The following is a 144,179-nucleotide window of genomic DNA, read 5'->3' as shown; positions in this document are numbered from 1 at the left end:
CCGGCAAGCTACAGAGAGTATGTAGCCCGCACGGCAGAGCTTGGCAAGCTCCCCGTGATGTATTCGATATGCCAAACACAGTAACAACGAAGTCTCCAATGGAGACATTACTGGGCCCGCTCGAGCAAATCAACGATCAACGGGAGGGCCTTTACTTTTTTTTTACTTTTACTTAACTATATATTAAAAGCATGATCATGGACAAATTCTGTCATGATCCAGAAAGTAACAACTGGATTAGGACACTGCTAGGGTTAGAAAAGACTGACCCAAACACTGTAGTAGCGATCTATAGTGAGACATCCCTCGGAGAGCCACCCTACAAGCTTAATGCAATTCTTACTGTGCCCACATAAAATGACTAATATTATTAAGAAGTAAAATTAAGATGAATGTTTAAATGGCTATCAGACTAAGGAAAGGAGAAACACAATGCAGGTGGTAATTAGCTCCTGAGTGGATCTCTCAGCTGCAGAAGATCAAGAAAGGCTTTCATATGTTGATTGTGCTACTGGACATGGGTGTGGTTGCTGCCACCAAGGTTTGGAAGGTATGAGAGTTTAGAGAGAGCAGGACACCAACTCGGAGTGCAGAGAGACTAGCAAGGGGGACAGAAGGAGAGAATATCAAGGGGGACACAAGAAGAAGAATGTAGGAGAAGAATGTAGAGGAGAAGAATATAGAGAATAATATAGGAGCAAGGTCCTGGGGAGAGAAATCAAGGAGAATCCGGGGATTAGGAAGGATGAAGGGGAATCCAGGAGAAGGAAAACAGATTAGGAGAAGGAGAATCAGGAAAATGAAGACTAGATTGGTATAAACTGCAATTGATACTAACCACCCTGGCCCTCGTTTCCTCCTCTGTCTCCCCTTGGCGTTGGCCATCCTGGGTGAAGAAGTGACCTGAGACAATCGAACGCAGGTGGAGAGAAAGAGCCAAGGGCATTTTATTTCTTGTATCAATATACAATGCACTGTAGCACTGTCCTCCCACTGTTCATTGATTTGGTAGAGCAAGCAGCAGTAATGTCTCCACTGTGAGACTTGTTACTGTTTTTGGCATATCAAATACACCACGGGGAGCTTGCCAGGTTCAGTAGTGCAAGCGGGATACTCTTGGTAGCTTGCCAGGCTCTTTGAGAGGGATGGAGTAATAGAACCTTGGTCTGCAGCGTGCAAGGCAAATGCCCTACCTCCTGTGCTATCGCTCCAGCCCATGATACCCAGTAAGTCATGTAATATATGTGTATATATACGCATATATATTATACTTGCTAAAGAACAAAAATCATGCCTGCTGCCTTTAAGCCTATAGCTATAAAATTGGAAGCAGAAAAAATGGAAAGTAAGCGTTAATCTAGACACAGTGCTACTGTGAACTGCAAGTTGTCAACAGAAGTGGTTGTTTGTATTTGATGAATCTTTTAAAGGTAGGAGTTCTAGATCTTGCTGACTAAATACAAATGGGGAAGCAATGATTTTTTGTTTGGATTTGAGCAATTGGCCTGAGAGTGGTATTTGCTGATCTATGAAAGAAGGCATTGGTGGGTTAAAGAAGATATAGACATTAATAATTTAATTTGGAATATGTTAAATTGAATATATTTATTAAGCTAGCAAGTAATCTTCATACCAAGTATTTAGCTGGATATAAATTCTGCAATTTACAGCAGAGGTCCTTGATAGAAATGTTAATTTAAAAGGCATGCATGTATATGTTAAGTCAGAAATACAAGAGAGCAAGTAAATTGAGGATAAAGAGAGTCAGGGAAATTATTTCCAAGGCACCACTTTATTTAGAAGCTAGAAAAGAGAAATGTAGGCAGGAATGGAAAAGGAAGGGAAGTATCAAAAGGTCAAAAAAGAAAAAAAAAGTGCCAGAGTTTCTTCAACCAGCCATCTGTTCTCGGGCACTCAGGTTTTTTCCAGATTCTGGCTATTGTAAAGAGTGCTGCAATAAACAGACAATTGCAGATGTCACTTCGGCTATACTTTTTTGCCTCTCTGGGATATATTCCCAGGAGTGGTATTGCTGGGTCAAATGGGAGCTCAATTTCTAGTTTTTTGAGAATCATCCATACTGTTTTCCAGAAGGTCTGAACCAGTCGGCATTCCCACCAACAGTGAAGGAGTGTCCCTTTCTCACCACATCCGCGCCAGCACCGGTTGCTTTTGTTCTTGTGGATATGGGCCAGTCTCTGTGGTGTGAGGTGATACCTCATTGTGGTTTTGATCTGCATCTCCCTGATGATTAATGATGTGGAACATTTTCTCATGTGTCTTTTAGCCATTCGGATTTCTTCTTTGTCAAAGTTTCTATTCATTTCATCTCCCCATTTTTTGATGGGGTTGAATGTTTTCTTTTTGTGGAGTTGAACCAGTATTTTGTATATCCTTGAAATTAACCCTTTATCAGATGTGTAGTTGGCGAATATCCTTTCCCATTCAGTTGACTGTCTTTGTATTTTGGTCACTGTTTCTTTTGAGGTGCAGAAGCTTCTTAGTTTAAGATAGTCCCATTAGCTGTTAGAAAAGACAAAGTCATGAAGTTTACATACAAGTGGTACTACATGGAAAGTATCATGTTTTAAGCGAAATGACTCAGAAAGAAAGGGATAGACATAGAAAGATTGCATTCATCTGGGGAACATAAAGTAACAAAATAGGAAACTAACACCCAAGTATGGCAGAGATTAGTACCAGGAATTTTACTCAATGACCCAAAGGACAACCACACATGTTAGGGGAAGGGGGAGCTCAGAAAGAGAAGGGAACACCAAATAAAGGGTGTTGGAGGGAGGATCCGCCCATGATGGGAGAGCATGCTGAGGGTAGACTGTCGACCAAGCATGATTGACACTCAATGCCTCTTTTGCGGACGATGGCACTCAAAAGGAGAGAGAGGGAAATGCCCTGCCACAGAGGCAGGGTGGGATAGGGGCTGGGGGGGGAGGGGATGCTGGGATCCGAGGTGGTGGGAAATGCGCACTGGTGGAGGGATGGGTGTTTGATCATTGTATAATTGAAACCCAAGCACAAAAATGTGTAAGTCTACAATTGTACCTCATGGTGCCTCACTATTAAAAAATAAATAAATAAAAAAAAATGAAGGGAAAAAAAAGAAAAAAAGTAGACTACTGTCCCTGTGATCAAGAGAATAAATGTTTTAAGAATGGCTTAATAAGCTATATAAAAATCTCACATTCTAGGGGCCAGAGAGATATTACAGAGGGTAAGCATGTACATTGCATGCAGCAGATGCTGATTTATTCACCAGTACCCTGAGCTCTGCTGATGTACCACCAAGAGGGATCCGTGAGCACAGAACTCAGAGTGACGCTGAGCACATTTGAGTGAGGCTCAACCTCACCCTTTTCAGAAAACAAAACTCACTTTTTCCATGACTTGAAATTTAATGTATATAATTTTTAAATGCAATTACAAATGCTCCACCACTTTTTATTTTACCTGTGCATAAAGGCTTTTGTTTCAATTTGTTGTTTCTAATAAGAGGTGATTTTCCTCTTTGCTTAGGCTATCATTTAATTATATGAACACAAAACACTTTAGTTGGATATGATGCTGTGGGATAAAAAAATTGAATCATGGATTGGAAAAAATTTTATAAGCATGACTACATCATATTAATTTATTTGAATGTAAGAACTTTAGTTGATGAAGCATTGTAATAGATATCGATGTATGATATTTGAGGGAGGAATCATGGCACTTAAATGATCAATATATTTATCTATAGCTAGTTTTTATGTGAAGAAAAAGCAATCTATACGTTGATATATTTCCATGCATGATATTAACATGTAAGCTCAGGTTTATGCCAGTTCAGATCCTCTGAACAATGACAGGAATAATCCCTCAGAGTAGAGCAAGGTGTCAGCCCTGAGTACAGCGCAATGACACCAAAAAATTTCCTTTCTTACCTTTTTCAATTCAATATTCATTTTCATGAGAGAAGCATTAGCTTCCATTTTTTAAGTATTTTTGTACTTTTTTACTATATTTTATTATTATTATTATTATTAAATTATTAAATCACCATGAGAACAGTCACAAAGACTTTCAGTTAAAGTCTTAGTCGGTCATACAATGATCAAACAGCCGTCCCTTCACCAGTGCACATTTCCCACCCCAGTATAACCCACCTCCCACCTACCCCTCAACTGTCTGGAAGATTTCCACTTTACTCTCTCTCTTTCTATGTTGATCACATTCAATATTACAACAAAAGACCCAACATTGTTATTTGGAATTTTCCCCTACATTCAGACCTGCCACAAAGACATCATTAGAAAATGTGTTTTCTATTGCTGATTATGAAGAGCATATGATGTCGTGTGGCTACAATAGTGCCTACACGAATTTGAATTTCTGATATTTTAGTAATAAACCTAGAGGGATTATTGCCAGAAACCCCTAGGTTCCGAGATTGGTATGTGTGCCTCTGGAATCATGGTCAGTCAGAAGCCCGAGGAGGCGTTTGAGGATAGCAACAAAGAGCATTGTCATGGTTGGGAGCAGGGCCGATTCCACCCCCATCCCATGAAGCCCCACATGCCTCGTCAATGCAGTCTCATGTCTGGCTGTCCATTAGGCTCTAAAAGATGCAGGCCACCATGTTGCTGCCATAAAGGGGGACAGGTGAAAGGAGAGATACCCTTCCCTTCCCAGGGCGGCTTAGCACCATAGTCAAATAAAGTCCAGATGTACTTCGGTTGGGCATTATCTTTCGCTCAGATTTTCCCACCACCATTCAAGCCTGATTTTCAGGGACAAATGCTAGATCATTTACTTTCCATTAATCATTTTGCATATCAGAAAATGTTGCACAGCCACATAAGCAGCCACACAGTTCGGGAAATAGTCCTAGTACCCACATGTCAGAACCCTGCTTGTAGAAGATCATGGTCACTGGGATTATTATTTTTATTAGTGAAACACCATGAGTACAGTTGTAGACTTACAAATTTTTGTGCTTGGGTTTCTATTTTACAATGATTGAGTACCCATAACTCCACTAATGCCGATTCTCCACCTCTAGTGCTCCCAGTATCCCTCCCACCCTCCAATTCCCCCCATCCCAACCCACCCCCGTGGCAGGGCCCCTTTTGTTTTCTCTCTCCTATTGGGTGCTGTGGTTTGCAAAAGAGGCATTGGCTGGCAATCATGTTCGGTCTATAGTCTACTTTTAGCATGCATCTCTTACCCTGGGAGCATCCTCCCAACACCCTTTACTTGCTGCTCCCTTCTCTATCTGAGCTGCCTTTTCCACTATCATGTGCGGCTGGCCTCCAAGCCATGGAGTGAACCTCCTGGTACTTATCTTGACTATTCTTGGGTGTTAGTCCCCTATTTTGTTACTTTATTTTCCCCCAGATGAATGCAATTTTTCTATGTCTGTCCCTCTCTTTCTGACTCATTTCGTTTAGCATGATACTTTCCATGTAGTACCACTTGTATGTAAATTTAATGACTTCATCTTTACTAACAGCTGCATAGTACTCCATTGTGTAGATGTACCAAAGTTTCTTTAACCAGTCATCTATTCTTGGGCACTCGGGTTTTTACCAGATTTTTGCTATTGTGAAATAGTGCAGCAATTAACATAGACGTGCAGATGTCATTTCGACTGTACTTTTTTGCCTCTCTGGGATATATTTCCAGGAGTGGTATAGCTGGATCAAATGGGAGTTCAACTTCTAATTTTTTGAGAATCTTCCGCACTGTTTTCCAAAAGGGCTGAACCAGTCGGCATTGCCACCAGCAGTGAAGGAGATCCCTTTCTCACCACATCCATCCCAACACCTTTTGCTTTTGTTATTTTGGATGTGGGCCAGTCTCTGTGGTGTGAGATGACCCCTCACTGTTGTTTTGATCAGTATCTTCCTGATGATTAGTGATGTAGAGCATTTTCTCATGTGTCTTTTAACCGTTCACATTTCTTCTTTGGGAAAGTTTCTGTTCATTTCATCAGTATTGTTTTTGATGTGTATTGTTCATATTAAAATGAGAAACAACAACATCACAATTATTGCTTTCCAACCTAAGAATTGTTCTTTTTCCATTCAGATCAGAGGAATACTATAGAAGGTGAAAGAATCCCCTCAAACTTCAAGGCTCACTACCATTCTCTGACAATTGACTACTAATTTTTACGGTATCATGGTCCTCCCATTGTTCATCGATTTGCTCGAGTGGGCCCAGTAACGTCTCCATCATGAGACTTGTTGATACTATGTTTGGCATATCGAATATGTCACGGGTAGCTTGCCAGGCTCTGCCGTGTGGGCAAGATACTCTTGGTAGCTTGCCGGGTTCTCTGAGAGGGGCGGAGGAATCGAGTTTGGGTCAGCCATGTTGGCCGCTTGTAAGGCAAATGCCCTACGCTGTGCTATCCAACTCTATACTAGTTTTCTAAAAATATATGCAATCTGACATTTTTATTTTTTTTTATGTGGGAGTACTGCTATTAATTCAGCCATTGATTAGCTGATTGAATTGGGCATGAACTCCACCTTACTTTTTTTTCATAATTTTATTTATTTTTTTCTTCTTATATTTATTTATTGAATCACTGTGGGAAAAGTTACAAAGCTTGCAGGTTTAAGTCTCGGTCATAAAATGATCAAACACCTCTCCCTTCACCAGTAGTAATTTTTCGCCACCAAGAACCCCGATATACCCCCCTCCCACCCCTCCCAATGCCTGTGAGCCAGATGATTTCTACTTAACTCTTCTCTACATTGATTGCATTCCTTATTTCGACAAAAGATGCACCATTATTGTTTAGAATTTTCCCCCAAATAATCAGAATTGCTGAAAAGGCATTGTGAAATACTTTGTTGTCCATAGGTGGTTATGAGAATTATATAATGATTTTGGATTTCTGCCAAGAGCTACATAATTACAAGATTGGTTTCTGTGCATCTAGTGTTATGGCCGTGCTGGAGAGTCACGGGGGGGGGGGGGCAGGGTGGGAGCGACTCGTGACCTCAGTAGGGCGTGAAGGACAAGCCAGTACCGCCTCCATTCCCATGAGACTGCAATTGCCCCGTCACCACTAGCTCATACCTGACTTTCCTGTAATCCCTGAGGCAGCGGTCACCTAGAAGCCGGAGGGGGGGGGGCGGTGCAGAACGGAGCAACACCCTTTCCCTCCTGGGAAGGCATGATGCCGTAGTTTAACACATGCCGAGAGAATCTTGCCCACACAGCAAAGCCTGGCAAGCTCCCCGTGATGTGTTCGATATGCCAAACAGAGTAAGAACAAGTCTCACAATGGAGACATTACTGGGCCCCCTCGAGCAATTCGATGAACAATGGTAGGACAGTGCTGCAGTGCTAATATCACCCAAACAACAAATTAATACATTGAAAAATGCAAATCATCCTGGGTAAAAAATGCAGCCTCATTTTTTTCTTTTCTTTCTTTCTTTCTTTCTTTCTTTCTTTCTTTCTTTCCTTCTTTCTTTCTTTCTTTCTAACTGAATTTTAGGAAACCTCACCATATAACTACTATTGTTGAGATCTAGAATGTTGTAAGTGACAAAAGGTGGAAATTACACCCATAAAATAGATAAGAAATAATCCAGAAATAGAGAAGCTCAGGATGAAAAGACAAGTTTTTCCCAGCACAGTTGTTTATGCCATACTATACATCTAAGCACCCTGCAAGAATTGCACCTATGTAAAATAGCTATATTTCGTCATATCTGACTGTTCTATCTTGTTCGGCCTAAAAACAAAATTACATGTAAATATATCTATTTTGTTGCTTCTGTGCTTTTTGGTTGTTTTATGTTTTGATGTTCTTGGTCATTTTATAAGGACCAATCTCTCTACATGGCTGCTTATCTGTGCTTGTCCTCTCCAAACTAAATAGAATTCTATTAAGTCTATAACTATGTCTATACCTAGGCTATCTATCATATATTCATTCTTGTGGGCTTACAATTATATTCTTGTAATTGAATTTGTAGTATGTTGAAATCAAGGAGTAAAGTACTATCTAATATGATAATATATACAGGAAAGTTAAACAGGAAGTGAGTGGCATAAAAACTCAGTAAAATAAAGATATATAGAAATGCTGGCTTTGTATAAAATGATAATTCAAGCCAATTCTCATTAAAATTTAAAGGGCAAAATGAATTGAGCAAGCTGGAGTATTTGGGGTGTATCCAGGGAGCTGACATCAAAGAATTGTGATTATTTCCAAGGATTTTGAATTAATTGTACATATGGTAAAATTGTTGATGCATCATATATTTTTAGGTAACACAAAAATTATCAAACTCTGTAAAGTGGAAACAAATTAAAATAAATTGTACATGGTTAACACAATATATTCCTTATATTTTACACAGGTAGACAAAGGGAATTGTATGTTTTCTCCTGTCATCATCCATAACATTATTTTATTCTTTAAAATTAAAATGGTGAGTTTTATATTTGGAGAATTACGTTTTATTGTTTTTTTTTTATTTTAGGGTCATACTTAGCAGTGCTCAGAGACTGCTAGTGATTCTGTACTGAGGGATTATTCTTGGAAGTTCTTTTAGTATCATGTGTGATACATAGATATAACCATGTCTGTAGCATTCAAGACATGTGTCTTACTTCCTTTAAATATCTCTTTAGCCCTTAACCTATTAATTTCACCTCTTCATGAAAGTATAATTCAAATAAATGCATGCAACTACAATGTACAACTGACTTTATAGTCACAATATCAATAACACATCTCAGAACTATAGGATTAGACATAACCCTATAGAAAACTTAGAAGTTCCTGTCATGTTATCTTTTCAGGCAACGCTGCTCAAATATATAAACTACCTTGATTTATAAGTTAATTAATATGAAAGTACAAATACATATGTGTAAATATATATTAAATTGTAATAATACCCAACTGTGCTCAGGGCTTAGTCCTGACTCTTTGCTCAGGAACCATTCCTGGTGTATTGTGGAACCAAATAAAGTGCCAGGGATTGAACCTAGGTGATTCATGTGCAAGGCAAGTGCTTTACAAACTGAACTATTTCTGCAGCCCCTCCAAGTGAATAAAGATACCCTAAACATTATTCTGTGTTTTCTCTGATATTCAATATGATTTGGTATTTGTGTTATTTATTCTAATATTAGGAGATTATTTGTCAATTTTTTAAAATATTTTATACAATTCTGGTAAGTTAATAAACTGCATCAATTCCATTCTATACTTGGATTCAACTTACTTCGACTATTTAGTATGGTGTGCATTTACTTCATTATTATAGTGTTATTAAAATGTATATTTTGGGGTGAATATATGTTTGCCTCTATAGATTGTGTATAAGAACTGGAACATATAGCTACTTCATTATCGGGGATGCCTATGGTAAACTTCAGTTGATAAATTGACAGAATTTTACAGGTAGTTTTACAAAAGTTGCCATCCTAATTTATGAAAGTGCAAGTTTCACTGTACACTCACTTCAATTTATGGGAGAGATATACAACTAGTATGACTTTTATTGCTTTGTCATTTGTATTTTTATGTGTATTTTATCAAAATAGTCAAAAGTTTCTTGTTGATGCCTGTAGGATCTATAGTGGAATCTCTATTGCTTCCCTATTATTGACTTGTGTCTTATTTTCTCTTGCTAAATATCACATGGGCTGGAGCAATAGCACAGCGGGTAGGGCATTTACCTTGCATGCAGCTAACCCAGCCGACCTGAGTTCGATTCCTCGGCCACTCTTGGAGAGTCCCGCAAGCTACCAAGAGTATCTCGCCCTCATGGCAAAGCCTGGCAAACTACGCATGACATATTGATATGCCAAACACAGTAACAAGTCTCATGATGGAGATGTTACTGGGCCTGCTCGAGCAAATGGATGAGCAATGGGAGGACAGTGCTACAGTGCTAAATATCCATGAGTATTTTGATTTTAAATTTTCTCAACAAAGATATCTAGCATGGGAGTTTCACATAATTCCATGACTAATTTTCATTCTCTTAAAAATCCAAGCATAGACTAGATAGTCCAATTTCTGCCAATGTCATTCCTGGAGCAGATCTGCAGGCATAAACTTCTGTCTGTTTATTCTTCTACAGACTGATAAAATCAGACCTTTATTTTTGTTGTGATGTACATAGATAAATTATAAAAATTAGAGAGATTTTGTTTGATGTGTGAGTCCCAGAAATAAGATCACTAAACGTGTAAAATAATCAACAGATGGTATAGTGTGAAAGGAGATATATCGAGGTAGGATATTAATGAAGGTGAATGTTTACCTAGTGATCTGTGAAGTCAGAAATGTCTTTTTTGGAATGATAAATATGGAAGATCAAAGGCATTGATGACATTCATATATATATATATATTCATACACACATGTGTGTGTATATATGCATGTCATCATGAATATGTCATATATATATATATATATTCATAGTCTCATGCTAACAGAAAATGTTCATGAACCTACATCGAACCTTCAGATTTCCAGATACCGCAAAATTTCTGCTGTGCCTTTGACCAGACCCCAGAAACTTGGGGAAAAGTTTACCAAGAAAGTAAAAAGCCAAAACTTAGGTATGTGGAAGACACACCCACAAAACACCTGTGGCTCAGCTATATAATTGGAGGTATGACCAATCTGGTTCCTGGTTGAACTGCTTAATGGTCATGATCCCAGAGACTCAGAAATAAATCTTGAAACCCAGTGGCATTTGACAGAAACACATTCAGACCCGGCAGTAAATTACTGTTGCTAGGCCTCTCCAGGGGGGAAAGGGTGCTGTCCCTCCACCTGTTCCCTTGAAAGAATCCATATTAGGGCATTACGTTTTTGCATGCTTCAGCTAACTTACAACATTGCTTTCTGTAAAACTGCTCGGCTGCTTTGCAGCAGGACATAACTTCTTGTGGATGTGAGCAAAACAGGACGTAACGCCTTGGGAAACCAAGTGTGACAGGGTTCAGGCGTATTCACTGTTCCTGGAATGTATTGTTCCAATAAAGAATCCTGCAGATGTCTTGGGTGATGGGAACCCTGCAAATGTCTTGGGTGATAGATAACTCAGGATGCGAGTGGTTGGCGGAGATTATCCAAGGCTTAATGTTCCCACCATAACCTTGCTTGTGATAACAATCGATGTATGTAACTGCTGATTTCTGAATCTATAGGCTATGGAATGCGCGGGATTTGTTGTAACGGCCGGTGAAGGCCCATATAAGACCCTCTTGGAAGAAGCTCGGGGCTCTCTCAGCCACTGTCCACTCTGGAGTATGCTGTGGAGCCCCAGCATGCTGGTCTAAATAAACCCTGTTTGTACTCCTGCAGGAATTGTGTCTGTCTGGTCTCTCCGAGCCTCGCAGGGTCAGGGGACTCCCGACCCCAACACCCTCTTGGTGGCTCGGTAGCCACTATCCTCCAGAGGCCATTGGACAGTCAGGTTGGGCTCTCAGTGCTGAGACATGTGGGGCATCCCAGGATGGGGGTGGAGCCAGTCCTTTCCTCCCTGTCCCAATGAGACCCTGAGTTGCCACCCACAAACGGCCTCTCTGGCTCCTGATCAAGGTACTATATGGCCATGATCCCAAAGACTCAGGAACAAATCTTGGAACCCAGCAGGTTTTGGCAGAAATCCCTCCAAATTTAATTGTTAAAATTTCGGAATTTCAAAATCACACGGCTACTACTGCAGCCGTGTGACATCATATGTTATTCATAACCAGCAATAGAAAACAAATTGTCTACTGTTGCCTTTTCAGCAGATCTGAGTGTTGGGGGTAATATCTCAAATAATCATGGTGGGTCGGGTGTCAAAATATTGAATGTGATCAAAGTAGAGAGAGGGTAATATGAAAATCATCTTCCCCACAAGTAAGGGGATGGTGTGGGTTGGAGGTATACTGGGGTTGTTGGGGATGTAGAATGGGCACTGGTGAAGGTACAGGTGTTTTATTGTATGACCAAGACTTAGACCCAAAAGCTTTGTAACTGCTCTCATGGTGATTCAATAAATAAAATTATAAAAAATGAAAAAAAAAAGTAAAGTGGAGTTCATGCCCAATTCAATCATCAAATCAGTGGCTGCCTTTTTGGCATATCTCAGTGTTTGGGTAAAATCCCAAATAATAATGGTGGGTCAGGTGTCAAAATATTGAATGTAGTCAAAGTAGAGAGTGCAATGTGGATATCATCTGCCCCACAGGTAGGGGGAGGGTGTGGGATGGGGGTATTCTGGGGGTTTTAATAGTGGAGAATGGGCACTAGTGAAGGTATGGGTGTTTCATTGTCTTGCTCAAGACTTAAACCCGAAAGCTTTGTAACTGCTCTCACAGTGATTCAATAAATATAAAATTATAAAAAATGAGAAAAGATCAGAAGCTCTTAGATCAGAAGCTCTTCTTAGGTATTATGTAATAAAAGTTATGGAATCAGGGTTGAAAGTTATAGAAGAAAAATTACACAAAAGGCAAATGAACATTTAAAAAAAGAACACAAACATCAATAATAGAATATGTAAATGATAAACTACAACAAATATATGCAAAAGATATGAGAACACAACAAATGGTCAAAGGCAAAGAAGTGGTCTACAGTACTGAGCTTACCTGGGGAGTGAGGAAGATGGTAGTGGTTTCTAGGACATTAGTGGAAGGAAGCACTTTCATGGTGGGTGCAGTATTGGAAGATGTGTGCATGAAATTTTGTTAATAGTACTGAAAATTATGGTGCTCAATAAAAATTTCAGTGAAATATACTGATCTCATGAAATTTGCATCAATTTAAATGAGGGAGTAGAAGAACAGAAAAGCCCAGATTGAGATACTGAAGCATGATTCCTATCTTATGAAGAGGAAGTCATCTTTGGAAGATTAATTTGAGAGGGAGATAGCTAAGAAGTTTCACTTGAGGCAAGTTTTATTTGAGGTCCTGATAGAATCCCAAGAAATGTTCAATGCAAATTTAAAATACAGATCATATAAGAGCAAAGCTATCTGAACAATATACTTATCTGAAAATGGCAGCTAATTCAGCCTAGGTATGATAATAGAATTGTTAAAACAATTCAGGAAAATTAGAGAAAGAATTTAAAATATATGTATGTCTAGAATCTGAGTTTTATATCTGTAAATTAACTGTCCTTCAAACAATATATTAAAATTAAAATGGAAAATGAAGCTTTAATTTTTAAATGGATGTCTGATGGGATCTGTAGTTTTGCATAATCGGTATACTTCATTTTTTTATCCTTTTTGAGTTAACAATTGCATTTTAAAATAATAAAGTGCTTAAAACTGCTTTTAAAATCTGTTCTGTTTAAATTTTAAAATATTCTCCATAAAAAACATTTTTCTTTTATTTCCTTTTTATAAAGATTGTGTTATGTGTCTTTAATTAGTAAGCTTGATTTCTCTTCCAAATAGAAGCTTTTAATCACTGATGTTTAGTTTTTCTTATGTTCCTAAGTCACTAGTTTTTATATTCCTTTCTATACCAGAGTCTCTCAAACTTATTTTCTGAAAAGGCTACACTACTGCCATCTTTTCACAAAATAAAAACTTTCAAGACACCCCCAGGGAAATCTAATTTAAGTGAACAAACAAAGATTCTAATTGCATAAGACTGAAGCCCCCACTGGGTCATTCTAGCTTATCATTGTCTCCAACCCCTAAGGCAATATTTCCCTTTGGGAAACATCACTACTCCTAGCATGTTTCCAGCTGATTCCCAGGGTACTATTATATTGCATTCTCTTTTTCATTTACTTAAAATTTACCTACAATTTTTGAATTTTAAATTGCAGTACTTTGATGTATATGTTACATAGAAACTTTTATTTTCAGATTAAAATAGGAGCAGCTCATTACTTGGTTATTGAACTCTAGTTTAATTCATTTTTTATAAATAATATTTGAAATAACTTGAAAAAATCAGAACAGTCCCCATGGCTTATATTTGCTAAATGTTCAAAATATAATTTTATCAGTGTTATCTTTACTCTGTTTTTTCTCAGACATACAATTGAGCAATTAGTTTTTATACAAATTATTGTTGTATATGCATCATTGATAGCATGAAGTACAATCTATTGTGTTCCTGTGGCTATTGTTTGTGTTATTTGACTGTTATTTTGATAGGCATATTATAAGCTCCTACTCTACTTGTGAACATTTAAATTTCTCTTTTAAGTTTTGTGAATTATATTACTCTTACATAATGTGTATCACTTTGAGTGCCTACTTACATAAGGTACAATTCTTTTAGATTTTTCCTTTTTTATATACTTATTTCTCAATCATTGAATCCCTTTAATTCTACTCACTTTTTATGTTGATTCAGTTCATCTTTTATTTCTTAAAATAACACACTTTGTGGGGCTGAAGATATTATAATAGGTAAAGTGCTTGCTTTGCATGCTGCAGACCTGCATTTTATCCCTCATACTGAAGCCTGCCAGATGGGAATCCTGAGCACAGAGTTAGGAGTAAGCCCTCAGTTCCAAACAGGGTGTGTCCCAAAAACAAACAAAAAAAGAGATTACATCCATTGTCTATTAATTTTCTTTTACTTTTAATTCTACTCTAAAACATTTTTTGTAGTTTATTTACTGTTTTATCACAATATTACTTAATATAATTGTTATTCAGTTTTCCTTTTCTTATATTTTATCACCTTCCAATTAGTTTTGGTTTATTTGAAAATATTAATTTATAGTTTTCATCATTTTTGCTGGCTGGAGCAATAGCACAGCGGGTAGGGCGTTTGCCTTACACGCAGCCAACATGGCTGACCTGAGTTCAATTCCTCTGCTCCTCTCAGAGAACCCGGCAAGCTACTGAGAGTATCTCGCCCACACAGCAAAGTCTGGCAAGCTACCCATGACGTATTCAATATGCCAAACATAGTAACAAGTCTCACAATATTACTTGGCCCACTCGAGCAAATCGATGAACAATGGGAGGACTGTGACCATGATCATTTTTGTAAGTAGACTTTCCAGCAACTGAAGCATTTTACTTTAATGCATTTTTGTCTTATAACAATTTAGTGTGAAATTTAACAGATGATTTATCTAATTGTTCTATATGAAATAAATGAGCCTGAATTGTTCATTATTTTTTTTCATGTGTAATCTTGCTCTTCAAGTCCATGTTCTCCCTTGAACAAGAATATTTCTGTGTCTGTCTGTCTGTCTGTCTGTATCTCCTGTCTCTCTCTCTCCCTCCTTTTTCTACTCTGGAGATGCCCATAAACTTGTGGTTCCTCTCTTTTGCCCCCTCATGTACTTCTAAGGTATATTATATTAAATGAAAATTTATCTTGCTTCATACACATGTTTCTTTCTCTTATAATTTAAACAACAATCACTTATATTTTCAGAGATCTTCTGATTACTTCCTCCACTACATAGCTATATTCTCTTTCTGTTTACTTTCCATATTTATTACAAATTTCAAATCAGTATCTGCTTTTTGTTTTTCCATTTGAGGATTTGTTTTGAAAGATTTCTTCAATGACCCAGTTTTGCTTTATCCCTGTCAGAAACCTAGAAAGAAGTAGGCTAAATTCCTAAAGGATGGCAATCAAACCCTTTGTAATTCTTTGAAGATATACACCCAGATGTGCTTCGGGGCTATTAATGCTGTTGGGGGGGGGGGGTCATATTGTGCCAAAGTTGATACCTGGGGTTCTTGCATTTTGGACCTGTACTCCAGTACTTTGATCCCTATTCCCAGTTCTCTTCTCTAAAATCTTGCTTTTTAAGAAATCCTTTCTCTCTCTCTCTCTCTCTCTCTCTCTCTCTCTCTCTCTCTCTCTCTCTCGTAGAAACTTTGACTTGCTTCTAGCCAATACACTATTGCAGGAGAAATATGGATGCCTTTCCTCTATAACATTTAGAATTTAATCTAACTAGCAAACATGTTGAGGTTTTCTCCCATATCTTACTTTGAAGAATTAACAGGCTATTAGTTATTTCATTTATTATTAGAGGTTCAAAGTCATGAAATTTACATGCAAGTGGTACTACATGGAAAATATCATGCTAAATGAAATGAGTCATAAAGAGGGGGATAGACACAGAAAGATTGCATTCATCTGGGGAATATAAAGTAACAAAATAGGAGACTAACATCCTAGAATAGTCGAGATAATTTACAGGAGGTTTACTCCATGGCTTGAAGGCCAGTTGCACATTTCTGCTAGGGGAAAGGGCAGCTCAGACAGAGAAGGGAACACCAAGTAAAGGGTGTTGGGAGGTTCCTCGCAGGATTGGAGATGCATGCTGAAAGTAGACTATAGACGGAACATGTTTGCCACTGAATGCCTCTTTTGCAAACCTCAGCAACCAAAAGGAGAGAGAGAACAAAAGGGAATTCCCTGCCACAGATGTGGGATGGGATGGGGGTATGGAAGAGGTGGGAGTGTTACTGGGATCATTGGTGGTGGAGAATGGGCACTGATGGAGGGATGGATACTTGATCATTGTATAACTGAAACCCAAGTATAAAAACTTGTAAGATCAACAACTGTACCTCATGGTGTTTTACTAAAAAAAAATAGTGAATAAATTAAATAAATAAATGAAATTTCCATATTCTTAAAATCAAAAAAAAGTGAAGGAGTTAGGGTAATCTCTATGAAATAGCAAATAAGAAGCATGGGTAATGTTTTCAAACTGCAACAAAAAGAATTTTTCTGGGAAGTTGAGCTGGAAAACACTTATACCTTAATACATGAGCAGTTGTGAATGCAAACTCACCAACATCTTGATAATAGTATTTTGAGAACACTAATAAAGGACCCTAGTAAAACTTGTCCAAATTACTTGAAAGCTGAAACTGTAAGTTAACAAGTGTGCTAGTGCTGATTTAAACTATTAACGGAATGGTAATTTATGCTAATTTGTATAGATGACAACTGATGCAAATCTTGTCATTGAACCCATAAATTAATATGGATGTACAAAACTCATAAAACTGAGGTATCATTATTTAGTAATTGGCCTTTTGTCTTGTAATAAATTTGGGTTACTATATTTTATTTTATGTTCTCATCTCCAGTGGGCACATTTTTTTTCTTGGCCAAAATAAAGCATATCTTAAAGCTTCATGTTATTCTCCACTCATTGTACATTGGGGCACATTGATATGAATTAAATGTTAATTTCATTTTTTTCCATAATATTTTTGTTATATTTTCTTTATTCTGTATTCTACAAAGGAAATCAAAGAGATTTCAAATACTAAGCTTCATTGACATTTTTCAAGAGTTTTTATATTCACATTGTTAAAATTTAGTGGATCTTGCCAAATTATTCTCTAGACTGATATACTCTAGATCTGCGGGTAAGTTTTAATTATTCAATGTTGTTGGCAGAAGCAGAGGTTTCAGCTTTTAATGTTTTGACAATTTGTTAGTTGTAGAATAATATTTAGCCAACTGGTTAGATTTTTATTTCCTTTCAAAGAGCATCTATAATCTTAAATAAAAATTACAAGTATAAAGTAAATGGTTCAAGAGATAGAGCTCAGGTCTAATGTGTAAGGCTCTGAATTTCAACCTCAGAAACACATGACCTCTGAAGTACCAACAGACATTATTCCAGCCATGATTAACAGCAGCAAAAATAATAATAATGCATATGCATATTTGCCTAAATATAATGTTCTTCATTTTATTTTCTGATATCTGAAGAGGTATGCTTATGTGTTTCTGATACAAATTACCTTTAAGAGTATTACACATTTTTTAACTATTGGAAATAGGGCTGTTAAAATCATTCGCATTTCATATCATTTGAAGATGTGCTTTTTTTACAAATGTGCAAAAATTTCTCTTCTACTTTATTTACAGATGTGCAAAAAAATATTTTTTGAGATTATCTGACTCCTTCCTCTATTCCTTAGCTATGTTCTCTTCTGTTGTATTTTCTGTTTTCATCTGAACTGCTAGGTTAAAGACCACATGATAGTTTAGCTTTACAAGATAATGTCAAATTGTTTCTTAAAAGTATATTTTATTGATAGAAAAATCAGGGTTTGTTTTCATTACAAATTGACAATTATCTTGACTTGTTTTTTTATGCTTGAGCTATTAGTAAGATCATCTAATATCTGTACCTCCCTTTCAATCTATTTTGCTTAACAGGATGCCTTCCAGTTCCATTTAAAAAAAAGGAAATATAAGATTTTGCCTTTTATTTTCCTCCCACTTATTTGAAGTACAGTGATTTTCAATACTGTTAATGATTCATGCATACAATGTTCCAAAACAATTTCCTACCACTAGGGTGACTGCTCCCCTCTACCACTTTCCTAAGGAACCCTCCCATCCTGCCCCCGGTCAAAAACCTCTCCTTTTTAGAAACATAGTACTACAGGCCAACTCTCCACCTCTGTTGTCTTTGGGCATTTATTACTCCCTTACTTTGTTTCTTTACAATCCACATGTGAGGGAGATAATTCTGCATCTGTCCCCTCCTTCTATCTGAATCCATGAAGCATGATATCCTCTCATTCCATCCACAAAGCAGCAAATTGCATCATTTTTTGCTATATCTGAGTCACTGTCACTGTCTCCCCATCGCTCATCGATTTGCTTGAACAGGCCCAGTAATGTCTCCATTGTGACACTTTTTATTGTGTTTGGAATATTGAATACATCACTGATAGTTTGCCAGGCTTTGCCATGCAGGCAGATACTCTTGCTATACAGGACTCTCCAAGAGGGGCAGAGGACTCGAACTTGGGTTCAGTTGGCTGGGTTGGCCACATGCAAGGCAAATGCACTACCCGCTGTGCTATCCAAATAGGTATATCTAGGTCTTTAATTTATTTTGTAGTCCTACCTTTCCACACTGACGGTCAAAGTCGGCCAGCATTTGTGCCGCTTGGCTGATGTTTGGTGTTATTAAAACAATGTCATCAGCAAAGCGGAGGTGGTGTAGTTGCCGACCATCTTTCTTCACTCCCATTCCTTCCCATTCCAGTCATCGCATGATGTTCTCGAGGGTGGCACTGAAGAGTTTCAGTGAAATGGTATCACCCTGCCGAACCCCTCTCTTGACATCAATGATTACTTCTTTATAGAATGGTGAGATCCTGGTAGTGAATCTGCAATACAGCTCACGGAGGATCTTGATGTATTGGGCTTGAATGCCCTGATTGGCTAGGGCTTCAATGACCACTTCCATCTCAACAGAATCAAAGGCCTTCTTTAAATCAATGAACGTTAAACAGAGCGGCATCTTGAACTCCCGAGAAACTTCAATGAGCTTGGTTATCATGTGGATATGGTCGATGGTGCTGAATCCTTTGCAGAACCCGGCTTGCTCGCATGGTTGTCCTTAATCTAGTGTTCTGCCAATCCTATTTAGGATGACTCGAGTGAACAACTTGTAGATGACAGACAATAGGCAGATCGGGCGATAGTTGCCAATGTCATGATGTCTCCCTTCTTGAACAGTAGTACGGTCCTGCTGGTTTTCCATTGGGAAGGAACCTTGCATTAAGACAGGTAGCGTGTGAAGAGCCTAGCCAGTGTATTCATGAGTACTGACGGCAGGTTCTTCAGGTGTTCGGTCTGACCTTGTCTGGGCCGGGTGCTGTTCGTGTTTTTACCGATGAAATGGCGTGTCAGATTTTGGAAGGGAGAACGTTGGGAACGACATATCCATCCTGTGGAATTTGGTATGTCGGCAAGTGGACATGGCTATCGAAGAGATTTGAGTAGAAGTCATGGATAATCTTCTCCATTGCCATTCTGGAGAATGTGATGGATCCATCAGGATGTCGGAGGGCAGTCATCTTGGTCTTGTAGTTGGCAAAGGACAGGCGGGCATTACGAATACTGTTCTCGGCTTCTGCTGCATCTACCAGCACTTCTGCTCTTCTCTCTTTGAGGTCTTCCTTGATCGCATCTCTGCACTGCTTAGCGAGCTCAGACATTAGCTTGCGGTTGCCTGAGGCATGCGCCAAACCACGCTGGCAAATAAGCTCAAGAGTTTTCGAAGACAGGCTTTTTTTGTGGCTATCTCTCTCTTGACGTTCCTCGCACATTCATGGAGGTGCTGAGCCAGTCAATCGTATTCCTCATCAATGTTGTCAACAATGGCATCTTCCCCTGCTGCCGCAATAGTGCCAAAGAGCTCCCAGTTGGTGGTAGTTCTGGGAGTTCTCTTTTTAAACTTTGCAGCCCTTTCTCCCTGCTCTGTAAAGTAGAATTTTGCACGAAGGAGACGGTGGTCCAATCCCGTTCGGAATTTTGGGACAACAGTGACATCGGTCAGGCAAAACAGTCGATTGAATATGATGTGGTCTATTTCGTTGTGGAATCGTCCACCAGGAGACTCCGATGTCCAACGTTTATATTCTGCCTTCTGGAACTCTGAGTTACCATGGATGGTCTTGGTCGACATGATGAACTAAGACAGTCTCTCACCCTGTTTGTTCCATTCGAGGCCATGGGTTCCAATGTGAAGTTCTTCAGCTGATCTTCTCGGTCCTATCTTGGCATTAAAATCACCCACGATGATCTTGTAGAAGGTATGGTCTTCTTTATAGAACTTCTCCAGCTCCATGTAGAACTTCTCAATTTCTCTTTCATCATAATGAGTTGTTGGTGCATAGACAACGAAGATAGAAACTGCAGGCAGTGAGCCACATCTGTTCAAATGTAAACGTCCGATTCGGGTTGTTAGGCATTCAAATGAATCAATGCTCATAGCCAAGTTTGTGTTGACAAGGACACCGACGCCTCCGACACCTCTTTTATCGCATGTTCCGAAGAACAATTCTTCTCCAGTGTCGAAAATGGCATGGTGAGATTCATGCCTTCTTGTCTCGGTCAGACCAATGATGTCGTACTTGATCATTCGCGCTTATACCATCAGGTCCTCGATGGATGCATCTGATGCTAGCGTACGTGCATTGAAAGTACAGACGATCATTTTTGTCTTCTGTCGTTGTGGCAGCCTAGTTCGGCCTTGAGATTTTATCAGCCTCTCCTTTCTCATCCTTCTCAGTGCTGCCATGTCGGTGAAGCCTTCAGGGTCAGGTGAATGAGACCAGTTGTAGTTACTGGTTTTGGCAGTAGGAAAGGTAGGACTACAGCTGAATCTTACGAAGACAATGTTTATGAGAAACAGCCTCATTCCTGATGCCCCATTCGCTCTCAACAGAACGACCATCTCCGAATGCAACAGCTATGTGTACCTAGGTCGAGAAGTCAACATGACAAATGACCTGGCACCCGATCTGAGCAGGAGGAAGAGAGCGGCTTGGAATGCCTTCAAGAGCGTCAAAGAAATAGCTAAGAGGACGAAGAACCTCCGGGCCCGGGCACATCTCTTTGATTCCACTGTTCTTCCTGCATTAACATATGCCTCAGAGACCTGGGCCCTACGCAAACAGGATGAGAATGCCATTCAGGTCTCCCAAAGAACAATTGTAAGAGCTATGCTTGGAATATCACGTTTCACTAAAATGAGAGAAAGAATCCAGAGTTCCGACATCCGTCGACAATCAAGAATCAGGGACGCTGTCTCATTTGCCAAGGTGTCAAAAATCAGATTGGCTGGTCACATAATGGGATTTGAAGATGACAGCTGGACTAGAGCTGTTACTGACTGGATTCCACTGGATGTCAAAAGACCGCGTGCCGCCCACCTACCAGATGGTCAGACTTCTTCATCAAGATCATGAACGATCGGTTTGAGGCTCTTCATGTTCCCAGAGCGAACAGATGCCACTGGGTTACACTAGCACGTGACAGGGACAAATGGAGACGTTACTGGTGCCTGCTTGAGCAAATCAACGACTAACGGGAAGTTAAGTGATTAAGTGATTAAGTGAATTTATTTTGAACTGACTTGTATCTCAGGTATAAGATAGAGGTTTGGGTTCATTTTATTAATATATATCTGGTCAGTTTTTCAAACGTATTTCTGAAGCCTTTTCCTTGCTCCACTTTACTATCTTAGCTTCTTTGGCTGAAGATATACCTTAGGAACTGTCTCTGAGATCTCTGAGATCTCAATTCTATTATATTTGTTGGAGAGTTTGTCTTTATTTTAGGACCACATAGTTTTTGATTACTATAGCTTCATATTATAATTTAAAGTTAGGAAAAGCAAAGCCTCTCATTTACTTTTCTTCCTATGATTGCTTAACTCTTTGGGGAGTTTTATTATTTCATGTAAGTTTTACAGCATTTGGTTATGTGTCTCTTAGAAATATTATGGTTGTTTTTATAGGGTTTTCATTGGTTCTGTAAAGCACTTTGGAAAGGATAGTCACTTTAAAAATAGAATCCATGAACAGGGGATGCATTTCCATTTCCTTGTATCTTCTATTTTTTCTAGTAGAGACTGAATTTTTGTTTTATAACGCTTTCACCTCTTTTGTTAATTCCAGTTACTCGGTTTTTTTTTTTTTAGCTCTTGAGGAATTGTGTGTTATTTTAAATGTGTTCTTTGACTATTTATTGTTTCTATACAGAACTATGATGGATTTCTCTTGTGTTGATTTCCCAGCCTGTCACTTTACTGAGCAAATTTATTTATTTATTTTGTTTTTCTTGGGGAGGTTTGACTTGATTTTTTTTTTTTTTGGTGGGGGAGAATACCCAGCAGTGCTCAGGGCTTATTCCTGCCTCTATGCCTAGTATTTACTCTTGATCATGTTCTGGGGACTATATGGGGTGCAGGCAATTGAACCCTAAACAATCATGTACAGGCCAAGTGCCATATGCACTGTACAAAGCATTCATTTTTATTTTTATCATAAACACAAAACAAACACTGTCCTCCCATTGTTCATTGATTTGCTCGATCGAGTGGGCCCAGTAACGTCTCCATTTTGAGACTTGTTTCTGTGTTTGGCATTGCCACGCGGGCAAGATACTCTCGGTAGCTTGCCAGCTCTCCGCGAGGGGTGGAGGAATTGAACCAGGCTCGGCCAGGCTGGCTGTGCGCATGGCAAATGCCCTACCGTTTTGCTATCACTCCAGCCCATCATATTTTTTTAATTTAATTTTTATTTTATTAACATACTATGATTTACAAAATTGTTCACAACAGAGTTGTATGAGGCATATAAAATACCAATATCAGTCCCATTACCAATGTCCCCAAGTACCCTCCCACCAAACACCCGTCATTTTCTCCCTAGGCAGGAATATAATAAATTCATTTCATACTACTTGCTCCAAAATATTAAAGAAATAAGGAATTGGATTTATCAGAAAACAAATCAACAACAGTCAATTTGTAATGATTGATTGCCATATGTTTTTAACCTTTCTTAGTTCTAGTAGAGGGCAACCATATGCACCTTTAGTTACTACCTAACTCAATATTACATGTTGGGAAGTTTGTCCTGTCCTTTAAAGAAACTTTTTTAATGCTCTTTGCAAAACTAGTTTTAAGGCTATGAATTTCCTAAGCCTGTTCATGAAGCTAATTATTCCCTTAAATCTGAATGGTATTCTAATTGGATTGATTGAGTATTCTTGGTGAGGTGTTCATATCATTGAGTTTGTGTAATATCCTTCCATATTCTCTGGCTTATAAAATCTCATTTGATAGATCTGTACATCTGTTGGGCTTTCCTTTGTGTGTAAATTCCTTCTTTGGTCTTGCTGCACTCAATATTCTCTTTATGTTTAGATTTTGTCATTTTGAGTATAACACGTCTTGGAGTTTCCCTAATTGGGTCTATTTTCAGGGGGACATTTTGGACCTCTTGGATCTTGAAGTCTGTATTCTTCAGCTCTAGAGAATTCTTATTGATTTCTTTAACCATTGCTTGTTTCTTCATCAAATTTGTCTTTCTGCCCTTCAGTGACTGATGATACTTGTATTGTTCCTCTAAAACTCGTCCCATAGTTCTCTGTTAATCTGTTCATTTGTGTTATACTCTTTTACTCTTTCTGCTATTTCCTAGTGGCTTCCTACTTCTCATCTTGGAACTCCTCAGAGCTCTTTTTGTCAACTGCCATTATTCTGGTGGTCAGAGCTCTTTTGAGGTGTTTTTCTTTTTAAATCATCTATCATGCTCTTTATTTCTATTATTTCTGATTTTAGTAGTTTTATCATTTTGACTCATATTCTTGTGTTTTGCTGACTACCTGTGTCAAGATACTCTCCTTCTTCTCTCCGTCTTCAAGGAATGATCAGAGTTATATGAGTAGTGTACAATATGCTTCTGAGCACATCAGGAGGTGAGATGTTTTAAAAATAGAGGCTGCTGGGATGTAGTGGAAAGGGAGGGCCTCTGTCTCCAGTTGGAGATAGTCCCAGCAATGTCACTAAAGCCAGAGTATATCTCACCTGGAATGGCATAAAGAAGAAAAAATTGTTATGTAATTTTAAAAAAATGTTAATTTTACCAAAAAGTTACAGGATCTCTGACAAAACAGATTCACATGACATTAGTTCATGGCAATATATTATGAAGTCAAATATAGCTATTCTATTGAGTTTTTATGACGGTATTTATCAAAATTGTTATAATCCAATATACATATGATCACCAAAAGCAAAATATAGAATGTAACAGTTTTATTTACAATTATTTAATTATATAATATTACAGGTTTTTTTTTTTAAATTCTGGAAACTCTTGGGAATTTATGTATGTAGATAATATGCAATATAAGAAAGTAATTTTAAGATTCTGAATTATACTGCTGGATATCAATGTTTTATAACTTGAATTTTTGTAATTTAATTTAATATCTTTGGTATTATTCTACATTGAATATGTATTTTCTGCTTTTTTTTAGAATTTCACCATTTTTTGTGTTTAAGTTGCTTGTAAATTTCTGTTCTATCTTCAAATTATAGGCAATGTAATAAGAATGCATAATCACATATTTTCCTAAGACTATTTTGTTATAAAAAGATACATTAAAATACCATAAATCAAGTAGATCTTTTAAATTATTTGTCAGCTTAGCATTTCTGTTATTTTAAATAAAATGTTATTTTAGAGCTGTTTTGTATATGAAGAAAAGTTGCAAAGATAATACAAATAATTCTTACATAACCCACCAGTTTGCTCTACTTTCTATAATATCTTAGATAAGCAAGGAAAATTTGTTAGGAACAAGTCAATATTTTATATGTATTTTCTAATAAAATCTATACTCACTTTTCAATCAATGTTTCACTTTTCAATCAATGCCCTTTTATGTTCAGAATTTTACACAATATATAACATTAGGTATGTCTACTTAGGCATCATTTGATTTCTAAATTTTCTTTTTTATATAATCTTACAGGTTTGAGGAGTATCAGTCAGATATTTTCTATAACATGTCTCCATTATCATCTGCCTAGAATATACATTATCAAATTAATGCTAAGGGGCAATCTTCATCATATTATGTGCTGAGAGTTCACTATGAAAATGACACAATTCGGATACTGACCTTGATAACCCAGATTTGGTAGTACTTACCAGGCTCTTCTCTTATTCTTTTCTAATTCTTTCCACATGATACACATCGTGGAAATTAGTTTACACAAGTCATACTTACAGATTGAGAAGCTATGCTCCACTTACTTGAAGACAAAGTATCTGGATAAATTATTTGAAAATTTTTTGCATAGATTTGTTTCTTCTCCTCCATTGTTACTTATATATCTGCATACCATATGAAGATATTTATTTTACATACATTTTATACATTTATTTTGTTGTTGTTGTTGGAAATGGCAGGATTTTCTTTTTTCTTTTTTTTTTAAATTTTTATTAGTGAGATACCATGAGGTACAGTTGTAGACTTACAAATTTTGTACTTGGGTTTCAATTATACAATGATCAAATACCCATCCCTCCACCAGTGCCCATTTCCCACCACCACGGATCCCAGTATCCCTCCCACCCTCCATCCCCTCCATCCCACCCTCCTCTGTAGCAGGGCATTCCCCTCTGTTCTCTCTCTCCTTTTGGGTGTTGAGGTTTGCAAAAGAGGCATTGAGTGGCAATCATGTTCAGTCTATAGTCCACTTTCAGCATGCTTCTCCCATCCTGGGAGGGTCCTTCCAACACCCTTTATTTGGTGCTCCTTTCTCTATCTGAGCTGCCTTTTCCCCTAGTATATGTGGCTGGCCTCCAAGCAAATATAGGCTACGTTATAGTATTTATTTCTAATATTATTAGTGGTCAGAGCAGTATCTGATAAATTATGTACCTTTGACATAGTCATATAATTATAGGCTTTCTTATTTTATTTTAATACTTTCAAGCTCTACACAAGTCATTTGAAGATCCTGCCCACAAATAGATTCAGTGATTTTTCAAGGAGTTTTTTTAGTTATGAGTGAAATTATAAAGATCTGTGTGGAGTTGTACTTTTTTCTTTTCAGGTCATCTCAGTTGATTAAAAAAATGTGCATATAAATTAACCTCAATAGTATACTGAATCACATGCAACTGAATCTCACAAAAACAATGTTCATGAAAAACAGACTCATTCCTGATGTTTCATTAGCTCTAAATGGAACGAACATATCTGAATGCAGCAGCTATATGTACCTAGGTAAAGAACTCAACATGACGAATGACCAGGCACCTGAGTTGCACAGGATGAAGAGAACGGCTTGGAATGCCTTCAAGAGCGTCAAAGAAATAGCTAAGAGGACGAAGAACTTCTGGCTCCAGGCACATCTCTTCGACTCCACTGTTCTCCCTGCACTAACATATGCCTCAGAGACCTGGGCCCTACGAAACAGGATGAGAATGCTATTCAGGTCTCCCAAAGAGGAATTGAAAGATCTATGCTTGGAGTATCACGCTTCACTCAAGTGAGAGAAGGAATCCAGAATTCCGAGCTCCTTGGATGATGGAGAATCAGGGATGCTGTCTCATTTGTCAAAGTGTCGAAAATTCGATGGGCTGGACACATAATGCAATTTGGAGACAACAGCTGGAGTAGCACTGTTACTGACTGGATTCCACGGAAGTCAAAAGATCGTGTGACCGCCAACCTACAGATAGTCAGACTTCTTCATCAAGACCCTGAACAATTGGTTTGATGCTCTTCTTGTTCCTGGAGGGGGAAGACATCATTGGGCTACACTAGCATGTGACTGGAACACATGGAGACGTTACTGGTGCCCGCTTGAGCAAGTCGATGAGTAAAGGGATGTCAAGTGATCAAGTATGCGTAGACGAACATCTACAAATATTTCTATATGTAACCATCTTTGTCTATGTTAAGCTAAACATAATTGAACACTGATATCACAAGTACTAATCCAATACCATAAAAATCATTTCAGCCTTATAGATCACATTGCCTTCTAAAAATACTTAGGCTATCACATACTTTCTCTAACTACTACAATAAGTGGGATTCATCAATTCATAATAAAGTTATACTGATTTATCACATTATTTATTCCATCCTAAAAATATCTAATCTCCAAAATAATTTTTGTTGGTAATTAAGCTTTTTATTCATAAAGTTATATAAATATGTTCATATAGTCATATTATTACTATGACAGTATTAAATAGCAGTTACATTGCACTAACAACACCCATAAACTTTATTTTCCTTTTTTCTAAAGCTTGATAATCTTTATCAAATTCATCTTCTTTAACTAAACTCCTGGAAATTTGTGATGTCTTCATCCTAAATATAGAGTTACTTTGTACAGATGTAATATAATATTTTTAATAATGCAGGATATGTTTTTCGTTTGTTTGTTTGTTTGTTTGTTTGTTATTTGCTTTTTGGCTCACACCCAGTGATGCACAAGGGTTACTCCTGACTCTGCACTCAGGAATTACTCTTGGCGGTGTTCAGGAGCCCAAATGGTATGCTGGGAATCAAACCCGGATTCGATTCTTACAAGACCAACGCCCTACCTGCTGTGCTATCACACCAGCTCCAGAATATGTTTTTTTAAAATTATGTTTTTACTTTGAAATATGTGCTTAAGATTTATCTATGCATTTTTGTGTCTTGCTACTCATCGTTTTTCATCATTAAATCATAATTCATTATACTGATGTAGTATAGCTTGTTTATACAGTCACGAATTGAGTGATGTTTGGTTACTTCTAGTCTGGTACAATCAAGAATAAAATATTTTTAATCTTCACATGCAGGTTTTTATCTCATTGTGACTTTTAAAACAGTTGCATAAAGAATTTGGACTTGAGTTTCTGGTTGTGTGGGAAGTTGATGTTTAGCTTAGTAATAAAATGCCAATCTGTCCCTCCGAAAATGGTTGCACCATTTTTACATTCTAATTGGCAATGCATTTAAAAGTTAAAGCTGAATGTTTCTTCTAAAATGAGAAAAAAAAGGCAAGAGAAAACAATCTCACCACTTCAACTCAACATTCAACATAACATTAGAAGCTTGAGCCAGAGAATTCAGAAAAGAAAAATAAAGGGCATCCAAAGAAGAATGACTCTTTTTATTTATACATATATTCATATGTGAAATTATGCATACTATAGATGTATAACACTTTGCTAAATAAATTTAGTGGTAATGAATTACAATTCCATGTACTATTGTGAATGACATAAGCTTAGGGTTTACCATGTATGCACTTTACTGTTATGAGGTATCACTATAGCACCGTCCTCCTGTTGTTCATTGATTTGCTTGAACTGGCACCTGTAATGTCTCCTTTGTGATATTTTTGGTTACCGTTTTTGGCATATCAAATACACCATGGGAAGCTTGTCAGGCTCTGCCATGCAAGCCGGATACTCTTGGTAGCTTGGCGGGCTCTCTGAGAGGAATGGAGGAATCGAACCTGGGTTGGCCAAGCGCAAGGCAAAAGTACTACCCACTGTGCTATCGCTCCAGCGATTGTTATATGGTATGATTCTTTATTCAATATTTTGAGAATTTTTACTATACTTAATTTGTAAAATTACTTTTCTTTATTAAGAGTATATTATAATTTATAAAACTTTAATTTATTAAATTATTTTTTAATTTTTATGTTTAGTCATCCTTACATCACAATTCTTAAATTATTTTGATTGTGAGGTGTTGTCTTCTCAATATACCATTATCTTTGGCTTGATAGAATTACATTTTTTGTTGTTGAGAATATTTGCAAATATATTCTTGAGAATTATTGTCTATAATTTTCTTTTCTTGTGTTATTTGCTTTTGCTATCAGGTTAATGCTTACCATATATAAAGATTCTAGACTTTGAAAATTTACAATCAATATATTTTAAATTGGGATAAATTTTAGAGAATTATATTTTTAAAATTTCTGCCTTCAGAAAATTATTTGCAAAGTTTCACACGATGGGAGGTTTTATGCACATAACAATTTTTTGCCATGTTTACTTTTGCAGTTTATAATTAATGCAGAAGCATAATATTTCTAATGCAATGAAAATCCACCAATAAGCTATAAAAGGTAAGGAATAAGGGTTGTACTTTATTTTTGCTATGTCAGGGTAAACATATTTCTGATGTATTTTGGTTGACCAATGGCTCAATGTAGTGAATAAGACATGTTAGTGGCTCACATAAATATAACACTATATTTCAGCCTCTCTTTTGAGGCTAGAAATTATTTTCTACTAGAAGATTTAGACCAAGGAATATAGTAAACATTCAGATTTCCTTTAAAATACAGGGGCTGTCCTGAGTAGTCAAATTAACATTTAAATAATCATCCAGGTACCATTCATTCCTTATTATAATCTTATTTCGAAGATTTAGCTTGAACAACAATAGTAATTTTTTCTTTGATTTTACATTTGATTAATGTTTTATTTTAACAGAAATTTCAATTTTCTACTCATTTAAAAATCTTTTTTTTCTTCTCTTTGTTCATGTCTTTTAAAGATGTTTAATTACACAAATGACAACATGAAAATAGAGACATAGTCACTTACAATGTAAAATATTTTAAAATATCATGAGCATGATGAGAACAAAGTGTTGGAATGATGTGAAATGGACTGATACCAAATGAAATTTGTGTAGGGAGGAGTAAGAGCTATCCTAAGTCTAGGAAAGGAAGCGAAGCATGATGGAAGTTGATGGAAGGTAATGGAGAAAAAAAGGGCATTAGCCAAACATTACCAAGGTGATTACCACACTCTGGTGCAAAATCATTCAGTGGAAACACTTTCCCCCATCTATTTCAATTTTCCATGCAATTGGTTATCTGACAGCTACAGTATATGTTCTCAAAGTTCTGTGCAAAAGAGAGTTTTCTAAATGATTTCAAAATCATATTAGTAAGGGTCAAGGAACAAGAAATTAAAATTGCTTTCTTAATCTATAAAAATGATAATAAAGCATGTTTAATCTCTACTTTAAACAAGTTTCTTAGCTTCTTTTAGAGACCATGTCTAACCTGAGGAAGGCATCTAGGCTTCCTTACCTAAGGAGTTTGGGAAAAAGACCGACAATTTACAGTGCAAAGTAAAATATTCACAAGGTATTATAAATTTTGCAAAAATCAATGAAATTATGATAGCTGCTCCAAGCAAGAGCAACTGATGGATTATTTTAGCAGTAGGGAAACTAGATTTACCTTTCATATAATATATCTGATGAAGTGTGAAGTTATATAGGGAGCGTTGTTCAGTAAGGCCATAGTCAGTAACTGTGCCTCATTAACCCCAGAATAGGACACATAAAATGAATAATAGCTTAAGCTATGAATATTGTCATTCACTACTTGGTACATGGTTAGCTCAAACAATACTTAAAAGAATACTTTCAGATGAATACTTTTAAGATTTCTATTTTATTTCAAGAAGATTTTAGGCCAGAACACATGTATGGAAACTGAATATTCAGTTATTGATAATGTCTATCTAGAAATAATTTCTTTGAGAAAATACACAAAAAAGTAAATTAATTTCAAAGAAATCCTAATATGAATGTTCATTTAATTATAAAATCAATAAAATATTTTTAAATATTAAAGTTTCCTTCCTTTCCTGATGCTAAAAATTGTGTGAACTAAAGTACATAATGTCAGCACTTAATAGTAGAGCCTCTTTTGTGGTTTGCTATTAGTGACTGCTGAGCTGAGTCTGAAATCAGAGTTATTTTCACCACAATTCAAGAAAATTAAAATGAGATGATGTGCATAAAATATTAAATATACTGAAATTTAAATAATTATTTAACAAAATACTGAAAACTCCATGTGTATATGTAGAAAAATGCATAAATTAACTAGGCTGTCCTCCCTTTGTTCATCGGTTTGTTCATGCGGGCCCAGTAACGTCTCCATTTTGAGACTTGTTACCGTGTTTGGCATATTTAATATGTCACGGGTAGCTTGCCAGACTGTACCATGCAGGCGAGATACTCTTGGTAGCTTGCAGGGCTCTCTGAGAGGGCAGAGGAATTGAACCTGGCTCAGCAGGGCTGGCTGCACAAGGCAAACGCTCTACCCCTGTACTATCTTTCCAGCACACATAAATTAATAACATTCTTAAATTTTTTTTCTTTTTTTTTTCTTTTTTTATTAGTGAAACACCATGAGGTACAGTTATAGGCTTACAAGTTTTGTGCTTGGGTTTCAGTTATACAATGATCAAGTGCCCATCCCTCACCAGTGCCCGTCATCCATCACCACGGGTCCCAGCATCCCCCCCCACCCCCCATCCCCCCCGTCCCATCCTGCCTCTGTGGCAGGGTATTCCTCCTTGTTCTCTCTCTCTTCTTTTGGGTACTGTGTTTTTTCAAGAGAGGCTTGAGTGGCAATCATGTTTGGTCTATAGACTACTTTTAGCATGCTTCTCCCACCCTGGGAGGGTCCTCACAACACCCTTCATTTGATGCTCTCTTCTCTATCTGAGCTTCCTTTTCACCTAGAACGTTTGGCTGGCCTTCCATTCATGGAGAAAAATTCCTGGTACAAATCTCAGCCATTCCTGGGTGTTAATCTCCCTTTTTGTTGCTTTATGTTCCCCAGATGAATGCAATCTTTCTGTGTCTATCCTGCTTTTTCTGACTCATTTCGCTTAACATGATACTTTCCATGTAGTACCACTTGTATGTAAATTTCATAACTTCATCTTTTCTAACAGCTACATAGTACTCCATTGTGTAGATGTACCAAAGTTTCTTTAACCAGTCATCTGTTCTTGGGCACTCAGTTTTTTTCCAGATTCTGGATATTGTAAAGAGTGCTGCAATGAACAAACAATTGCAGATGTCACTTCAACTATACCTTTTTGCCTCTCTGGGATATATTCCCAGGAGTGCTATAGCTGGATCAAATGGCAGATCAAATTCTAATTTTTTGAGAGTCGTCCATACTGTTTTCCAAAAGGGTTGGATCAGCCAGCATTCCCACCAGCAGTGAAGGAGTGTCCCTTTCTCGCCACATCCGCGCCAGCACCTGTTGCTTTTGTTCTTGTGGATGTGGGCCAGTCTCTGTGGTGTGAAATGATATCTCATAGTGGTTTTGATCTGCTTCTCTCTGATGATTAGTGATGTAGAGCATTTTCTCATGTGCCTTTTTGCCATTCGAATTTCTTCTTTGCGAAAGTTTCTGTTCATTTCCTCACCCCATTTTTTGATGGGGTTGGGTGATTTCTTCTTGTGGAGTTTAACCAGTGCCTTGTATATCCTTGATATCAATCCCTTGTCGGATGTGTACTTGGTGAATATCCTTTCCCATTCTGTAGGCTGTCTTTGTATTTTGGTCACATTCTTAAAATTTTTATCAACTCCATTTTGACTATTTTTATAATGTTCTTTCAACAAGATTCTACAGAAAGAAAGAAAAATATGAAAACAAAAAGTGATACATTTAAAGGGCTGGAGCGATAGCACAAGCAGTAGGGCATTTGCCTTGCATGTGGCCAACTTGGCTGATCTGAGGTTGATTCCACCGCCCCTCTTGTAGAGCCCGGCAAGCTACAGAGTGTACCTCGCCCGCATGGCAAAGCCTTGCAAGCTACCCGTGACGTATTTGATATGCCAAACACAGTAACAAGAAGTCTCACAACGGAGACATTACTGGGCCCACTAGAGCAAATCGATGAACAATGGGAGGACAGTGCTACAGTGCTACATATATTTAAAATTAATAATCACAGAAAATAATTTAGAAATTAAAGTAAAATAACTAGAATATTTATTTATAAGATTGGTTTTCTTTTGCAAGAATTAAATCTCACTTTATGATATGAAAATGCCTAAATTATTGATTTGCAAAACATGAAAGAGTCCATAGTTAATTACTATGTACAAGAAATATGTGTACATATCTGCTCAGATTTTTTTTTTTTGCTAACAGTTTTATTAAAACTTGGATCTGAAATAAGAAGTTTGAGAAGTAATGCTATGAGTGGACTTTTTTCAGTGAGAATTCCATAGAGATTCACAACTCCAGCAGTATTTGTTTAAATTTCAAGTAGGGACAAGATCTAAAATCAGGTGGATATGCTTTCAGTTGTAAAGTTGCTTCCACTAACTTTGTCTTTTAAAAAACGTATTTTTTCTTGAGTAAATTTGTTTACTCTAAGGGGAATATATTTATTTCTCAGGCGTAAAGAAAGGACAGCTGTTTCTCTTCTGTTTTACCAGTCATATTTACCATTTAAGAGTTTCTTGTCCACAATATATAATCTCAAGCACATACACTAATTTTCTATCTCTTATCAATGCTAGAAGAGAAAATTGGGTTATCATAAACCAAAATGGCCCTTTACTGTAAACAAGTAGTATATTTTATTTTATAGAAATCTGTGACACTTAGATATCTATATATGTAATTATTACTATCTTTTGGGTAAGAGTTGGACTTACTGTATTTTTGGCAAAATCATAGATTTTTAAATAAAGGTAAAGTAAAGATAAAGTTCCGCCCGTTGTTCATCAATTTGCTCAAGCAGGCCCAGTAACGTCTCCATTGGAAACTTTGTTGTTACTGTGTTTGGCATATCGAATATGTCACGGGAGCTTGCCAGGCTCTGCTGCGCGGGCGAGATACTCTCGGTAGCTTGCCGGGCTCTCTGAGAGGGGCGGAGGAATCGAACTCGGGTTGGCCATGTTGGCTGTATGCAAGGCAAACGCCCTACTGTTGTGCTATCGCTCCAGCCACTGTATCAAATTAATTTTACTGTCAAAAATTTATTTCTTCTATTCAAATGGTTGTAAATGTGTGGATAATTATAGTCACTATTGTTGAACCCTGAACCAAGCACTGGACTTAGTACTTTAAATATATTCCATCAATTATAACCTTTTAGACATTACTATTGTCTTTTTTGTAAAAACCTGAATTCAACCTTAGGAAAGTTAAGTAAGTCATCCAATGTTACACAGTTATTTAATGATCAGAATGAGTTTCTAAACTAGCTAATATGAATATCTCCTACAGCATATTTAAATTAGACATTTAGTATCTGATAGCAATTATTACAATTATTTTTATTTCTTGCAGGTAGTATATTTGTGACTAATATACTTAAAATATTCTTATTAGTTTCTCTGTTATATAGTGAATTTTCTCTCCTGTACTCTATAAAATAGAAGACTTAAGTATTGAGCATAATGGTGTTAAGGGAGTTTAAAACTGAATTTTAAGCTCACTTCTGACATACAACATAAAATTTTTATTGGTCTAAATTCCCTTTCACAATTAGAGACATTAATACTCATTGTTTTATCTGACTTAAAAAAAGATAGTTATCCCACACCTCCTTGAAACTTTAACATTTCTGAATATTTATGGGTAGTTGAAGACTTCCTCTGTTTCTTTTGTATCTTCCCCCCAAAAAATGTTGTTCTGGAGTCATACCAATACAATAGCACAAAAATAATGCTGTAATGGAGTCTCACTTAAACCAGCTACTTTCTCTTTCTCTTCCTTGTAACACTGTTGTTGCACAGGTCCTGTTGTGTCAGGTCACTACAACAGGTGACCGGGACTGTTGGGCAGGGGATGATAAAGGGATGTGGTTCTGTGATTGAATCCTGTTGCTGAGCTATTTCTCTAGCTCCCATAGTGCCTTCACAGGTCCTGGAGATTAAAAAGGAGAAGAGGTTGAGGCAAATCCACGATTCCTGTCATCACCAGCAAGGATTATGACTATAAAGCCATATTTGAAACTCTAGATGATGCAAGGAACTGAATGAATGCTATTGAGTGATACTCAGTACTGTATGAAGCATAAAATCATTCAGATGAGAACATCAATGATGTTAGAGCTCCTAAATCATGAGATCCCATCACTAAGTCGTTGAGCATGATTAAGTTGCCGGCTTTGAAGTCAGTCTATCTATATTCATCACAGAGTCAGGACACTGTGGTGTGCTGGGATGGAACAGGTTATATGCAAGGTAAACAAGCTAGCTCAGGCTTTACTCCTGTATCTACACTCTGGAATCACTCCTGGCAGGCTCAAGGAACCAAATGTAGTATCAAACCCAGGTTAGCCGTGTGTTAGGCAAATGCCCTACCTGTTGTACTATCGCTCGGGTCCCCTAATTCACTTGCTTTAAAATTTTTTGCTCAAATATTTACATGTCTTAATATCTTTCTTTAAATAGGCATTTATTTTACTTCTGAATTTCTCTATTCACTTAACCTTATTTTGCTAATTTTCAAAAACTTTTATGACCTGCCTTAATTGTTTATCTTGTGATTTATAGCTTTAATTTTTCACTTAAATATAAGTTCCGTAAAAAAAGCATCTATTCTATTCATTAACTATATTATTTAATTAATATTAAGTGAGTTTAATATATAAAAATAATAATGGTAGATTAAATAAAATATCTAGCTTTACAAAGCACAAAACATTTGTCAAATGAAAGAGCAAAAGTGACTTCATTTAATAATATTGTAAATAAACTGGATGAAACATTAAAAGATAAATATATATTAAAAACAATAACCTATACCTTTTATTAATATACAGTATGTTAATATATTAATCAATTGTATACATTTCGGGCAGGCACCAGTAACTGGTACACAGTTATTGTCTTTAATATGTAGTTATAATTAGCCATACAAAATATTATTGACAATAAAAATGTTGGATTAGTAATATTCAACACGGAATAGTTCCTTTGGAATGGAAACTAGCATGCATGATAGTAGAGCAATAAATAATAGCTATAGTTAGAGGAGGCAAATTTTTAAATAATGAGGAGGTATTTGAAATACTACAAAACCTATGATTCTCATATGAGAATAATGTAATACATTTCACAGATGATATGGAATTTTGTAGTGCAGTAAGTCTCACATACTTAAAGCTCATTTAAATAATGCAGTCTTAATGAGTGTTTCATTCCTGTTGATCTGTTTGTGTTTTTAATGGCATTAATATTTATTAGCTAATTTAGCCTACATGTTATATTCCTCAAGTGATAGGAAAGTCTTTAATTTTCTTTTGAAGTTTTGAAAGAGACAATTAAGAACCACAGGAATCGAGTACCTTGCTCTCCAAGATTAGTAAAGAATGACTATAATTTGACAAGTAAAGAAGGCTGGTTGAGGACATCCCACAGATTTGATTAAATTCAAGATTAAATCTGTTCTTGCATCTTTATGGATTGGCATTCAAAAAAAATCCCTACCTTTTTCAGGGCATGCTTTTATAAGGATTTCTACACTATGATATTTTAATATTTTTTATTCATTAACACATATTTGAATAGGAAAAAAAAGCCTTCTTTGAACAACAGGTGAAAACACTATTATCTTTATAATATGATTAATAGTCTTTCCAGAGATCAGGGATATTGATGTATTCTGATATTTTAATCCCAAATAGCATATATGAAAGATGGACTGCTCTATATATCTTTAAAATAAGAAGTTTATAATGTTTCCATAATAACTTATCAGGTAGTATGAGACTTTATTGTGCGAACTATCTGGCAATGCTTCAGTTAAGATATATGACGATGGCCCTGTAATACAGTGTAACTGGAGATGAAGTACAGTACAGTAATTCTGCTCATATTCTCACTATTACATGTGCAAGTATCCTGATCAGACCAGCTTGGAGATCTCAGCCCTGGGTCCCGCATACCTGGGTTCCTCTGCGGGTTCCTTCATGAGTGAGGCTCATCCAAGCGTGTGGAAAATGGCCTTGAGCTTGGCTGGGGCTGGGTTCAGGAGATTCCAGAGCTGAGATCTCTAAGCCTGTCAGCACAGCGGGTAGGGCATTTGCCTTGCCTGAGACTGACCTGGGTTTAATTCTTCTACCCCTCTTGAAGAGCCTGGCAAGCTACTGAGAGTATCCCACTCCCACGTCAAAGCCTGTCAAGCTACCCATGGCATATCCGATATGCCAAAAACAGTAACAACAAGTTTCACAATGGAGACAGTACTGGTGCCTGCTTGAGCAAATCGATGAGCAAAGGGACAACAGTGCTACAGTGCTACGTGTGCAAGTGAAAATAATTAGTTCTATTGTATCTTTGATCTCTGTTCTGGTCAGTATTTGACTTGGTAAATGCAGTAGCATATGCTTTGGAGCAAACTATAAAGGTCAATATATTAATGCTGTTCAACATCAGATAACCTTTAGTATTCAGCAAGTCAAAATAAATAGAATTTATCTACAGTATTCAACTAAAGGGCTGGAGTGATAGCACAGTGGTAGGGCGTTTGCCTTGCACGCAGCCAACATTGCCCACTCGAGTTTGATTCCTATGCCCCTCTCAGAGAGCCCGGCAAGCTACCGAGAGTATCTCGCCCACACGGCAGAGCCTGGCAAGCTCCCCATGATGGATTCGATATGCCAAACACAGTAACAACAAAGTCTCCAATGGAGACGTTACTGGGCCCACTCGAGCAAATCGATGAACAATGGGAGGACAGTGACAGTGACAGTGACATTCACTAAAGTTTCAACTCAAGTGTATCATAATCCAACTTCCAAAGCAATCAACTTAAGACATTACTATAATTATACAACTATAATATTAAATTATAGAAAACTCTAGTTTGGGTATTCAACCGAAACTTTGTATATTAACGTTTTCTTCATCTTATAAATTCACCGTTCTTCTTTTGAAAGGACAGTAACAATTCAGCGTCTCACAATTGAGGATACATTGCTCTCTTTTTTATTGAATGAAACTACTTAGAAAGAGGTGAGGGGATAGAAGCACACATTTTAGAAAGAACAAGGGCTAGAGCTATAGCACAGCGGTAGGGTGTTTGCCTTGCATGCAGCCAAGACGGCCGACCTGAGTTTGATTCCTCCGCCCCTCTCAGAGAGCCTGGCAAGCTACCAAGAGTATCTCGCCCGCACAGCAGAGCCTGGCAAGCTCCCCGTGACGTATTCGATATGCCAAACACAGTAACAACAAAGTCTCCAATGGAGACATTACTGGACCCGCTCAAGCAAATCGATGAATAACGGGAGGGCCTTTACTTTACTTAACAACAATGGTTTCTTCAGAGTGAAGAAAACAATTAGGTCCTCATTCTTATTTTTGTTTCTAATTTTTTAATAACATAACTGAATATGTCCTCAAATGAAATTTCTAAGTTAGATGCCTTTCTTTCCCCCTATGTTGCCACTAAATCAAAGGTTCCCTAAGAATCAATTATTACTCTGTTCAACGATGTTAAATACTCCATAAAGTATAGGATCTATATGGAGATTTTCTTTCTTCTGAATAGGAGACTTGGTTTGGATAATAGCAAGTGATGATATTTTTAACTATGAGTCTAAGAATTTTGGAAAATACATTTGAAAAGGCAATCGAAAATAAATTTCCTGCAGAGATTGTTGGATTTAAAAGAACATAAATGATGTATGTTTAAAATATATGTTGTTTATAAAGGTGTTATGTGCATAATGCATGTTACAAAATTTTATGTTATATATTTTTTTGAAATATACTTGTTATAGCTAGTCCTTAGATCAAGCACTTTCAAGTCAAACATGGTGGACATCCAAGTGGACATTCTTATATGTGCAAATATTCTTCCACTTTATTGTTTTTATTTTTTAATGAATCACCATGAGGCACAGTTACAAACTTTCAAACCTTCGTGCTTAAGTTTCAGTCCTACAATGATCTAGAACTCATCCCTCCACCAGTGCCCATTCTCCACCATCAATGTTGTCAGTATCCCCCCCATATCCCTCTTCCTCACTCCCCTCCACCTCTGTGGCAGGCATATTACATTTTACTCCCTCTTTCTCTCCTTAGGGTGTTGTGGTCTGCAATGCAAATATTGAATGGCCATCATGTTCGGTCTATAGTCTATTTTTGGCATGCATCTCCCATCCCAGGTGGGCCCTCCAAACACCCTTTACTTGGTGTTCCCTTTTCTATTTGAGCTGTCTTTTCCCCCAGCATATGAGATCGGCTTCTGAGCCATGGAGCAAAGCTCCTGGTACTTATCTCTACCATTCTTGGATGTTAGTCTCCCATTCTGTTACTTTATATTTCACAGATGAGTGCAATCTTTCTACGTCTGGCCCTCTCTTTCTGACTAATTTCACTTAACACGATACTTTCCATGTTGATCCACTTACATGAAAATTTCATGACTTCATCTTTTCAGCAAGTCTCACAATGGAGACATTACTGGTGACTGCTTGAGGAAATCGATGAACAATGTGATAACAGTGCTACGGTGCTATAGTGCATCTTTTCTAACAGATGTATAGTATTCCATTGTGTAAATATATCAAAGTTTCTTTAACCTGTCATCTGTTCTCAGGCACTCAGGTTTTTTTTTCCAGATTTTGGCTACCGTAAACAGTGCAGCAATGAACATACAAGTACAGATGTCATAACTTCTATACTTTTTTGCACCTCTACAATATATGCCCGGAAGAGATATTTCTGGGTCAAATGGGAGTTCTGTTTCTAATTTTTTTGAGAATCGTCCATACTGTTTTCCAAAAAGACTGGACCAGTCGGTATTTTTACCAGCAGTTAAGGAGAGTCCCTTTCTCCCCACATCTGTGCCAACACCGGGTGCTTTTGTTCTTTTGGATGTGGGCCAGTCTTTGTGGTGTGAGTTTATATCTCATTGTTGTTTTGATCTGAATCTCCCTGATAATTAGTGATTAAGAGCTTGTTTTCTGTTCATTTCATTGCCCCAATTTATGATGGGTTTGGATGTTTCCTTCTTGTAGAGTTCAACCAGTGCCTCGTATATCCTTGATATCAACCCCTTCTCAGATGCATATTGGGTGAATATCCTTTCTATTCTGTAGATTGTCTTTCTATTCTGGTCACCTCTTTTGAGGTGCAGAAGCTTTGTAGTTTAAGTTAGTCCCATTTGTCTATCTCTGTTTCCACTTGCTTGGTCAGTAGAGTGTCATCATTGAAGATAGTTTAAAGGACAATAATGTCTTGCTTGTCTATTTATATTCAGCAACCCTTCTGACTTTCCTTAACTTCTTCTTTATTAAGCTGAAAATAGAAAGATGATACAAAAAATATCTGAAGGCAGAAATACTGCTTTATAAATGAGATAGGATTTATCCTGTGCAGAAGATGCTCACTCTTACCATGGTAATGTAAATCACCTCTAAATGAACTGAAGGTTCAAGGAGACACTTTGAACATACCTGCTCAAAATACGTTGAATATTCGTAGTTTCTTCCTGTCAGAAAGTTAAACTTAGTATAACAGACCTCTATGTTCTAAGGGTATATAAATGTCTTTCCAGTTCATGATACTATAAATTTGCCTTGTCTGTTTCTTAGCTTTGTCTACTTTTCCAATGCAAAAATAAGGGTACTTTATAAATTATAAAATATATAATATTTTTTGAAAGTCTATTTATCACACATAGTATTTAAAGGAGGTAGCCCTTTACTAGGATATTTCTACAGGTTAACAAATAATAAAATATTCTGGACATAAGCCATAATTTCATTGAGCACAATTCTTTTTCTTTTGCATTGGACCATGCATAGCTGTGCTCAGGGCTTACTTTTGGCTCTGTGCTTGGAGTTAACTCCTAGTGGTGCTCAGAGTTCCATATGTAGTACTGGAGACTAAAATGGGATGGCTGCTAGCAAGCCAAGTTCCCTATCTCCTGTAATTCCTCTCTGGCCTCTAGAGTAGGATTTATAACCATAGATGTAAGTGATCACTCCAGACAAGATCTGAGTGCTGAAAGTAAGTGAAAGGCTAAATATGATTTATCTTCCAGAACCTCTATTGCAAAGGGTAATGCCCAAAAGAAAAGAGGTGGGAGAGGGGGAGGGAGAGAGAGTGGGAGTGAAGGAGAAAAAAGGGAGAGTGAGGGAGAAAGAGAGAGAGTAGAGAGTGTGTGTGAGAGAGAGAGCGAGAGAAAGAAGAAAAAATGTCTACCACAGAGGGACACTGGTGGTGGGAAATGTACACTGGTGAAGGGAAGGGTGTTGGAACATCGTATGACTAAAATAAAACTGTGACCAACTTTGTAATAGTGCATCTCAAGATGATTAATACTTTTTTTTGTCTTTTTGGGTTATACCTGGCAATACACAGGGGGTACTCCTGGCTCTGCACTCAGGAAATACTCCTGGTGGTGCTCGGGGAACCATATGGGATGCTGTGGATTGAACCCAGGTCTGCCACATGCAAGGCAAACTCCCTACCTGCTGTAGGAGGGTGGTGTGTGCCTATCATGCACCAGACCTCGGTTCATTGTACCCAGCATCATATAGTACTTATAGCATTACAAGACAGGCCTGAGATCCTGAATACCAATATTGTGGCCTGGGTATTAGCACTACAGGACCCTAGTACCATCCCATACATTTTCTCTTGATTATGAACCCTCAGTCCATTTCACTGACAATCACAGGTGGGGAGCCAGGTGATAACTTCTTGAGAGATCTCCCTCTTGACCGTCCCTGCTCCAAATATTGAAAGAAGAAACCATGCTGACACAGGTTTGTGACCTCAGATGGTCATGACAGAGGACTGTACTCTTCATCAGTGTTTTTGAACCTAGGGCTATAAGATCCCTTCTGGGTTCCCAGGATATTTGGAAGGACTGCAGATGAAATTCTGTACATGGGAGTCAACTGCATAGACTAAAGAGGTAAACTAGTAGAATGGAGTGGGATGGGAGTGGAGGGAGTTGTTTACAGTACTTAGAAACAATTTATACAGGACCGAGTGGTCACACTTTCCCAGACAGCATGGATATCTGCTCGTGATAGGATACTTGTATTATGAAGTTCTTTGGTGACTTATTTGCTGGTTATATGATATTACAAAAAGTGTTCAAAAGTCATGGTTTACTACTGCCAAGGAAAAGCTATCCAACATGATAAAACTCAGGCATAGATGACGGTGCTAGGAAAGTGCATTTGGAGTTGCAGGTTGTGCTAGGGACTAAACCACAGACTTCATCATTAAAAGATCCATGATCTTCTATTGAGTCATATCCCCCAATTGTGCATGTTTTTAATTTTTTTCATTAAGAAGCAGATTAATGTGATAAAATTGGATGGGTTGATGAAGACTAAAGTGCAAGCAAGGACTCAGGTGTATAACGTCCACCATTCACTCAGCTGCCTATGGTTTAGAGATGTGTTTGACCCCAAAACACTTGAGATAACTCTTTTCCAACTGGAACCATGGAGGGTACAGAAGAGAAGAAATAGAAGCTGCTCCTCTGCTTCTTCCTCTTGAGCCTGCTCTCCGGTTCCCCTCCCCTCCTTACCAAATGCAGAGACCTTTGACCTCCAGGCTGAGCCCTCAGGAGGGCAGGACCAAGTCTCCATCACCCCTTTTGCCTCCAGCACCAGCACCGTCCTCTGTAGGGAAAATCCAGAGGACAGATGTCAGCGTGACATCTAGGAGAAGGGCAGGAGGGGTCAGGTGGGGTGATGGTAAATACTGCATCATCTGCATGGAAGATATGAATTGTGATATTTGCATTGTTGAAACATGCTTCAAGAAGTCAAATGACTTCCTCTTGTCCTTCAAATGATGCTCTCCCCTGGGTGGGATGAAGAAAAATACCACCCATTTTGCAGAAGGTGAAGATGCTGGCAACAGAGAAGACCCTATCAACCCGCTGATTAAATGAATAAACTAAGGTATCTACCATATTTTGTAATCTGGTCAGTTGCTACAAAACTGCTTTTGACTTATACAAAACAAAACAGAAACCAACTTGGGATATGTTGCTTTTCAGACTCCATGTCTTCAAACTCAAGTGCATGATGCATGAAACGTAGAAAGGGTTCACATCTGACAGAGATCTTAAATTTGTTCTCACACAGAGCCTCAGTTACATGCTCCTTTTTCTGCTGTTTGGTGAGGACAGCCATACTTTTTTGGTCATTATAGATCCTGGCCACTATGTCCTGGGGCTTTCCAAAACCATCCAACATACCTGATTGCAGACTAAGTTTGACAAATATATGAGAGAAGATATGAGTTTCTTCTGCAAAGGACAGTTTCCAAGGTGCCCAGAACAACTCTTACAAGCCACAGGCTTTGCACATGACACAGAATCTTTTTGCTGTTTATAGCCAATGCACAGTTAAGCCCCAAACTATCTTAGGTTTTTCAGAAAATCATAAGGTTCTGTTTCTGAACTTGGAGTTAAATTATCCAAACCCACTCACCCAAATGCTAACACAAATATCTAGTATTAAGAATTAAGCTCATCACTGCCCTTTAGGACAATCATTGTATAGGGAAAGACGTAAAAGATATAATAATATTTTTCTTTATATTTGAAATTAATAAAAGTTATTTTTATCTTTGAACTGTATAGCATTAATGTAGATGTGGCAAGTATTTACAATTCATTAACTTTATATATATATGAGTTGTATATTTTTCTGAATATATGGCATATTTCACTATATTAAACCAAAAGCAAAACAAATTAAAAAATATTTTAATTTCATAGAAATAAATTCACATGCCTATACAAAATCCAAATTGCTGTGACCAAGAATCACTATTCAATTAGTTTAGGAAATAAGAACTGTAGGCAATTTCAATTCAATGCATACCAAAGGGGATTGTACAGCAAAGCTACTATTTCCTAAACATAAATGTTAGGATATTGTAAGAAGCCTCATTTATTATTTAGGGTAAGTTTTATCAATTTAATGCCAAAACTGTGATTATTGAAGCTCATAAATAAAGTTTTAAAGAAAACTCAAGATATTAAGTTATTCCAGGCATCAGTGGTCAGCAAAGAGATAGAAAGTGATTATACATTTGTTTTCAAATATTATGAAAATTCAATTAAATGGGAAGCATTGTTTCTTGTTGTCTTCAGACACAAAAATCATATAAACTTATTTTTAAATGATATTTTTCTGGAACTATAATCATTCAGAATATTATACCAGGACATAAATGCTTTCATTTTAAAGAAATTTAGAAAAAACTACACTATCTCTTCAACGATAGACAAAAATAATAAATTCCTCAGACTAGTGACAGCATTTCAACCTTGCATCAGGCAGAATATGAATCATTAAATCATAATCCAATGCATAGTTCCCAATAAAATGTCAGAGAAAATATAATTATATTTATTGACAATTTGGTGAACCAACCTGATGAACTTTAGTAAATGTCTTGTTTATATATCACTATTTGTCAAGTATTTGCTACTTTTATTCATACGTGAATACTGAGTACATAGAATTAAATATATTCGATCAATAGAAACTATTCTTGAATATAAGTAATTTATATTGGAAATTGTCAGAAAATTTAAGCAAAATATAAAATTTTGTGGAAATTTGTTAAAATATTTAAAATTTATTTCTGAGCCAGAAAGATAGATTAAAGGGCCAGAGCACATATATTGCCTGGTTTCCTGGTCATATCCAGTAGTGACTTATAAACATTAAGCAATGAATAGCCATCAAGCATTGCCAGATGGGTAAACCAAAAAACAAAATAAAGGTTTCTATTCTTAATATACAGATACTCTTATAAGTTCATAAAGTGTGTATATGTGTGCATGCATATTTTCTTAAAGTAACATAAAATGAGCTCCCCAAATATTTTTTTTGTTTAATACAAATTTGGCACCGGTATCATGAATTATGAGAAAATATTGTTAGGCCCATAAGTCTTCTTAACTCTTCTAAATTGAGTCTATCTTTTCCTTAAAGCTTACACTTAAAGTGCCCATAGCACATCAATATTCCCCCACCTCAAAACCTTAAAACCTTAATGAAGCTAAAGAGCATTGGGCATCATTGGGCATCAGACTTGGTTTGAAAATAACAAACCCATATTTTAATTCCAGATGTGACCCCAATATTAAGCAAAACAAAAAAGTTAAAACCCAAGTTATTCTACTGTTCTTCACTTAGTAACCCCAAAATGAAATCCTGCTAGTTTTTCTCTGAATACTCGTAGTAGATCTTAAACTCCTTACTTCCTCTAATGACAGAACTATACAGGATATAGTGGCCATTAAACACAACAAGTCTTGTTTGAACTATCATGAACTTTCAGGAGTGAGTTTATCTTGAAATATCTCTCACCTGTGATCACTGTGAATTATTGTTGTTATTATCAATACATGTTTTCAATGTAAAAATCTGTTTTAAAATATGGTGAATAGGAAAAAGAGGTAGGCAATTTGGACTTAGCTTAAGAAGAGCATCCTTATTAAAACAACAATGAGAAATCCCAAATAACAGAGACTGGCACACATCCAAAAGAATAAGAACAACCAGTTTTGTTGCAGATGTAGGGAGAAAGGGACTCTCTTTCACAGCTGGTGGGAATGCTGACTGGACAAGCCTTTTGAAAAAACACTATGGTCATTCCTCAAACAACTAGAAATTAAGCTTCCATATTATCCAGCAATACCACTTCTGGGATTAACCCTTGGGTGCCTAGAAAAAAAAAAAACAGCAGAAACACCATCTGCACTCCTATGTCCATTGTAGCACTATTCACAATAGAGGAATCCAGAAACATCTGAGTGCCTGAGAACAGACTATGATACATCTACATAATGTGATACTATGCAGTGGTAAGGAAAAATGAAGTCATAAAATTTGCTTGTAAATGAATGGTCATGGACATTATCATGCTGAGTGAAATGAGTCAGAAGGAGATGGACAGATATAGAATGACTGCATTCATTTGTGATGACTAGTCAACGGTTGGGAGGAGAGTGTGTGTGTGTGTGTGTGAGAGAGAGAGAGAGAGAGAGAAGAGAGAGAGAGAGAATTGACTGCCATACCATAGAGGCAGGTGGGTGGGGGGTGATGGCAGGGTAATTGGGGACACTAGTGCTGGGAAATGTAAACAGGTAGAGGAATGGGTGTTGGAACACTGTATGACTAAAATCTCGTCATGAATGGTTTTGTAAGAATCTATCTCACAGTGATTCCAATGTTTAAAACAGAGAAGTGTTCTTTGTCCTTATTTGTTTTTTTAATTATTTATTTATAAATTCAGGCATTCAGCCATATGGTTCCAGATTTCTAACTAAAATATTAGAGAGACTGATTTTAAGATATTGTTCAGTTAACATCATTATCATTCTGCTTAAATTTTATTTTTTTTTTGTTTTGAAGTCAAGCCCAGCAATAATCTGAGATAACTCCTAACTGCACTAAGGGATCACTCTTTTGGTACTCAGAGGACTACACGGGATGATGAGGATTGGATTTTGCCATGTGGACTGCATGCAAGGCAAGCACTCTATCCAGTGTACTAGATCATCAGTTATGTTTAACTTTTAAAATTTTTTCTTTGTAATTATCTTTTGTATCTGACTCCTGCAGATTTGTTTTATATTACTCCTTTTCCCTGTTTCTTCTTAGTTTCCATGTGATTTGGTAATTGCAAGTAGTTATTAAAATTTTCTTCTGTGATTGCTATTGTCTTAAACTACTCATTTTCTGTCTCAGAATATTATATAGAACTCTGTAATGTTTTTGTTTTCTATTATTCTTCCTATATTGAGTCCTAGCTAGTATGTCAATAAATCTATGAAGTGTAAGAATCACTACAGAATCAGAAGTTAAAGCCCCTCTGCTTTCTGTAATGCTTATAAGAAATTTAATGACTCATGGTGTTATAAAAAAAGAAATAATTTTTCAACTAAGTGCTCCCTCCCCTCCAGGCTTTCTCTGGCTCTCAATTCTAAATGAATTAATAATTAAAAGAGTAAAATTTTCTGGTTTGAATAAAATGTTTTTTTTAATATGGTGATTGTTCCATGAACACATATAATGAAATGTTTCAACTTTGTGAAAAATTATATTTTTCTCTTGCCCAATATAAGACATTATGTTCTTTTATTATTGAATATTTTTGTTACTTAGATTTTACAGAGTAGTTATATCCACCTATCTATGATCTATTTGACTCATTCTGAAGACATCTGTGCTTCATTAATTTACTCAAACTTAGATATAAAAATCTATTAGATTATTTCATAATACCAAGTTGTTTACTAGTTCCTTTTCAATTTATATTGATGACAATGATTATAGATTTTAGGGATACAATTTTTATAGCAATTTAAAAATACTGACTAATTCTTTATTTTGGTTTTCTACTTTATTTAAACTCCGTGCTTTACAAAGTTGTTCATGATGATTTGTCACAGGCATTCAGTATTCCAAAACTAAACCCACACCACCATCACAGTCTCCCCACCATTATCTTCTTTTTACCGACAACCCCTCTAACCTGTAGCAGGCCAAAAAGAGTTTGTTTTAAGTTTCCAGTTACCACCAAGCAGATGCTGGGATGATCAAAACTTATATCAACATAAGAAAATTTGTGAAAATTATTGTATCTCACCATGGGGACATTAAGTCTTTGTCTGAGGGTTTACTGAACTATTGTTACAAGTTAAGTCTTCCATGTTAATGTTTTTGTTAGTCAAGATTAATTGGCTTCTGTTACATTCCCATCCAATCCAGTGTGCTCTAATTGAGATGTTAGTATTGCAGAGTTTGGATATGCATTGCGACATAGTATATCAGTACTGTAGAGTTTGGCAATGTATGGACGTCTGGTGGCAGTCGTTGGGGTGTGAGTGTGGTTGCCGAGGCTTTGACAGAGTGTGACATAGTGGGAACTAGGCCCACACCTCTCCCAAGATTCCCTCTAATTTCTCAGCAAGGTCCCAGTGTCTGATAAAGTTTTGCAGCCATTTGATTTCTTTTGAGATGTATTCATGAGTTTGGAAGAACAAGACTTATAGATGAGCATACAAGGCAGTAACAGTGAGGTGTCAAAATCTTAATCTTACTTTAATTTACACCCATTGCCCATTTGCTGCCATTCAAGGTATTTAGAAATATGAACAAACTCTAAATCATGATTTACTTTTTAATATTTATTCTATGCTGTGGTCTAATTATTATTTGTATTGAATGAATATTTTATGAAAATAGTTTCCAAATATTAAGAAAAAAATGTTCTAGGTGAAACTGGACAATTTGTTCAAGTGGTAGATTACATGTCTAGCTTGCAAGCATGAGGTTCTGCGTTCATTCTCCATCACAACAAGGTCCCTGGTGTTTCACAAAAGTGGTATGACCGAGGTGTCCTATAAGTTTCACTGGGCCCTAGCAACTCCGCATTATCAGATAGAAGACTCAAACCATAAGAACTTAACCAGTATTTAAGCAGTCCATACTATTTTCCATAGTGATTGTGCCACTTTTTGTTCCTATCAATAGTACACAAGAGTTCCCTCTGTTTCCCATCTTCCTTCTTTTCTTCCATATTACAATAAAAAAATCATGTGATTGGAACCAGTTCTATAGTACAGCAGATAAGGTGCCTGACTTTCAACTGCCAACCCAGGTTAAATTCCTAGTGCCCCTTTAGTCCCAGAGCCTGTCATGTGTGATCCTTGAGTATAGAGTCTGGAGAAAGTCTGAGTACCACCAGGAATAATTCTCCCAAAACACAATATGATTGATGGGACATGGTTTCTCCTTGTGGTTTTTGCTTTCATTTACAATGACAAGTATGAATGCCTGATTGTTTCTTTTTCATAGAACTAAGAAATATTGGGGTATTGTCCTACATTTATGTCTTCTTAAGAAATATCAAAAAGTTCCTCTGCCAGTTATAAGTGTGCCTTTGGTTGAAATAAATTGTATTTATTGATATATATATATGTATGTACATGTATAAATTGATTTATATGTGTAAATTAATGCAGATTTTAACCTTACTCTTCTTTGAGGAATTATTCACAAATATTACTCCTAATTACATTCTAGTCATATAAAATAAAGATTGCCAACTTATTGTCTTATTTAACCTGCTAAGTATTATAATGGAATCATAAAATATATTGTAAAAATATGTTCCAGCTCCCGGAAGAGAACAGCGCAGAGTTTCCTGACCCCGCGCCTGGCTGTCCTCACCAGGGCCCCTTGAAGGGGGGGTGGGTTGAGTTTCCCTCCCCACCCCAAGCAGAGCCTTGGCAGCCGAAGACATCTTATTATCTCATTTTTACTTTGGAGAACCCAGCTACCGAAAGTATCCTGCCCGCACGGCAGAGTCTGGCAAACTTCCCATGTCGTACTCAATATGCCAAATACCAGTAAAAATGATAGGTCTGATTCTCCTAGCTCTGAAAGAGCATTGAATATGACTCTTTTAAAATCTCAGGACTAGAAAGAAGGAGATGTTACTGGTGCCTGCTCAAGGCAATTGACGAACAACAGGATGATGCTGATCATGATTGTGATGTTCAACTGAGTAAAAGGTATTAAGTGTGACTGAGAGACAGGGAAAATCAAGAGTTTGATGATGTAGAAGATGTTACTATTAAATGAATATGGTGACAATGTGATGCTTAGAGTGTATATTCCCTTCAGAAGTAAAGGATTATACTTATCTTTGTATTATTTGTACTTTTTTTAAATTTTAGGCCACACCCAGCAGTGCTTAGGTTTTCTTCTGGTTCTGTATTCAGGCATCACTCCTGGTACAGCTTTAGGAACCATATACCATGGCATGAATAGAACTATGGACAGCTACATGCAAAGCAAACATCTTAATCCCAATTGTCTCCAATCCCTGTGTTTTTATTCTAATACCTAACCAATATATAATCATGATAGCATCTCATATAATTTTATATTCTATTTGACAAGTAAATTGAAAGACATAATTAAAATTTCCAGGAATATTTTATTAATAAACAAACAGAGGGAGAGGGATAACAAGAGAACTTGAGAAAATTCATTTTAACTACTTACAGCTTTGTAAAACATAGGTGTGTGTTTAAGGCTAAGGAAGAATAGTAAAAACTGGGTTTATCTAATATCTAATATTTAAATATTTAATGTTTGATGATCAAGATGACACTCAAGAAGAGAAAAATAACCAGTGGACAGAGAATGGAGGAATCCATGTTTAAATTAGAGTCTGCCATTAAAGATTTTATTGGTTAATTATTTAATCATATGTTTTGTGAATAAGATGAGAATAAACTAAATCCAAGACAATAAAACACCAATTGAATATTTAAGTATTTGTGTGTTGATTTTTTTTAGTGTGATACATCACAATTTTCTATCATATCAATGGAACAACAGTAGTCCTGATGGTTTTATGTAAATTAATTTGATAATGCTTGATACCATGAAGTTTGGGTTGATTTTAATAACTGTCTGAAAATGAGTTATGTGTGTTTTAATTTATTTTTGCCAGTATCAAAGGTTTTAAAAGTATATTTCAACTTACTAAGCCTTAAGTCTACTTAAATAAACTTTATAGCAATATCTGTCTTTAGTATCTATCATTATTCACTGGAAAATTACTTGTTGAGAAAATAAAAATAAAAATAAACTGAAAAATTAGAGTCAAAATCATTGAAGTATTATCTTTCACGTTTGATCTATTAACTGTAATAGAAGAAATATTCATATTCCAGTTGTAAACCCCCAAGATGGGCAGTAAATTTATATGATGTTTATATACTTACTTTAAAATTAAGCATGTTTTGAAGATGTGTAACCATTTACGGTTCACAATTTTTTAGACTTCTTCTAAGTAAACTATATTAAAATATCATGTTGAAGAGAATCTAACTGAAGTCTGGTTCTGACATTTGTCTAACTACCCCCCAGGTTGATGGAATCAAACATTTAATGGTCAGACTTGGGTGACCAAGAAGCACTAGGAGTGATTTTCCATCCTGTGTATTACTTAGGAGATCTCCCACTCCACCAATAATGAAATATCTTGTTTATAATGTTGAATCTGTCCGGCTTCTAGATCCTTGGTTTTCAGCATTTAGAAGTTGAATACTTGTAGCATTCAGTCACACATAGTTTAGTGTCAATCAGTCTTTCATGCCATTTCTGTCAGGTCATCATTTTAAGTAATACATTCCTGTCTCAGACTTTTAAAGTATTCTCAGGAGATTTCATTTCATTTTCATTCATTTCATCATCCTGTTATTCGTCGATTGCCTCGAGCAGGCCCCAGTAACGTCTCTTTCATCCTAGCCCTGAGATTATATTCAAGGCTATTTAGGAAAGTGAGACCCATCATTGTTACTGGTATATGGCATATTTGGTACGCCACGGGGAGTTTGCCAGACTCTGCCCTGTGGGCAGGCTACATTCGATAGCCTGCAAGTTTGTCCAAAGTAGAAATAAGACAATAAGATGTCATAAAAAAAGTTCTGTTAAGATGTCGCGCGGCCGCAAATGCGGCCGCGCGGTTCCGGGATCTGGATTTTATAGTCTCTGAGTCTTGGCCGCTGATGGGATTACACGGCGCCAGGGGGCCAGGTGGTGGGTGTGACCCCCGCCTACTGGAATTTGGAGGATCTGGGTGGAAGATGCTCGACTCCAATTCGAGTAGGCGTGGAGGTCTCAGCCCCGGAACCCGCGTGGCTGTGTCCCTCTGCCAGTACCTTCATGGGTGCGGAGAGTGGTCTCAGCATGGTGGTGGCTGGTCCTGGAGGTCTTCGGCTGCCGTAGCCCTGGTCGGGGCGGGGAGGAAAGCTCAACCCGCTCCCCTCCAAGGGACTCCGGGAAGGAACACCCAGGCGCGGGGGCAGAGACTGCACTGCTCTCGTCCGGGATCTGGATTTTATAGTCTCTGAGTCTTGGCCGCTGATGGGATTACACGGCGCCAGGGGGCCAGGTGGTGGGTGTGACCCCCGCCTACTGGAATTTGGAGGATCTGGGTGGAAGATGCTCGACTCCAATTCGAGTAGGCGTGGAGGTCTCGGCCCCAGGAACCCGCGTGGCTGTGTCCCTCTGCCAGTACCTTCATGGGTGCGGAGAGTGGTCTCAGCATGGTGGTGGCTGGTCCATACAGTATCCACTGCCTAGACTATAAAATCCAGATCCCGGACGAGAGCAGTGCAATCTCTGCCCCCGCGCCTGGGTGTTCCTTCCCGGAGTCCCTTGGAGGGGAGTGGGTTGAGCTTTCCTCCCCGCCCCGACCAGGGCTACGGCAGCCGAAGACCTCAGGAGATTATTATTACATTTATGATAGGCTCTTACAAATCTTCATAAAATGTTTTATTATAAATGATGGTACACTGTAATCTACATGGATTCAGTCTAGTTTGTCATTACTTGTAACAAAATGACAAAAACATGACGTAGAGGATAATCTGTTCTAATGAAGTAAGCTACATCATTAAACATTTGATTATAAGTGACAGCTAATACAATTTACCCTGCAAGGCGAGATATTATTGTTATTAATCTATGGTATAAATACCCTTCAGACTCTGTAAACATTTTTTTAACATTAAAAGAATTTTACTCAGTAATGTAGTCTCAAAATCATCCTGCTTGTGCTTTAAAATCATTTTAGAAACAAAAATATTCCTTTATTTCAATATGAATTTCACCTTTACCACCTGATAATCTTCCCACATCATCCTTACTTTAACCTTGTGCAGACTCTTTACTCTCTGGAATACCATCATATATCAACTTAGAGGGAAAGAAATAATGTGGTTTCACAGCCTCAATTTAATGCTCCAGAATGAAACATAATAGACTACAAGAGTTACATAGCCCATTCCACCAGGATCTCTCTTACCCTTGGAGGTTCCCTAGATGGATACAGAACTCAGAATACAGTTGGAGCAAATTCAGAAGAGGGAAAGATTAATGGGATGCAGTTCAGTGGAAATCAGCCCAAACTTTTAACATTAATTTTGGATAGAGTTAAGACACACTAGTCCCTTCAACAAAAAATATGTCAGTGCATAGTCTACCAGAGAGCTAGAGACCTCATGTGAAAAGGTTTTCTTTGAAGTTCTGCATACAGTATCCACTGCCTAGAATGTAGCAACATTCAATACTTAGAAGAAAAAGAAAAGGAATAATATTATTTTAAAATCAGAGAAAATCTTTATCAGTTAATCTTTAGTTAGCCATGCACTGAAAAACTAAGGGCCCAGAGCCAGCTAGATTCAACATTATAAACAAGATATTTTATTAGTGGTGGAGTGAGAGATTTCAAGTAGTACCCAGGACAGGAAATCACTCCTGGTACTTCTTGGTCACCCAAGCGTGACAGTTAAATGTCTGGGGCCAACATCCTGGGGGCCACTGGGGCTACATGTGACAGTATTCAAGGTCCTTTAGTCTACTTCCAGCAGTGCTAGAAGTAGCAAGCTCTTTTACACATAACAATGTTAGGTCTTCTGTGTTAATTAATTTTTGTATAGGTGGTAAGAGAGTTTAATCTCCACTGTACTCATAATAACAAGATAGCAATTTAGAAAAACATTAAAAATCCTTCCCTGTTATAAATTATCAAACTAGGGAGACTTCAAGTCCAACCATATAATTTATCATGTTTAAGTATCTGAATAGAGTTTTAACAAAATAAAATGGTATTTTCAAGAAAGTTAAATTTTTTGGTTGAGGGAGAAGGAGTGATAATACAGCAGTTGTCATGCTTGCCGCTTATCTGGGTTCAATCCCCAACAGCCCATAGTCCCTCCTGAGTACCACCAGATGTGGGCCCAAAATCAAAGAAATAAATAATATGAAATAAAATTTTGTGGAAAAATCTTTTAAATGACAGTATTTAACTAAATGAAGCAAAATTAAGTTTAAAAGAAATTTAACCTTAATGTTTCATATACTACAAATAAAGAGATAAGAAAATTAAATTTTGATGTATTTGCACCTACACATACATTACATTTGAGGCTACATTTGTACTGATTTGCATATACATAGTGTGTTTTAGATACATATGAGTGAAGTTTATAATAAAAATATTATCTGTAAATATATGCAGCTTATTCTTTCTATTTAACTGACTTTTGTTTTTTTGGAGATCCATACCCAGGAGTGCTCAGGGTTTATTTAAGGTTATGTTCTCAAATGTGACAAAATTGATTTTTTATTTTTTTTATATTTTAATGTTATATTAAATTACTACTCAAAAATTTTTGGGATAAAAATAACACATGGGAATCCCTGCTTTAGTTTTGGGGAAAAATGCAAAATTATTTTTACTACTAGCTGATATTATTTCAATAATACAATAATAAATACAATTTAATAGCAAACCCAAATAAAAATTATTAAGTGTGTAACATGAGTGAGAACTCAGAATAGTGCATTAAATCATAGGATATGATAGAAAGGTAAAAGTTCAAGTTCTCACAGAAGTTCAAAAAAAATCTCTCTGATATAAACATCCCACTTATTTATAACCTAGTTTCCAAAACAGTGATTCTGTTTCCAAATTTCAAATAGCTTATATGTCAATAATCAATGTTGGCATTGTTTTCCTTCTCCTATTCATTTATTTTAGTTTATTTGAGGCACTTACCACTTTTGGCTGAGAGGGTCAGTGGCCACTCCTGCTTCCACTTGGACAATCAGGCCAGCAGTTCAATGCAGTGATGGAGGACAAAGGGCTGCCTGGGGCCTCTGGCAATGAAGTCCTTTGGGGCCTAGCCCGCTGCACCCTGCAGAGCTAGGAATGCTCTCTTAGGCTATGCTCTCTTCAGGCCTCTCTGTTATTTCTTTTATGTGGATTCATTGAGTTAGGCTTCAAGTAAGTTTTTGAGAAAGACAGCTTTTTTTCCCTCATCTCTTCTTCTTCATGTTCCATATTTCCCTAAGCAGAATATGACTGCATGCATTGTTCTGCAGCTATATATATGACTCAGGACTTGTGAGGACATATTTTGTTTCAAAAAATGTAAATAACAATAACAACTGGAGATTCCAACAAAAGCAGCAACAGAAAACATGAAAGAAAATATACTGTTGATTTTAAAAAGCAATGAAAATTTTTTTTTTATCGAAACTCATTTTATTTAATTGTGAAAAATAAGTATGTTGATATTTCTACAAGAAATATTGAGACTGAATGTTAGGTACACTGTAATTATTATCTAGGCACTAGAATTATGAGAGCTTTCCCCCACACCCTGCCCATGTGTAGTTTTCTATAGATTTTTAAAATATTGATATAATGACATTTCAAAAATCTTAAAAATAATGTATTATAACTTGTAAATTTAGGAGGTTAACAAAGATTGACAGGAAAATTACTATCACACTAATTTATTACTTTTAAATGGTAATGAACAAAATAGAACAATAGGCTTAATGAGGAAATTTATGTCAATAAGCTTTCTCTCCTCATCTATTAATTAATCATTATAACTTTTTAATTTGCATCTGGAGTCAAAATTCTTCATTGTACAAGGTAGGTAAGGCCTTCAATACAGCTGATTATACATTAGTAAGTGATGAATAAAAAGAGAATACTGAAGATAGATAAATTATGTTAAATAGCTATATGATTAAATTGCATAAATTATTAAGTTATCATAATATTACTTACCTTGTCATCAGATGTCTAAAAATACTCATATTTTCTTCCTAATATCACAATCAATTGAATTTTCTAAGTTTTAAAACATAGATTGATGTGACATAGAAGGTGAGGAAGCTATGTAAATTTCTGTCATATCTTAGTATCTTAGAGAAGGCGTGTAGAAGCTATCACAATTTAGAGAGTAGAGACCTATTCCATTACTTTGGATTGCAAGGATATTCAGTTTGACAGAAAGCTTAGTAACCGGCTTTTAGTTTCTTCTATTGAGAAGATAAACTGATGATAGTGAACTCTGAACCTGGACCTGACATCTTCATCATTGATTTACAGTAAAGCCTGTGGAGAAAAGGTCACCAGGCTGGTTGCGCTACTAATGTGGTTCACAGAGAAGGTCATTTGTGTATACTGCAACTTCTCATCATTTTAGAAGCGTAATAAATTTGGAAACCAGAAGTTAACATTTTCAGAAAACTATCACAGTGCTAAAGAGTTCAAAGTATTTATTTTTGATAACTAGAAAATAAAATGCCTCTTGCTCTGAAGATTTCCATCTAAATTGCTCTGCTAAAGTATAATCAGCGTTCAGTCAAAAATACTCAGGTGGAGGCTGAGATGAGATAAATAAATTTCAAAAGATGAATATCGTTAGGTCTTTTGTGAAAAATTGCCAATGAAATTAGTTTCAGAATGATACGAATATAGTGTTTTCTTCTAAAATATTTTTTAACATATCAAACAAGAATAATATCTATTCCTCCAACCCATTCTCTATTCAATGTACTGATGGTACAGGTCTAAATTGAGGTGACTCTAAGTACAAGCATTCTATAAAATGTACACACTCACACACACATATGCACACACACATTCACACACATGTTAAAATTAAGGTTTTTTCCTTCTTCCCAGAATATTATCACTTGTGACAATAGCTGTGGTTATAGAATTCAGGGGCTGAAAATTTGAATTAGGAAGAAAGGGTAAAGAAAGCCAACTATGCAGTCCTTTAGCCAACATTCTCCATGAATATAGACAAGCTTTATATCAAAACTCTGGATTACCCACTCTTACCTGAAGCCTTCTCATTCAAGTCACCTTAAACCTTCAAACAGGATGTCCAGGTCCCTTTTAAATTGTGTACAAAGTTGCCCATGTACTCTCAAAGTCTGATATCCAGGTACTCAATGGGCTATTTTAAAGTTGACAGTGAGCAATTGTGACTGTGGGCCTCACCATTCAGGTCTGTTCTACTGTGGTACACAATTTCCTCAGCATCCCTGTCCCCAATTCTGAACATTTGGCAGCAGCACTAGCCTGCTCAGACTTTGTACAACAATGTTTGTCAAATGCATGTTTAACAGAAATCTGTTTTTAAATCTAATACCTGCTTGATTTTGGCATAACAATTATTGCTAAAGGCTGGCAAACACAAGGACTGACAATAATGAAAGTAAGCTCGGTTCTAAAACTGCTATTGAGTACTTATAACTGTGATCTCTGTTTACTACTCAGGTCCATGAAGACTTTGATAAGACAGTACTGCCAGGCACCAATGTGTATGAAGCCTTAACCAGAAATTAGGTTTCTAGATCTAAGTGTGATAGCTACTAAGGGTGTTAAAGGTAAAGGCCTTCCCGTTGATCATCTATTTGCTCGAGCGGGCCCAGTAACGTCTCCATTGGATACTTTGATGTCACTGTGTTTGGCATATCAAATACGTCACGGGTAGCTTGCCAGGCTCTGTTGAGTGGGCGAGATACTCTCGGTAGCTTGCCGGGCTCTCTGAGAGGGGCGGAGGAATCAAACTCGAGTCGGCCATGTTGATTGTGTGCAAGGCAAACGCCCTACCGCTGTGCTATCGCTCCAGCCCTTTAGTTGAGACTTTGTTGTCACTGTGTTTGGCATATCGAATATGTCACGGGTAGCTTGCCAGTCTCTGTTGAGTGGGCGAGATATTTTCTGTAGCTTGCCAGGCTCTCCTGAGAGGGACGGAGGAATTGAACTCGGGTCCGCCATGTTGGCTGCGTGCAAGGCATTCTACACGAGTATCATTGAAATATTAAAAAACAAAGATTCTAATGTATCTGTGATAGCAACAAGCAAAATATAACCACATACAAAGGAATCTGCAGAGTTGACCAAAAGATTTTTAAGCAAACAAACATAAAGGCATTCATTGAAACATTCATTAAAACATTCATTGACACTAACAAGCTCTGTGAAAGATATTGAAATGGTACTCTCAAAAGAGTAAATAATTCCCACTCAGAAGTGCTAAAATACTTCTAAGCATCATTAAAGGAGAGGAGAAAAATACCATCATGTGGTATTGAGTATGGCACTCACTAATGGTGTACATGGGGTCTCTCTACTTGATTAAGAGAGATTAAAAACCATAGTAATTAATCATCACAAATCGATTTTATTGATTAATCATCAGCTATATGTTTTAAGCAGTTAAAACATTTAGCAATTAATCATCATATATTGACTTTTATTGTTTTATTAAATATCAGCTTTTCTTCCTTAAAGACACTGGATTTTTCAAGATCTGGGATTACCTTAGGGACTCCATATACAGAAATGCCATCTGTTACAGGAGGCAGGGTGGAAATAAGTGACAAGCACTGATTTGGGCATCTCAATCCTCTACTGAGTGGAACCACTCCTTGGAGCACAGAAGCACAGATGTCCGTCAGCATAATGTTGCTCTTCTGAAGGTAGAAGCAGACCCTGTTCTGCCTTGGCTACTCTTGCTCTCGGAGGTCTTAACCAGTGAAAGGCAGCATGGTACTGAGCTGCCTCACTTTCTCAGTCTTTTGAACCAGCGACCTTCTGGCTCAACACTCTCCTATTAGGAAAATGAATGGCAAGCATTTATTTAGTTAATAGTTCTTCCTTTTTCTCTTGCTTTTCCTTCTAGGACCTTATAATGTGACTATCATTTCCCTTGATGTTGTCCCATTCATCACCATTTCATGTTTCATTTTGTTTTCATATTAATCATTTTGATAGTATTATCCACATGATGACCAGCAATCTGTGACTGCAGATCCTAACAGCTACTTAACTGCTGAACCAACTCTGCTCATTTCAGCAACACCTTCAATGCAGATGGAGAGAAACTGCCTACAGAGACCTCTTTGTTGGAAGAAAGTCTCAAAAGACTTTTCCACCATAAACCTAATACACAGAGTTTTTAATGCACGAACAACAAAAAGACACATTCAAAATACCAAAGAACACCCTATTGGTGAAAACGAGGAATAAATAGGCAAAGAGAAAAATCAAATCATCAAGAAATTTGTGAGAAGTCCCACATCACTTGTACTCTGAGAAAAGCTATTAAAGGAATAACAAGGTCTCATTTTCTATCACCCTAATAAAACTGAAGAGGTTGGTCAGACAAAACTAAAAGACATGTAAAGGAGGCACTTGGGAATAATTGATAGACTTTGATCACAGCAATTTAGTGATTTCTATACACCATATTTATGAGTTATGCCTGAACACAGAGCGAGGAGAAAGTACTGAGCACTGCTAGGTGTTACAAAAATAAAAAATAAAAAAGCTATGATAAGGACCAGAGAGATAGTGTAGAGTGTAAGGTGCTTGTCTTTTAATCTTGCCTTTCAATCCTTTCAATTAGACAATCTCAGCTTAATTTGTGGAACTGCATTCCTCCCTTCCTCTGCTACAGAACTTTCAGAAAAGATCCTGAGCAAAGAGCAAGGAGTAACCCCCGAAAACTTAAGAGTGTGGTCCCAACGTGCCCCAGCCCTCAATTTAAGGCCAACTACTTCAGCAGGATTAATATGGCAGAGTTATAAACAAATATGCATAAACTGGACTGGGATTTTCTTGAGAAATTCACACTAAAGTGACACCCACACACTTGTTTGTAAACACTAAAAACATTTTCATTTATTTCATCCACTTCTAATTTTAAGCAAAAGGGAACGTATTCATGAAAACAAATAGCCTTGAAAAGGGAAGTGTTGAGGAAGCCATAGTTTGTCAAAATAAAAAACAAGCAAACAAACAAAAAACCTATGGCTTCCTCAAGCTGAACACTAAAGAGCAGGAAGATGAGATGTAAATTACAGATAAATTAAAGAAATAAGAGATTTAAAATAGAAAATAAAATATCACTTCTTGAATATATTCCCCTATACATTACATAAAAAGCTACTGTCAATATAAATCAATAGAGTAATATGGCAGATCACAAAATATATGCACATTGATTTACTAACTCTATTGCTTTCCTAAATGAAAATAGCAAAGTAGAAGAGAAACCATTAAAAAGAAACAATAAGGAATTAGACATATAGCACTGCAGGTAAGATTTTTGCTTTGCACACAGGCAAACCATGTTTGGCATTTCCAAGTGTGACTCAAAAGTAAACAAATGAAACAATAAAAATAATTATTACAAATACTACACGAGCCTGGTAAGCTACCGAGAGTTTCTCACCCACACAGCAAAACCTGGAAAGCTACCCATGACATATTCAATATGCCAAACACAGTAACAACAAGTCTCAAAATGGAGACGTTACTGGGCCCGCTCAAACAAATCGATGAACAACTGGAGGAGACTTACAGTTACAGTTACAATTATGTCAATTATGTCAAAAGTTCAGTATCTAGATATCAACTAAACAAAGGAGGTGAATGACCTAAACATAAAATACAGAACGTATCACTTTTAAAATGAATAAAATAAGACATAAAATAGGAAAACTTTCCATTTTTATGGAGTAAAAGAATTAACATTATTATAGCCATACTATCAGAACATTTTGGAGCTTCACTGCAATTCCTAGCAAAATTCCAATGACATTTTTCAAGGATTTAGTATAAATACAGCTAAAATGTATATGGAACCACTATCATCCCAAATAGACAAAACAATCTTGAGATGACGAAAGAATGCATCAAGTCCCACAAACTTAAAGCTCCATTAATCCAAACAATGTGAAGTATGAATAAAAGCAGATATTCAGAACAATAGAATAGAACTGAGAAGCCAGAAATAATACACAGATAGTTGGGCAGTTGATTTATGAAACAGTAGAGTCAAAATAAAATAATGTATCTTCAAAAACTGGTCTTGGGACAACTGGATAGCCACATAAAAAACAATAAAATTGGATCACTATATCATATAATGCACAAAAGTTAACTCAAATGGGTAAAAGAACTAGTTGTTATATCTATATCCATAAAACATATCAAAAATAGATAAAACACTCAGCAATACTAACTTTAGAGGTATCTTTTATGATTTGACCCTGTTGTTAAAGAAATAAAAAGCAAAAATAAATAAAGAACTACATCAAATTGACTGGAGCGATAGCACAGCGAGTAGGGCATTTGCCTTGCACGTGGCTGATCCAGTCCACCCGAGTCTGATTCCTCCACCCTCTTGGAGATCCCAGGCAAGCTAGTGAGAGTATCTTGATCACATGGCAAAGCCTGGCAAGCTACTTGTGACATATTCGATATGCCAAACACAGTAACAACAAATCTCACAATGTTACTGGGCCCAGTCAAGCAAATCGATGAACAGCGGGAGGACAGTGACAGTGATATCAAATTACTTTTAACTAATAAGAAAACTGTCTAAAATAAAATTACATCCTAATCATTGGAAGAAATATCTGCACAACACACTTCAGTCAAAGGACTGGGATACTCAGGATATTAAAATTAATCATAATTTAAAAACAAGACCACCCCCAAAAATTCCAAGACTCTTCTCCAAAGAATACAGATATATGTAAAAATGTTAATGATCTCTGATTAAAGGGAAATGTAGTTCAGAATGACATTGAGATATCATCTCACACAAACAATGTCTGACAGAGTAGCTATTGTAAAGAAAATTGAAACCCTTATTTCCCTGTGAGTCACACTGTACACTGGTTCATTCAGTTTTGGAAAACAGTATAAAGATATCTCAAAATATTGAGAATAGGACCAAAATTGATCCAGTAATTTCACTTCTAGTATCTGTCCAAAGAACACAAAAACTGAACAGAAGAGATATGGGTACACATATATTCATTGCAGAGGTATTACAATTGTCAACTTACAAAAACTACCATAGCACCCCAATAACATGAGTGGATAAAGAGATGTAGTAAGACAAGAATCTTCATTTTTACCACTATCACTCAATTTAATATTGGAAGTCCTTGTCACATAATTTGGTGAGAAAGTCAAAGGAATTCAAATAGGTAAAGAAAATAAGTGGTTATTGTTTGCATATGGTATGATATTGTACATTGAAAATGCTAAACACTTCACCTCAATTTCCCTAAAATCAATAAGCTGATATAATAAATTTATAGGCTATAAAAACTGATGCATTCTTATATGTAAGCTATAATACAGAAATAAGTACATAAATAAAACTTATCCCATTTATTACCATGTCTAAATACATCTATGAGTCAATTTAACAAAGGAAGTGAAAAACTTATTTAGTGAAAATTATGAATCACTTCTCAGAGAAATAAAATTAACTGTATTTTCAGGCTTTTAAAGTATCAGCATCAGTAAAATAGTTATCTCACCCAGAGAAATTTACTCTTGCAACATAAATCTCACCAAAATTCTAATATAACTTTCTAAGGATGTAGAAATAAGTATTTCTAAACTTTATATGGAACCATTAAACTCCTAGTACAGCCAAGCAATTCTTCAGGAACAAACTGTTGGAGGCATTGTGTTCCTAAATAAGCAGAACTATAGTTATCAAAACTGCTTGGTGCTGGAACGGAGGTAAATTCAAAGATCACTGGAACAATGTTGAAAGGCAAAGTTAAGCCCTGAAATGAATGGGAAGTTAGTTACTTTATGATTAAGGGGTTAGGTACATGAAATGGAACAAGGAGAGCTTCTTCTAGAAATGGTACTGAGAAAACTGAAAAGCAGCAAGTGGGGCTGAGCCTGGGTAGAAATGGAGAAATTAGATCCCTATCTCATGCAATACAAAGATTAATTAAAACTGGATTTAGACCTCATCAACTAATCGGTTTATATAAAACATATTTAGGGAAACATAAGCAAGACGCTCCATGATAATTACACTAGTGGGGTCCTTATTTTTATATTTTTATATTTTTTGGTTTTGAGGCACACTTGACTGTGCTCAGGTCTTAATCCCTGCCTCTGTGCTCATGGATTGCCCCTTGAAGTGTTCTAGAGACCACATGCAGGGGTGGGAATATAATTCAGGATGAGTCAATTGTGTGCAAGGAAAGAATTGTATCTTCTGCACTGCGATTCAGTCCTTTCTTTTAAATTTATTTATTTTTCACAGACCTTATTATCTCATTCTTACTTTGGACAAACTGGCAGGCTACCTACTGAATGTAACCTGCCCACATGGCAGAGTCTGGCAAACTCCCCGTGGTGTACCCAATATGCCAAATACCAGTAACAATGATGGGTCTCATTCTCCTAACCCTGGAAGAGCTTTTAATATGGCATTTTTAAAAAAATCTCAGGGCTAGGATGAAGGAGACATTACTGGGGCCTGCTCGAGGCAATCGACGAACAACAGGATGGTCGTGATCGTGATTTTTCAGAGGAATCTTTAATTATATAACCTTACTGGCTAAGAAAATGAAGCCAATATAAACAAATGGTGCTACATCAAACTAAAATGTTTTTGAGTTGCAAAGAAAATGGTGCCTCCAATAAGAAAGACATCTTATTTATTGGAAGAAAATAGTCTCACATTATATATGAGAATATGGGAAGAGGAAATGAATAAAGAGTTCCTCAAAGGTGACATAAAAGAGATCAATAGGCACTTTAAAAAGTGTTTATCATCACTGGTTATCAGGGAAATTCAAGTCAAAATGAAATGCAATCCCACACTAGTGTGAATGCATTAAAAAAAACAAACAAACAAAGAAAAACAAACAAAAAACTCACCCACACAGGAAAAATAAGTGCTGGCAGGCTTATGGTACAAATGGATCCTATTTACTATTGGTGAGCTGATGCCTGGCTTAGTTTGTTTGGAAAATAGTATAGAGATGTATAAAATAATTGAAATAGTGTTTCCTTCTGACTCTTCTGAAGAACAGAAAAACAATCCAAAAGGATATATGCACATCTATGCACATCTATGTACATTAGAGCATTATTTCAACAGTCAAGATCTGGAAACAAGCAAAGTGTTCAACAGATTATTGGATAATAAGTGATGGTGTATATGTATATATATGTATGTATATATGTATATATATAATATAGCTCATCAATGAAAAAAGACAAAATCTTACAGTTTTCTGCAACGTGTATTGAATTGGAAGATGTCTTACTAACCCACAAAAATCAGGAGAAAGGTAAATACTAGATGCTCTCACTCAAAGATTGCATATATTTAAAAATAAAGGAAGGGACTGGTAAATCAATAAATTCTTATACTTTGAGTTGAAAACTGAAGTTAGCAGTGGACGAAGAGGAGGAAGACATGGCAAGTGTCCTCTGGATACTGGTGGAGGAATTCAGGCACTTTGGTGAGGTTGTGTTATCAAGATATTATATGTTTAACACATAAACATTTATACATTTGAAATAATTAAAAATAAATAATAAAGGAAGCGTTCAGCATAAGAGAAGGAGCACATGGAGGGTGCGGGATCCCGGAGGAAAAAAAAAAGAAAAAACAGGTTCCAAAAAGAGCCGAGATCACCCGCAAGTTCCAGATGGAGTAGGTGCCGCATCCCGCCTCCCCCAGATGGAACCCCGGTGACCAGAAGCCTCTACAAACACAGCTCAAGTATGCGGGAACGAGGACTTTTTCTCAAATCTGCCGGACTACACCTCCCAGGTAACCTCTGATTCCGGAAGTCACGCCCACAGCCCGCCCCCCAGCGCCATCTTTGAAGCGTTCAGCATAAGAGAAGGAACACATGGAGGGTGCGGGATCCCGGAGGAAAAAAAAAAAGAAAAAACAGGTTCCAAAAAGAGCCGAGATCACCCGCAAGTTCCAGATGGAGTAGGTGCCGCATCCCGCCTCCCCCAGATGGAACCCCGGTGACCAGAAGCCTCTACAAACACAGCTCGAGTATGCAGGAACGAGGACTTTTTTTCAAATCTGCCGGACTACACCTCCCAGGTAACCTCTGATTCCGGAAGTCACGCCCACAGCCCGCCCCCCAGCGCCATCTTTGAAGCCTTAAGCATAAGAGAAAGATCACATGGAGGGTGCGGGATCCCGGAGGAAAAAAAAAAAAAGAAAAAACAGGTTCCAAAAAGAGCTGAGTTCACCCGCAAGTTCCAGATGGAGTAGGTGCCGCATCCCGCCTCCCCCAGATGGAACCCCGGTGACCAGAAGCCTCTACAAACACAGCTCGAGTATGCGGGAACGAGGACTTTTTTTCTCTCTATATACAAAGTGATCAATGAGAAGTAAACCACCCAATCTTTCTCCCTGAAAGTCAGAGTTAAGTTTGGAGCACGGCCACAGCCCCAGAAACACAAGGACTTAATGCAGAACCCAGCAGCTTAGAGCAGAAAAGCGAACGGACAATGAGTTAACCCAGGCCATCATTTCTGCCCAGAGGGGAAAGGGTGTTGCCCCATTCGCCCTCTCTTCTCTGGAAAGGATGGCGGCTGCATGGGAGCCTTGTGGACAGCAGGTATGAGCCGGGGGTGTGGGGGGCGACTAAAACCTCACGAGAAGGAGGGCGTTCCAGTCCGTCCTTCACGCCCTACCGAGGTCACCAGTTGCCCCCCACGAGCGGCTCTCCAGCACGGCCACAGCCCCAGAAGCACAAGGGCTTAATGCAGAACCCAGCAGCTTGGAGCAGAAAAGTGAAAGGACTATGCATTAATCCAGGCAATCATTTCTGCCCAGAGGGGAAAGGGTGTTGCTCCCTTCCGCCCTCCTCCCTCTGGAAAGAAAGATGGCGGCCACATGGGAGCCTTGTGGACAGCAGGTATGAGCCGGGGGTGTGGGGGCGACTAAAACCTCATGGGAAGGGGGGCGTTCCGGTCCGTCCTTCACGCCCTACCGAGGTCACCAGTCACCCCCCACGAGCGGCTCTCCAGCACAGCCACGGCCCCAGAAGCACAAGGACTTAATGCAGAACCCAGCAGGTTGGAGCAGAAAAGTGAACGGACTATGCATTGATTCAGGCCATCAAGTCTGCCGGAGGCGAAAGGGTGTTGCCCCATTCGCCCTCTCCTCTCTGGAAAGAAAGATGGCGGCCACATGGGAGCCTTGTGGACAGCAGGTATGAGCCGGGAGTGTGGGGGCGACTAAAACCTCACGGGAAGGGGGGTGTTCCGGTCCGTCCTTCACGCCCTACCGAGGTCACCTGTTGCCCCCCACGAGCGGCTCTCCAGCACGGCCACAGCCTCAGAAGCACAAGGGCTTAATGCAGAACCCAGCAGCTTGGAGCAGAAAAGTGAAAGGACTATGCATTAATCCAGGCAATCATTTCTGCCCAGAGGGGAAAGGGTGTTGCTCCCTTCCGCCCTCCTCCCTCTGGAAAGAAAGATGGCGGCCACATGGGAGCCTTGTGGACAGCAGGTATGAGCCGGGGGTGTGGGGGCGACTAAAACCTCATGGGAAGGGGGGCGTTCCGGTCCGTCCTTCACGCCCTACCGAGGTCACCAGTCACCCCCCACGAGCGGCTCTCCAGCACAGCCACGGCCCCAGAAGCACAAGGACTTAATGCAGAACCCAGCAGGTTGGAGCAGAAAAGTGAACGGACTATGCATTGATTCAGGCCATCAAGTCTGCCGGAGGCGAAAGGGTGTTGCCCCATTCGCCCTCTCCTCTCTGGAAAGAAAGATGGCGGCCACATGGGAGCCTTGTGGACAGCAGGTATGAGCCGGGAGTGTGGGGGCGACTAAAACCTCACGGGAAGGGGGGTGTTCCGGTCCGTCCTTCACGCCCTACCGAGGTCACCTGTTGCCCCCCACGAGCGGCTCTCCAGCACGGCCACAGCCTCAGAAGCACAAGGGCTTAATGCAGAACCCAGCAGCTTGGAGCAGAAAAGTGAAAGGACTATGCGTTAATCCAGGCAATCATTTCTGCCCAGAGGGGAAAGGGTGTTGCTCCCTTCCGCCCTCCTCCCTCTGGAAAGAAAGATGGCGGCCACATGGGAGCCTTGTGGACAGCAGGTATGAGCCGGGGGTGTGGGGGCGACTAAAACCTCATGGGAAGGGGGGTGTTCCGGTCCGTCCTTCACGCCCTACCGAGGTCAGCAGTCGCCCCCCACGAGCGGCTCTCCAGCACGGCCATGGCCCCAGAAGCACAAGGACTTAATGCAGAACCCAGCGGCTTGGAGCAGAAAAGTGAACGGACTATGCGTTGATCCAGCCCATCAAGTCTGCCGGAGGGGAAAGGGTGTTGCCCCATTCGCCCTCTCCTCTCTGGAAAGAAAGATGGCGGCCACATGGGAGCCTTGTGGACAGCAGGTATGAGCCGGGAGTGTGGGGGCGACTAAAACTTCATGGGAAGGGGGGCGTTTTGCTCCGCCCTTCACGCCCTACCGAGGCCACCGGTTGCCCCCCGCGAGCGGCTCTCCAGCATGGCCACGACTCCAGAACACAGAAACCAATTTCTTAACTATCTGACTTTCAGTAGAAATACTTCCAGGGTCAATAGGTAAAATAGCAGAAATCCAAAACCAACATTTAATTCTTGAACCCAGCTGTAGAAAGCAAATCACTTCACAATGCTTTTTCAGCATGTCTGATTTGGGGGGGGGGGGTAAACTCTAAATAATAGTGGTGAATCTTTTATTGAAACAATGAATCTAATCAAAGCAGATAGAGTGTTAACTAGAATTCATCTGCCTCACAGGGACGGGGAGGGGTGGGGGGTGGGGTTTTATTGGGGTTCTTCATGGTAAAAAATAAGTATTGGTAAAGGGAAATGTGTTTGATATTTGCATGACTGAGACATAAACCTGAAAGCTTTGTAACCTTTCCCACAGTGATTCAATAAATAAATTAAAAAAAAAAAAGAAGAGAAAACCAAAAAAAATAAAATAAAATAAATAATAAAGTCTTAGAAAATTACAAGTCTATTTATAACCTACCACTGCAACATATTAATGTCTATTTTATCTACAAAAAAATCAAGAAGAAATAGCAGGGCTAAAATAACAAAAGAAAAGGGGGTACAGAAATGATTAAATCAACTATACTTTTCCTTTAATGTATATGCCCATTTTATTTCTAAAACTATGAAATTATTAGAACTACTTATTTTTCTGTTATTCTTTCTTAAGGAATGGTAAATAATAAGGTTTCTGGTTGACTGTATTCTATGATATTCCTTTACTGTAGATTTGTTTTATGCATTTCAATGGCAATATGTGTTTTGGGTTATATATTAGGTAATGCCATATCAAATTTTATTAACTTTGTGTTTGGACATATATACAAATGTATTTTCAAGAAAAATATTGGAAGTGATTCAAATGGGTACTGCTAAATTGGTTCTAAATTGTACAAATTGCTTTTAATTTAATAGTGCATGGTACATATTCCCATTAGTTCTTGAACGTATTCCTAAATATCCAAGTGTACTATATATATTGGGTTCCTAGTAAATCAATCACAATATACTATCTAATAAACATAACACAGAACATTTTGGAGTATGTAATCAATGGTGCAGAGATACATAATTTTTAAAAAAGATAAAAGGATTCCTTAGTCATGTTTCAAACTGAAATATTTCTTTACAGCTATTAAAAGCAAATATACAAACAAGTAAATATATAAAATAAAAAAGAATTCTCCTTGTTCCATAAACTCACTTGATATTAGTTTTCTGCATTATTCCATTATAATGTGTTTTAGTTTTCAATCTTTAAAAAATGACTTTGTGATTAAATACAGCTGTCCTCAGGGCTTACTCTTGACGCTGTGTTCAGAGATCACTCAGACAATGCTCAGGATAACATACGGAGTGCTGGGAATTGAACACCAGTCAGCCATATGCAAGACAAGCATCTTAGCTGTTGTACTATTGCTGTAGAACCGATAATGGATTTATATATCTTACTTTTGTGTTTTGGCTTTCATTTCTCTGGTGACATATGATAATGCAGTTTTTTGTGTATGCTTATTTTAATTTATATTATTAAAAATAATGTGTTCTGAGTATTGTATTAGTAAATAATGCAGTAAGTCATATTTCTTCTAGGGAAATTTGGCATATCTAAATTATTCATACCTTTTGCCCAATATCAACAGATACAATTCCACTTATTTAATTCTTTCTCAGAGAGCTTAGTGTGGTTTTTGTTTAATTCATATGTAAAGTGAAGAGCTTTTGGTACATTTTCTCTTTCTGAACTTATCTTCCTAAGTTGCTTTTTAGATAAAGACTTTCTGTTATATAAAATAATACATTAAATAATATGTTTTTCTCATTCTATATATATATATATATAAGAAAGGTGTATGGATAGATATATTTTAAATATTTTTGTGCATACATATGTCATTGCATATCCATATATAAATAAAAAGATATATGATACAAACATAGAACAAGGTAAAGGTAAAGACCCTCCCATTGTTCATCGATTTGCTCGAGCGGGCCCAGTAACATCTCCATTGGAGATTTTGTTGTTACTGTGTTTGGCATATTGAATTACATCACGGGTGACTTGCCAGGCTCTGCCGCGCAGGCCAGATACTCTCAGTAACTTGCCAGGCTCTCCAAGAGGGGCGGAGGAATTGAACTCGGGTCGGCCATGTTGGCTGCATGCAAGGCAAACGCCCTACCAAGTACATAATATGCAATGCATGTATAACACAAAATAATTATATGTGTTTCATATGCATTTTATTGTAATCGACAATATTAAAAAGCTTTAATTGTTGATTATGTTTCTAATTGAATAAGCATATTTTTAGTGTTGAATAGAATTTTTTATAACATTTTATATAGAGAAATTGGGCTGGAGCGATAGCACAGAGGTAGGGCATTTGCCTTGCAAGCGGCCAACATGGCCAACCCGAGTTCGATTCCTCCGCCCCTCTCGGAGAGCCTGGTAAGCTACCGAGAGTATCTTGCCCACACAGCAAAGCCTGGCAAGCTACCCATGATGAATTCAATATGCCAAATACAGTAACAACAAAGTCTCATGATGGAGAAATTACTAGGCCTGCTGGAGCAAATCGATGAACAGTGGGAGGACAGTGAAAGTGACATAGAGAAATTATTATTTTTTAATATGTTTTCAAATCACCTTGAGCTATACAGTTACAAAGTTATTTTTGATTGAGTTTCATTTATCCAATATTTCATCTAGTGCACGTTTCTCGCCATTGATGTCCCAAGTTTCCTCCCACCTGTTCCTCTAGAACTTTCTCTTCAGCCCACCTCTACCACAGACATTTTTCTTCTCTCTCTCTCTCTCTCTCTCTCTCTCTCTCTCTCTCTCTCTCAGAACTTATTTTAAAAATTAAATTGTGTGCTTTTGCATTCTAGCTTCATAATTCACTTAGTATATGTCTTGGGCAGGTTATAAAGTTGTTCTTTGATTCAGTTTCTCATAAATAAAATGGGATGACCATGCACATTTCCTCAGAGAGCTATTGGGAAATTCTAAAGATTACTTCTAAAATTAAGTAATAGAAAATAAAGTTCAAATAAATAATGTTTCCTACTTTAGTGTTAATACCTGTCTTTTTTCTCATTTTCTAACCTTTTATCACTTTGGATTAATGGAAAAATAGAAAATGTACAGAATGATTGAGGTAATTTTAAAATATTTATTACAGAGATGCATAACTTAATGCCACAATTGATAACATAAAATATTACTCAGTTGCTGTAGAAACCAAAGAAAGGGTCATTTTATTTACTAGAAGATTTAGGAAATTCTTGACAAAACTCATTGATGTTTACATTAAAAAGGTAGATTTTCAAAGTAGATCAACCAGGAATTTTCTATTTTTAGCTCTTCTGCTTAAAGCAAAAGTAAAGTTTCCTGAAAAAAAAAACCTAAAGTAGGAACTAATAATTAGATATTCAAATTCTCACTTAATAATGGGTAAAAACTCTTTATGTTATCTATTTACTTCTCATTGTTAAAATATACAATGGCACAATAATACAGAAGTGATAATACAGAAGATGTGTCACCTATTTTGCATACAACAACCTGATTTAATCACTAGCACTACATATGGTCCTCCAATCCCTGCGAGGGGGGAATCTCTAAGCACAGAGATGGGAGTAAGTTCTGAGCACCATCGGATGTGGCCCCAAAACAAAACAAAATTTGTCTTGTTTTTCCAAAACTGTCTGCTGAAGCATTGTGATTTACAAAGTTGTCCATTATAGAGTCATTCCAGGCATATAATGTTTTAAGACAAGTCCTGCTACCAATGTCCCCTTACCTCCACCAATATTCCTAGGTTCCCTCCCACCCCTCAGCCTGTCCCTTTAGCTGACATAAATAAATATATTTCATATCACTTGGTCGAATAAAATTTCAAGGACTAGAAAATATGATTAACAGAAAATAGATCAATGAAAGTCATTGTTTGATTGTTAATTGCTATATGATTTTAACCTTTCTTAATCTACTTAATCTAGAAGAGGGTAAATATATGAATGATTAATGATCGCCATATAATGGGAATATTCCACATAATGGGAATATTCTCATGTTTTTTTAAAGGAGCTCTTTTAACATTTCTCACAAAATTGGTGTCAAGGCTATGAATTTCCTAAACTATTGCCTGTCCATTAATCTCTGTAAAGTTTCTTCAAATATGAATAATAATCTAGGGGGATATAGTATTCTTGGTGAGGTATTCACTTCACTGAATTTTTGTATAATATCTTTCAGAATTCTTCTGACTGATAAATCCTCATTTGATACATCTTCTGTATGTCTTATGGGCTTTCTTTTGTCTGTTAGTGACTTTCTTGATCTTGCTACACACAATATTTTGTATCTATCTTTGAATTTTGTCTTTTGAATATAACATGAGTAACGAGTTTTCCTAATTAAGTCTATTTTCACTGATATTTTACTTCATGCCTCTTGGATATATGTAACTGCAATCCTAAACGCTGGGAAACTCTTATCAATGATTGCTTTAACTCTTTCTTCATCTTCAGGGATTCTGGTGATTCTTGTAACATTCTTCTTGAACTTACCCTATAATTTTCTGCTACGCTGTTCATTTTTTCTTAGACTATTTTCCACCTTCAGCTATTCCCTAACCGTTTTCCTCCTTCTCATCTTGGAGCTCCTCAATCTTTTGCTCAGCCTCTGTTATTTTTCTGCTCAGAGATTCTATTCAATTTTTTTTAAATCACTTACTATATTCTTAATTTCTGTCTTTTCTGACTGTAGTAGTTTTTCTTTTTCTTTTTTTTTTTTTCATTTGAACTGTCATTCCTTCTTGTACTGAGCTGACTACTTGTATTTCAATGATCATCTTCATCATACTGTCACTAAAGACACTGTCTGAGGACATACTGGTGTTGTTTACATCTTCATTGATGGTGTTTCAATCATTGAACTTGGTGGGCTTCTATGTGTTTTCTGTTCTCTTGCTGTGCTAGGGCAAAGTCTTTGTAGTTAAATCTCCTGGAAAATGCTGAAATATTCAGTGAGAGCTGCTCTCTATCCTGTCTGCCCATCCTCACAGAATGACAGGGAGAATAACTGTGAGCAGCATGTAATTTGTTGAGTATATCTGTTTTCAGGAACTGTGGTTTGAGCCCTTAAAATGCCACCAGTTCTGTGTGGAGGTAGCCGAGACCCACCTGAGTAAGGAGGTGCTCTGGTATCCGTTCCAGAATAGGCCCAGTGATATCAGCCAGAGACAAATCTCACCTGAGATGGTTCAGCAGAAAGCAGAAGGTCACAAAAGATAATGTTTCAAAGAAAAAAGAAATAGATACCATGGATATGCTGATAATTTAAATGAGAGAATTTGAATTTTGAAATATTTTATATATACTATGCCAAGATTTTTTATTGCATTTACAGTAATGGTAAGTTTTGTATAGTAAAATAAGAGAGAAAAACTCCTTCATCAAGGTCTTTAGGTCAAGCACTGTTATAAACATGCGTATTTGTGTTGAAAACAGCACTTTTCATGGTACTAATGAATAGGTGAAAAATAAAATAAAATGAATGGACTCCACAAGGCAATTTCCTTCTGCCTGGAGCAATTCTCACACTTGTCTTTTAGAATCAGCTTGGCCAGAACACTGCACGGCTGCAGGGTTGGGGCCAGAAATTTATGGGATATCTTAAAATGCTTTATTTGTTAGTTTAATAATCTCCAGGCAATATTCCAAGAACAGTAACCCCCTAGAGATGTGCCAGTCAGGCTGTGAGAGATTGTTTCTGCTTTGCAGAAAGCACTATTTCAAAGTCCCCGTAAAAAAGTAAAGTAGAACCAAACTAAAAAGGCAACATGAAAGGGAAAAATACATCGGAAAACCTCTTGTTCTTTTTTTTTTATTTTACAATACCAATTGAAACATATTTTTTAAAAGATTGTATCATTGCTCTCCATTTCTTGCCTATAAAACCAGCTAGTTTTTGGTCTTGATATGAGTCAATAAAATATAACAAACAAAATATCAAAAAGGTCTTGGGATTTTTTGAATTCTAAAAATGTTCTAGAAAATCAGTTTAGTACCCCCTCCCTCCCACTCTCAGTGGAGCTGGGGGTGGGGCATATTGGCACTGGCAGTACTCAGAATTTACTCCTGGTTCTGATTTCAGGGATCATGGCTCTAGCCCAGCTCAGGCTACCACATAGGGTGGCCCAAATTGGACCCAGGTGAGACATGTGCAAAGCAAGTGCCCTACTGATTGTCATGTCTCTTTAGTTCCTAGAAGTCAGTTTAGTATTCAAAGAAGAGAATATTCTAGTGCATATTCAGCTTGTGTTTGATTCCTGGCACAAGATAACTTCCTGAACACCAGTGGGTACAGAGCTGAAGCAACAAATGCTGCCCACCCCAATACCACCTCAAAATCTCTGTGTGGCCCTGAGGTTCTTAAGTACCTGGGGTTTCCTAGTGTCACAAAGCCTGAACAGCACCACACTGCTGGGCTCTAGCATTAAATAGCTGCCCCACTGGGCTGAATGGTACCTGGAATGGCCTCTGCACCCTCTCTGCATCACTTGGAGGCCCACCTCCCACAAGAACAAAAATAAAAATGCTAAACATGCCCTCAACTACATAGAAAGTTAAAACATATTTCCTTAAGAATAAGTATTTTATCTATAAATTTAAACTTAGATGAAATAAAGTGTAGTTTTCATAACAAGTTTATGAAAACAAAAATAAAACAATCAGATGGCGCAAACATGCCCGGACATCAATAATAGCAGATTGCTGGGTCATGGAAACAGATATTCATCCTGGTTTTGAGCCTCATGAACTATCCTTTTCTGTTTGTTTTACACATGTAAAACGTTTTAGTGTTTCATAAAACAAATTGATTTGAACATTCTGTAAGTGAAACAATCTTCCTAATTATTATAATGATACCATGTTTTCGAAGAATCTGTAGAATGCTTTCTAGTGATTTCTTCATTCTTCAGCAACATATATAGACATGTCCTATGCATCTCTCTAGTAATCTGTCACACTGTCAAAGTAATTGCAAAGTCCTATTACTTTAACCTGTTTGGCTAAGAAAACTAAAAATCTAGTATTTATTTTCTGAACATGTCATAATGTACTATTCCATAAATTTTATAATCAGAAAATCATATGGAAAGTTAAATAATGTCTTTCTCAGTGGCACTTATATGTGATATGAAATGAAAAAAATTAATAAAACACATTAAGTTTAATTCATCAAAATAACCCAAGCTTGGTGAGATGATAGTACAGGGTTTAAGCACTTTCTTTGCATAAAGGTAGACCATGAGTCAGGGTAGACCTTGGTTGAATCCCTAATACTTCATAGGGTCCCCTAGCAGAATTTGGTATTAAGACCTAAATGCTATGTATTATGGTCCCAGCCTCACCAAAAAATCTGAGCCATACATTTAAATATAGTGATTTGTACAGTATGCTTTATTTGTTGTTATTTCTATATTTTTTTTTCAGAAGAGGTAGAGAGGGAATAAAGAATTTTTTTTCTACACAAGGTGATTTGGAAAATGGTGAGAAAAGCTTTGGTAGAACCAATGTATTACCTCCCGTCTATACATGACCTCCTTTTGAATGTTAGAAGCTATTGTTAATTATTATAATTTTTTATTTTATAAAAGCTAAAAGAAACTAGAGAAAAGGAAACTAAATGTTTTGGCAAATAGCAAAGAATATCAGTCTATTGAAATGAGACCACATAAAATAAAGGTGATCCAACCACTCATGATATAATGATGATTACTTCCACATCTAGAGAGAAAAGAAAAATACAGTTTGTATGTATGTATAAAATTTACATATATTCTAGCTACAATAATAAATCACATTGATAATAAGTTCTTCTTTGTAATTATTGATAATGTGAGAAAGTAATTTTTGGAAATTTAAACTAAACACATTGTACTTACATGATATCTCAAATACATCATTTTAATTTTATTTTTATTCCTTTAGGTACATTAATATTGAATTATGCAAATTCCAAAATGTGTGATACTTTTCTAACAGTTATCTGGTTTCATAAAACGGCACTGTAAACCAAAATGTTGTACTTAAAAATATAGGTCTCACTCCTGGGAATATACCCCAGAGAGGCAAAAATGTGTAGTCGAAGTGACATCTGCACTTGTTTGTTCATTGCAGCACTCTTTACAATAGCCAGAAACTGGAAGAAACCTGAGTGCCCAAGAACAGATGACTGGTTAAAGAAACTTTGGTACATCTACACAATGGAGTACTATGTAGCTCTTAGAAAAGATGAAGTCATGAAATTTACATACAAGTGGTACAATATGGAAAGTATCATGCTAAGCGAAATGAGTCAGAAAGAGAGGGATAGACATAGAAAAATTGCATTCATCTGGGGGATATAAAGCAACAAAATATGAGAGCAATACCTAAGAATAGCTGAGATCAACACCAGGAGGATTACTCCATAGCTTAGAGGCCAGCCGGGTATTCTAGGGGAAAGGGCAGTTCAGATAGAGAAGGGAACACCAAATAAAGGGTGTTTGGAGGATCCTCCCAGGAGGGGAAATGCATGTTGAAAGTAGACTATGGACTGAACATGATTGTCACTCAATGCCTCTTTTGCAGACCACAACACCCAAAAGGAGAGAGAGAACAAAGGGGAATGCCCTGCCACAGAGGCAGGGTGGGAGGGGGGGGGGGGGTGGGGGGAAATGGGCACTGGTGGAGGGATGGGTATTTGATCATTGTATGACCGAAACCCAAGCACAAAGATTTGTAAATCTACAACTGTACCTCATGGTGCTTCACTAATAAAAAAAAAATATATAGGTCTCAAAGAGACACCACCATATCCAGAGATAAGAATTTAAATTGAGAGGCCTGAAGTGATAGTACAGTAGGTGGGGTGTTGGCCTTCCACGAGGTCAACAGTATTCTGTCACTGGTATTCCATAAGGTCCCCCAAACACTGCCAGCATTAATTCCTGACTGCAGAGTCAGCAGTAACCCCATGAGCATCACCAGGTATGTCCTGTCCTCAAATTTCAAAGAATCTCAATCAAGACATGATGAATAGTGCGGTCAGAGAGACACAATAGCTGTCAGGGCACTTGATTTGCACATGACCAGCCCGGATATGGACCTGGCACCCAACCATGCCTGAGTAAGCCTGGATTGAACCTTGAATGCAGGATCAACAGTAAACCCTGCGCATGAACAGGCCTGGCCTCAAAAGCATTAATAAATGAATTTTAAAAATAGAAATAAGAGAAATTTAAATCGGTTTCCCGTTGTATCAAGCACTGAAAATTTAAATACAAAAATTAATGATGTGAAAAGAAATAACAGCAACGTACGCAAGAATAATTCTGCTTGATGTTTTACTGCCAGCTATAAAAGAGAATGCTGATATTTCATCTCTAATTTATGGATAGTAATACAAAAGTTATCTTCTTCCCACTTAGAATTTTTACTCTGAACTTTTAAAAATTGTTTTCTATTTTACAAGTTTGATAAGTTGTTTATCAAAAATAGTTTTAATTTCCCCTTTGAGATAATTAGCAGGGAAGTTTTTAAATAAAAATTACACATAAACATGCTTCACATTATTTATATCTTATTTCACATACTTTGTATACAATATATTATATGCCAAATTTTTTTTCTCAAAGTAGATATTTTATAGCTATAATTTTACACATCACTTCACTGTTTTAAATTTTGGGTAGAAATCAGCAATTGATAATCTGTTACTTGTTCCCTTTATGATTATTTAAAATATTTTCTGGATCATAATAATTAAGTAAACTGATTTTTTTTCTAAATTATGGCAAAATAATAACATCAATCAGATGTGTATGTAGAGAAATTAAAATATTTCATAATTACAAAAGCAAAGCAAAATACTTAAAATTTCTTCATCTTCTATCAAGAAGTTCTTGACATAGACATTTTAAATTCATGACTATCCCAATATTTAAAGTATTTGTGAAGAATACTTTAAATTTAAAACTTATTAGGTTTTTATTATATATTACCTGATTTTATTCACTCACCAGAATAGCAGTTTCAGGAAATAAAATGTGTGTATATCTCTGTTTGTTGTATATGGCATATATAAAATATGTGCAGGCTTTATGCATAATTTTTCATGTAAATATATTAATTTTATTAATCCTCATAATGAGCTATATAATTGATAATAACTTGTGGAGATGCTATTGTTGTTCTCCTTTAAAAAACAAGGACACTGAGACTCCAAATGATTGTATATTTACTTATGATAATGCAGCTATAAAATTGCAGTGACTTGATTTGAGGTTTTACATAAATTGTGGAAACAATGTTAATAAGGAATATCAACACTATTAATTTTTGTAATAAGTGGGGCCATACCAGGTCCTATTCATAGAAAACATTCCAGCAGTGCTCAGGCAATTACAAGCTATGCAAGAGACAAAGAATGCATATTAAATGTATTATTCAGGAATATGCTTATAAATGAAAGTGAAAGGTCATTATATCAGCACTGATAAATAACAAGCCTTTATAAATTTTAGTTTCAAATTTATAAAATAAAATATATTGCAGAATATTTTCTATAAATAATATAGCTTATTTTAAGTTCCATATCCAAAATCTACATCAGTTTACTTATTTTTTTATTATTTACTAATTATATATATATATATATTTATTTTTGTTTTAGCATCACACTCAGCTATGCTCAGAGCTTCTCCCTGGGTCTTTGCTCAAGGGCTCTTGGAAGACCTTGTGGGACCATATATGTTTTATGGATTTTAACCATGGTCAGTTAATATGAATGCAAATGCCTCATGCCCTCTAGCATCTCTTCAGTTATCTTCTTCTTTTAAGCTTCATGGGAGAGCAAACCAAATCAAGCAGGGCCCTGAGTGATAAAGGTAGGGAGCTACCTTTCTCATGGCCAATCTTGGTTTAATCTCTGGCACTCTATACGGTCCCCTAAGCCCTGTCTGTAATACAGAGCCAAAAGTAAGTCCGAGCACTGCTAGGTATGATCCCCCAAACAAACAAACAACAAGAACAAAAATCATGCACTAATTATCCTAAGCCATTCATGTATTCATATACCCATGGCTTTATTTACCTATTTATTTATTTATTTGACTTTTATTTGTACAATACACTCTTTTTAAATGTCTTTATTCCCTTAGGTGCAATGTCATGGCTTATCTTCTTGAGTGTCAATAAATAGAGGATGCAGAAAAAAAATAATTATACCAGCAATTCACAGTTATACATTTATTGCTATGAAAACAATTACAGAATGCCAACAAGTATTCGAAAGCAGAGAGACAGATACCAGTTATGGACACAAGAGGGTCAGTAGATGAAGTGTGCACTGCTATAAAGAGAACCACTATTATATAGCAATCTACTGCACATCAGCATGAGTCAATGAAAGCAGAACCCTCTCTGTTGATAGTTTTTCTGGTGCCAAAAGTTAATTTGGACTTTATGTAAGTGTTATATATGTAGGTACTCTACATTATGTATTTAATAATTTCTTCTTTTCAGGCCATAGGAATAGTTAAGGATGTAAGTCGCTTGCCTTATATGTGGTTGATCTTGATTCAAGTCCCTGGCAACACATGTGGTCTCTTGGCAAATCACCAAGTGTGGAGCATGATGATGGGCACTGGAGCAAACAAGACCAAACCTTCAAAGCGGTTCAGAAGCGAAGCCTCGCAAGAGAAAGTATCTGGGCAACGTTGGCAAGAACAGGGTGTCAGCCAGCACTGGGTGTTCGGCCTTGAGCCTTACTCGACCTCCTAGTCACATGAGCCAAAGACACAGAAACTGTCATGTAGTCATTCTAACTGCAGCAGTAGACTTCAATGGGATTGGGCTGGGGCAAAGCAGAGTTGGAAAGATGATAGGTCAATAATGCTAAACTTTCGGTGATTAGACCTTTCTGTAAGCCAAAACCCTTTATAAAATATGTGTATATTTGGCAATAAAGTTAACAGACATCAGCTGCTTCCAAAGGGTGTTTCTCCATGCCTGTCATTCTTCACCCCTCGTCTGCCCAGACCCTCTGCACAACGTGTCCGGGCACGTTGGGGAAAAAGTGTTCCCCAACAACCAGAATTCACTCCTGAGCACAGAGGTAGAAATAGGAATCTGACTAAGTAGGACCCCTAAGAGCCCCCAAATAAAAATTACATAATTTCTCATTTTCTTATATCAAGATTTCTTTTAAAATTTTAATAAGATCTTGATAAATGTTACTGATGATTTCAAGGAATATTCTATAAGTGTTGAATGTTGATTTTATATAATTTTAAACATTTTTGGGGAATTACAGGGATTATTTATGATCAGGGATTATTTCTGATCAGGGATTATTTCTGGGTTCTTTGCTCAAGAATCAGTGCTTGAGTCACTCAGTAGAACATATTGTGATGGTGGGGATCAAGGCAAACACCTTATCCAATGTATTAGACCCCTTATTTTTTTATCCTCTTTGTAATTTTTGGATTTTTCCTTTGGGGGTTACACTCAGCTGTATTAAGGATTTACTCTTGTCTCTGAGCTCAGGGATCACCCCTAGCACACTCAGGTGTTCATAAGGTATGCCAGAAATCCAACCTCTTTCAGATGCATGAAAGGTACTTTGCCCCTATTTTTATATTTTCTTAGTAGGGGTTTCTCTAATGTTGGCTGGTGTCTCAAGGCCACTTTTGGCAATACTTAAACTGAAAGTAGACAGTATATTGAAGTTTGTATTGGATTGATCTTTCTTTGCTTCTCAAAAATGACTGCCTTATGTCATCTTTTCCTCTGGTTTCTGATTAGTGCTGTCACAGTATTAAACATTCTTATTTAAATATTTTAAAAAATAATGAGAACCTAGAACATGCTACTAATTCTTTACTAAAAGCTCAAGTTCTATCTCCTTTTTCTCCTTTTTTCTTTTTCTCTTTTTCATCTTAATTTCACTTGGAAAATTTAAGTTAATTTATCTTCAAGTTCTCTTCTCTGTCTAATGCAATAAATCTTACAAAGGAATATCTTACCTCCAATTTTCCCTTTTTCTTGTAAAGTTTCCTTTATTCTCTTTCTTTTTAGTTTTAAATGTCTAAGAATTTCACCACTTGTCTCTAGATCTTCTTCCAAATAGAAAACAACATTGACTTTTTACTTTTATTAGTCTATGGTAGCAGTAGGGAGTTTCCTTGGTGGCATTAGTTAAACAGTGCTGAATCTAAATGAAGGTTAAAATAGCTATATGTATCATTCTTTAAATTAATTTGAAAGTACAATTTTTTAAAAGATTTGGAAAGATGTAATGCTTGGCTACCATAGATCAATAAGTACTTCCGAAGTTAGAAAACATTAAATATGAGGTACAAAAGTATTTTGTTATAGATAAACATATCTTAGCACCAAATTACTACTGAATACATTTATTTTTATTAATTATATCAATATTACTGGTTTTGGCATATGGAATACACCATGGATAGCTGGCCAGGCTCTGCCATGTGGGCTGGATATTCTTGGTAGCTTGCCAGACTTTCTGAGAGGGACAGAGGATTTTAGGGTGGTCTCTAATTGCCCTTGCAGGTGTTCACATGGTTCAAACCATATTTGAACCCTATCAAATGTGGTGCAGTAATCTTGTATTAAGTGTCTTATGATGTGTCTTCTGTGTGGAGTCTCTGGGTTGCTGGAGGTTCGTGGAACCAGACAGGGCAGAGTAGGGTGGGGCTTCTGGTTGTAATTTTTTGGTCACTGGAGATTGGTGGGAGCAGGCAGAGGATCTCTATTCTCGGGTCTGTTGATCCTGGAGTCTGAGGTCACAGAATTCCAATTACCTGATTATTTGGGACTTCACTTGTGCGTGAGTCTCAGCCCATTGTCCAGAAAGCATCCTGGACCATGGCGGCGGCTGGGTAGTGGAGGTAGTGGAGGTAGTGGAGGTCTGCCGATGAGGTATTCAATATGCCAAAATCAGTAAATACAATGGGTCTCATTCCCCTCACCCTGAAAGAGCCACCAATATGGCAGTGTTAAGAACGATGAGGAAGGAGAGGCTGTTAAAATCTCAAGGCCAAACTAGGCTGCCAAAATGATGAAATACATAAATGACTATATGTATGTTCAATGCACATATCCTGGCATCGGATGCATCCATCAAGGACCTGATGGTACAAGCACGAAAGATCAAGTACAACTTCATTGGTCTGACTGAGATAAATAGGCATCAATCACATCACGCCATTCTCCATACTGGAGAAGAACTTTTCCTCGGAACATGCGACAAAAGAGGCGTCGGTGGTGTCAATGTCCTTGTCAACACGAACTTGGCCATTAGCATTGATTCATTAGAATGCCTAACAACCCGAATCAGATGGTTACTCTTGAATAGATGTGGCTCACTGTTGGCAGTTTCTATCTTCGTTGTCTATGTACCAACATCCGATTATGATGAAAGAGAAATTGAGAAGTTCTACATGGAGCTGAAGAAGTACTATAAAGAAGACCACACCTTCTATAAGATCATTGTCGGTGATATTATTGGCAAGATAGGTCTGAGAAGATCAGTCAAAGTACTCCACATCAGGACCCATGACCTAGAATGGCCTAGACTGCATGAGAGACCTTCTGAGTTCATCATGTCGACCAAGACCATCCATTGTAACTCAGAAATCCATAAGGCAACTCACAATTCTAAACATTGGACATGGGAGTCTCCTGGTGGATGAAATTGACCACATCATATTCAATCGACAGTTTTGCCTGACCGATGTCACTGTTTTCCCAAATTTCCAGAAGGGGTCGGACCACCGTCTCCTTTGTGCAAAATTCTACTCATGGAGTGGTGAGAAAGGGTTGTAAATTTTAAGAAGAGAACTCCCAGAATGACCACCAACTGGGACCTCTTTGGCACTATTGCAGCAACACGGGAAGATGCCGTCATTGCATAACATTGACAAGGAATAGGATCAACTGGTTCAGCACATCCATGATTGTGCGAGGAACACCGAGAAAGAGATAGCCACAAAGATGCCTGTCTTCAAAAACTCTCGAGCTTATTCACCAATGTGGCTTGGCGCAAGCCTCAGGCAACCACAAGCGAATGTTTGAGCTCCAAAAATCAGTGCAGAGAAGCCATTAAGGAAGACCTCAAAGAGAGAAGAGTAGCAGTGCTGGCAGATGCTTCAGAAATCAGGAAATGCATTTGAAACGCCCGCCTGTCCTTCGCCAACTACAAGACCAAGATGACTGCCCTCTAACATCCTGATGGATCTATCACATCTTCCAGAAGGGCAATGGAGAAGATTATCCATGACATCTATTGTATCTCTTCAATAGCCATGTCTACCTGCCCACATACCAAATTCCACTGGATGGATATGTCATTCCCAATGTTCTCCCTTCCAAAATCCAACAAGCCATTTATTCTGTAAAGAAGCCAACAGCACGCAGGCCAAGGTCAGACCCGAACACCTGAAGAACCTGCCATCAGTACTCATCAATACACTGGATTGGCTCTTCACATGCTACCTGTCTGAATTCAAGGTTCTGTCCCATTGGAAAACTAGCAGGACTATACTACGGTACAAGAAGGGAGACATCCATGACTTTGGCAACTATCGCCCCATCTGCCTGTTGTCTGCTGTCTACAAGCTGTTCACTCGAGTCATCCTGAATAGGATTGGCACTACAGTAGATGAAGGAAACCATGCAAGGAAGCCAGGTTCCAAAAAGGATACACCATGATTAACCATATCCTCATGTTAACCAAGCTCTCTGAGGTTTCTCGGGAGTTCAAGATGCCGCTCTGTATAATGTTCATTGATTTAAAAAAGGCCTTTGATTCTGTTGAGACTGAAGCGGTCATCGAAGCCATAGCCAAATAGGGCATTCAAACTTAATACATCAGGATCCCCCATTTGCTGTATTACTGATTCACTACCAGGATCTCACCATCCTACAAGGAAATGATCATCCATGTCAAGAGAGGGGTTCGGGAGAGTGATACCATTTCACCAAAACTCTTCAGTGCTACCCTCAAGAACATCATGCAATGACTAGAATGGGAAGGGATGGGAGTGAAGATAGCCAGTTGGCAACTAAACCACCTCTGCTTCGCTAATGACATTCTAATAACACCAAACATTAGCCAAGTGGCACAAATGCTGGTCAACTTCAACCATGAGAGTGGAAAGGTCAGACTACAGTTCAATCTCATGAAGACAATGTTTATGAGAAATGATCTCATCCTTGATGTTTCATTCTGTTTCAATGGAATGAACATCTCTGAATGCAACAGTTATGTGTACCTAGGTCGAGAAGTCAACATGACAAATAAGGTGGCACCTGAATTGCTCAGGAGGAAGAGAGGGGCTTGGAACGCCTTCAAGAGCATCGAAGAAATTGCTGAGAGGCGAAGATCCTCCTCTCTGGGTACATCTCTTTGATTCCACTGTTCTTCCTGCATTAACATATGCCTCAGAGACCTGGGCCCTACGAAAATAGGATGAGAACGCTATTTGGGTCTCCCAAAGAGAAATAGTCATATCTGTGCTTGGAGTATCACGCTTCACTCAAATGAGAGAAAGTATCCGGAGTTCCCACCTCCGTCGGTGGTCAAGAGTAAAGGGCGCTGACTCATTTGCCAAGGAGTCAAAAATCAGATGGGCTGGACACGTAATGGGATTTGGAGATGACCGCTGAACTAGAGCCTACTGGATTCTACAGGACGTCAAAAGATTGCATGGCCGCCCACCTACGAGATGGTCAGACATCTTCATCAAGACTCTGAAAGATCAGTTTGAAGCTCTTTGTGTTCCTAGAATGAGCAGAAGCCTTTGAATTACACTAGCACAAGACAGGGACAAATGGAGACATTACTGGCGCCTGCTCGAGCAAATCCATGAGTAACGGGATATCAAGTTATCAAGTGATATCGATATTATCATCACATTAGTCATATCATTATTTTATTTGTCATAATACAAGTTATGTCAAACAGATTTGTTCCAACTGTATTTTACTCTTTTTAAGGGTTGAATTAAAATTAACAAAAGAATAATAGGGGGTCTCTGGAAAGAAAGATGGCAGCCACTTCGGAGCTTTGTGGAAAGCCAGGTATAAGCCAGTCGTGATGGGGTGACTAAAACCTCATGGGAAGGGGTGCGTTCCCGGCTCGTCCTTCACGCCCTACCAAGGTCACGAGTTGCCCTCCACTAGCGGCTCTCCGGCACGGCCATGGCTCCAGAAGCACAAGGACTTAATGCAGAACCCAGCAGCTTGCGGCAGTAAAGTGAATGGACTATGCGTTAATCCATGCCACCACGCCTGCCCGGAGGGTAAAGGGTGTTGGTCCCTTCCACCTTTTCCCCTCTGGACAGCAAGATGGCGGCCGCCTCGGAGCTTTTTGGAAAGCTAGGTATGAGCTGGTCGTGACGAGGGCAACTGAAACCTCATGGGAAGGGGGGTGTTCCAGGTCCGTCCTTCACGCCCTACCAAGGTCACGAGTTGCCCCCCACTAGCGGCTCTCTGGCACTGCCATGGCTCTAGAGTCACAGAAACCAGTCTCATAATTATCTGGCTTTCAGGAGAAATACTTCCAGGCTTAATAAGTAAAATATAAGAAATCCAAAATCGGATGGCCGCTATTGCGGCCACACGTCATCATTTGATTCTTGTAACCAGCTATAGAAACAAATTATTTCAGAATATGTTTTCAACAGGTCTGATTTGGGGGTGTGAATTCTACATAATAATCGTGCATCTTTTGTCGAAGCAATGAGTCTAATCAAAGTAGAGAGTTAACTAGAATTCAGTTGCCTCACAGGCATTGGGAGTGTTGGGAGGGGGTATATTGTGGTTCTTCTTGGTGAAAAATAAGTACTGGTGAAGGGAAATGTGTTTGATTATTGCATGACCGAGACTTAGACCTGAAAGCTTTGTAACTTTTCCCACAGTGATTCTATAAATTAATAAATTTTTAAATAAATAAATAAATAAAAAGAATAATAGGGCAAACATAAGTTTCAAAAATCAGAAATAGATTATGTAATTGCCATATTTTCCTATCAATTGGAGCAATCTCCATTATCTAAATCAACATTAAATACCTATTGTGTTTAAGTCCCATAATTCACTAGATATTTAAAGATTATAAAGATGGGATAAGTTAAACTGCTCTTAGGTAGTGAATACATTATTTTTATTTCAGTATTTTTGTAAATTATTGAATCAATTTTTAATGTTGGTTTGATTAAAAATTTACAGCTTATTATAGAGTTTTTCATTTGTGTCTCACTGAAGAAAATTATATATTTCAAAAATTGAAGCTCTATTTCTTCTCAGCTAAAAATATTTTTGTTTTGTTATCAACTAAAGGGAAGAAAATGGATCCACTCTTAGATTGCTATTGTGTTCTTTGAGGGAAAAACAAAGTTTGTATCTAATAAATCATTTGATAAACCAGTGTTCAAGTCTATTGACTATTTTTTTCTGTTTTTTTTGTCATCCCCATCTTCATTATTACACATAAATCATGCTTCTCTGAGACTATGTAAAAACATAAAGTCAAGATATTTTAAGGATATTTTAAATATATATATTTATTTATATGTTATCCAGCATAATATTTTATGGATATTTATCTTGCTCTTATAAGAAAATAAAGAAATTATAATACTTAATATCACTATATTATAGCATTACTATAATATATAATATAATAATACTCTATCTCAGAAATGCATTTACTAGTAAATGACTATTCAATCATATTATTTACTCTAAATATAAAATAAAGATCTTTCCCATGATTTTTCCTAAGAAAATACTTAAAATGGATAGTAGATTGTTGTAATGTAAGCCTGATTCTTACACCAAATATTTTAATGTTTTATTTACTATTAACGTTGATGCATAAATTCCACCCCAGAGTAACAATACTTTTATTTCAGTTTTTCAAATTATAGTAGCATAGAATAATTTTAATAAAATATTATTATTGCACTTTATTAAATATGAAGTATAAATGGGCAGGCCTCTTGTAAATGATAATATTTTATGTATTGTGTTTGTGTGTTTTTTGCTGCACTGACAGTACTAAGGGCTTACTCCTGGCTCTGTACTCAGTTTGTCATATCCATTGTACTATATCTTCAGGCACAAACTGATAAGATTTTAGTCATAACTACACATTGTGCCATAAATGCTAAATTTAAATCAGCTTAAATATTTTAAATGGCTGTATAAATAGCATGATAGTATTTATAATATGTTTCCATTGATGTTTTCATATATATTCTTTTGGATCTGTCAAATCCATAATTCTCCTTTCCTTCATTTTGATTGTGCAAAATGTATGAATCTACAAAGGGTGAAGACACCTAGGTTACATAAAGGACAAAGTTAGAGACAGAGACGTGATCTTACATTGCTATTATTTTCTCTTAGGATATTTGCCACTTTGAGTCCTTCAGAAAAAAAGTGCAAAAATAATCTATGCACTGTATAAGCAGAAAGATATGAAACTAGAAAACAAGAGAGCGATTACAAATCTTGCAGGAATGAGTAAACAAAACTGTGATTCAAGGGATGAATCTTCTAATGGGAGAGAAATGACTGAGAGAGAATGCTGCTCAGGGAGCAGAGGATGCCTTTTAGTCAAGTGCTATGTCCTGCTAGATAGTCTGACATTTTAATGCAGGTACATGGTCATTGATGCATAAAGAGAATTCTAAGCAGTATCTTTTCTTTAGAGAGCAAAGACTAGAATGCAAAGTCAACCTGGAAGCAACTTTATGGTAGGAAAAGAATGAATTAAATAAAGCACAGCGAGTATAGGAAGATGATTTGCTTTTGAGGAAAAATTAGGTATATAAAATTACATAAGATATACTTTCTTATAACACATTTGCAACAGGGGAACAATGGACTGGTTTCTAAAATAGAGAATAAACAAGATAATTTTAAACAAGATGTTTTAACTATTCGATATGGTGCTAGTATTAACAATAGGGGTGACAGAAGCAAGTGGAATATGGATAATCTTTTCTGTAAACTTCATTAGATTAACAAATACATTATTTTAATGTTTTTATATTCTTTTTTGTTTGTTTTTGGGTCATATCCGGCAATGCTTAGGGGTTACTTCTGGCTCTGTATTTTGGAATTACTCCTGGAAGTGCTAGGGGACCATGTGGGATGCCAGTGATAGAATCACAGTTGGCCATGTGCACGGAAAACACCCTACCTGTTGTACTATTGTTCTAGCCCCAAATTTTATTATATTTCTTAATAATGTTTGTTGTAAGAGCGATAGCACAGGGGGTAGGGCATTTGCCTTGCACATGGCCAACAGTGCCAACCCGAGTTTGATCCTTCCACCCCTCTTGGAGAGCCCGGCAAGCTACCGAGAGTATCTCACCCGCACAACAAAGCCTGGAAAGCTACTCATTACATATTCAATATACCAAAACACAGTAACAAGTCTCACAATGTTACTGGGCCCGCTTGAGCAAATCAATGAACAACGGGAGGACAGTGACAGTGACAGAGACAGTAGTTGGTTAGTCTCTGCGATTGTTTAATCCTGCAAAGAGAATAAAAAATTGAAATGGTTTGCTGTTCATCTAACAAACAGCCTTATACCTGGTTTTCATAGGAAGAAAGTTGAAATGAACAATGAGAATTCCTCATGGGGTGTGAGAAAGCAGCTAATAATCTTACATTTAAGACTACTGGCATCTGTTTTGTCCTTTATAATGAAGAAATATTTTATAAGACTAGTAGTATTTACCACAATGTAGATCCAGAAAAGCATCTTACTAGTAATTATAAGGATTTTTCTCCTTAAGGAGTAATAAAATGGATGTTTGCATTTAAAAAATTAGAAACTTTGTCTTCATCTTTTGTCTTTCTTCTTTCTATTGTTTTTCTTCTTTCCTTCCTCTTCCCTCCTCTTTCCCTCTCTACCTCCCTCCCTCCCTCCCTCCTTCCCTCTCTCTCTCCCTCCCTTCCCTTCCCTTCCCTTCCCTTCCCTTCCCTTCCCTTCCCTTCCCTTCTCCTTCCTTCCTTCCTTCCTTCCTTCCTTCCTTCCTTCCTTCCTTCCTTCCTTCCTTCCCTCCCTCCTTCCTTCCTTCCTTCCTTCCTTCCTTCCTTCCTTCCTTCCTTCCTTCCTCCCTTCTCTTTCCCTTTCTTCTCTAAGTTGCTATATATATTTTATTATGCATTCATTTGAAACTCAATAAAGAAACCAATAGCTGCAAATGAAATTACAAAATCCACCAAGTTAATACTGTTGTTAAAAATTCAAAGAATTTGAAACACTGATAAAGAATTTAATATCCTGAACCCTTATCCTTTAGGTGTTGATGCAAATATCTTCTTGCATATAGGTTGCTAAGCAACAGTGTGAATATGTTTTTGTTGGTCAGAAATGCAATCTTGTGCGGTCCCAAAATGCATATGAATTTCCTTTTATAAGGCATCATATCATCAAGTCACACTCTTAAAATAACAACGTTCTATGTAGATAAAATTGCTACAGATGATATGCAAAAACATTTATATCCACTTTAAGAATGTTTTCCTGTCAATATCTAATGTGGCAGCATAATTACAGTTTAAAAGTCATAAAAACCATAAAAATTAAATGTATTTTTAGATAAATTTTTGTGTTTTGTATGTTTAATGCATGTAAAACTAGTACAAATATGTACTAAGTCATCTCAATGACACAATAAGGCTATTTTAGGCTATAGCATATATTAATTTGTTCAAAATCTGCAATATAGTGGATATTATAAGTTTGTGCATTGAAGTATAATAGCACAGTTTTATATGAAACATATATATCATATTATCATAATGATAACATACTAATTTTCTGTGAAGGATAACCAAGTTTTTTCCAGGAAAAATTAAAAAAAAATAAATGAGGGTTATTTGTTATATGATCAGATATAATATTGATAGATCAATAACTAAGGGTTCTTTAGCAAAATAATTTTGGAAATTATAGTAAATAAATATACAGTTCTAGATAAGAATTGACTTTATAAACTTTAATACTCCCTTATCATTACAATTTGATATATTGATAAATATTATCCTAAGTAAGTTAATCAATTAATAATTAATAAGCTATACTTTATTTCACAAACCTTAGGTGTGAGGTTCAAGTAATGATATTTTAATGATTAATAGTTGCTCATGTATGGCTCTTTGTTCTAATTCAAAATCTTTGATGCAGTATATTATTATAACTAGACCTCTTATTGTCTAGTTCTCACTCTCAGAGAATTCAGCAGGCTACCGAGAGTCTCCTGCCTGCATATATGCCTGACTGGGAACACCTGTAAAGGTGATTAGAGGCTGCCCCCAAAGCCTACATCCCTCTGGGAGAGCCTGGCAAGCTACCTGTTGCGTACTTGATGTGTCAAAATCAGTAACAATGATGGTCCTCATTCTCTTGACCCTGGAGGAGCTCCCAATATGCCATCGGGCTACATTTGCACATGACAGGGATGAATGGAGACGTTACTAGTGCCCACTCATGCAAATCGATGAACAATGAGGTGATGGTGATAGTGATTATTATAAATTTCAATGCTTTGAAAGCTTAACAATAAGCTTACTTTGAGTTACTGATTCAAGTTAATTTATGTGTTGAAATAAGTTGCATTTCTTAGAGTTTTCTAAAATCTTGCTAATGTATTTCATGAGAGGAATAGTTGTTTTTCAATTGTTCAAGTATGTTACAAAGAATAAAAAAAATGTTTTTAGTAAGAGCATACAAAAAGAAAACACCATTTCTAACTATTATTTCAAAGTTTATTTCCATGTTGCATTACTTGCAGTGCTATACCTAGTTTATGTTTTGTAAGAAATAATAGTAGAACTTTTCTGATAGCATTGATTTTTCAGTTTTATCTTGCACTTATTAACTATTACCAATGCATTTTAAAAATATAAATATCAATTCTGAGATGCAATTCCAGATCTCTTTTCTTCTAGCAGTGTTTTTTAAGTGTGTTTATTTGTGGGGGGTTGGGGGGGCGCTGTGGTCACATCAACAAGGTGTGCCTCAAATGGTTTGTATGCCTCTCCTGTTGATCTCCTCTCCATCTCCCAGGCCAGAAGATACAGTTCTCCAGTCTGCCAGGCGATGCAGTTTTGGGCCCAATAGTACGGTATTGATACTAAGCCAGAACATTAGAACGAGTCTCTGGGCACTGTCCTGCATGCAGGAAGTTGAACCAAGTCCTCACTTTTACATTAAGTGGGCAAGCAAAGCTTGTGAAACCGGATGATCTGAAAAGTACAGCATGCATTATTTTGGTCATACATTATTTTGCAGTAGAAAGAGGCAGTTTCCCCCTCTCTTACACATCCTTAACATGGTTTGATCGTCAAGTATCAGTATGAGCCATCTCTTTGCCCTACGTGTAACAAACCACAAGAATGTGCAGGACGTAATCTGTGGAGCCTACATGTCCAGCTCCATATCTTCCTCTGGCATTTTAATCATTACAACATAGCTTTGACAATATAGCTTTGTCAAGACAATGTATACCCTGATGTTCTTTTGATGAATACTTATCCTATAACTGTTTGTACTCTTGTTAGTGATTCCTCCTCTGTGATGAAGTCATTAGGACGTAATTGATAAAAAATAGAATAAAAGGAGGCCTCTGGCAGTTGCTCTTTGCCTCAAGCCCGATTGACGCCTTGGCCCTCGGAGCTCTCCATATTCCTCTCCCATGTCTTGTCTCTGCACCCCCAACCGATTGATCAATCACTTCACACAACAGTGCAGGGGTTCGCCAAGGCCACACTCTGAGTTACAAAGGGACCTTCAAAGCACAACCGGCGTTGCTCAGGGTAGGGGTGATGAATGCTGGAAGTGAAAGTTGAGGCCTCGAACATTCAAGGCATATATTCCAGCTCTTTGCATTCTCTCTCTGGCCCCATTATTTTATTTAATAGCTCCTTTCCCAAAATAGCAAGAAGTGGGAGCTCAAGACTAGAATATGTGCATTCAAACTTGCAATCTCTAATGGGTCTAAGACTATCTCACTGTGAGTCTTTTTATTCGTATTTAGACGAACATGTATTGAACATATACTATCTTTCCTGACTTGATCTATAAATCTTGAGAACTATCTTTAAATGTTTACAGAGCTGTATACATTTAACATGTATAAAAATCACAGAGTTTTAGGGCTGGAGCTATAGTAAAGCCGGTCGGTTGTTTGCCTTGCATGCGGCTGATCCAGGTTCCATTCCCAGCATCACATATGGTCCCCTGAGCACTGCCAGATGCAATTCCTGAGTGTAGAGCCAGGAGTAACTCCTGCATCACTGAGGGTGACCCAAAAAAGCAAAAAAAAAAAAACCCACAGAGTTTTAAAAAATTGTCTAACATTTATAGTATATTTGCATGTTTCTAAAATAAATATATTATTGTGATTATTCTGAACCAACTGACTAAAAGACACACAAAAATTTTATTATCCAAATGATAATCAAAATTATCATTAATCACATTTACTTATTTTGGAAGACAAACTTTGAAATAGTAAAAACAGCTACATAAATTAGAATGAACACACAGTACTAGTGTAAAATTTAGCAAACATCTAGCTATCATTAAATTTAATTTCGGTACAATATTTTAATAAATAACTTATATCTTTTAATAAAATTTTGTTTTTTTATCTTTAAATCTGTTACCCGTGCCTCAAGATAACTATCAAAGGTCTAAGTATTATATATCACATTTTAAAATTTCTTAATTTAGGAGCTGGAGAGCTAGTCCAGCAGGAGAGGCAATTGCCTTGCACATGGTAGCTGATGTAGGTTTAATCCTCAAATTCTATATGATTTCCAGAACCCTACTGGAAGTGACCCCTAATCTCTAGACTAGGATTGAGCTCTAGTACCACCTGGTATGAAAGAAACACACACACACACACACACACACACACACAAACACGCGCGTGCGCACGTTGGGTCTTCTCCTGGCCTCTGTTTAGCATGCTCCCTAGTTCAGCAACCGGTGGCCACTCAGAGTCCTGAGGACAGGGCCAAGCTTCCCTCCTGCATAAAGAGGAGTCCCCAGGAAAAAAAGCAAACCCATGCCACCGCCTCCACAACAACAAGGAAATGAGAAATGAGTACTCGAGCATGGTGGGGGGGTCCCTCCAAGCAGTTGTAATTAATTGAGCAAACAACAAGGTTTATTTGCAATTAGTCACATAGTTACAGTGATCAGAACAAATATGCATTTCATCTCAGTTCTATAGATAGGGTTACATTGTTTCATTATAGTTCCATAGATGGGGTTACATTGTTTCGTTATAGTTTTATAGGTAGGGTTATATTTTTCCTTTGATCATAATGAGTTGTCTCCCCCACATCTGCCAGACATATCCTGTCCCAAGGTCCTTTCCCATGGCAGCATTCACCTGTGATCATAAATATACATGTGACAGGCTTCCCGAATGGTCTGGGAACATCCACCCGGGCCGAGCCCAGCGATTCCTGTGGCATCTCAAAGCAAATCAGAAGGGTATTTTCTCCCAACTCACACACACACACACACACACACACACACACACACACACACACACACAGAGGAAGACACCCAACATTCTGTCTTCCTTTCTCTTTTCCTTTTTCCCTCACACACTTCCCTCCTCAAAATTCAGAATTACGTTCACCATAGTTCTCAAGATTTATGGATCATGTCACAAAAATATAGTGCAGTGGATAGGGTGCTTGCATTCAATTCCTGGCATCACAGATGGTCTCCTAAACCCTACCAAGAGTTCTTCCTGGGTGCAGAACCAGAAATCTGTCCTGAAAACAGCCAAGTGTGACCCCCAAACAAAAACAAACAAAAATATGTATGTATCAGAGTTAGTCACTAACATTTCTAACTGATAGTAGAGAACATGGGATTATCATCTATATCTAGAGTAAGAAAGTTCAATTCATCTTGGTGTTAGTGAAGAAATTAGCACTTACCTGCATATTGTGAGTTAAACAGAATTTGCACTTAAACAACTTAATGAGATAACTAGGTTGTTGGGTGAAAAATAATGTAGAGCACCAAAACACTTTATTTCACTACTCTGAACTGGCTTTCTGTGGGCAGGGTTAAGTTGGCATCTTTTATTTATTTTATTTTTTTGCAATAAGCAGAGTTTAGAGAAAAGGTGAATGCTAGTTATTTGCTAAGCCCAGTAATCAGCAATGTTCCTGTGTAATTTTATTTTTAATTTATTGAGATTGCATCAATTTTATGTCAATTTATTTTCAATAGCATTAATTACAATCAAAGGGAAATATATTTTCTAGCAAGTAACTATCATTTCAGGTGTTTAAGAGAGATTTTATCATGAAATCATGAATTAATATTTAGAAAATGTAAAAGAATTTACAGAACAGGGGCTGGAGAGTAAGTACTGCAGTAGGAGTGCATACGCTTTGAATGCAATCAACATAGGTTCAATCAGCATCATCCCATCTGGTCCCCAGAGTCAGCCAGGAGTGATTACTCACAGAAGAGCCAAGAATAAGTCCTGAGCACTTTCCAATGGGCCTAAGACACTGTCATTGTCATGATCCTCCCATTGTTCATCGATTTGCTCGAGCGGGCCCAGTAACGTCTCCATTGTGAGGCTTGTTGATACTGTGTTTGGCATATCGAATATGTCACAGGTAGCTTGTCAGGCTTTGCTGTGTGGGCGAGATACTTTTGGTAGCTTGCTGGGCTCTCCAAGAGAGGCGGAGGAATTAAACTCTGGTTGGCCATGTCGGCTGTGTGCAAGACAAACGCCCTACCTGCTGTGCTATCGCTCCAGCCCCAAGACAAAAGGGAAGAAAAAGTGTTTACAGAGCTATATGCATTTGTCATATATAAAAATCACATAGAGTTAGCAATGTAAATTTTTTTTACAATATTAACTTTAATTACTAGATCAAAAATTATAAAACTATTGCTGATAGGTCAAATTTACTAAAAGTTGTAGTTACGAACAATCCCTAGCCAAAATGCATGTAATTATATTTCAACCCCTAGCCAAAATGCATGTGATGATATTTCAAACATCTGAAGCTACTGAATAGATTAACTGTATTAACGTGCAATTTAGGAAATACAGAGAGGCATGCTTAAATGTAAGTAATTCTGTTGCTTCAATAAATAGAATTCTTAATGCAGTAAAACCACAGATGATTGCAAGAGTAAACTTTACATTTCTGCCTAGATATTAAAATGTTTGCATGAAATGAAGTTTCTTTCTTAATTCATATCAATTTGTAAATGAAGGCAATTCAGTTTGCTAAACAAGAATATATCCTTATGAAGCATAACTAAATCCAATTTACCAGTAAAATCCATTTAAATTAAAATCAAAGACTAGTCTCATATAAATCTTTACTTGTGGCTTTATATTGAAATATAAATTGATGCCACTAGTGAATACCCAGAGCATTTTAATTTTTATTTGATAAAAATTAGCTCTAACAAGGAATTAAAGTGTTTGGAAAGGACACATTATTTCTTGTGATCAGAACATTTATTAAAGGTATTCTGGAGAAACACAGAAAATAGAAATATATTATAATGTTCTTTAAAATTAATTCTAAAACAAAATCTTTTCAATACCAATAAACGTTTCATTGTCGACTATAAAAAGTTGTCAAAATTAAGACCTTTGTGATAATTATATAAAATTAGTAAAATGGTAGAAATGGGTAAAAGGTAAAGGTAAAGGCCCTCCCGTTGATCGTCGATTTGCTCGAGCGGGCCCAGTAACGTCTCCATTGGAGACTTTGTTGTTACTGTGTCTGGCATATCAAATTTCTCAATATGCCAGAAATGGGTAGATTTGTAAAAAACAAAAAAAAAACTATGCAGGAAAGGTAAAAAAAGGTAAAGGTAAAGGCCCTCCCGTTGATCGTCGATTTGCTCGAGCGGGCCCAGTAACGTCTCCATTGGAGACTTTGTTGTTACTGTGTCTGGCATATCGAATACTCTCGGTAGCTTGCTGGGCTCTCCGAGAGGGGCGGAGGAATCGAACTCGGGTCAGCCATGTTGGCCGCGTGTAAGGCGAACGCCCTACCCGCTGTGCTATCGCTCCAGCCCATGCAGGAAAAAAAGGCAAATATATATCAATTATAATCGGGGAAATGCAAATCAAAATAGCAATGAGATATCATCTCACATCAGCGAGTCTGACACACATCATAAAGGTTCAAAGCAACCAGAGTTGGTAGGGATTTGAGGCAAGTGGAACCTTCATCCACATTGCTTTGCAATCTCATACCGATTTATTGTTCAAATTATTTCAGACTAGATCATTGCCTGCTATTTCTTCTTAAAATTTTTTTATTGCCTTTCCTCTATTGTTGTCAATTTTACTGTGATTGGGGGTCATATACTTGGCTGCAATGCTCACCCACCCTTGGTATGGTAAACCAGAAACTGGATTTGGTTGTTATGTATGGGATCAAAAACATCAGTGTCACTGGGATTGTGCATATCGTGTGGCATGGTGCTGGAATAGAACTCACAGTCTCATATCCGCTACTATTAATTTTCCTTAGCCTTTCATGTGTAGTTCTTTCTGGGTTTTGTTTATTTGTTTGTTTGTTTGTGGGCCAGTATTGCTAGGGTGTTATTCTTGGCTCTGTGCTCAGGAATCACTTCTGGCTGTGTTTAAGAAACCCTATGGGAAGACAGGGATCAAGCCAGTGTAAGCCACTTACAAAGCAAGTAAATTACACACACTACTATCTCTCTAGACCACCAGATAGTTCTGTCTGCTACAGTATCCTTCTGTTATAGCTTTCTCTTGGTCTCTTTTATTTGTGCGCACTTCAGTATTTTCTGTCACTGTGATCTGTTTTTAACTCCTCTTCTGTATTTGCATCATCAGTACTAGAAGCAGTCATTTTACCAAAGATTTTTAGTTCCTTTGATTGAAAATCTTTCTGGGGGTCAAGATCTAGAAGCTGCTACTGTAGTATCATTGTCGCTTGGCTATATCAGTCATAAGAGAAAGTGCATCTCTGATTATATACTAAACTGTGTAAAACTACACACAGAAGCACAGCACAGACATTAACTGTGTAATCTCTGGGAGGCTAGGGAAAGCCCCAACGACTCTCTCTCTATCTCTGTCTCTCTGTCTCTCTCTCTCTCTCTGTCTCTGTCTCTCTCTCTTGCATGCGTACATGCACGCATGGCCCATGTTCGGTGGACTCAGGCCGCTCCCCCTCCTGGGGCTGCCCACGCCACGGGTGGGCAAAGTAGGAAATGAGGGACAAGCTGGTTAATGATCAGTTGTGGTTTATTCCATTCTCCCCATGTGCCAGTTTCAGTTCCAGTCTCACTAAGCTCCCCATTCTAGTCTCACACTGCCCCTCTTTCCTGTCTCCTCCTATCTCTCCTGTTCATCTCTCCATTTAGCAACCACGTCTCATCTCTTCAAGTGCCTGCTCCTGAATTCTTCCCCTACATTCTTCTCCCTCAGTCTCCCTTGCTGGTCTCTCCACTCTACATCTTCATGCCCTGGTGTCTCCCTCATCTATTTCCAACTCTACATTGGGGATAGCCACCACACCCAGTCCTGTAGCAAAATCAACATAAGAATGCCCTTTCTTTGCTCAATGGCAAAATGCCCCTTAAGGTGTTTTTCTCCTTTCCTTAGTCCAATAACTTAATTAATATCTTAATTGAAATTCTACTTCATAAAATTAGTTATTTTGTATGGACACAGTGAAAGATACATTGAGTTTCTAGGGTGGCTCTCCTGAGGACCTCTCCCACAGACTTAGACTACAGTTCTCAGGCCAGATTAATCATTCCTAACTGTAGCAGGGTTTGGATCTAGTTATTACTTTTTGGATCATTACAGCATTTGTCCATGACCATGCTCTTTATTTATAATTAAAAGTATTATGGCACTTTGGCCAGGCCCATTCGATGCCAGGGTAGCACATAGCTCATCACTTCCCCAGGTCCATTCAGTCCCTCATTAGGACCCTTCTTTTGGGGTGGTAGGGAGTAAGGACAACTGAGGTTTACGTCAAGAGAACAGATGTCCAGGAGATAATATTATATGGAGTCCATTAACTCCCAAGTTACAAAAGATAACATTAACTGCCTTCCTGTGTCCATACAAAAAGGCATAGCAATGAATTAACTATGCAAGGAGTTAAGGAGAAAAGAAAAGCAATATTTACATGTTAACAGATCACAAAGAAAGAGGTTACAAATAAACACAGAGGAGTGGGAGCACTATGATGGGAGTATCCCAATAAACCTAAAACACTGTAGCAAGGCAGAAAGGACAAATCAATGTTATCCTACAATTGACTTTTGTTATACTTTATACTGAACCTGTGTTCATATTACTGTGCAAATTCTGATCTGTTACACATGGATAAAATATTCTCCCACTATTGCTTATGAGTAAACTCTCCTTTGAATAGTGAGAAATGCATATTTCACCATCATCATTTTTTAAATTTTATTTAATTATCAATGTTGTTAAAGTATATCTTATCTGTTCATGAATATAATCACAGAATATTGGTGAAAAGTAAAATTTCAGAACACAGTGCTTATATACAGCTTCTTTTCTTTTGCAAAAACATAAACCCACTTATTTCAAATTTAGTTCTGTTAGGGTGGTTTTTATAAGGCTGCATGTTTGATTGTCAGCATCATTTAACATGACAAGTATGACACAGAACTGTTGTCATAACCTTCAGTGCAATGCAATCAGGAACAGAAGTACCGTAAGTATCTGCAAGTACCATAAATAAGCATGTGAGCACAAAAAAAGAAAAATAGTTCTACTTCTAATCATAATAATTAAAAATAACAGGAAGGGAAGGAGTAAATAAGCACAGTGTTTCATAGAAGTCATTATAACATAGACTCCAGGAGAATTAATAACTAAGAATACAATAATTAAGGCATTTTCTTTGCATACCATCATAATGGTTTGACCTCCAGAAACACATATCCCTGAGCACAGAACCATGAGTAAACCCTCAAAAAAGCTGGGTGAGAGCCCCAAAATAAAATAAACTTAAAAAATATACAGGATAGCTTTAATAACATCCACTCCAAATTCTCTGGTTATACCTTCACAACATAATTTCTTCCTCTACTCAGAAGATTTGCTACCACTTAATTTTGATCATGCCTGTACTTCTGCTTTTTAATAATATCATATCAATAAAAATCATGCAAAATACTCTTGATTACATTTTTAAAAATTGAATCTTGTTATTGTGAAATGTGCTTGTGTCTTGTATAAAATCTCCAAGGGGCAGCCAGGGGGAGGCCCCAACGTCTCTTCCTCTAGCTGCCTGAGTTCAGGAGGCCTCGGGCGACTCCCCCAACCAGGGCGGCCTGGATCATGGGGCAGACGGAAGGACAAAATGAGGGCCAAGCCAGTTGATTGAGCAGTTGCCATTTATTCCATTATCCCTACCCTCCTGCCCCAATCTCTCTGAGTCCCCCATTCTAGTCTCACACTGCCCTTATTCCTGTCTCCTCCCATCTCTCCCACTCATCTCTCCATTCTCCATCTCGCAGCCTAGGCTCTCTCTCTCCACGTGCCTGCTCCTGTATTCTTCTACATTCTTCTCTCTCTGCCTCCCTTTCTACTCTCTTCGCACTTCAGCACTCCATCATGCTTCCCTGCTCTCTCTCCTCTTTCCAGTTACCTCCTCTCTCTCTACCTCTCCAACTCCCCTGTCTTTCCAACTCCCCAGCACTTTGAGCCCATAGTTCTCAGTCTCATAGCAAAATCAATATAAAAAAGCCTTTCCTTACTCCATGACTTGGAGGCCAACCACACATATTAGGGGAAAAGGGAGCTCAGATAAAGAGAGGAACACCAAATAAAGGTGTTGGGAGGACCACACCAAGATGGGAGAAGCATGCGGAAAGTAGACTATAGACTAAACATGATTGTCACCCATTGCCTCTTTGGCAAACCACAACACCAATTAAGAGAGAGAGAGCAAAAGGGAATGCCCTGTCACAGAGGCAAGGTGGGATGGGGGGGATGGGGGTGGGAGGGATACTGGGATCCGTGGTGGTGGGAAATGGGCACCGGTGGAGGGATGGGTATTTGACCATTGTATAATTGAAACCCAAGCACAAAAATGTGTAAGTCTGCAACTGTACCTCATGATGTCTCACTATTAAAAAAAATTTTAATTAAAAAAAAAACCTTTCCAGAGGGCCCACCAGCTTCAAAGGAAACACCACCTAGGATATTACAATGCCCTTCCTGACTTCCCAAGGGCAAAATACCTCTTAAGGTTTTTTTTTATCCTTTCCTCAGTCCAATAAGTCTATCAACATCTTAATACTAATTATTTTTGTATGGACACAGTAAGAGATACATTGAGGCTTGTAGGGCAGCTCTCCTGGGAACATCTTGCCACAGAATTATGGACTACAGAGCTCAGGCCACATTAATCTTTCCCAGCCCTAGCAGTGTTCGTGTCTAGTTATTACTTTTTGGATCCTGACAGCTTTGTCCATGACCAAGCTCTTAACTTATAGTTAAGCATTAGGCTCTTTGGCCAGGCCCATCTCGATGCCAGGGTAACAAATAGCTTGCCGCTTTCCCTGGTTCCATCCAGTCCCTCGTCAGGACCCTGCTTTTGGGGGCACTAGGAAATAAGGGCAGCTGAGGCTTAGGTGAGAGAACAGATGCCCGGGAGGAAAATAACCCTGAGAGTCATGTTACAAAAGCATAGCATATACTGTCTTCTTATGTCCATACAAAAAGGACATTGCTCTGAATAAACTATGCAAAGGACTTATAGAGAAGAGAAAAATAATATTTAAAAGTCAACAGAGCACAAAGAAAGAAGTTACAAATAAACACAGAGGTATGGAGCACTGTGATGGGAGCAACCCAATAAACCTAAACTACCTGAGGTTATGCAGGAAGAACAAAACAGTATTATCCCACTCTGTCTGATACTTCATTTTCTTTTATTGATTAAAATTTCCCATTGTATAAAGATGATGAAAAATTTTCTTTGTGTGGATATAATGAAAAATTTCCATCGTATGGATATTTTTATCATAATCTGTTTAAACATAGAGCTAATAAAGGCCACATTGATTTTTTTCTAGCTTTTTATGTTATGTATAAAGTGTCTATAGCATTCCTATTCATAATAATCCAAGTATATTAACTTTTCAAAATAATTCATTAAATATCTAACTAGGCTATATGGCAAAACTGTGTTTACCTTTCTTACAAGTTACAAAATTGTTAATTTCAGTGTCTGCATCTTTCTTATAATTTTGTTTTATGTGTTCAGAGGTTGTTTTTTTTGGGGGGGGAGGGGCAGGAGTGCCACATCTGGTCATGCTCAGTTCTTACCTCTGGTTCTACACTCAGGGATCACTGCAGGCAGGGCTTGTGAGATCACATGTGGTGTCAGGGATCAAACCCAGATTGGTGTGCAAGGCAAGCACCCTATTTGCTCTGCTGTCTCTCCAGCCCAAAAAGAAATGGTGGAATTATTGGGGATTGAACTCAGGAGTTCATGCATTCAAACTCTACCATTCTGTTATATCCCTTAAAAATTTATTTTCCCACTTGCAATAAGTGGGTTTTGATTCTTTGTACTGCTAGTAATTGTAATATTGGTTTAACTTTAATTTCAAACTTCTTGAAAGTTTTGATTCAGTATTTCATTATATAATTTTAAAATAAAAATAAAAATTGTTCCTGAGTACTGCCTATTTTTATTGGTCAAAGATTTCAGTTCTAATATTTTGCCCTCTTTGAAAGTGATGGGTTTGTTTTCTTACTGATTGTTAAAATGTTCATTATAGATTATAGAATTATCCTTTATCAAATATATGGTCTGAATGTTTTTCTTAATGACTGTGGCTTTCAACTTTTCATTTCCTAAATAAGTCATAAGTCAAGTGTGTGTGTATGTGGGGGACCACCAACTTTCATCATTTTTTGCACTCCATTTTTGGGTGTGTTTCTGCTGATATATATTCCCAGAGACATTGTCAGGCTTCCACATAAATGATAGAGGCCCATAGACAATGAGAAAAAACATTCAGACCAAATAGTTCCCTACAACTCTATGGAAAATCTCAACTCTCTCCGTAGCTTCTAATGAAGTGACTGATTAGATCCATGTATTGTGCACTAATGTTTCAGTAAAAGGTTTCCCAGACATACCCTTGCCCATCCTTTCAGAATATAAGATTCATTTCCATATATTCTCTTTTTGTATAACATTTATTGACTAAAAATTTCTCAAATTATATACTGTTTGTTCCATTTTACTTAAATTCTTCCTCACAATTTCCTCTCTTTCCTTCACAGTTGATTATAATCAGCATGGAGAAGCCAGACTATTGCTTTACTACATTTTTAGGAAATGTCCGAAATATAATCTCTTATAAATTCTAATTTCCATTTAAGACTAGAATAAATTGAGCCATGTTTAATGCCATTTTATGACAAATACTTCATCACTTTCGTCTCCATAACAAATTTTTTAGCTACTCCAACCTCTGACCAGAGACCATTTAACCTATGTACCTCTACTAATCATTTATTTAGGACAGTTCAGGTATTTTTTTTTAAATTTTATCATGTATATCTAAATTTTTTAAGTCTATATATGATCCACTTTCAAAGCCACTTTCTGAGGAATAGTCGTTTATTTAGCACCATCCTGCATTTTTAGAAGAATGTTGACTAGCTTCCTAGGATAGCCATAAAAATTTGCCAGTTAGAGAGTAAAACAACAAAAACTTAATTCCCCCCACTTTTAACAGTCAAAAGTTCAAAAGAGGATGGTAGCTGGTCTGATTCTTTCTGAATCCTCTAAGGTACAATCTTTCCCATACTTCAGTCTTAGATTCTGATGATTGCCCAGAAGTTTTATTCAGTAGCTTGTAGATACACTGTTTCAGCCTGCATTTGCTCTGAAAATGAACATAAGTCATTGGAAAAAGAGCCCACACTTAATCTAGGGTGAGCTCAACTGAGCAACTATTTCTCTTGGTATTTTCTGTGTATACTTTGTTTTTTGTCATTGATTTTGGAAAGTCATCAGGCACTGCTGCCTCCAGTTCCTTCGTTTGTTTGATTTTTTCTGCTTATTTCTCTTTTCCAGGGAAGCTACAGAAAGTATCTCGCCCATATGCCAAAGCCTGGCAAGCTACCGTGATGTATTCAATATACCAAACACAGTAACAAGTGTCACAGTGGAGACGTTACTGGGCCCGCTCTAGCAAATCGATGAACAATGGGAAGACAGTGCTACAGTGCTGCAGTGCTTAAGTTCTAGTTATGTGTGTGTGTGTGTGTGTGTGTGTGTGTGTGTGTATGGTGTGTGCATGTGCACTATAGATTACCATTATTTTTCACATTATATATTATTATCATTACCATTGTCATTCTTTAATTTCAGTTTTTCAGTTTGAGAATTTTTTATACATCTATTTTCAAGGTCATTGATCATTTTCCTATGCATTTGTGATTATCTTGGTTAAATTCTTCATTTCTGTCAAAGTACTTTTAATCTCCAGTATTTTATTTGATTACCTCATAGAGTTTATGCTATTGGTTTACATTGTTTGTTCTTATAAGCTATCTGTTTCCATAATAACTCTTACATAGTAATCATAGGTGTCTTCATTTCCTGTTTTGATTATCCCAATTTTCCCATTATATCTAGTTCTGATTCTGCTACTTTTTTGTGTCTTCAGACTATTTTTTCTTGTTCTTTGACATGACTTGAAATTTAGTAGAAAATGGTCCATGACATATAGCTAATGCTAGCAGAATTAAATAGGCCTTATTCTGCAATTTTCTGTTAAACTCTGTAGGAGTCGGACTGCTTTAATGTTTCTCTAGCTTGTAGATTAAGGAAAATTCAAATTAGTCTAGTATCTTTTTTAAGTTTTCTCTTTTATCAGTGCTTTAAATCCTTTCAGGTGGAACTGAACATGCATCGTTTTTACTCCTTAATCAACTGTGCTCTTGGCTAATGCTGACATTCTGCTAATATAATCTCTAGGTTGGAGGAGAGGAAGTTTATTCAATCTTTGAATTGACCTATGCCCTTGCACTTTGACCTCCAAAGGGTCATTTATATCTTTTTATCCTTTCCATGAAACAGAATATCTCATGGTCGTCTATATTCACCCACCAGTAACACATCAAAATTACTGCTTAAGAGAAACTACTAGTTGTAACAAATTTTAGTTTAAATTTTAGTATTTGCCACCATTGTACAGCCTTTAATGTGGTGTTTTCTCTGCAACTGCCATAGTGGATGGTCCAAGAATGGTCATCATTTATGTTTCATTCACCTTTTTTCTTATGTGAATGGGAATAATAACTTACAAAGTACATGCCATTTTGTTATTATTTGCTCTATGTACATTTGTTTGTTTTTGTTTTTACACACTCAACTATCCTCAAGGCTAACTTATGATTCCACATCCAGGAATAATTTCTGACAGAATTAGGAGACCAAATATCATGCTGGGGATAGAACTCAGGTTGACTCATTAAGCAAACACCTTGTCTACTGTACTATCTAACCAACCCAGGGTTTTTCTTATTGCTTGGGATTTGGTTCTTGTTGCTGTCATTGTTTGGGGGCCACACCTGGCTGTACTCATAAAATACTCCATGTGGTACTTGGGGGACCATAGGAAGTGCTGGGAATCAAATCCAGTCCAAGCATCTCATCCAGTACGCATGTCATCAGCTCTAACAAGCTAAATAACAATTTCACAGAATCACACGACTTCTGTTTATATATGTTGACTTTTTCATAAATGTTAAAATTGGATGTAGCATAAAATAAAAGAAACTAGGTATTATTAAAATAAAAGAAAATAAGGTAATTACTATCACTGTTTATTTTTTCTAATGATTTCCATGCCATGAATTTTAAAATAGAAGGCAATTTAAATTTAATCTTTTTATATTGATACATAACACACACATAATTTTAGGTATATATTTATATACACATATATGCATATATATGTATATTATATATTTTATATATAACAGAATAAGGTATATAGATCAAATGTCTTCTTTTTTAAACTTCATACTATAAAACTTAAACACATAATTTCATCATGACTCTTAGAGGTTTTGGCTAGCTTAAAAAAATACAGAATTAAATTTTACTTCTGTATTTTCTGAGTTTAAAGCATATATTTTCTGAATTACCTAAGAAAAAACTTTCTTTATAGTACTGAGTTTAGGTGAAGACACTTTAATTTTCATATATGATTTTACTAACATGAAAAATCATCTTTTTTTTCTGGATTAGTTCTAGAAATAGGGCACATGGTTCTTTGGTAGTAATTGTGCCTTTAATATAGAATTAATCATTTATAACTGAATCAGTCAACTATTGAAACAAAGGTGTAGCATAAAATTCATTTCAAAACTCAAGGTAATCATCAGTATGCATCTTTTGGTGGTTCTGACCATGGTGCTAGATCTGTGTGCTTAGCTTGAACTTGCCTGTGAGTTGCCTTCTCAGGACTCCCATCTGTAGAAAGAAATTGGTCTCCCTTCAGTACTTCAGAAACTCCCTCAAGCTTACTAGTTATTGTCCAGTATTTCACATCAACTCAACTCTGAAAATTATCTTAACTGTCACTGTACTCCCATTGTTCATATATTAACTAAGAGGACAATCTACTCTCCACTGGTATTCTCAACAAGTTGTTGAGTAGCAACAAAGTAATCACAATACATACTTCCCTTTGAACAGAACAGAAGTTTGCTGTGTCTTGACTCCACCTAGAAATTCTAAACTCCTCCTGAGAAAATTTTATTAACTATTCTGAATCTTGTGGTGGAAAATTGATCAGGAGTTAATGGAGCAGTTTTGTCAGGTTGAATCTCAAATGAACAGTCTAAATCATCTTTTTACTGATACTCTTGCTGATATGAGGACAAAAAAAGGAAAGTATTGGTATCTAATAACCTCTATCAAATGTAAAAAAATTATATGTGTACTTTTTTTAAAAGATGAAGATTATCTCAAACATATTGTGGGGAGTTCAGAAAACCAAAGATTAAGGCGGGTGATCTGAAAAGTTGAAAAATTCTAAAAATGAATTTTTACTATATGTGCTATGCTTTAATAATTTATGTAACAAGGAAAATATAGTTTAACAAATGCAACTAAGCTTTTAAATTAAATGTATATTTTTCTTGATTTATTCATTTCTTTCTGAGAATGTAATTATTCTTTGTTCTCTGGTGTCTTCATTTGCTTCTTTGGGGTGTGTGTGTGTGTGTGTGTGTGTGTGTGTGTGTGTGTGTCTGATTAGTAAATAGAACATTAAAAAATTGAAGCAACGTTGCAGTATCACATTTAACTTTTATGCATGCATCAGTAGAAATAAACAACTAGACACTATATTTCCTACTCTGGGGAAGCATGTGTTTCTTGAACATTCTCTCTCTCTCTCTCTCTCTCTCTCTCATTTTCTCTTACTCTCTCTCCTTCACATTTTTTTCAATAAAGCTATTTGTTTCACTAAAAGAGCAGTAACTAAATATACTGCACTAACTTTACCTTTAAAGAGTATAATTATTTCACCATAAAATTAATTTTTTTCATTTGATTTATAAATAATTCTTAAGCCTTTTCTTTGAAAATCTTTTGATATTTTAGTGCCAAAATTTATTTTTTTCTTCTTTATTATAAAGGTGCTACAGAACCCTATGCTCAGATATTTTTTATTTTATTTAATCATTCATTTGTTTATTTCTCAATATACCAAAAATAAGTGAAATCATATGGTGTTTGCATTCTCCCTCCATCTGATACATTTCACTAAGCATAAAAGCTATCTAGCTATAAATCTTTCCATATTCTTGTAGATAGAAGGACTTTGGATTGAAAAGTTTATTTGTAATTGCAAATATTTATATAAAATTACAAAATACCTATTGCAATTTTATTGTGTACTGGTCAAATCAATTTCTAATGTTTCAGATGCAGATGGATGAAAATTTGCAGTATTGGGAAGTACAATGCAACCTGTCACAATAGTGTCATTAAATTTTGTAATGATTTAGTATATTGTACATATATCCTCACATGGTTTACTAACAAATTTAAAGCTGCTTTGCAAATGAAAAATTTTCATTCTAAAAATTACAAATTAGTACTCAAATATTCATTTGTTATAATCTAAGTTATCATAAATAAATTGCTTAAATCTTTACCAGGGGAAATATTATGTTTTCATTTATTCAAACTCCTTAACATTTGAAGACAAATTTTAGCTCAACATATTCCTAATACATATGCAAAGCAGAAGAATTTGAAGTCAGTTCTGCCTGCAAGGAGATAGACAAGCCACATATTTTAAAATAAAATTACATGTTACCAAAGAAGACATGGAGACAGCTTACAAGCACATGGAAAAAAATTCTAATTACCACTTATTATGAGCAAAACAAAAATCAAAATGACAATAAGATATCACCTTACACCTCTAAGAATGCCCTACATCAAAAAGGCCAGAAACAACAAGTGTTGCAGTAATGTGGAGGAAAAAGGAGTACTCATTCTCTGCAACTTGGAATGTAAATTGATTCAACCTGTATAGAGAACAGTTTAGAGAGTCCTTAAAATACTATCAATAATTGCACTATATAATTCAGCAATTCTACTAGGTATCTAGTCAAAGAACATAAAATACAAATTTTAGAAAATAAATGACCATCTTTTTTATTGCAGCAATATTTGCATTGGAAACTTTTTTTCTTAGCTTAAGAAAAAGTTAAATCATGGGACTGGAGAGATATTCCAGTGAGTTACATTCTTGCCTTGCAAGTGTCCAAGTAGAATTCAGTCCTAGACACCCCATGTACTTCCCAGAGCCTTCCTAGAGTGATCCTAGAGTGATCTCTCAGTGCAGAGCCAGGAGTAAGCCCTGATAGTAAACAGGTGTGCCTCTTCTGAAAAGAAAAAGGAAAAGAAATTATGAAATATTTCCATTTAGAACAACATAGATATAAATGGAAGGGTCATGCTAGGTCAAGTAAAAGAGAGAAAAAAACAAATATAGGATTATTTCATTTATATGTGGGATATAGAAAGGAAAAACCAGGGAAGGGACAGCAAAACAAACTGACACCTTGAGTCAGACATTGGGAACGAGATTACCATAGCAGGAGGAGGCAGGAGAACTGAAGACACATCTAAATGATTATTACTGTGAAGGGATATTGGTGCTTTGGGGGTGGTTGCAATGTTGGGGCATATTTAATTCCAAAGATGTGAAATGAATTCAAGAACCTGTACAGTTTTATTAACCAAGTTTGCTTTTTTAAAAAGAAAGAACAATGGATTAAAAATAGAATTGCTTAGCCAGAATCTGGAAAAAACCTGAGTGCCCAAGAACAGATGACTGGTTGAAGAAACTTGGTACATCTACACAATGGAGTACTATGTAGCTGTTAGAAAAGATGAAGTCATGAAATTTACATACAAGTGGTACTACATGGAAAGTATCATGCTAAGCGAAATGAGTCAGAAAGAGAGGGATAGATATAAAAAGATTGCATTCATCTGGGGAACATAAAGTAAAAAAATAGGAGATTAATACACAAGAATCACCGAGATCAGTACCAGGAGGATTACTCCATGGCTTAGAGGCCAGCTGGGCATTCTAGGGGAAAGGGCAGCTCAGATAGAGAAGGGAGCACCAAATAAAGGGTGTTTGGAGGATTCTCCCAGGAGGGGAGATGCATGCTGAAAGTAAACTATGGACTGAACATGATTGCCACTCAATGCCTCTTTTGCAGACCACAATACCCAAAAGGAGAGAGAGAACAAAAGGGAATGCCCTGCCACAGAGAGAGAACAAAAGGGAATGCCCTGCCACAGAGGCAGGGTAGGATGGGGGGGATGGGTGTGGGAGGGATACTGGGATCCATGGTGGTGGGAAATGGGCACTGGTGGAGGGATGGGTATTTAATCATTGTATAATCGAAACCCAAGCACAAAAATTTGTAAATCAAAAAATAAATAAATAAACATCTTGGATGTATAAAAAAGAATTGCTTACCGCTATAAACCTTAGCTTGGAAACAGTTTTTTTCCTTTGAGTAATCTTTAGAGTAAGGTCATGAAGACTAGTATTATTTTTGCAGATAGTTCCTTTCTTACTCCCACTTTGAAGTATATTTTCTAACTTTATTTTCTCTTTGTTTCTGCTACTTCTTACAAATACTTCTTGCATATTTTCTTGAAGAGAGTTTGGGAAATTTTTATAACCTTTATCAACCTTTTAAAAGTTTTTTTTTTTTTGGATGCAGGATTAGTGTCTCTAAAACAGGAAAACAGTAGAGGTTATCTGAAAGAAATGTAACATCAGGCTTTTTCATACTGCTATAAACTCTTACCTTCCCCAAGGAAAAATAAAAGAGTTATTGTGGGAATAGGCATAGAACTTTACTACCCAAGTTCACCATATAATGTCCACCAAGATATTATAAGTTAAAGAAAAATACTTTTATCTCTCCATTGATTTATGTTTCTCCTCTACACGCGCGCACACACACACACACACACACACACACAAACACCTGCAGTTTGTCATAATATCATACTTTGTTTAATAATTGCTTGTGTTATTTCTTTTCCTATTGTACAAGTTTATATACACTTTGTTATAACATTATATATACATTCTGATTGTTAGAATAGTTTATCACATATATAGTTATAACTGTAATTAATTAAATAGGAGATCAAAAATCAAAACAGATGAATCACAAATAAAAATCTTCCTTGAAATAAACAAGTAAAAAATATCATCATCAACAATAACATTACAACATATCAAATGGCCATTAGTAGTTGAAGTGAATCTAAGTTCCAATGTTTTAGGAATGGTAGGATCATAGAAATAGAACTTCTGAATTTAGGGAATGCAAATTCATTTGGAGAAACTATGAACTGATATGAATTATGTATTATGTACTTCCTTGTCTCATCCTAAAAGAGTCCATAGACATTAGACAGAAGAGTGGTGTATCAGAAAAGATAAAATGTCTGATCATTTCTAGGATTATGAAATATAAATCCTGATCTGGCAGTAATAGTTGGTGAATCAAAATGTCCAGAGGTTTTGTGGCAATTAGTCAATACATGGAGTTTTGTCTCATCATTTCACTGTAGAAGAAGTGTCAACACAAATATATTTTGGTTTTTGTATGTGTTTTTTTCTCACAACTCTAGAGAATAATTAGGAAAGAATAAGGTGACAGATGTATAATAGGTTGGCTACTACACTCAACTGTGCGAACTATTCTTAAGGACAAATCAAGTTCAGGACAATAGAATCTCACCCTCCTGATTTCAAATGGCAAATTCAAACAGTACTGAAGACTTATTTTTTTTAAAGTAAGTTCCAATAAGTAGTAGCAGACATTTTATTCTGCTCTAAAACCTAGGAAAAGTAAAAATACAAAAAGTATATCTGTAAAGACATGAGTTAGTTTTGGAGGAATTAAACTAGATAAACAGAATTTCCATGGAGAAAATAACTGGTCTTTTTTTTAAATATTTTTTTTTCTGATCTCTGTGGGCGTTTGCTGTTTCCAGACACACACTATGCATCAGGTTTAACTCATGAAGAGAGACTCTGCTGGAAGAAGGAAAGACTCAGGAAGCTTTTTAGTTGGTATGCGGTGCTGGAATAACAAATCAGAAAACCAGGGATCCACAAATACTTGGCCAATTCTCTCCACAGGACATGTGTGAGTCCTGGGACTACGTGTGAGGTCAAAGAGTCGAGATAAATTTTTTGAAAGGTAGACTGAAATGTTCTGAAATCTGCCTTTTTTAAGAGGCAGAGTCCTGCTGGGGGGAAACAGCTGGACACTTACTCATGACTGAAATCCCCTCAAGATATTTGCCAATTTTTTAATGTCTGTGAGAGGGAGAAAAGAAGCTTGGATGGGAATTTCTGAAGCAGGGTGTGAAGTTTTATTAAAAAGAAACCTAATTATTATTTTCTTTCTTTGGTAAACATATTATCTTCAGAGTTTGTGATCATGAAAATAGAGTTTGGACAATTTTATAAGTCTTCTCAATAATTCTTAAATTTTTCTCAATAATTCTTAAATTTTGACTTGGTAGGCATATGCTTTCAAAGCAGCTCACCTTCCACCTTGCTTGGAGATCGCTAGGAAGGCATGTGGGCCAGGAGCCAACATAAAATCCTCCTTAATATCAATACAAAGCTCACATTGATCTTCAACACCTACTGTTCACTTATGCTCTTTCCTTAGTTTGATAAATTTTATTCCTTCTCAAGCTTGATATTATGGTCTATTTTTTTTAACAGCTTCAAAAAATTGGACCAAGCCACTGGAGGTAGAGACCTGTCATTTTCTATGTATGCAATCTGGTTTATTTCCCTCTAATCTAAAATAAGATGATATCTATTTTCTGGCATCTAGATTCACTCTTTAGTAATCTTCTCTAGAATATTAGTTCCTTGAATTTGGGCCATTTTCTGTATCTCTCTACAAACCCACAGTCCCTAGCACGTGACCAATGCACGATAGCCATTTATTAAGTGTTTGGTTGCATGTATATCACTGAATCAATAAAGTATTATTAGAAAATATTTATGGTGACAGCCACTTTGTTAATCTCTACTCATATTGTACCGTATGCAAGCTGGATGGTTCCTAATTTTATGAAGATTACCAGCTATGTGGGTGTGACTGCGAAGCTACTGGAAAATCGGAGATCTGGGTGGAGGAGCCCAGTCCTGATCCGAACTACATTTTTTTGTTGAAAAACTACATATTCACAAACACAAGCTATTATATAGTTTCCTATATGATATTGCATTGAATTGTGTTTCTAGAAATCATTCTATGAATATAAGTGGTTATTAAATATAATACTATGTTGCCTTGTTAGATAACAAAGGTCACATATATTATATATCATTGTAAATGTTTTTTTAACATTAAAAACCTACATAAGCTTTTTTCCTTATTTTTTGATTTCTCATTTTAAATAGAAGATGCTTAGAGCATGGAATTTCATAGTGTTTTTCATGGCTGGATGTCTGTTTATAGCAATTCCTTTGATAAAACAGGTCAGTGCTAAGCTTCAGTAGGCTGATAAATTTAACATGATTAGTTCTCATTAATGTCAGAGTTAAGCTTTTTTCTTATAAAAAGGGCAGATCCATTCAAATAAGATTCTAGAGAATCCAAATATCTGTCACACAATGATTGTTCCTTTTTGCACCATTAATTTCAGGTCAACTGATAGAATATTAAAGCAAAGTGGTACAAGTTCTAACATCTAGAGGCTTAACTTTATGTATGTATAATAAATTGGAAGTTTTATAAAATAGGTGTCTACGTGAAGATTATAATATTCTACTCTAGCAAGAGATACTTGTAAAATAGCATAATTTTATTTTGGTTGCTATTAGAAGTTTCTATCCAACTTTATTTATTTATTTGTTTTGCTTTTTGGGTCACACCTGTCTACGCACAGGGATTACTCCTGTCTCTGCACTCAGGAGTTACTCCTGGAGGTGCTCAGGGGACCATATGGGCACTGGGAATCAAATCCAGGTTGGCCGTGTGCAAGGCAAACACCCTACCCTCTGTGCGATCTCTCCAGCCCTTCTATCCAGCTTTAGATGATAGGAAATATGCAAAAAAAAACTAAATAGTTATCAACAAAAATCCAGGGAAAATAGAAGCTATCATGGATTTCCTCCTACCCTCACTAAAAGCTACCTTAGGATGACCAAGACTAAATCACACCCTTGAGATTCTTGTATTTGTTGAAGGAAAACAAATCCCTTCACAAGTCTGCTTTTATCTGTCATAAGCAAATTGGAAGACTCTCATTGTTATTTTGACATAAAAAAACATACAGTGAGTAATAAATTTGTGATGTTCCTAACAGATAAGGTGGAAACAACTTTATATCTTGCATTTCCCATCCTCTACTTAACAAAAATATAATTTTCTATAATATAACATAATTTGATTATTTAATTTACTTTATACATTTAGTATCATAGGTAAATTTTAAATATTAGCCTTCATAAGAGATTATGATTGTTTAATAGATGAAAAGTAACAAAAAAGTATATGTAAAAACATAGCACTGAACTGTCCACTGTAGCACTCTCCTCCCATTCTTCATCAATTTGCTTCAGTGGACACTAGTAATGTTCCCATTGTGTGACACTTGTTGTTACTGTTTTTGGTGTATTGAATATGCCACAGGAAGCTTTGCAGGCTCTGCCATGTAGGTGGTATACTCTTGTTATCTTGCCAGGCTCTCAGAGGGATGGAGGTTGTCCGCAAGCAAAGCAAATTTATTTTGTCAAAAAATAAATAAATCTAGTTTATATTGACAAATTAGGACCATGACTTTAAATTTCCTTCTTTTTCAAGTAATTACATGATAAATTTAAAAAAAATGTATTAGCATCAAGTGCAATTTTCTACTGTAATCTAATTAATGAGTGACAAATTGTAATATGTGTAATTTTGTAAAACTGATTTTAATTAACATTAACTAATTTCTGAATATGCATTATTTATTGATAAAATTTGACTACATTTTAGTTTTTGTTAGTAATTTATATTGGGAGTTCAAAGATGCTGGACTGGAGCAGTAGTACAGTGGGTAGGGTGTTTGCCTCGCTCATGGACCCAGGTTCACCTCCATCCCTCTTGGAGAGCCCATCAAGCTACTGAGAGTATCCCGCCCACATGGCAGAATCTGACAAGCTCCCCATGGGTATTCAATATGTCAAAAACAAGAAGTCTCACAATGGAGACGTTACTGTGGCCGCTAGAGCAAAATTGATGAACAATGGGAGGAAGTGCTACAGTGCTACAGTTCAAAGATGCTTGCTTGAGAAACAGGCTCAAAAAGCAAAAAAGAAAGAGAATAAAGAAAGAGAGAAATTGACTCATTGGGTTATATTGTGTCATTTAAAGTAGGTATCAAATAAAACACAAGATACATTCAACAAGCAGGTATCAGTCATCCAGACAAGGCATGAGTCACTCAGACATACGCACAGTAGAATGAAGAACAGGTATTTCAAACAACAGAAAATGTAACACCAGGGACTGGAGAAATGTACAGAGGATAGGGCATTTGCCTTGTATGTAGTCCACTGTGGTTAAATCTATCACCAGATTGTCCCCTAAACCTGCCAGGAGTGATCTCTGTTCTCAGAAGTGGGAGTAAGCTCCAAGGACTGATGGGTATGGCCCCGAAAACCAAAACAAAAAAATGTAACATCATCAAAATTGGCATTAAATGAGAAATAGATAATTTGTATTTATTAAATGTTATAAATTATAAAGTTATAATTCACTGTCAATTTGTAGTAACCTGCATGTAATAAATAATGTTTGACTAGACTAGGTGATTTATAAGTAATGAAATGATAGAACATGATTATTGGTATAATTTCCATGAAAGGAAAGGCACTGCTTTCACAAAAGACCTTCAAACAGAGTTGTGTGCATAGTAAAAAAAAAATAACAGTTATTACAATGTTGCATGACAGAAAATGGATTATCACATTTGACAGCTTCATAGCCACTGCACTGCGCAGTAGTTGCTGGTATTGATTTTGTGGAATCGAACATGGTTTGGTTTTGTTTTTCATTTGACATATGTTCTATAGCTGAGTGTTCTATAACCTACATAACAACCAAGTGAAGAAGTCTAATGCTTAGTTCATTAGTAAAAAATAAACGAAATAGTAGTTGAGCTCAAGAAATATAGAGAGCAATTATGTCAAAATTGTGGTCCCACAAATTTGTTTTATTTTTTGTTGAAATGTCAACATGTATGACTTTAGATAAAGTATCGTTTCTCCATCTAGAAAGGCCTTTTGTGCATTTATTGTATATGACTATGCATGTCTTCAGTTATTTCTACTATCACTATGCTGCTTGAAATCACTCAAGTTCTCAAATGTTAGGTAGGAGAGAGGAGAAAAACAGATACTCTTAGAACAGAGTGTCTGAATTTGAATTTAAAATAGTATTCATTTGACTTTAGAATAATTCCAATCTGGAAATTTGTGAAGGATCAGGTTTAGGGGCCAGAATGATAATACATTAGGTACGATGATATCCCAGTATGGTTCCAGACATCACCAACTGTGATCTCTGAAGGCAGAGCCAGGAGTAAGTCCTAAGCACTGCAGGACGTGATCCTGAAATAAAACAAAATAAAAAAAGGAACTGAGTTCATTTTCTAATATATATATATATACACATAAATACTTACACTTTTTTCTTTCTAAGGCATGGATGCTGTCAAAACATTCCTCAAAATGTGTTGTTTCTAAGTGCTAATCAACAGAAGAAAAAAATGTCTCATAATTCTGGAAACTAGAAGTCTAAGATCAAGAAATCACCAGGTTTGCTTCCTTTAAAGAATGTAAGCAAGAATATGTTCTGTGCCTCTTCCCTAGCTTCAGGCAGTATTCTAGTCATCGTTGGTATTCCTTGATATGTAAAAATTTACCTTGATACTTGTCTTCATTTGCATATAAAATTTTGTGTGTGTGTGTGTGTGTGCATATACATGTTCAGATTTTCCCATTGTAGAATACTAGTTCTATTGCAGTAGGGTACACTAAGAACTTACATTCATAATGATCTTATTTCAAATAAGATCATATTTGAATTACTCTGACAAAATGGCCCTAAGTTTATGACACATGTATGGTACTCAATTTTTGGGTTTATCAATTATCATATGAAATCATAAACCAGTAATCCCTTCTTTAAAATAATTTTCCCTTCTTTAAAAATAACTTTAGACAAAGAAGTAATCAATGTGTTTCAGAAAAAAATTAGTTTAAGTGAAACTATATGTACACTTTCTAATAGTGATCCAAAATTTTCACTTTACATTTTGGAATGCCCCTTGAAAAATTAGAGATATTTCTTGAAAATAAGAGAGTAAATATTATATAATTTTGTAGCATCAAAATTTAATGTTCTTGTCACCAAAAATACAAGAGTATATCAGATTCTTCCTTAAATTTTAAAAGACAAGTGAGAATTACTTATATCATAAAATCATTAATAACTACAATGCATATTTTTGCTTAGAAATTCCCACTATAACTCATTTTTAATTATTCATGTCACTCTCCCTTTTACTTCAATCTAGATATTTCTCTTGTCAGAAACTCAATTTGAGTATATTAATTTACTCAAAATGCATTCCCTAAAACCTGAATCTCAAAGTTTGGCATTATTATAAGTTGAGATTTTTTTTTTATTCTTGTCCGAACAAAGAAGAAACCCAGTGAGTGTTTTGAATCCTGAACATAGTTCTTTTGCCCCTTACACTATTTATGAAAAAATAATAAATAATTAGGCAAACACATATGTAGGTATTTTTCCAAGAAAATACTAGCTACTCATAAATATAATTGGATAAAATTATTTCTTAAATATCTGATTGAGATTAAAGTGGTCAGAATAACAAAAGTAGCCAATTGTTAAATAATAACAGAAGCAGTAGAGAAAGAATTTTAAAGAAATTACAGTATTGGTCACTTATTGAAACTGGAAAATGAATGTGAACCTGTGAATTTTAGAGAGAGTTATATTACTGCTTTATGAGTATTTTATTATTCTCAATCTGCTGTGGAAAATAGATTAAACAAACAGCCTGTAATCACTTACATAGAAATGCATATCCTGCTGTTTGTCAAGATGTTAAATCCTTACATACTTTCTTACCCATATTTACATTATCCACATAGATATTTTTTCTAGTCACAGAACCAAATACTTACTTACAGAAGTGGAAGAACTGGTATCCTGTCTCTAGCCTGTCTCCTTGTCTTACTTTCCAGCTTCTAATGTCAGTGCTTATGTCTTTGCAGGATTGGAGGAGAAAAGCCGCATCTTTAAACTTTCTCATCTCATTTACTCAGCATTTCTGGTTGCCTCTCTAATTGTCTCTAAAAATAGTGTCTCAAAATACCCTCCACACTTGGTGAAGGTGCATGAATGAACACCTTTCAGACACGTAATAGGTGGTTCTCAATTTTAATAATGAGCTTCCTAGAACAGTTTAGAAAGCAAATAAAAAAGCTAAATTATATATATTTAATGCAAGATTTCTGTTTCTCATAGCTAAAACTATTCCAATATTCACTATTGGGTTTCAACATTAGGATTGTAACATTATGTAAACTGAATATTAAATTATGAGGTTTATTTCTCAACTAGCTGCCAAACAGTCAAACTGTTTCAGGAGACCAATCTCAAGAGCTGAAAACTTTGGCCTTTTTGGAAGAGGGTGGCAGATTCCCCTTCCATCTGCCTAGGCCCAGCAGCCATTACACCTGACATGTTCTCCTGTTCTATCATTTAAACGAGCCCAGCTCCACTCTTTCTCACACATCTGAATACACAGCTGTACAATGTCTCTTCTGATTTCACAGTTCTTAAAGCCCAGTAGGAACATAGCATATTTTATGGAAAAGTTGTATAGAGCCCACTAAGCTCAATGGGTGACAACAATAACACAGAAGGTTCAACCAGCACAAACCAGCTCAGTAAATTCTCAGACATTGACTTTGTTTTTCATTTATTTATTTATTTTGGGTTTTGGGTCACACCCAGCGATGCTCAGGGGTTATTCCTGGCTCTGCACTCAGGAATTACTCCTGGTGGTGTTTGGGGGACCATATGGGATCCTAGGGATCGAACCCAGATAGACCGCGTGCAAGGCAAACGCCCTACCCGCTGTGCTATCGCTCCAGCCCCCTCAGACATTGACTTTAGAACATCATTGCAAGATATAACAACCAGTCATCACAGATTGAATTTTATTGCCATGTTTTCTGATGACTCACTTGCTATTTATTGTAGCAAGAAATACGAAGTAAATTTGGTTATGTCTGTTAAATGAGAAGGCTTGTGGGGTGGGTGAGAAACTGGAGACATATGTGGAGAGACAGTCACACTGGTGGTGGGATTGGTGTTGGCACATTGTAGGCCTGAAACAACAAAATAAATACATGCTGGTCTCGGGACATGAAGCATGCATCTGATCCGCAGCCACACTGCCAGAGGTCAAGGTTCTCAGAAGACTGCTATCTTTTTCCTTGACATCATAATTCCTTTAATGCAATAAATTGGACCCTGCGAAAACATGATACATTTTAACAATTTTTAAAGTGAAGTTTAAAGAGCTGGTAAATAGCACAGACTGTCATAAACACAACCAGGATTTCATCTCTCGTACCCGCAGCATCACATGGCACAGTCCTGGTGGACCAAAGAGAATTATCAAAGACCATGGTACTCCCAGTACCATAGGGCTGAGCAGTACCACAACTTCTCACCCATTGCTTTGAGACTTCTATCAGGCCTTTGGAGCACTGCTTGGACAAGTCCCCTCCAACACACACACACACACACACACACACACACACACACACACACATACACACACACACACACCCCTTCTGACAGGATTTACATAAAATAATAATAAAAATACTTTTAAAAGTCATCTTATGATGCTGGATATTTAGAACATGGGTTAAGGTTAATGATATGGGTGATCTCATTTTGATCCCTGGTAGGTAATGATATCCTGGACATCTCAACACCACCAGAGTGATACCTGAGGATATAGCCAGGAGTAAGGCCTGACCACAGTTGAAATTGGCCCATTAATCGCCCGCAAGGAGTCACTTCTTAAACTTTTATCCTTTGCTTTTCTTGAAATAAAGTCAATTATTAAATCTAATTTTGCAAAACCATAGAGTCAAGAAGCACAGCGGGTAGGGCGTTCTCCTTACAAGCGGCCAACATGGCCGACCCGAGTTTGATTCCTCTGCCCCTCTCGGAGAGCCCGGCAAGCTACTGAGAGTATTCGATATGCCAGACACAGTAACAACAAAGTCTCCAATGGAGACGTTACTGGGCCCGCTCGAGCAAACTATTAGTAAATTTAAAAAAATTGCTTTGCTAAAATGGTGGGGTAAGAAGAACTTTGAGTCATTGGTGAAGAAATGCCACAGTGATGGTACGTATGAAGGTAGAACAGTGAATGTTTGAAACTCTTTATTAATAGCTTAATGAATCAGGTTGCCTAAAAATAAAATAAAAACCATATTCAATGTTAGGAAAGTTTATTTTGGTAATTTTTCAAGGGAGTGATGAGAGAAGCAGCAGTGTGTTGATGATTTTTATGGGTTCACAACATATTTCTTTAAATAGAAAAAACAAATTTAAAGACCAGATTTCTTCTCTTTAGAAAGTATCTTTAATTTCAGCTTAGATATAGAGTAAACTTAGATATAGTAAAGAAACCACTCTTATCCATACAATATTGATAAGCCTGCACAAATTCTACATTAATTTTTCTTAAAGTTATCATAAACTGAGAGTGACTCTAATAAACTAGCATGAAACTTTGAGAAGGAAAATCTGCAGTAAGAAATAAGACCCTTTCATTTTTTCACTTGGATTTAAAAAAGGTGTTAAAAGCAAGATACCCAGAAAAGCTATTTGAGAAGAGTAGGACTTGACGTAAATGTTGAAATGTCTGAAGAACCATGATAAGGATGGGAAACTGTTGATTTTTTTAAAAATTTTTTCGGTCACACTCAGGAATGTATAGGGGTTACTTCTGGCTCATGCACTCAGAAATTACATCGGGCAGTGCTCGGGAGACCACATGGGATGCTGGGAATCGAACCTGAGTCATCCGCATGCAAGGCAAAAGCTATGCCATAGCTCCAGCCCCCAAATTTTATAAATAATTTTGCAAATTTAGTTGTGTATTTTTTAATGAGAATACATTTTACATTGGACCCTGTGTTGCAGTGATTTTTTTTTCTAAAGCAACTTTTAAGAAAAGTGACAATATTAAGACAATATTAAGAAAATTATCCAGATGAGGGGCTGGAGTGATAGCACAGCGGGTACGGCATTTGCCTTGCACACAGCCAACCCAGGTTCGATTTCCAGCATCCCACACGGTCCCCCAAGCACTGCCAGGAGTAATTCCTGAGTGCAGAGCCAGGAGTATCCCCTGTGCTTACCAGATGTGACGCAAAAAGGAAAAAAAATTATCCAGATGAATGGAATAAAATAAAGAATGAGAGAATTGACTAATAGTATGATGACTAGGTCACATGTGGAGTAGTCATTTTTGAGAATGTTTAGGTACATTTTATTCAATGTGATTATATACAGACAGAAAATGTGTGGTGTTTGTAGTTCATGGGGGATCGAATGGGGAATAGATAGGTTGAGTGAGAGGAAATGGGTGCAGAGTATGGTGTTGAAACTTTGTACATAATATTAACAGTTATTGTAAACTCTGGAACCTAAAACAATAAAAAACAAGAATGGTTAAAGTATAAATATATTTGCACATATTATCTGCCGTGCATATTGTTAACCAAATATTGCTGCATTAGTTTATGTAGCACAGCTAATGCAAACATTTGTATTGACCACACACACACTGTGTTTTCTGTGAGGGTGAACAAAGAAAGGCATATAACATTTTTGGTGCTAAAATGCTATATCAGGCATCTTAATTTGCTGCAAATAAGAGTAAATTAGAGTTTAAAATCAGAACATTGTTACTCTGTTCTTTTGGTAGCAATGCGGCATCCTAACAGCATGTAAGCCATCACAAGATTTAGAGCTCAACTCAATCAGTGGCAACAAAATTAGAAATAAATAGAGGAGGATCAATACAAAGTGTTGTCTGGAATAATGAAGCAGTCCTTGGCTGGAAAAATCTATTTTATTTTTCTTCTAGCTAGAGTGTTCTGGAAATACCTGACCTATTTCAACAGAAACTGTCTACCTTGTTTTATAAGACAAAGTATCTGATAAACACTACATGTTAAACACATGTATGTGCATATAAACATAAATGTATTTTTATATACACAAAAATTTAATTAATACAATTATGTTACAATTCAAATTGATAAAATCTCCTTTAAATATATATGCATATTATATATATACACATACATATATAATTAACTGGCATAATCACTGTTTTTTAAATGTATTTCTTCAATCTGAAAAGATATGATATAAATTTTGTACTGCTACTTGAGATTTTTTGATGTCAAGTTATGTGCTATATTTTTTGAGGGAAAAAATAGTGTTCCTTGTTGCATTATGTTTCTTTGCGCTAGAGCCAATTTATGAATTGAGAACTTTTGAGGAGTTACTTCTTATTCCCCTCATATGCTTAAGAGCAAGATATAAGAGCGATGACATATTTAACAGAATATTACCTATTTTTGCTTCCTGAGAGTTCAAGTTTAGTGCTTGTAGAATATAGTCTCTTTACTTTTAAGGAGCTGAACTACAATTAATATGTTTGTGATTTATATGATGTCCATATTAAAATGACTGATTTCACAAGTGGCAGACATTACAAATATGTGCAACAGAGCCAAAACGTCCTTCTGATAACTCCTGGGAATGGTGTATCAAAATGGTATAAGTCTTGGATTTTACCAACTTGTGTTTTCTATTTTTTTTTGTTGTTGTTGCTGTTGTTTATTTTATTTTGGGGTCACACTTGGCAGTGCTCAGGAGTTACTCCTGGCTCAGCACTTAGGTATCACTTCTGGCAGGCTTGGGGAACCATATGGGGTGCCAGGGATTGAACCCGGATCAGCAGTGTGAAAGACAAGTGTCCTACAGTACTATCTCTCTGGCCTGTGTTTTCTTACGCTATGAATTTCCATAAAATTTTAGAGGAGGAAAAAACTTTCTTCTTGGAGACTATAAAGAAGATGATCAGTTCTAATTACCTATTTCTTTGAATGACTGTTCGAAAATTACTTATGATACATTTGCACTGGCTACTCTGCAGTGCTGCCCATGGAGTCCCTGATATATTAACACAAAAATGGAATTTTTTTTTTTTGCATGTGATATTTCACCTGGAAATCAGAGCCACACATGATGAAGTTCTTTCTCTTAAAATCTCCTTTCAAAGATTTAGGTTATAATGCACCTACCATAACCAAATGTAACATTTTGAATACTAACTGAAAATTTACAATTTTTTACATGGAGATTTTTAAAAGCAAACAGGGGAATATTTTCAGGTCAAAGAAGGGAGTACTAATACCGGAATCCCTGTTAGCATTGTTCTAAACTCCCTGGTTGGTGCCACCCTGCTGGGCAATCCACTGGGGATTCTCCTTGAGGTGAGAGTTTCAGAGACAGGGCTCCAGACATGGGGAAGCACAGCCCCCAAAAGGGTACAGTCTCTCCATAATTTGTAATTGCTATAGTTCAGTATAACAGAATTTGCTGAACCATTGTTCACCATAGAGCAGCTCAGACTTGACTTTCACCTGACCTTCTGCCCTCACAGAGAGCTTATGTTATCATATTGCCCATCACCTCGCAACCATTGTTATCTCTCACTTTAGTGCTACTGAGGCACACCCAATTCCCCAGGGAACTCTCAGTTCCCAGGTGCTTATATTTAACTTCTCCTTTGTTCCTAACTTTCCCGGCTGTTATCTGTTTATTGCATCATTTCCTATTCAATCCATATCCCCTCACACTGCACATAGCACAGTTTCTATATTAGCTGTTTAACCTCAATAAAGTCATCAGGGCCTGTCCTTCAGTCCAACCACAGGGGGCAAATACTTTTGTTCCTGAATGCAGCAGGGAACACAGTCACTGTTGTTGGTGCCACAGTGTAATAGTAACAAATTAATAAAAATATTACTTTGCTTTTTTTTAATTGAATCACCATGAGCTACACTTACCAAGTTTTCATGTTTGAGTTTCAGTCATACAATGACCTAACACCCATCTCTCCACCAGTGAACATTTTCCAACACCAATGTCCCAAGTATCCCCACCCTTTTCCCTTCCCCTATCTCTATGGCAGACAGTTTCCCTCTTATTCTCTCTCTACTTATGAGCACTATGGTTTGCAATAGAGATAATGTGTAATATAAAATATTATAATATGTTACTTTGCTTTTTAAGGGACTAAATACCAAAATCTTTTTTTGGAAGTTTCCTTTATTTACAGGAGTTTTTTTATATATAGAAAAATATTTTTTTCTTTGAATTTTCTCTGTTTATCTCATTTCTGAGATATTAGTAATTGTAATCATTTTATGAATCAATCAAAAAATATATTATCTAGTGAAGGTTAAGACATAGAAATATAAACATGCGAAGGCAAGAAAGATCCTCCGAATAGCTATGTTGCTGATTTAAAATTTTGTCTAAGGCTCAGCAACATAGCTGTATGTGGTAGAGAATATGCCACCATGTGCAAAGCCCCCCATATTCCCTGAGTACCCTACGATTGGCACTGGTGACCTGCACTGAAAAAGTCCTCGAATGCACAACCATTTTTTTTTTTTTTTTTGCTTTTTGGGTCACACTCAGCGATGCACAGGGGTTATTTCTGCATCATGAGCTCAGGAATTACTCCTGGAAGTGCTGGGCAGACCATATGGGATGCTGTGAATCGAACGTGGGTCAGCTGCATGCAAGTCAAATGGTCAAGCCTCTGTACTATCGAAAGCACAAGTTTTAGACCTATGCCACTGTGCAGAGCATTTCTTGAAGTGTCCTCGTATCACTGTAACATCAGGCACGCCCCTATAAAATCTTTAAAATATTACCTTATTTAGATGGAAATTGAAATGTTTCATCACTGGATTTCTTTGATCATTTTATTTCCTATGTCTTCATGAAAGAGAGTTACAAACTTTCAAATTCCTTCTCTTATTTTTTAAATATGTTATAATAGTTCACTTTTGCATTGTGTTCCTACTTGATATATATTGTTAAAAATACAAAAACTTGAGTCCCCTTCATTTAAATATTATAACACTAAGAATAATAGTACTGAAGCAGGCAATAATACTAATATTGTTATAAATCAACACTCATTAACAGTATGTGATTTTTGAAAAGTTTTCATTGAAAAAATTGACTGCAAACTGTTTTAAAGGGGATAGTCTCATCTATCAGCGGCCCTAATTTATCCATGCAAATTCAAATGAGTTTATAATTTAGTTAATCTACCAAAGCCAGATGTGTAATAAGTCATTACAGAAAACGAACATGCCAGTTTAATAGTTGGAAATAATACACTGAACAAGCCTGAAACAATCCTCACTTTAGTATGCACTGCCTATGATAAAGGAGAAAGAATGCAGTATCTAATTACTACCTGAGACCTTTGAACGGTAAAGAGATATATTGTTGTACTGCAAAGGTGGGTGATAATGGAAAACAGCTGCTTTATTTTTTGTGTCTTTGAGATGACACATGAGACATCACCTTTACTCAGCTGTTCAGAATTAGGTCACTGTTACCAGAATTCTTAAAGAATTCATTTACAGGGAATTCATTTTTAGGAAATAAAACAGTATTATTCAATAGTTTTGTGGGCATTCTGAAAACATATAAGACTCAAAAGTAGACCTCTTCAAATTCACAAGTTTATTCTAGATGAAGCAAGATTAAAAACCAAACAAATTAAAGTGAAGGGAAAGGGTATTTACTTCCAAGCACCTGTCTTTAAAGTTTTTCTCTGACTAATTCTTATGTTCATATTTTACTTTGCACATAGAATTATTTTGTTTATCTTTAGGAAACACCAACAAGTCTTCAAAAGGTTTTTAATAATTCTATAAAATCTCTATTCATTAATTCTACCTCCTCTTGTTTCTATAACTGTCACTGTCAATATCCCTGTCCTCCATTTGTTCACCGATTTGCTCAAGCTGGCCCAGTAACATTGTGAAACTTGTTACTGTGTTTGGCATATCGAGTATGTCACGGGTAGCTTGCAAGGCTTTGCCGTTCAGGCTAGATACTCTCGATAGCTTGCCAGGCTCTCTGAGAGGGGCAGAGGAATCAAACTCGAGTGGACCAGGTGGGCCTCCTGCAAGGCAAATGCCCTACCCACTGTACTATCACTCTAGCCCCTTGTTTGCATACTGCTAATAATTCCATATAACTAGATCTTAATTTTTGACATTATATTTTATTCAATTCTATATTGTCTATTAAATAATTTTATTGATTATATTGTATGTTGAAATTTTTTATATATTCAATTTTTCTAATTTCCTTTTTTCTCAGTTTTTCCCTTTTCTTCAATTATTAAGACTATTTTAGGGGCTGAGTGATAGCAAAGAGGGTAGAGCGGTTGCCCTGCACATGACTGACCCAGATTTGATTCCCAGCATCCCATATGGTCCCCGGAGCACCAACAGGAGTAATTCCTGAGTGCACGAGGCAGGAGTAATCCCTGTGCAATGCGAGGTGTGATCCAAAAAGAAATAAAAGAATATTTTAAAATAACTGACAACATTTACATGTTAATCACCTGGTGATTTATTTTCTTGCCTGTTTTTAGTTTTTGTTTTTTTTACATACAGTTTCTACACACTGTCCTCCCGTTGTTCATCTATTTGCTCAAGTGGGCCCAGTGACTTCTCCATTGGAGACTTTGTTGTTACTGTATTTGGCATATCGAATACATCACGGGTAGCTTGCCAGGCTCTGCCGTGTGGTCAAGATACTCTGGATAGCTTGCCAGGCTCTCCGAGAGGGGCGGAAGAATCGAACTCGGGTCAGCCGTTTTGGCTGCTTGCAAGGCAAATGCCCTACCTGCTGTGCTATCGCTCCATCCCAGTGATATATATATATATATATATATATATATATATATATATATATATATATATTCATGCCTGAAACCCATCAAATATGGTGTGGTAATTATGGAAAATGTTTAGGGAGTATCTTATAATGTATCATGGTCATGCGATCCAGGAATATGTTCACTCATATATGAGGCTTAGCCTAAGCTTGTAGAAAGCAGCTTTGAGTGTGGCAGTGGTTGGGTAGTGGAGGTCAGCTGTCAGGGCTGGGTCCCTTGGGGCTGGGAGGGCTCTCAGCCTCCCCGCCATGGGGTGCTCTGAGTTCAAACAGCCTGGTGCAGAGTCCAGTGGCATGGTTATGGGGGCCTTATTTTATGCTCCCTTCCAGGAGAAGCAGCAGTGAGTTTAAGCAGTGGTGGATGAGGAAATTATCTGTGCTGGCAGGTGGTAGCTTATGGATGTGATCCCATTTATATGTAAAAGTTTGTATTGGTTAGATTAGCATACATATGCAAAAATGTATGTGTGTGTGTGTGTGTGTGTGTGTGTGTTTGCATTTGCTCTTCCTGTGACTGCTGGTTTAAGAGAATCACTTGATCACTTGATCACTTGACGTCCCATTAATCACCGATTTGCTCAAGCAGGCGCCAGTAACGTCTCCATTTGTCCCTGTTGCGTGCTAGTGTAGCCCAATGGCGTCTGTTCATTCTAGGAAAACGAAGAGCCTCAAACCGATCATTCATGATCTTGATGAAGAAGTCTGACCATCTGGTAGGTGGGTGGCCACGTAATCATTTGACATCTCATGGAATTCAGTCAGTAACAGCTCTAGTCCAGCGGCCGGCCGTCTCTAAATCTCATTACATGACCAGCCCATCTGATATTTGACACTTTGGCAAACGAGACTGCATCCCTGATTCTTGATTGTCGACAGAGGTCAGAACTCCACATTCTTTCTCTCATTTGAGTGAAACGTGATATTCCAAGCATAGCTCTTTCAATTCCTCTTTGGGAGACCCTAATACTGTTCTCGTCCTGTTTTCTTAGGGCCCAGGTCTCTGAGGCGTATGTTAATCCAGGAAGAACAGTGGAATCAAAGAGATGTGTCCAGAGCCGAAGGTTCTTCGTCCTCTTAGCTATTTCTTCGATGCTCTTGAAGGCATTCCAAGCCGCTGTCTTCCTCCTGCGCAGCTCGGGTGCCAGGTCATTTGTCATGTTGACTTCTCAACCTAGGTACACATAGCTGTTGCATTCGGAGATGGTCGTTTGTTGAGAGCGAATGGGGCATCAGGAACGAGGCTGTTTCTCATAAACATTGTCTTCGTAAGATTCATCTGTAGTCCAACCTTTCCACACTCACTGTCGAAGTCGGCCAGCATTTGTGCCGATTGGCTAATGTTTGGTGTTCTTAAAACAATGTCATCAGCAAAGCGGAGGTGGTGTAGTTGCCGACCATCTATCTTTACTCCCATTCCTCACCATTCCAGTCATCGCATGATGTTTTCGAGGGTGGCACTGAAGAGTTTCGGTGAAATGGTATCACCCTGCTGAACCCCTCTCTTGACATGGATGATTACCACTTTGTAGAATGGTGAGATCCTGGTAGTGAATCCATAATACAGCTCATGGAGGATCCTGATGTATTGAGTTTGAATGCCCTGATTGGCTAGGGCTTCAATGACCACTTCCGTCTCAATGGAATCAAAGGCCTTCTTTAAATCAATGAACATTAGACAGAGCGGCATCTTGAACTCCCAAGAAACCTTAATGAGCTTGGTTATCATGTGGATATGGTTGATGGTGCTGAATCCTTTCTGGAACCCAGCTTGCTTGCATGGTTGACCTTCATCTAGTGTTCTCCCAATCCTATTTAGGATGACTCGAGTGAACAACTTGTAGATGACAGACAATAAGCAGATCAGGCGATAGTTGTCAATGCCATGGATGTCTCCCTTCTTGTACAGTAGTACTGTCCTGCTGGGTTTTCCATTGGGATGGAACCTTGCGTTCAGACAGGTAGCATGTGAAGAGCCGAGCCAGCGTATTGATGAGTACTGACGGCAGGTTCTTCAGTTGTTCAGGTCTGACCTTGTCTGGGACGCGTGCTGTCCGTTTCTTTACTGATGAAATGGCATGTCAGATTTCGGAAGGGAGAACATTGGGAATGATATATCCATCCTGTGGAATTTGGTATGCCCGCAAGTGGACATGGCTATCGAAGAGATTTGAGTAGAAGTCATGGATAATCTTCATTGCCCTTCTGGAAGATGTGATAGATCCATCAGGACATCGGAGGGCAGTCACCTTGGTCTTGTAGTTGGCGAAGTACCACGCGAGCATTACGAATACTTTTCCCAGCTTCTGCTGCATCTACCAGCACTTCTGCTCTTCTCTCTTTGAGGTCTTCCTTGATCGCATCTCTGCACTGCTTTGCCAGTTCGGACGTTCACTTGTGGTTGCCTGAGGCATGTGCCAAATCACGTTGGCGAATAAGCGCAAGAGTTTTCGAAGACAGCATTTTTTGTGTGGCTATCTCTCTCTATCTCTCGCACAATCATGGAGGTGCTGAACCAGTCAATCATATTCCTCGTCAATGTTGTCAACAATGGCATCTTCCCATGTTGCCGCAATAGTGCCAAAGAGCTCCCACTTAGTGGTCGTACTGGGAGTTCCTTTTTAACGTTTGCAGCCCTTTCTCCTCACTCTGTGAAGTAGAATTTTGCACGAAGATGAAGGTGGTCGGATCCCATTTGGAATTAATAGGCATATTATAGTTTAAGAGAATAAATAGGCATATGATGGAGAATCAGGCTGCCAGTCCACAGGCTATTATCCCCCAGATCCCAAGCTTTCCTCTCTTATGTCTGTCTTTATCTTAATTCTTGATGTTTCCCTGCTTCAGACCCATTCACTTGGGTCTGGCCACTGCCAATACATTCAGGGCTGCTAAACTACTCGTCAGAAAGTGCCAAGATCTCTCCACTTTTATCCCAGAATCCCTTCCCCCAATGTTTTCATCCTTAGGTCACAGTTATCTTAATTGGATCTCAGGAGTTATATTTCTAAAATCATTTTATTCTTCAGTTTATTTTCATTATATTAATTCCTTTATTTTTAAAAAACAAACACTTCATCGGAAAAAAAAGAAGTGTGATATTTTAGAATAAAACATGAAAAAAATACTTGTGCATATCCATCATTAAGTCAGTGTTTATTATCTGCAATATGACAGACATTGTGTCAACACTGGAAATTAGGCAGGTCTATCTAATCTCTTCGATTAGTTTGACATTAGATGGAGGAAAAAAAATACATGATTTGCAATAAAATAGCAACAGCAATAAATGCAACACACTAGCTGTTCACGGTATGAAGTATATCAGGAATTATTAGTTACTAAAAGATTAGTATTTCTGTTTTTCAGTAGCTGAAAATGCTATTTTTTTGCCAAAAGACTTTTAATCAAAACATTTTATTGGGCAACAAACAACATATTCCAATTTCATTGTCTTTTTACCCTTCATTTGTACTTCGTCTTTCTCCCACCCCATGCCCTTTTCTTGTGGCAATTCTTTGCTTGAGTTTCTTCTTTCTTCATAGGGCTTTGGAGTCTTGTTGCCTTCATGAACTGTTGCTCACTCAGGGAGCTGTCTCGAGATAATCTATAGCCTTAAATATTAGACAGTTGATGGATAATGTTATCTTCATCTCTGACCTCCTTTTCCAAAACATAACATTTTATTTGCATGTAGATTTGTAATGCTTGCTTTTTATTTTGGGGGTCCTTTTATAACTATGCTTCCACTTAGTAACTGCTGTGGAAACCTAATTTGAACTTAGAGTTCAGAGTAACTTACTAGTTGGGCATAATATATACTATTTTAGTCATTTCTAACCAACTCTTTAGGTAGCTTTCTCATTTGTTTTATATATACATAAAACAAATGACAAACTATATATGTATAACTATATATAATCTTTCCCAACAGTTTTATGCTTATCAAAGGTTTTTGAATTGTTTGGTAAAAATATCTGTTAAACATTGCAGATTGCCATTATGTTCATAAAATTAAGTTCTCCTTAAGGAGTTACAGATAATAACTGAAGCACTAATAACCAAGGATGCAATAATTATAAACTTATTATTAATAGTGTCCATTTGAACAAAGGGTCATAGAATGATGAAGGTAAGGAAGTAAGAAGAAATCAATGCAGCTCGTCCTTTTAAACATCTTTTCATGAGTTAAGAGGGATGAGGTTGGAAATAATACTTCATAATACATCACAAAGTGCATATTATTGTGACAAGAGTTCGATTTTGCATACATTAACCTCTCATAATTGTATCACATATAAATAATAAAAGTGAATATTCAAAGAAAACAATAGTTGAGAGTCCTGTAAGGAATGAAATGAATGGCACATGGAAATGAGAACTTCTTAAATGTAGTATAGGGATTTAGGCACTTGACTGATAGCACCAAACTCTAGTTCTTTCCCAAGCATGGCATATGGTCCTCCAAGCACTAGCAGGATTTATCTCTGAGCACAGCTGTCTGTGCCCCAAAATCAAGACAAAACAAAAAATACTTTAAGAAAAAAAGAAAATCAAACTAGTGTGCAGTGATAACTTACACTCAGATGATTAGTAATATTAGTTACCAATTTAGTCATATCAAATTACTCCAAAAGTTAGTGTCACAAAATAGCAATATTTCTTTCCCGAGTATACATTTATTCAGTATTCTGGAAATTGCTTAGCTATTTTGTGTCTTGGGATCCTTCAGAGGATTTAATCAATGGAGCTTCCAAGTTTACTCACCTGGTTTTTAGCAAGATTTGAATCACATATTACCAGAGCTTCAGTTCCTTGCTAAATATTGCTTGCCCTCCTTCCTTCCTTCCTTCCTTCCTTCCTTCCTTCCTTCCTTCCTTCCTTCCTTCCTTCCTCCCTTCCTTCCTCCCTTCCTACACCTGGTGTCTCCTGGTTCTGTGCTTAGGAATTACTCCTAGTGAGGCTCAGGATGCCAGGGATCGAATCTGGGTCAGCCATGCACAAGGCAAATATTCTGTCCACTGTACTATTGCTCTGATGCCTAAAGATTGCTTTCCATTCTTGTCAATTGGGTAGAGTGTCAGGTGGAAGGGAGAGAGAGACAGAGACAGAGACAGAGAGATGCAGAGAGATACAAAGAGACAGAGAACGAATATCATATTTTGATAAGCAAGTGATAATATCTATGAGAAAGTTGTCAAATATATGTAAAGATGAGTCATCATTGTTGTTATTGCTGTTCTAGTATAATTTAAAACAATAGTCTAATTGTGGTATTATTGGAATAGCATTCATGGGATGATGTATAAGGGTCAGTGTTTAGTAGCCAGCATTGAATATTAGTAAGCATCATATCAAAGCATAGCGTAGTTAGACAGTATCAGAAACTGAAGCACTGTAGCACTATAGCACTGTAGCACCAGATCCAGAAAATGAGGATGAAATATACCTTTTGGAAACCCTGTGCTTTTTAGGAAACCTTTCAGAGAGTGAGGGAAATTAATCCTGCTTTTCAAATATATTTTTTGGACGTCTTTGCAGTGCGAATCTAACTAAATGTGACTCAAATATAGATTATGTTAGGAAGGTTGCATGTTAGACATGGATATCAAGGGGGAAAATTACTCAAGGGAATATTTAAAAATTAGCCTAATGAAAAGCTCATATTTTATGGGGGTAGAGACAGATTTAAAGGCTTAGCTAAATCTCATGCAAGTAAACATCAGAGTCACCTCTATATTATAGAATTTTGTCACCTTATGTATAAGTCAGTCTTCTTTAAGAGACATAGTTTTATGCCTAGACTCTTCCTGTACTTAATATTTTATTATTTTTAACACAAAAACATAACTGAATAGTTGTTAAAAGAAACAGATGAAATCATAATGATTATTTTATCTTAACACAGACAGACTCAGGTAATTTTAGTGTTGTTCTGTTTTCCAATCATGAACGATCGGTTTGAGGCTCTTCATATTCCTAGAGCGAATAGACACCATTGGGCTACACTAGCACGCGACAGGGTCAAATGGAGTTGTTACTGGCGCCCGCTTGAGCAAATCACCGATTAACAGGAAGTCAAGTGATCAAGTGATCAAGTCCTGTTTTCTAAGACAATTTTTAGAAATTTAAAAATAATATTTCAGTATTTTCTCTCCATCATGAATGTTTTCTGGAAAGAAATGAAAATGTTTAACAATAAATAAATATTTAAAGGAGAATTACATAATTGTAAGGGAAAAGTTATGTCTTTATTTTTTATTTCCACAAAATTTCTTCACTAGAGTTAAAACAAATACTAATTATTTTGGTTTACTAATTTAATAATTATAATTTACTAATTGTAAATGGTTTCCTAATTATAAGTGGTTTTGAATACTTACTAATGATTTCATGATTATAGACATGCATCATTGTAGGTACTTGAATGTTAGGTAGTACTACTCATTTTTTTAATGACTTCAGAATTAATCTTGTTAATCCTAAATGATATTGAAGCCTTCTGCCCACACTTCCCACATAAATCAGAACTTCGGGGAACACAATGGAAGTGTGCATTTGAAATTTTTCCTTATTTTATTCTAAGAAACTTCTAAAACATGGAGGTTTGATGACTTCTGAATTATAGTAAGAAGAAAATGCTAGTGTAAATATGTTAGATGTAGAAAATATATGTTAGATGTAGAAAAACCCATTCTACGTTCTTTGCAAAACTGAATGATATTTTTGTTTTTTAATATTCAGAGGCATACCTCCACTACCCAGCCATCGCCACACTCCAGGATGCTTTCCGGACCCGCGCAGCCACAAAGCGGCTGCGCGACACATCCTAAGACACTAAATACCCATCTTCCGGAATTGTCGCACCATATTTGATAGGGTTCAAATATGGTAACACCTACAAGGGTGATTAGAGGTCGCCCCAAAAGCCTCTATCCCTCTCGGAAAGACTGGCAAGCTACCGAGAGTATTCCGCCCGCACCGAAGAGCCTGGCAAGCTATCCGTTGTGTATTCGATATGCCAACACCAGTAACTACAACTGGTCTCATTCAATATTCAGAGGCTGGAGCGATAGCACAGCTGGTAGGGCATTTGCCTTGCAAGCACCAGTCCCGAGTTCGATTCCTCCGCCCCTCTCAGAGAGACTTGCAAGCTACCTGTGATGTACTCAATGTGCCTAAAACAGTAACAACAAGTCTCACAATTTGTTGTGAGACGTTACTTATCCCACTTGAGCAAAACAAAGAACAATGGGAGGACAGTGCTACAGTGCTACTGTGAAGTATTCAGAGATATTTAGAGTTACTTTCCTTTATAAAAGTTTTATGAGTAATATTTTTGATGACTTATAAAGAGTTGCAACATCAAGTTATCAAATTAATGATGTGTCATCACCTGCTACATGAAATAGGTGCTATGTTTCTAACAGCAAATCCTAGATTAATGTCATTTTAGTCACAAGAAGTTCAAAATCAATTTCAATGCTAATCAGTGGTTGAGAGAATAGATTAGTAATGCAATGAATGCCATTACCCTTTCAAGCATTTCTTTTATGTGATGCTCCCTGCTGAAATAAATAAGGTTGTGAAACTATGATACTATAAAGCAAGGGTATCAGATAAAAGAACAGGAAAAAGAAAAATGATTTTGGAGACAGAACATTTTAGGGGGAAAAATTCTTAATGAAATATTTTGTCTAAATTAAATATTTCTACAACAATTAAAAACTTAACTGATAAAATTTAAATTTCTACTAAATTAAAATATAAATACTTATTTTGAAGATATTTTAATTATTTTAATTTAAATATAAATTTTAAATTTACATTGCTGTATTTGCTGTATTATTGAAATAAATTAATCAATAGGAAACTGTTGTATCAGAATAACATTCCTAAGAGGAAAATATGTTTTTGTCACTCTTGTTCCAGAATGGACTTCAAACAATTTTTTTGCTGTTAAAGATTTCTTATTAATTCCTATGTCTGTTTGAGTAATATCCTATAATTAGAGAGTCTTGATACGTCCAAATTTATTATCCATAAAGAGAAATTCAGTTTAGATAGAAATGTTTCTAATTCTTAAAAAGCAATTTAAAAACTTAACTGATAATTTTTTTCTGATGGTAAGGGGGACACGCTATCATTTAATTTTAAGCAGGAAATAATAAAAGTTTTCAAAGTTCTCATTTACCTAAGAATATTTGCATAAAGTGTAATGTCATGAATTTTTCTTTGCAATGTAAATTAAAAAATGAACTGGAAAATAACTAAAAATGCTCCTCAAAGTGAAATATATTGAGCATATTATTTGTGTAGATATGCACAGTTGATGAAATGTAACCCATTCCTTCATATCGATTATATATTTTTCCTTATCAGACTAAAGTTTATATGTCTTGTCAGATTCTTTTTTGTGTGTGTTTACTTTTGTTTCAGGACCACACTCAGCAATCTTCTGAGTTTAATCCTGGCTCTGTGCTCAGGAATTACTTCTGGCGATGGTCTGGGACCATATGGAATGCCTGGGATGGAACCCAGGTCCATGGCATGCCAGGCAAAAGCCCTCCCTGCTGCAGTATCACTCCAGTTCACAGTATCAGATTCTTGAGGCATTTATTAATTGTACTTTTTCTGAAGCAATGTTTTCTTAATATGGTCATTGTGCAGGTATAATACCCAAACCAAACTATAGTTGAAAGGATTGTTATGCACAAATTTAATTCATATTTTTCTTTATTTGTTTGAATACACACAAAGATGCTCAGAGATTACTCCCAGTCTGTGCTCAGAGGTCACTTCTGGTTGTATTTGAGGGACCATATGCAGTGCCAGGGACTGAACCCAGACCTGGCATGTGCAAGGCAAATACTATTCTCACTGTATTGTAATCACTCTGGCAGTCATTTTAAACATTGAATTAGATCAATGACATTGGTCTTGTTTTAATCCTTGAAAAAAGCCTACACTGAATCCAACAACACTGTTTACTGAAAAAAAGAAGTGACATATTTATCATTTGTTCTTTGACCAAATACCAATTGCCCTTTTTATTCTCCTTTCTAAACTAGTTGAATAACTCGATTTTATTCTTCACAGCACAGTGGAAAATTCTGTGATTACTTATTAGTTTCTTGTAATGAATTTTCATTATGAAACACTATAAAACAAAAATATATTCACTCTTTCATGAATATTTCCTAGAATATATTATCTGTATTTATGTAACTTTAACTTTATTGAGTGTGTATTATGCTGAATATTTCTCGCCATACATATGCATGTACTAATTCTTTCTCATACACTGAATATTCTCATTATCTACTAACTTTGACATTAATGACAAAAATATTATAATTTGAATATTTAAGTCATCACTACTATAATACATATACATTTCTATTTTTAAAGGGTGAAATTAATTTGCTGTTTTTAAAAGCACAAAGTTTTGAATTGATATATTATGTTTTTAAAATTAAAAATTTAATGATTTATGTTTATTTCTTCATTTGGGGTTCTGAAGGCTTTCTCCAGGTTTTTGCTCAGTCAGGGGTCATTTCTGGCAATGTTTGGTGCCATATGAAATGTTGGCGATTGAACCCAGTTTGGCTATGTGCAAGGCAAGTGCCCTACCTGCTGCACTATTTCTCCAGCTCCTATACTTTTTTTTTAGAGTAGTTTTGATTTTACAGAAAAGTTGGATAGAAAAGATGGAACATTCTCATATAGCCTCTTCTATCCAAAATTGTATTAGATTTTTAACTTATTCAATGAATGCTGTAGACTCATGATTCTTAATAAACCAGTATATTATTATCTTACTATAATCTAAAGTCAATTATAATTTATAATATAAAATAAATTTTTTGAAGATCATGTAATTGGAGTCCATAGGCATTTTAGAATGATTAATTTCATGTAGAAATGTTTATGTAAACTCCTTTCTCAATCTATTTTTTGGGGTGGAGGGGTATACCAGATGGTGTTCAGAGTTTCTCTTGCCTCTGCACTCAGAGGGTAATTCCTAGTGGGGCTTTGTAAGGGGTGTGGGGATTTACACGCTGGTCAGCCATGTGAAATGCAAATATCCCTACATGTTATACTATCTATCCGGACTCAATTTCCTCTCTCTTTTTTACAGTAAGGATTTTTCTTTTAATTTTGATGCCTACTCGGATCAGGGCTGAGCATCCTCCACCCAGATCCTCCAAATCCCAGTAGGCGGGGGTCACACCCACCAACTGGCCCCCTGGCGCCGTGTAATCCCATCAACGGCCAAGACTCAGAGACTATAAAACCCAGCTCCTGGAAGCGCAGCCACATTCGCAGCCGTGCGACATCTTATCATCTTATTCCTACTTTGGACAAACTGGCAAGCTACTGGATGTAACCTGCCCACACAGCAGAATCTGGCAAACTCCCTGTGGCGTACCCAATATGCCAAATACCACTAACAATGAAGGGTCTCATTCTCCTAACTCTGAAAGAACCTTGAATATTGCACTTTTTTAAAAATCTCAGGGCAAGGACGAAGGAGACGTTACTGGGGCCTGCTCGAGGCAATCAACGAATAACAGGATGGTCGTGATCGCGATTTGATGCTGAACAATAATATATTGTAATAATATGCTGTAATATATGTTGTAATAATATATTTTGTAATAATAAATGCAATGCATCCATTTAGAGGGACATCATATTTGCTTCCAAGTTTCAGCAGTTATGAATAAACATCAAAGTAGTGGTTTTATTGTGCACAAATGGATAAATATTATGGTGTGTGATGGCTGATTGGCAGAATAAGATTTCAGCTTTTTAAAATTGTGTGTATATTTTTTAACTTCTTACTATTTGTATATGAGATTTTATGTTATCCACAGAATGCCAACAACTGATGAAAGTGTTTTGAATTTTAGATATTTGATCTAATGTAGTAGTATTTTCTTGCTGCTTTAATTGACAATTTCCTAATGACATGTAAAGCATATTTTAATATGCTGAACAGGTACTGTATCTCTTTGAGATGTCTTTCTTTGAGATACCTGTTTTTTCTATTATTATTTGGTTCATCATTTTCTTCATGTTGCTCTTTACACATTGAGTATAAATCCTTTACTGATAAATATTTAGAAACTAATATCCTCAATATGTTTTGTCTGATAAGATATCTTAATGATATCTTTTACAGAGCTATTTTTAACTTCCATTAAGCCAATCTATCTATCTTTTTTTTATGTACTTCACTTTTGATATTATATGTAACAGTACTCAAACTCAAGATTAACAAACTCTTCTCCTATGTTAGCTTTCTAGGGGTTTTGAATTGTATACTGAATTCACTTTGAATTTTGTTGACTATGTAAAATGTATCTAGACTTTTTTTTCACTTCCTGTGTATATTCAGTTGTTGCATCATCATTCTTCCTTCCAAAAATTTTTTTCCCATTAAATTTTATTTTTCTGTCATCAAAAAACATTGGTCTACATTGGTGCAACTCTGTTTTGGCTTTCAGTTCTGTTCACGACTTTCCCTAGTACTACTTATTGTTGTGGCCTTATTATAGGAGCTCTTAAAAATGGGTACTGTAGACACCATAATGAATGGGAGAACATATCTGCACATAATACAGTAGCTAAAGGACTAATATCCAATATCTATATAGCACTAATAAAGCTCAACAAAAGAAAGTCAACGATCATGTGAAAACTTTGGAAGAAGAATGAATAGAAGCTTCTTCAGAGACAGACAGATGGATAGTAAGCATATGAAAAGTGCTCATCAGAGCTTATTATCAGTAAAATGCAAATTGAAATTATGAGAAATTTGACTTTTGCATTTCTAGCTTAATTATAAATCTCATTTTTTATTTTTCCAATTTTTTAATTCATGAAGAAATGTTTTTGTGTTTCAAATTTGTTTTATCTTGGTGGCAACATTACGTGATCTTAAGACATAAGCATAGTAATACTTTGTTGGCTGAGGTAACCTTTAAATACCTACTAGATCCAGTTGATAATAAAGCAGTTAACATCAACTATCCCCTAAATGTTTGACTATTCACTAAATATGTTAATTGCTCATAAACTGCTATTGAGTCCCAACTTTAATAATGTATTAACTTATTTCTCCGTATACTACTAGCCTCTAAGTTCTCATGCAATTTTATCATTGTTTTAAGCATAGATATATTGTGTATAGTTTTGACCTTTTCCTATTTTATTATTTTGTGGGTTCCCTTTCTATATTCTTTCTGTATTTTTACTTATCCTAATTCAATGTAACATACTGGGCTTTCTTTTGATGGTATTAACATTATATATTTTTACATTTCTTTGCCTTTAACTTTGATTTATATTTTTTGTGAACATCCCAAAATAAAAATCACAAAGTAGAATATTTATTAGAAACATCACACAGTAAGGTTTTAAAAAGATACTAGATTTTTCTTTGACTCTGTAAACTTAATATTATTAAGAAATAAGTTGATATAATTAGTTTCTACCATATTTTAAAGTTCCTTTCTAATATTTGTTTATAGTTTTTTTTCAATTATTTCTTTCTGTGTGACTTTAATTGGTATTTTATATCATTCACCTTTCTTCTTTTTTTGTATTTCAGCATATATCCACTGTCCTTCCATTGTTCATCAATTTGTTCGAGTGGGCCCAGTAACATCTCCATTTTAAGATTTGTTACTGTGTTTGGCATATTGAATACGTCACGGGTAGCTTGCCGGGCTTTGCCGCACAGGCTAGATACTCTCAGTAACTTGCCGGGCTCTCCAAGAGGGGATATATGCAATTAAAGATTTTTAATATTTTGGTCAGGATAAAAACTCAAAGACTTGAAGCATGATTTGTAAAAAGTAACCAATTGATCTCTAGCACCACATGCTATTAGGCCTACTGAAAGAAACTTCAAGAACATTGAGATAGTAGTAGCTCCAAGAACAGCTGGCTGTGACCTCCCAAAGTATATTTGCTATCTAATCACATCACATAATCACATAACTTCCCGTTAGTCATCGATTTGCTCGAGCGGGCGCCAGTAACGTCTCCATTTGTCCCTGTCGCGTGCTAGTGTAGCCCAATGGCATCTCTTCGCTCCGGGAACATGGAGGGCCTCAAACCGATCGTTCATGATCTTGACAAAGAAGTCTGACCATCTGGTAGGTGGGCGGCCACGTGGTCTCTTGACATCCCGTGGAATCCAATCAGTAACAGCTCTAGTCCAACGGTCGTCTTTAAATCTCATTACGTGACCAGCCCATCTGATTTTCGACACCTTGGCATATGAGACAGCGTCCCTGATCCTTGATCGTCGACGGATGTCAGAACTCCGGATTCGTTCTCTCATTTGAGTGAAACGTGTTATTCCAAGCATAGCTCTTTCTATTCTTCTTTGGGAGACCTGAATGGCGTTCTCATCTTGTTTGCGTAGGGCCCAGGTCTCTGAGGCATATGTTAATGCAGGAAGAACAATGGAATCAAAGAGATGTGCCCGGAGCCGGAGGTTCTTCGTCCTCTTAGCTATTGCTTCGACGTTCTTGAAGGCGTTCCAAGCCGCTCTCTTCCTCCTGCGCAGCTCGGGTGCCAGGTCATTTCTCATGTTGACCTCTCGACCTAGGTACACATAGCTGTTGCATTCGGAGATGGCCGTTCCATTGAGAGCGAATGGGGCGTCAGGAACAAGGCTGTTTCTCATAAACATTGTCTTCGTAAGATTCAGCTGTAGTCCTACCTTTCCACACTCACGGTCAAAGTCGGCCAGCATTTGTGCCGCTTGGCTGATGTTTGGTATTATTAAAACAATGTCATCAGCAAAGCGGAGGTGGTGTAGTTGCCGACCATCTATCTTCACTCCCATTCCTTCCCATTCCAGTCGTCGCATGATGTTCTCGAGGGTGGCACTGATGAGTTTAGGTTTGCTATCTATGACTCTTTTATTCCTTTATTTGAATAGGAGGTCTGTATCCTTTAAGAAACTGGATCTGCCTGACAGTGTGAAATATACATTTTCTAACTAAAATCTACATTTACATAACATTATAATACGTTATTGATAGTAAAACTACTCTATAACAATATTCACAGTTCTCCCTTCTAGTTTCTTTAAAATTCCACTCTTTCAATTGCATTTTGCACAAGCCAGAGTCACCTATTTTATATATATATATATATGTATATATGTATACATATACATATATATATATATTCTGGGCTGGAGCAATAGCACAGTGGGTAGGGCATTTCCCTTGCACACGACTGACATGGCCAACCCATGTTCAATTCCTCTGCCCCTCTTGGAGAGCCCGGCAAGCTACCGAGAGTAACTCGCCTGCACGGCAAAACCTGGCAAGACCCCCATGAAGTATTCAATATCCCAAACACAATAACAGCAAGTCTCACAATTTGTTGTGAGATGTTACTGGTGCCCGTTCGAGCAAATCGATGAACAACAGGAGGACAGTGTATATGTATATTCTATTGAAGTTGCAAAGAAATTGATCATCTTAACATCTCATCTGTACAAACTACTGTCTTCAAATTCACTTGACACAATGGTTTAATTTCTTCACTCCCTTTAGCTACATCAAAACATCTAAAAATAAATAGTTATATTTAATGATAACATGAGTCAAATATAAATGATTTAAATTAAAAAAAATGTCTTCATGTAAAGCTTTCAATGCACTTAAGGTTTCTTACATTCTTACAATTTATTAACTATATAATTTCTTTTCAAAAGTAAACATGGATCTCAATAAATAGCAACATTTCTGAAAAAAGTATTGATATTGCTGATGTTATTCATGTGCAATAAATAAAGTCATTCATTTTAAAATTAGCTATCAACTTTAAAATTCAGCAACAAAAGGCATAAAAGAGATGCACTTGCAATTTAAAAAGCTAAATGTAAATTTCTGAAAGGCATTTTTTACATAACCTATTTTTATCAGAATATGAGTGTATCAACCAAAATAACAGAGAGAAGAGAGAAATCTGTTATGTGTTTCAGAGTTATAAAATGTTTGTAATCATATTTAATTCAACAACAATTCACAAATTTCTTAGTACCTTTTAGTTATTTTTCTGAGATTTGATTTAATGCCTGGTTATTAGAAAAGTTCTTCTGAATGACAGATACAGTATTCCCCCTAACTTTTTTCAAATATATATGCTTTGATATTATGGTTGAAATAGAATGTTGTGCAATATTTCCAATTATATATCAAAATTAATGTGGCTGTGTTAAACAAATATTAAATATATATGTAAGTGGTGTGAATCAAATATATTTCTTTGTGGGTTGGGGAATGCTAGCAATACTTATCAGTACTCAGAGGGCTTATTTCTAGCATTGTATTTGTCTTTTTTTTACAATAACACATATCATACTATCTTTCTTATCACACCAAATATATATTTAAGTTTTATATCTGGCTTCAGTATTTATAAGTCACTTTTAAAAATCTTTTAATTTTCTTCCTTGAAATTTTAGCTAAGTGTAGGAAGGAAAATTTCACTTTAGTGCTAGTCTAGGATATTTAAAAATATCATTAAATTAATCATTTTCTAGAAATATTTGTAATATTAGCTGTAATAGTGGAGGTAATGGAGGTCTGCCATGCTGTTGGAAACAGGCAGAGAATCTCTGCTCCCGGGTCCGTTGAGCCTGGAGTCTGAGATCACAGAATTCCGCTTCCTTGGTCTCTGGGGTTTCACTCCTATGTGAGTCTCGGTCTGATTGTCTGGAAAGTATCCTGGAGGGCGTCTGCAGCTGGGTAGTAGAGGTAGTGGAGGTAATGGAGTTCTGCTGGGCTGCTGGGAGCAGGCAGAGGATCTCTGCTCCTGGGTCCGTTGAACCTGAATTCCAAGGTCACAGAGTTCAGCTTCCCTGGTTTTCATTACCTCCACTACCTCCACTACCCAGCCATGAATGCCCTCTAGGATGCGTTCCAGACTACGTAGCCATGTGCCACACCAAAAAACACTTAATGCAAGATTACTGCACTATATTTGAATGCATTGAAATATTGTTTGAAGCATGAAACTCCTGTAAGGGCGATTAGAGGCCACCCTAAAAGCCTCATCTCGCTCGGAGAGCATGGCAAGCTACCGAGAGTGTTCAACCCGCACGGGCAGAGCCTGGCAAGCTACCCATGGTGTATTTGATATGCCAAAACCACTAAATACAATGAGTCCCATTCTCCTGACCCTGAAATAGCCATGGTATGGCAGCGTTAAGGATGAGGAATGAGAGGCTCATAAAATCTCAGAACTGACCTAGGCTGCCAAAACGAATAAGGACAAAAATTATTGTACTTTCAATGCACATATGCTGGCATTTGATGCATCTATTGGAACTGATGGTGCAAGCATGAAAGATCAAGTATAACATCATTGATCTAACCGAGATGAGAAGGGTTCAATTACATCACGCTGTTTTCAATACTGGGGAAGAACTGTTCTTCGGAACATGCGACAAAAGAGGTGTCAGTGGTGTTAGTGTCCTTATCAACACGAACTTGGCCATAAACATTGATTCGTTCGAATTCCTAACAACCTGAATTGGATGATTACACTTGAATAGATGTGGCTCACTGCCAGCAGTTTCTATCTCCATTGTTTACGCACCAATATCCAATCATGATGAAGGAGAAATTGAGAAGTTCTACTTGGAGCTGGAGAAGTTCTATAAAGAGCACACCTTCTACAAGATCATCGTTAATGATTTTAATGCTAAGATAGGACCGAGAAGATCAGCTGAAGAACTCCACATCGGGACTCATGGCCTAGAATGGAACAAACAGGGTGAGAGACTGTCCGAGTTCATCATGTCAACAAAGACTATCCATGGTAACTCACAGTTCCAGAAGGCTGAATCTAAACATTTTACATGGGGGTCTCCCGGTGGACAGTTCCACAACGAAATTGACCAAATCATATTCAATCAACAGTCTTGCCTGACTGATGTCACTGTTGTCCCAAAATTCCAAATGGGATGACTGCCCTCCAACATTCTGATGAATCTATCACATCTTCCAGAAGGCCAATGGAGAAGGTTATCCATGACTTCTACTTGGATCTCTTTGATAGCCATGTACACCTGCCCACATACCAAATACTGCAGGATGGATATGTCCTTCCAAAGTTCTCCCTTCCAAAATCCAACACACTATTTTGTGGGTAAAGAAGCGAACAGCACATGGCCCAGACAAGGTCAGACCCGAACACCTGAAAAAACCTGCCATCAGTACTCATCAATACACTGGCTCGGCTCTTCACATGCTACCTATCTGAATGCAAGGTTCCATGCCAATGAAAAGCCAGCAGGACTGTACAACTGTACAAGAAGGGAGACATTCACGACATTGGCAACTATTGCCCGATCTGCCTGTTGTCTGTCGTCTAAGATGTTCACTCGAGTCATCCTGCATAGGATTGGCAGAACACTAGATGAAGAACTACCATGAGAGCAAGCCGGTTTTCAAAAAGGATTTAGCACAATCGACCATATTCACATGATAACTAAGTTCATTGAGGTTTCTCAGGAGTTCAAGATGCCGCTCTGTCTAACGTTCATTGATTCCAAGAAGGCCTTTGATTCTGTTGAGACTGAAGCGGTCACTGAGGCCCTAGCTAAACAGAGTGTACAAAGTCAATACATCAGAGTCCTCCGTGAGCTGTATTGCGGATTCACTACCAGGATCTCACCATTCTACAGGAAGGTGATCATTGATGTCAAGAGAGGGGTTCAGCAGGGTGATACCATTTCACTGAAACTCTTCAGTGAAATGAAGAGTTTTTTTTTCCCACTCTCGAGAATGTCATGTGATGACTGGAATGGGAAGGAATGGGAGTGAAGATAGACTGTCGGCAACTACACCACCTCCGCTTCGCTGATGACATCATTCTTATAACACCAAACGTCAGCCAACTGGCACAAATGCTGGCCAACTTCAACCATGAGTGTGGAAATGTCAGACTACAGCTGAATCTAACAAAGACAATGTTTATGAGAAACAGTCTCGTTCCAGACGTTCCATTCACTCTCAATGGGACGAACATCTCCAAATGCAACATTTATGTGTACCTACGTCAAGAAGTCAACATGACGAATGACCTGGTACCTGAGTTGCGCAGAAGGAAGAGAGTGGCTTGGAACACCTTCAAGAATGTTGAAAAAATAGCTAAGAGGACAAAGAACTCCAGCTCTGGGCACAACTCCTCAATTCCACTGTTCTGCCTGTATTAGCATATACCTCAGAGACCTGGGCCCTACACAAACAAGATGAGAACACCATTCGGGTCTGCCAAAGAGGAATCAAAAGATCTATGCTTGAAGTATCATGCTTCACTCAAATGAGAGAAAGAATCCAGAGTTCCAACGTTTGTCAAAGGTCAAGAATCAGGGACGCTGTCTCGTTTGCCAAGGCTTTGAAAAGCAGATGAGCTTTGGATACGACCGCTGAACTAGAGCCATTACCGACTCGATTCCATGGGAGGACAAAAGATTGTGTGGCCGGCCACATATGAGATGGTCAGATTTCTTCGTCAAGACCCCAATGATCAGTTTGAGGCTTTTTGTGTTCCTAGAATGAGCAGATGCCATTGGGCTACATTAGCACGTGACAGGGATAAAGAGATCTGTTACTGGTGCCTGCTCAAGCAAATCGATGAGTAATGGGATGTCAAGTGATTAAGTGATCAAGTGAAGCTGTAATAATTTCAGTATATATAGTCTGTAGCACTGTCCTCACATTGTTCATAAATTTGCTCATGCGGGCCCAGTAACGTCTCTGTTGTGAGTCTTTTGTTACTGTTTTTGGCACCTCAAATACATCACAGGTAGCTTGCCAGCTTTGCCATTTCGGGGAGGAACTCTCTGTAGTTTGCTGGGCTC

The 144,179-nt window shown here is 37.0% G+C and overlaps 1 non-coding gene across 1 annotated transcript; it reads right to left on the bottom strand.

The window, feature by feature from the left end:
* Positions 1–58,456: 58,456 nt before the first annotated feature.
* On the bottom strand, positions 58,457–58,593 carry LOC130029479 (small nucleolar RNA SNORA47). Its single transcript, XR_008793354.1, has one exon. It is a non-coding gene; the product is annotated as a small nucleolar RNA SNORA47 (small nucleolar RNA).
* Between the last annotated feature and the right edge of the window lie 85,586 nt (positions 58,594–144,179).

Source organism: Sorex fumeus, unplaced genomic scaffold (genome assembly GCF_029834395.1).
Source record: "Sorex fumeus unplaced genomic scaffold, SorFum_2.1 ptg000003l, whole genome shotgun sequence".
Lineage (NCBI taxonomy): Eukaryota > Metazoa > Chordata > Mammalia > Eulipotyphla > Soricidae > Sorex > Sorex fumeus.
The sequence above is the reverse complement of the archived record's forward strand: the minus strand, read 5'-3'. Positions and strand labels throughout refer to the sequence as shown.